The sequence below is a fragment of the Petromyzon marinus genome, chromosome 12, assembly GCF_048934315.1.
Source record: "Petromyzon marinus isolate PM22_M1 ecotype Great Lakes invasive population chromosome 12, UKy_Petmar_22M1.pri1.0, whole genome shotgun sequence".
NCBI classification, from domain to species: domain Eukaryota; kingdom Metazoa; phylum Chordata; class Hyperoartia; order Petromyzontiformes; family Petromyzontidae; genus Petromyzon; species Petromyzon marinus.
The window spans coordinates 3,601,395-3,745,573 of NC_133678.1; the positions used below are offsets into that span (position 1 = coordinate 3,601,395).

The window sequence follows — 144,179 nt, forward strand, 5'->3', positions numbered from 1 at the left end:
CCTGCTGGATCTCCTCTCTGTTTCAAAGAACAAATTTGACCTCAGGTCTTCGCTCATTTACCAGCTTCACATTCCCCATTGCCGTACAAAAACTGGAGGAAGGGCCGTTGCTATTGATGCCCCCAGGGTCTGGAATGCTATTGCCAATAAACTGCAACTTGAATCGCTACCAATGAGATCTTCTCTCAAAACTGCTCTAGAGGAGTTGTACACCCCTAACTGTCACTGCTATTCATTGGCGTAAAATGAAATAAAATGTTTTGCTCCAGATGACGCTGCAAAGTATTATGTGTATTTTGATTTAGCGTGCTGATCTTAAAGGTGCATTGAAAAATTTAATACTCCAACTGATGTTTATGTTGTGGAGTAACTCATGCAGCCAGCTATGGCTCTCGGATTTTGTGTTACATGTTATTTATGTAGTTTATTGTAATAATTCGGTCACAGTCCCTATGATCACTGTTACGTTGCAATTATGGCTTTATTTTTTCGTGATTTTGAAAAGTTTTTTGGTTTGGACATGTTTGTTTTGTTGTAGTACGAAGTTAGACTGATGGCCTTAATCTAAGTTTTCTTGTTGTTGTTGTTTGACTTGCATCCCACTGGGATTTTTTGAACACAGCGTTGGTGTACGGTGCTTTTTTCAGGAATATTTTGCTGTTTTTTCCTGGATTTTCTGTTTGCACAGTCACATAGTCACTTTAAGATGTTTCCTTGTTCGTGTTTTTTTTTTGTTGTGGTTGCACCCGATTCAAGAGCCGAATGGCTCACAGGGCTATACCAAAATAAATAAACTGAAACTGAAGCTCAAGATCTTCGTGTGCCGCATCAGCCCATCTCTTCTCTAGCCCGTGCCACTCCCATTTAGCACCCTATATCCAGCCAAACAGCAGCTGCTTGTGGATGCGTGGCAGGGCATGCGGACTGCATTACCTAGCCAGCACAGCCTTGCCTGCTGCAGGAGCTCATCGATAGGATCGTGTCCAGATTTTTCAAGGATCTGTGAGCTCGCACAATCCAGCCTGGTTAAACCAAGGATGGATCGTCGGCAGGTTAGCCAGAATGTTTTAAACCTGTGCATATTTTCCACCCCTAGAATATGTGCACACTCACACGCGTGGAACATTCAACATTAATGGTGCAGAGTACAATCCTAAAAACATTGCACCAATCTATTGATACTCTCGCAGTATGCAGAAGACGTATACTTTCAATAATAACACATGTTCATTAAACTGGAAAATAAATGCAGACGTTGGTCTATGTTAGCGTATGAAAACTGTTGTATGTGTTGTATGTACCTGTATTATTTCATTGTTTTGGAGTTGTGTTTTTTACGTTGTATCGTAATATTAGTAAGTTGGTCTTGCAGGATTACAATGTGAGTAGGTTGGGCGTGCACGATTGTAATGTTCGTAAGTTGGTCGTGTAGGATTGTAGTGTTACTCGTGCAGGGTTATAATGTGAGTGAGTTGAACGTGCAGGATTGTAATGTTAGTAAGTTGGTCATGTACGATCGGTGAATCGTGTAGTGATGTTAAACCGACCTGCATGATGCACCTGCCTGTAGCGCAATGAGGCACCCGTAAGATACAGTACATCAAATAGGCTGTAATTTACAGGTTGGTCCAGATGTCTTGTGACCACCAATTCATTGACCCCTACCATGTTTTGTTTTGCATATTAATTTATGTTTGAAATACACCTTACTTAAAATATAATTAAGTGTTATAGAATGAAATGGGTGTCACAAGACATATGGACGCACCCTGCATTTGTGTATTTGAATTAGTTCCAATATCCTCGAGTTAGTTGCATTGAATTTCTTTCTTAAGCAAAAGTACTCAAACACATCAAACTATCAGAATCAGAATATGTATTTATGCTGTAGGAATCTGATGATCTATGAAGCTCTATTTCACGGACATTCAAAGCAGAACTTCCCTGCAATACGGTTCTGAGATTGTTTTTTTTGCATTCGCGAATTAACCATTACGTGCATAATATGCACCATAATCACTCTTCTGCCGCTACTGCCTTGGTTGCTGTTCCAGTGCCCTTTACTCATTGATTCCTCCACCCATGTTGACGTTTTTTGTTCTACCTCACTGGATAGTCTCATCCACCTCATTGCGTTCATCCACCTCGCCGTGTTCATCCACCACACTACAGGTCACCCACCACACGCCTTGTTCTTGCATCGCACTGCGCAACTTTCAAATTCTCTCCCATCATCTTATTTTCTCTTTGTCCTCCCCCATCCCCCCCCCCCCCCAAGCTCGTATAACCTTGCTCGATTCAAGAACGGTGTTTAACTCTTTATCTACCACTGATTTGACACGTGCGTTTGCTGCTAGCCGTTTTGTGTGTTTTTTTCCGCCTCTTTTCCTAAGCACGCGTTTGTTGAAACATTTTTTGTATCAACACCGCGTATTCTCAATATATTTGGTTATATCTACAGTGTACAGTTCAATAGACAACACGTGTGGAATGACTTTTTTGAACACTGAAGGTCCAGATGCGATTGCTGCACAATTATTTTCCACGCCACAAAATTCCACTTGTGTTCTAACTACCAATTTATTTCGCAAGATCAGAGTCTTGCCAAATTGTCTGAAAGGTATGTGGGACTACAGGGACAATGAACTAATTCGACATTCATTGCATAAGTTCATTATAGTTAATATCAATTACAGCTCATTAATAACAATAAAAATGTATGCATCGCAGAATTGTTAGCAGGCGTGCCATTATGCGGGGGTGTGGGGATTAACCATTAATTAATAAATTTTCAACCCATTCATCTGCCTTTATAGATTTTAATCTTCCTATGCAATAATTACCTGCCTTTAAACATGTTTTTTTTCATTTAAGCACTGGAGATTATGCAAACACATATATGTTAGTTCCTTTATTCAAGCAATTAACGTGATAGGTCGAAAGAGGAAGACATTTTATTTAATCATATTCTACATACGTACAATGCCAATCAACCTAATTGAAATAAAACTTTTTTTTTTACACTCAACATATATAAATACGCTGTACATTGCAAAGCAGTATTGAGAAGCAATAAATGTATGGAATGTTTTTTTTTAAGAATCGCATACATCAATCCGATGCTTGTTTACATGTTTGTTTTGCATGCATGGGATTCCGCGGTCTGGGGCGCTCATTGCATTGATATTCTGCGCTTCGTTCAGTAAAAGGCAGCAAATAAATAAAGCTAGGGGGACGTAGCAGCAATTCCACAGAGTAACGGCTGCTGTCAGATGTTGGAAACATTTTATTTATCATAGGGCTGTGCCTTAAAAATGATGAATTATCATATACCACATTTTCACACCTTTGAAACTAACTTAAACCAGCTTGATATATTGTACGTCCCTGTGATTGCATTTTATTCCAATAATATAATGTTGCTTTTGAGCAGTTGGTTAAATTTTGGCACCGATGTGCGTTAAAACTCTCATCTGCTTTAAGTAGGAAGGTGTGTGTGTGTTTGTGAGTGGTCATGAGAGGTGTCAACTCATTGTCACGATTCGTACGCCACAATTCAATGTAAGGTTTCGTGAATTTGTCTGAACTGCGGTGAATGTTAGTGGCCACTCGTGGCTACAGGCATCACGTAACTATGTTCCATGCAGCATTAACGAATTGCCAAACATCGAAAATTACACGCGTTATTCGATTCACGTACGATGAGCTTGAGCATCAACAGGAATGAACAAAACGATACATCACTATACCTACACATTGTTTGCACGGACATATACAGTTTGTATATAAAGTAGATCGTATTCAATGCAGCACAATAAAACCAATTTTAATTGATATAGCGTCTAAATACAACTGGTGACTCTGTACAGAGTATATTTGGTGGATAGTGGTGTGGGGGCAGGGACGGAGCCAGGATTTTGACTTTGGGGGGGCTGACTTCAATATTCTGAGATATCCAGTGTTTATGTTTTCCAATGGGCGCCACAAATGTAGATTTTTTTTTAAATTGGATTTGAACACGGAGTTTATTAATTGGTCGGAGCCGCTGATGTGGCTAATAAGTTCGATAAGTTCTAAAGGCTGCCGCTCAAGCAGCCTGCAGGGCAGCACGAGGTGGCAGCCTGCAGGGCAGCACGAGGTGGCAGCCTGCAGGGCAGCACGAGGTGGCAGCCTGCAGGGCAGCCCGAGGTGGCAGCCTGCAGGGCAGCACGAGGTGGCAGCCTGCAGCATTTTGCAGCAGGCGAATATCCGGTTATCCCAATGACCGACTTTCCCAAAATTGCAGGGGGGGCTAAGCCCCCCCCCAGCCCCGCTGCTGCTCCACCCCTGTGTGGGGGTGTCACGGCAGGGAAACATCGAGAGAGGAGAGACATAAACTCCACAGCACAGCCCAGGGAGAAGCGACTTGGCCGGGCATCACGTGACCTCCGGGCAGTCTTAGTGCAGACTGGAGGCAACCAGGGCAGCTGTTCCAATGGTTCATTATGATCTGCACAGTGTATGGTTGTGCCAGACTTGACACCAATGTCAGAGACTGGGCAAGCAGTGCCAACCCGGCCTCCTGTGTGCATGGCACTCCACCCTTTATCCACTCGTACATCTGATGCTGAGCCAGTGCCGAGTATTCACGGTTATAGGTGGCAGAGCCGGAACCAAATCATGATACACTGGCCTCATGATACACTGGCTCGGGGCCAAGCAGGGCCAAGGGTGGGCCAAATAACGAATTTATTGAGTGTGATGTCAGTGGAACGGCTTGGCTTAAACAATGGAAAAACACCCCAATCTGACCCCTCCTCAGCCGTGCCGGGCTAGCTTAGCACGGCCTTCGATCGGCTCAGTCTACAGTGTAAAAAGAGGAACTACGCAATTTTTGTGGAACGGAATTCACTCCCACTGCAACCCACGATATTTGGAGGTTCAGGGGCATTGCTGGGGGCATCTCAAAGCGTTGCCATCTATCGCGCTTACATGCTAATGCAGCGTCTGCTTTGGTTGAGCAAGAGCGCAACATCAAAAAAGGCAAGTGCTGGAGGAAGACTACGGGATAAGACTCACATCCACACGGCGTTCGCCAACAGCCCTACCTGTTTGGCGCTCGCGCCGGCGACTTGAGTTTCTGCGCGGTGTCACGTCGTGCCGACCACTCAGAATGCACTCTGATGGGCGGCAAGTCTTAGCGACTTGAATCTCAAGGAGGTTTACCAGCCTTGCCTTCAACCCAGACCAAAAATGAAAGCACCGTAGACACACGCACACCAAAAAAGCACACAGACACAGGAGCCGCAACAACTGAATGTGTTCTCCGTTTGGTGACGCTCACCTGTTGTGATATGGGGAAACAGAGTGCTGCAGGTAGCAATGTGTTTTTTTGTAACTTTTAAGCTGGAGATAAATGTGGATGGATTTTTTTTTACAGTATTTCGTAGAATGTAAAAGAGCATTTGAATGTCATTCTTTGAAGCACGTGCCTTATCGGTCAGTGGCAAGTCAGTGAAATGTGCTCGCAATTCAAATAGACATCTATTGTCATTTATGTGTGGAAATTACATCCTGTCGTAAACATCACCGTAGGCAACTGACAGGACTTGTCAAGTGTGAGTATATTAGCTGTGCTTAATTTTTTTTTATCTCCACGAGTTACATTTTTTCGTCATATGCATTACCTTTATTATTATATGCTTAAATGTATTATTTTAAATGTGCTTTTCTGTAAAAAGTGTGTAACCACAATGATTGGCAATACATGACGAGAAATGTTTGCAATGATGACTTGTCACATTAAAATGGTTAGACCACAGCTGATAACTTTAATAACTAAATTATACCGTGACAAATTTGCACCTACAATTCTGTTTTGGTTGATCCATGAATTGGATGTGTTTAATTTTTGACATTTAAAATAAATACCATATAATGTTGGGAATATTTCGAAGGGAAAGGTGAAGGAGCGACTTTAGAAGCTTAGCAGGGGCTACTGATATTCTGAAATTAAACGTGTTGTGTTGTTGATGTATAGTGCAGTGGTGTACAAGCACAGAAATCTCCTATACACATTCGTAAATAATACTGCCTTGAAATGAAAAATATATAATAGGCGTCATTTCGAGCAATGGACCTTCGTCATAGCATATCAACAATTAGCGTTGCCTCTTACGTATTTTTTATTTATTTTAAGGCAGTGTTATTGACGAACGTGTTCAGTTTTTTGTTGTTGTTGTTAATACTCTAAAAACAAAAAGGCCAGGGATTCTCGACTTAGATGGTTTGGGCCTGCGATGGGAAGAGACAACGGAGACGCAATGAGCAGGGCCACGGCGATGCCACCGGTGCAGGGCACATGGAGTAAAGGGAGAGCGAGCGTGAGATGGAGAATCTGGTGGAACGAGATAGTGGAATGTTTGGCGAGATGTTAACTGCCTCGCCTTTTATACAGGAGGTCGTGGGTTTGATCCTGACCCTGATGCTTGTATATATGGAGTTTGCATGTTCTCCCCGTGGTCCTCGTGGATTTTTTCTGCGGGTCCTCCGGTTTTTACCTCCACATTTTACCTCCACATTTAGAATCAGCATTTGTTTAGAGTATTTGGCTGCTATTCACTTGAACATGATAAGCCACGTCGTTGAGCTATCATTTGTGGCCAGGTTGTGTCTGAAAAAGATCCATACAGCTCAGTGGGCCTTATCTGGTATATTAAAAAAATCGTTTAGTTTAAGTTTAGACTGGAGAAGAGGCACGGAATAGAATCTAATGGAGAAAGAAAATCTGAGCAGCAGACCCGTGCAACAATGTGCCTTTTTGGCTCGGAAGAATATGTACATCTGTGGTTCTCTGTGTAAGCGTATATGGGTCTATACGTAAGTCTGTGTTCTCTATGTACCCCTATGGATAATGTAAGAGTATGTGAGACTATGGGGGGGGGGGGGGGTGGCCTGTAAGTCTATGGATCCCGATGTAATCATAGGTGATGTGACTTGAAAATATGCATAGAATAGAAGTTTCTGGAGAAATCCTAACAATGAACCAATGCAATACTACGACTTCTGGATTAGAATAATAATGTCCAAAATATATAAATAAACATCTATTTTGCAACAAATATGAGAACATTATTGGTACGTCTTACTTGACTTTTTCCTCTGACGATAAGTGAATGGCCTATTGTGGTTATCATGTGCAACGTCTTTTTTATATATGCATAATTAATTACAGATTAGTAGTGTTTTTAACACCATAAACACAATTCATTGTGTGGAATTGGCTCATGCTTTGAAAGGAGAAGTCTTGCTTATCACAAATCAGTGGAAGGAACAATAAAAAAACATGATTACATTGTAACAAAATATCAATGCATGCCTCATGTGGCAAATTGCATGACCTGCCGTAGTCAATTTTTTGGTGATAATCAGAAACCACGTTTTTTGTATTTTTAGTTGGCACGTGCAAATAATATTTGTACGCGACCCTGTAGAGAAATCAAACATGCCACTTGACGTTGGAGCCAAGGCACATTGTTATCACGTCTTTGAAGCCGGCAAATATAGTAACAGGAACATATCCATGTACAACACTGTATACAACATGGGAATTAATAAGACAATATACTGTATCGTACAACTATTTTAATTATACTTCATGTCTTTTAACTCTTTTAATTGATCTTATCACAGTATTAATTTCACATGCATGATATTGTTGGTTTTACACTCAACGTTCATTCATTTCACGGCTCTTATCAAGAGTTACCTTGCTCTTTTTACCTTCAATTCGTTCTTTGCTGAATATATTCCTTCTTTCTGTCATAGAAGTTAGAGAGAGTCATTCCTAGTGTGAAGTCTTTCGATTCTGGCACGTCATCTCACCTGTGCCTTTACAACCATGTAGGTTATTAGCTGCTTGCAAACAATATCGCTTTTGGCCTGCGATGCAATATTTCATGTGTGCGATCAATCTCTGGGAGGGTAGGGGTGGGGCTAGGTGCTTGTGGCTTATTTGTCAATACGGCTGAATAACACTTTTCTGCCGCAAACTCCAGGATCGTTATCATTTGCTCTTTGTTATGGTTTGCACGTCCTTGCCTGCCCTCTGCAAATGAATTTGTGATAAATATCCGTGAAAGGCAACAAACGTTTTAATTACCGCTGTATTTATAGCGCGTCTCATTTACACTTACAGTGGCTCTCTGTTGAAAAAATATATTATCTGCTTGTATATGTGTCTCTGTGTGTGTTTGTAATGTGTATACTCTTATGTAAAATGCCTGTCTCTGTATGTACAAATTGTTGCTTCAATGGCCATTTTTCATGAACGTATTTAATTCTATTCATGCAGCCTTGACAACGAACCATTAGGCCAAACACAATGAATCTCTTCATTCTTGCTCGGCGAGATAAAAAAAAAACTTTTTTTTCTGAGGTGCATGCTCACAGAGACGAAGAGTACATGGATATATTACACTCTACACCATACCTTTGTGTGTTACATCCACACAGATGTTGACACTAACATGGTATCACGGTCACCGTGCAGGAAACATCAATGCGGTGCTTATATTCTGTGATGCTCCTGCCCGTGGCTTTCCATATATACGTACATAAAATCCCACAAATAGAGCAGGTCGCTGCTAACTCAAATGCTATTTCCTGTACTTCAGATTTGCAGAGAAATACTGCATTATTTTGCAATTATGTTGCTAATCATTGTGGTTGTGCAAGGTTGAAGGAAGCTTGAGATACTCGAGCAGTTATGAGGGCCCGTGATTCATGAGAAAAAAAAAACTAATTAGAGATGTATCCGATATCATATCGAATTCAAATTCTATTAAACATGACAAGCTAATGACCATAAACAGGCAATTCATCTCTAATCTCTATCTTGTCTGCATTATCTCCTTCCCCCACCTGACTGCATCTCGATTTCGTGTCCACACTTCAAAAATGTAATTCCACCTTTATTTCTGACCTACATCCCTTCTCTGTCATCCCGCGAGGATTTTATACATTTGAAAGGGGGCAACCCCAAAGTAATTTCTTTCGATGGCTCACAATAGACTAGCAACTGTTGCCAACGTCGGGAGTTTCACCGTACACATTTCATCTTGTGGTGCTCTTCACTGCACCGGAAAAGGCTTCTCAAAAGTGTGGAGCCGATAGGGTGGTAGTGTGTCAGAGAGGGGGGTGGGAGAGTGAAGGGTCGCACAGATGTAATCTCAAGAGGAGGCCTTGCTACTCACACCAACGCCTCACCTTCTCCCCTCACAAAAAAATGTGTACACAAGACTAGAATATTCTCTCGTTCTCCGCAATTTTAGCTTTCCGCGAGTCGCATCTGGAACGCTACACGACTGCATGGAGATGAAGATAGAGAGAAAGTAATGAGATAAAGTGATTAGATAAAGTGATGATGTTGCCGCACAGCATTAACACAATTTAAGGTAAGTTTATTGATAAACTATTATTTCCAGGGACGTGCGGTCAGGGGAGGCAAGGGAGGCACATCCTCACCTGTCATACTCCAATGAAAATATCTTTTACGAAAAGTAAAAAATAATAAGCTAAAAATTAAGATTTTTCCACTGATCTGTGTTATATATATATCATTTCTGTAAGATTCCAATAATTTTTATAGTCAAAATCGCCAAATTTGCGGAGCTTCGCTGCAAATACAGGAAGAGACGAGAGGGGAGGCAGTGACGAGCTCAGCCTCCCCTGTGATTGCGCAACCCCTCAGTAACTGGATGGAGCGCGGGCAATAAGCGCATGCCTGTTACTATCTCAGTACGTCACCAATGTAATGTTTGTAGACCCCTTCATTTCATGTCCTCGCCTTCCATACTTCAGGTAACTTATTTCACGTATGTGTATACAGATATTTAGGCTCGCTGGTCTCGTCATGAAACTGCAATGAAAAAGCACCAGGGGAGGCAGCTATCACATCTGCCTCACTGAGGGGGGCGTGTCAGACACGCCCCCCTCAGTGAGGACACGCCCCCCTCAGTGTGTAAATCTGGCTCTGATACCAGCCAGTGACTCCCCAGCCATTGACCTCACCGCACGTCACTGATTATTTCATACTTAAACATGACATTTTATTGACTTTGTTTATTATTTTATAACAATGTTTTGTGTTATGATCATTGTCATGTATTTAATAACTTATTTGCGTAAATCATATGCAATATTAGGAGGTAAAAACGAAGATGCTTGTACGAAATTGAAAAACAATCTATGAATATTCGTCTAAATATGGCAGGACAAATTATGGCTTTTATCAGGCAGTTTGCTGCTTCCAGGCATATATTAAATGGCCTTTCACTTTAATCTTTGCAGAATTAAATTTGGTCTCAAATTCGTGAATCCAAATATCTGAATTGAACATCTAGCTGAAAAAAATATTCAAGACGGATCGGATTTTAAAAAAATCAAACCATTGCTAATAGAATAAAACTGAAACACAGTCAAACGAATGCAATTTCTAATACATTGAATGGGACTGTGCCCATGATTTTCAAAATGATTACACTAAATAAAATAAATTGTACGAGAAAATATTTCAGGCACAAATTCTTGGATTCAAACCAATATGAGAAACACACGGAGCATAATTGGTTGTTACTCAAACAAGCTGTCAACCTTTCACGTGAAGTCAAAGTTTTATTCAGTCTGTTTTCCCCCAAATAATTCTCAAATTACTTGCATATGCCCTTGACCTACCCTGTTAAATATTTTTGCATCAGTACAGGATAGAAATCCTGTATGGACGGACCTCTCTTTGAACCTTTGCGCTGCTCGTCGATTGTGGATCCAGCTTGCATTGTCAAGTTTTACAGTCTTGTAACGACTGTGCAGAAAATGCTTTAGCATGCTGTTACTCGGCATGGCATTCTGACAGAAAATGCTGTTACTTGGCATGGCATTCTGACAGAAAATGCTGTTACTCGGCATGGCATTTTGACAGAAAATGCTGTTACTCTGCATGGCATTCTGACAGAAAATGCTGTTACTCGCCATGACATTCTGACAGAAAATGCTGTTACTCGGCATGGCCTTTTGACAGAAAATGCTGTTACTCGGCATAACATTCTGACAGAAAATGCTGTTACTCGGCATGGCATTCTGACAGAAAATGCTGTTACTTGGCATGGCATTCTGACAGAAAATGCTGTTACTCGGCATGGCATTTTGACAGAAAATGCTGTTACTCTGCATGGCATTCTGACAGAAAATGCTGTTACTCGCCATGACATTCTGACAGAAAATGCTGTTACTCGTCATGGCATTTTGACAGAAAATGCTGTTACTCGGCATAACATTCTGACAGAAAATGCTGTTACTCGGCATGGCATTCTGACAGAAAATGCTGTTACTCGGCATGGCATTCTGACAGAAAATGCTGTTACTCGGCATGGCATTCTGACAGAAAATGCTGTTACTCGGCATGGCATTCTGACAGAAAATGCTGTTACTTGGCATAACATTCTGACAGAAAATGCTGTTACTTGGCATAACATTCTGACAGAAAATGCTGTTACTCGGCATGGCATTCTGACAGAAAATGCTGTTACTCGGCATGGCATTCTGACAGAAAATGCTGTTACTCGGCATGGCATTTTGACAGAAAATGCTGTTACTCGGCATGGCATTCTGACAGAAAATGCTGTTACTTGGCATAACATTCTGACAGAAAATGCTGTTACTCGGCATGGCATTCTGACAGAAAATGCTGTTACTTGGCATAACATTCTGACAGAAAATGCTGTTACTTGGCATAACATTCTGACAGAAAATGCTGTTACTCGGCGTGAAATTCTGACAGAAAATGCTGTTATTCGGCATGACATTCTGACAGAAAATGCTGTTACTTGGCATAACATTCTGACAGAAAATGCTGTTACTAGGCATGGCATTCTGACAGAAAATGCTGTAACTCGGCATGGCATTCTGACAGAAAATGCTGTTACTCGGAATGGCATTCTGACAGAAAATGCTGTTACTCGGCATGGCATTTTGACAGAAAATGCTGTTACTCGCCATGGCATTCTGACAGAAAATGCTGTTACTTGGCATAACATTCTGACAGAAAATGCTGTTACTCGGCATGACATTCTGACAGAAAATGCTGTTACTTGGCATAACATTCTGACAGAAAATGCTGTTACTCGGCATGGCATTCTGACAGAAAATGCTTTTACTTGGCATACCATTCTGACAGAAAATGCTGTTACTCGGCATGGCATTCTGACAGAAAATGCTGTTACTTGGCATAACAATCTGACAGAAAATGCTGTTACTCGGCATGGCATTCTGACAGAAAATGCTGTTACTCGGCATGACATTCTGACAGAAAATGCTGTTACTTGGCATAACATTCTGACAGAAAATGCTGTTACTCGGCATGGCATTCTGACAGAAAATGCTGTTACTCGGCATAACATTCTGACAGAAAATGCTGTTACTTGGCATAACATTCTGACAGAAAATGCTGTTACTCGGCATGGCATTCTGACAGAAAATGCTGTTACTTGGCATAACATTCTGACAGAAAATGCTGTTACTCGGCATGACATTCTGACAGAAAATGCTGTTAATCGGCATGGCATTCTGACAGAAAATGCTGTTACTTGGCATAACATTCTGACAGAAAATGCTGTTACTTGGCATAACATTCTGACAGAAAATGTTGTTACTTGGCATAACATTCTGACAGAAAATGCTGTTTCTCGGCATGGCATTCTGACAGAAAATGCTGTTACTCGCCATGACATTCTGACAGAAAATGCTGTTACTTGGCATAACATTCTGACAGAAAATGCTGTTACTCGGCATGGCATTTTGACAGAAAATGCTGTTACTCGGCATGGCATTCTGACAGAAAATGCTGTTACTCGGCATGGCATTTTGACAGAAAATACTGTTACTCGGCATGGCATTCTGACAGAAAATGCTGTTACTCGGCATGACATTCTGACAGAAAATGCTGTTACTTGGCATAACATTCTGACAGAAAATGCTGTTACTTGGCACAACATTCTGACAGAAAATGCTGTTACTTGGCATAACATTCTGACAGAAAATGCTGTTACTCGGCATGGCATTCTGACAGAAAATGCTGTTACTCGGCATGACATTCTGACAGAAAATGCTGTTACTCGGCATGGCATTCTGACAGAAAATGCTGTTACTTGGCACAACATTCTGACAGAAAATGCTGTTACTTGGCATAACATTCTGACAGAAAATGCTGTTACTTGGCATAACATTCTGACAGAAAATGCTGTTACTCGGCATCGCATTCTGACAGAAAATGCTGTTACTCGGCATGACATTCTGACAGAAAATGCTGTTACTTGGCATAACATTCTGACATAAAATGCTGTTACTCGGCATGGCATTCTGACAGAAAATGCTGTTACTCGGCATGGCATTCTGACAGAAAATGCTGTTACTCGGCATGGCATTTTGACAGAAAATGCTGTTACTCGGCATGGCATTCTGACAGAAAATGCAGTTACTCGGCATGACATTCTGACAAAAAATGCTGTTATTTGGCATAACATTCTGACAGAAAATGCTGTTACTCGGCATTGCATTCTGACAGAAAATTCTCTTACTTGGCATAACATTCTGACAGAAAATGCTGTTACTCGGCATGGCATTCTGACAGAAAATGCTGTTACTCAGCATAACATTCTGACAGAAAATGCTGTTACTCGGCATGACATTCTGACAGAAAATGCTGTTACTTGGCATAACATTCTGACAGAAAATGCTGTTACTCGGCATGGCATTCTGACAGAAAATGCTTTTACTTGGCATACCATTCTGACAGAAAATGCTGTTACTCGGCATGGCATTCTGACAGAAAATGCTGTTACTTGGCATAACAATCTGACAGAAAATGCTGTTACTCGGCATGGCATTCTGACAGAAAATGCTGTTACTCGGCATGACATTCTGACAGAAAATGCTGTTACTTGGCATAACATTCTGACAGAAAATGCTGTTACTCGGCATGGCATTCTGACAGAAAATGCTTTTACTTGGCATACCATTCTGACAGAAAATGCTGTTACTCGGCATGGCATTCTGACAGAAAATGCTGTTACTTGGCATAACAATCTGACAGAAAATGCTGTTACTCGGCATGGCATTCTGACAGAAAATGCTGTTACTCGGCATGACATTCTGACAGAAAATGCTGTTACTTGGCATAACATTCTGACAGAAAATGCTGTTACTCGGCATGGCATTCTGACAGAAAATGCTGTTACTCGGCATAACATTCTGACAGAAAATGCTGTTACTTGGCATAACATTCTGACAGAAAATGCTGTTACTCGGCATGGCATTCTGACAGAAAATGCTGTTACTTGGCATAACATTCTGACAGAAAATGCTGTTACTCGGCATGACATTCTGACAGAAAATGCTGTTAATCGGCATGGCATTCTGACAGAAAATGCTGTTACTTGGCATAACATTCTGACAGAAAATGCTGTTACTCGGCATGACATTCTGACAGAAAATGCTGTTAATCGGCATGGCATTCTGACAGAAAATGCTGTTACTTGGCATAACATTCTGACAGAAAATGCTGTTACTTGGCATAACATTCTGACAGAAAATGTTGTTACTTGGCATAACATTCTGACAGAAAATGCTGTTTCTCGGCATGGCATTCTGACAGAAAATGCTGTTACTCGCCATGACATTCTGACAGAAAATGCTGTTACTTGGCATAACATTCTGACAGAAAATGCTGTTACTCGGCATGGCATTTTGACAGAAAATGCTGTTACTCGGCATGGCATTCTGACAGAAAATGCTGTTACTCGGCATGGCATTTTGACAGAAAATACTGTTACTCGGCATGGCATTCTGACAGAAAATGCTGTTACTCGGCATGACATTCTGACAGAAAATGCTGTTACTTGGCATAACATTCTGACAGAAAATGCTGTTACTTGGCACAACATTCTGACAGAAAATGCTGTTACTTGGCATAACATTCTGACAGAAAATGCTGTTACTCGGCATGGCATTCTGACAGAAAATGCTGTTACTCGGCATGACATTCTGACAGAAAATGCTGTTACTCGGCATGGCATTCTGACAGAAAATGCTGTTACTTGGCATAACATTCTGACAGAAAATGCTGTTACTTGGCATAACATTCTGACAGAAAATGCTGTTACTTGGCATAACATTCTGACAGAAAATGCTGTTACTCGGCATCGCATTCTGACAGAAAATGCTGTTACTCGGCATGACATTCTGACAGAAAATGCTGTTACTTGGCATAACATTCTGACATAAAATGCTGTTACTCGGCATGGCATTCTGACAGAAAATGCTGTTACTCGGCATGGCATTCTGACAGAAAATGCTGTTACTCGGCATGGCATTTTGACAGAAAATGCTGTTACTCGGCATGGCATTCTGACAGAAAATGCTGTTACTCGGCATGACATTCTGACAAAAAATGCTGTTATTTGGCATAACATTCTGACAGAAAATGCTGTTACTCGGCATTGCATTCTGACAGAAAATTCTCTTACTTGGCATAACATTCTGACAGAAAATGCTGTTACTCGGCATGGCATTCTGACAGAAAATGCTGTTACTCAGCATAACATTCTGACAGAAAATGCTGTTACTCGGCATAACATTCTGACAGAAAATGCTGTTACTCGGCATAACATTCTGACAGAAAATGCTGTTACTCGGCATGACATTCTGACAGAAAATGCTGTTACTCGGCATGGCATTCTGACAGAAAATGCTGTTACTTGGCATAACATTCTGACAGAAAATGCTGTTACTTGGCATAGCATTCTGACAGAAAATGCTGTTACTTGGCATAACATTCTGACAGAAAATGCTGTTACTCGGCATGGCATTCTGACAGAAAATGCTGTTACTCGGCATGGCATTTTGACAGAAAATGCTGTTACTCGGCATGGCATTCTGACAGAAAATGCTGTTACTCGGCATGGCATTTTGACAGAAAATGCTGTTACTCGGCATGGCATTCTGACAGAAAATCCTGTTACTCGGCATGACATTCTGACAGAAAATGGTGTTACTTGGCATAACATTCTGACAGAAAATGCTGTTACTTGGCACAACATTCTGACAGAAAATGCTGTTACTTGGCATAACATTCTGACAGAAAATGCTGTTACTCGGCATGGCATTCTGACAGAAAATGCTGTTACTCGGCATGACATTCTGACAGAAAATGCTGTTACTCGGCATGGCATTCTGACAGAAAATGCTGTTACTTGGCATAACATTCTGACAGAAAATGCTGTTACTTGGCATAACATTCTGACAGAAAATGCTGTTACTTGGCACAACATTCTGACAGAAAATGCTGTTACTCGGCATCGCATTCTGACAGAAAATGCTGTTATTCGGCATGACATTCTGACAGAAAATGCTGTTACTTGGCATAACATTCTGACATAAAATGCTGTTACTCGGCATGGCATTCTGACAGAAAATGCTGTTACTCGGCATGGCATTCTGACAGAAAATGCTGTTACTCGGCATGGCATTTTGACAGAAAATGCTGTTACTCGGCATGGCATTCTGACAGAAAATGCTGTTACTCGGCATGACATTCTGACAAAAAATGCTGTTACTTGGCATAACATTCTGACAGAAAATGCTGTTACTCGGCATTGCATTCTGACAGAAAATTCTCTTACTTGGCATAACATTCTGACAGAAAATGCTGTTACTCGGCATGGCATTCTGACAGAAAATGCTGTTACTCGGCATAACATTCTGACAGAAAATGCTGTTACTCGGCATAACATTCTGACAGAAAATGCTGTTACTTGGCATAACATTCTGACAGAAAATGCTGTTACTCGGCATCGCATTCTGACAGAAAATGCTGTTACTCGGCATGACATTCTGACAGAAAATGCTGTTACTTGGCATAACATTCTGACATAAAATGCTGTTACTCGGCATGGCATTCTGACAGAAAATGCTGTTACTCGGCATGGCATTCTGACAGAAAATGCTGTTACTCGGCATGGCATTTTGACAGAAAATGCTGTTACTCGGCATGGCATTCTGACAGAAAATGCTGTTACTCGGCATGACATTCTGACAAAAAATGCTGTTACTTGGCATAACATTCTGACAGAAAATGCTGTTACTCGGCATTGCATTCTGACAGAAAATTCTCTTACTTGGCATAACATTCTGACTGAAAATGCTGTTACTCGGCATGGCATTCTGACAGAAAATGCTGTTACTCGGCATAACATTCTGACAGAAAATGCTGTTACTCGGCATAACATTCTGACAGAAAATGCTGTTACTCGGCATAACATTCTGACAGAAAATGCTGTTACTCGGCATGACATTCTGACAGAAAATGCTGTTACTCTGCATGGCATTCTGACAGAAAATGCTGTTACTTGGCATAACATTCTGACAGAAAATGCTGTTACTTGGCATAACATTCTGACAGAAAATGCTGTTACTTGGCATAACATTCTGACAGAAAATGCTGTTACTCGGCATGGCATTCTGACAGAAAATGCTGTTACTCGGCATGGCATTTTGACAGAAAATGCTGTTACTCGGCATGGCATTCTGACAGAAAATGCTGTTACTCGGCATGGCATTTTGACAGAAAATGCTGTTACTCGGCATGGCATTCTGACAGAAAATGCTGTTACTCGGCATGACATTCTGACAGAAAATGCTGTTACTCGGCATGGCATTCTGACAGAAAATGCTGTTACTTGGCATAACATTCTGACAGAAAATGCTGTTACTTGGCATAACATTCTGACAGAAAATGCTGTTACTTGGCACAACATTCTGACAGAAAATGCTGTTACTCGGCATCGCATTCTGACAGAAAATGCTGTTATTCGGCATGACATTCTGACAGAAAATGCTGTTACTTGGCATAACATTCTGACAGAAAATGCTGTTACTCGGCATGGCATTCTGACAGAAAATGCTGTTACTTGGAATAACATTCTGACAAAAAATGCTGTTACTTGGCATAACATCCTGACAGAAAATGCTGTTACTCGGCATGGCATTCTGACAGAAAATTCTGTTACTCGGCATGACATTTTGACAGAAAATGCTGTTACTTGGCATAACATTCTGACAGAAAATGCTCTTACTCGGCATGGCATTCTGACAGAAAATGCTGTTACTCGCCATGACATTCTGACAGAAAATGCTGTTACTTGGCATAACATTCTGACAGGAAATGCTGTTACTCGGCATGGCATTCTGACAGAAAATGCTGTTTCTCGGCATGGCATTCTGACAGAAAATGCTGTTACTCGGCATGGCATTTTGACAGAAAATGCTGTTACTCGGCATGGCATTCTGACAGAAAATGCTGTTACTCGGCATGACATTCTGACAGAAAATGCTGTTACTTGGCATAACATTCTGACAGAAAATGCTGTTACTTGGCACAACATTCTAACAGAAAATGATGTTACTTGGCATAACATTCTGACAGAAAATGCTGTTACTCGGCATGGCATTCTGACAGAAAATGCTGTTACTCGGCATGACATTCTGACAGAAAATGCTGTTACTCGGCATGGCATTCTGACAGAAAATGCTGTTACTTGGCATAACATTCTGACAGAAAATGCTGTTACTTGGCATAACATTCTGACAGAAAATGCTGTTACTTGGCATAACATTCTGACAGAAAATGCTGTTACTCGGCATGGCATTCTGACAGAAAATGCTGTTACTCGGCATGACATTCTGACAGAAAATGCTGTTACTTGGCATAACATTCTGACATAAAATGCTGTTACTCGGCATGGCATTCTGACAGAAAATGCTGTTACTCGGCATGGCATTCTGACAGAAAATGCTGTTACTCGGCATGACATTCTGACAGAAAATGCTGTTACTTGGCATAACATTCTGACAGAAAATGCTGTTACTTGGCACAACATTCTGACAGAAAATGATGTTACTTGGCATAACATTCTGACAGAAAATGCTGTTACTCGGCATGGCATTCTGACAGAAAATGCTGTTACTCGGCATGACATTCTGACAGAAAATGCTGTTACTCGGCATGGCATTCTGACAGAAAATGCTGTTACTCGGCATGACATTCTGACAGAAAATGCTGTTACTCGGCATGGCATTCTGACAGAAAATGCTGTTACTTGGCATAACATTCTGACAGAAAATGCTGTTACTTGGCATAACATTCTGACAGAAAATGCTGTTACTTGGCATAACATTCTGACAGAAAATGCTGTTACTCGGCATGGCATTCTGACAGAAAATGCTGTTACTCGGCATGACATTCTGACAGAAAATGCTGTTACTTGGCATAACATTCTGACATAAAATGCTGTTACTCGGCATGGCATTCTGACAGAAAATGCTGTTACTCGGCATGGCATTCTGACAGAAAATGCTGTTACTCGGCATGGCATTTTGACAGAAAATGCTGTTACTCGGCATGGCATTCTGACAGAAAATGCTGTTACTCGGCATGACATTCTGACAAAAAATGCTGTTACTTGGCATAACATTCTGACAGAAAATGCTGTTACTCGGCATTGCATTCTGACAGAAAATTCTCTTACTTGGCATAACATTCTGACAGAAAATGATGTTACTCGGCATGGCATTCTGACAGAAAATGCTGTTACTCGGCATAACATTCTGACAGAAAATGCTGTTACTCGGCATAACATTCTGACAGAAAATGCTGTTACTCGGCATAACATTCTGACAGAAAATGCTGTTACTCGGCATGACATTCTGACAGAAAATGCTGTTACTCGGCATGGCATTCTGACAGAAAATGCTGTTACTTGGCATAACATTCTGACAGAAAATGCTGTTACTTGGCATAACATTCTGACAGAAAATGCTGTTACTTGGCATAACATTCTGACAGAAAATGCTGTTACTCGGCATGGCATTCTGACAGAAAATGCTGTTACTTGGCATAACATTCTGACATAAAATGCTGTTACTTGGCATAACATCCTGACAGAAAATGCTGTTACTCGGCATGGCATTCTGACAGAAAATGCTGTTACTCGGCATGACATTTTGACAGAAAATGCTGTTACTTGGCATAACATTCTGACAGAAAATGCTGTTACTCGGCATGGCATTCTGACAGAAAATGCTGTTACACGGCATAACATTCTGACAGAAAATGCTGTTACTCGGCATGGAATTCTGACAGAAAATGCTGTTACTCGGCATGGCATTCTGACAGAAAATAAATATGAAATGCATTGCATGTCATATGATTGATCATGGTTTTTTTCTAAATATGTTTTTTAACACAATCTGGTTAATTCTAAGAAACAAACAGTTGCATTCTTGTCTTCACGTTTTCTAACTCTCTGGGGAAATAACACAATTAACCGTCAATGTTACATCAATATTTATTTCAGAATCACTTTACACTTATATATTAATGAACACGGTGATTATTTCTACACATTTACACGTATTTTCTAATTTACACTTAGGATTCATTATATTTTAATTGGACAAAAAAGGAAAAATATAATAAGTAGATTTCTATCTCTTTGTAAACTTGATCTACCCAACAGGGAAGCGCATAATGAGGCTCCGTGGCTTACAATCCTAGTTACAATTGCACTCTTGCAATTCTAATTTTATTATCGTGTTTTACATTAACGATCGGTTATATTTAGACGCCTTATGAATTTAGTGCAAAACGCACGGGCGCGGTCTGAGGACAGAGGGTAAGCCCGAGCGTAGCCCCAATGAGACTCTGCGTCGCAGGATCACCGATTGGGAATTCAAGTGTGGCCCGTGCGCTGTGGGGTCAGCGAGGCAGCGAGCGCGGCACTGCATCGACCTTCGCGGGGATATTTGTCTCACTATCCCTGCCGCTCGTGCATGCTAAAGGACCCCACAAGGCATTTGGTGAGAAAAGCCATTTTGTGCCACCGTAATGGCCCAATGAGCACACCAGGGCGCGCTTTTTTTTTGTTCTTTCGCGGCCGCCTTTGACGTCCAGCGAAATGAAGGCGGTCCGCATTTTTTTTTTTTTACGGCCGTGCTCGCCGCGATTTCGTCAAACGAGCGCCGTGTTTTACACATCCGGCACCGAGTTGGGGGACGCACGCGAGTGGCATCTTTGTTCCAGCGCGACCGACTCGCAGGTGCCACTGTTTTCAACCCGGCTGCACGTTCGGGCCACGCAACTGGAGCAGAGCATTCTGAGCGATGTGTTCAGTACATTTGAAGTCAAATGTACAGGCACCTGCGATTTCTCGCTCATCGCTGGTGGAAAGCACCTCCACGGCAGGTTATTTGGCCTGCTCCTCCACGCAGTGCACTAAAAATGACACCAAAGCAGCAAGTGTTAATTTTATTATAATGAAATAAATTATTACCATTATCCAGGATAGTTGACTGTGGCACTTAGTGATCATTTATAAAATATTGTTTCTTGCGGTGATGGCCCATGGGGAGGATGAGCCCCAGCAGGGCAAACTACTCTATAGGTTGAGCTTAGGCAAATACTGCTTTACATGTATGGAAGGACAATCAGCAGAGAGACACGGGGAAATGATATTTTGTAATTAAACATACCGAACGGAAGGTGATTTGTTCAATACATCACTCGATGTTCAGGTGATCATTGAATTATCCACACTGGCTGATTGTAAATATGACGAACGCTTTAATTGAAACAGCATGTATGGAGATATGCATATAAAAACAGTAGCAATCCTACATTCTTTGCTCAGAGAGCATGGGTTTATTTACAATATCGTCATGAGCCACACTGTGATGACACCCGCATGTAATGCATGCAGTGTGCAACCACTACGGGAGGGTTTACAAAACCGTATTCCTCACGACCCCATTAAAATACAAATTAATTCGCTCCACGCTGCACGTGCCCTATGATTATTAAACACAGTCCCACGTAACGCCGTGACGTGAAGCACACTGACATCTCAATTTTAAGTAGAATCGACTCTGTTGCCGCAGGCAGTTCTTAATTGCATGTTTGTTGAACTTCTTTCGCACCGTACGTAGCCCACCGTGCTAATCGGAGGTGCGGGTGCAAAATCAAACTAAACACAAAGAGCAGTTCTGAAGAAATTAGTTCCTCAGCGCCTCACGTGGGACGTGTTTAACAATCATCGGGCACGTGCAGAGATGGAACTAGTCAATTTGCGTGTGGATGGAGATTCAATTGGTAAACGTGGAAAGACGCGGCCGTGGTGAGTCGCGAGAAATTGAGTTTTGGGAAAACCTTTCCGAGGGGATCATCCCGGAAAGTCAGAGAAGGGGGCCAGAGGGGAGTGGAAGGGTGGGATAAATGTAGCATGACATCATTAAAATGCATGGCATCATCAAAATGCATGGCATGGGTTCATTGCGATTCCAGGGCTCGCTCCGAAAGGCGCTGTAAAGAAAAATCACCACCAGGAACTAAATTTAGTTTTACTCTGCAGCGAATGGGTAAATATTAAGTACTTTATTCATCCATTGCCGGTGCAGTTGAGCGTGCAAAGTGGCACGCTCCCCAGTGCCTCTTCAAACACTGAAGCCCCCCCCTCCCATCCCCTTGCCTCCCCCCCCCCATTCACCCCCGACTCCCATATGACAAGTCTCTCTGGCAGAGCAGGAACGTAGCTACTGTCGGTGGCAGTCTTGGGGGGGCGGGGGGGGGGTGGGGGGCTGATGAATTACTCTGTGAATTGTTGCAAAAATGTATGATATCATGCGCAAGAGGATTGTTTTGTTACAATTATCTTAGGAAGTTAAAAAATGTTGTGTAGATTCACGGCCAAATTTGAAACGTGTGCCCTTTAGACCTTTACGAAAAAATAATTAGCGGTTGTTAATGGCGGCGTGTAAGTTAAGGCACGGACAAATGAATATTTTCGTTGAGACTAGGCGACCTCGTGCATTTCCAAATTTTATTAATTGTCTCGGTGCGTCTCCTGTGTGTGTGTGTGTGTGGAGCTCCTTTCTCTGGACAGCAACATGTTTAAATCTTGACTTAAAGCTTTCGTGACTGCAGCTCCTGCGACGTTTCGATCGCAACACAAGCGGTTGCGATCGAAACGTCGTAGTTTTTTTTGTTATATTTTTCTTTTGAACTTATCTACGTGACTTTACCGAAAGACCCAAGGAATAAAAGGCTGTTTGTTATTTTGTTTAGGTAGATGGTGCTTAATATCACCGGAATTCCCCTCCCCCGTCCCCCACGTTAGCAAAAAGGTGTACTACCTCGGCATGTAAAGTTACACTTGTATATTGCGTTGTACATTCTCAAATGGTTCCATCTGCCAAGTTAAAATATAGTTTTGGGGAAATGTTTAAGACGAGCTCTCGATAAAAAAAAGTATCAACTGAACAATTGTGGTCGTGAACTCGCCTGCTTGGACAGCATGTTCAAATACAATGCAATTTGTATTCGTGTAGCATCTGAATGCAAACTGCGTCAAGATTCTGCACAAAATAATCGAGACATGCTTCTTTTGTGCAACAAACGCACATATAGGTTATTTGTAGAGAAGAGACAGTCACTCGTAGACTCGTAGACAAAGCAGAATGGGACGTTCTTGATTCTGTACTTGAACAGGAGCTGAAAGTAGACAGAAACAGATGGCTCTCGGAGGGTGTTCCAAAAATTAGAGGTAGCAGGGAAGAAGGAACGATCTCCCGCTCAGTCAAGGTTGATTCAGACCTTGACAGACCTTGGTTGCGAGGGCAGAGAGTACGTGTGGGAGAGTAGAGTCAGACGGGAGATGTAGGCAGTGGAGAGTCCTCTATGGAGAATCTCGAAAATGTTGAAGATGATCTTGGTCACTTAGGGATGCAATGAGAGCGAGGGGATACATTAGAATATCAGAACAATTATTATAATTGAGTACATTGGCTATTCGCGCCATTCTTATCATGAAGAGTATCAAGAAGGTGGTTTGTTCGTATTTCTAGTCTGCAGTAGTATCATAGAAGGTGTAATTCCAATCGAGTATTTTGCAAGTCATTTAAAACATTTCTTGCCTAATTCGGACCGCGATGCCGACACACACCGGCGGGCTCTTTAAAGGCCACTGTGAAGCAGACGGCACAAACGTTGCGGTTAATACGCCTGAAGTAATAACCACGGCGGCCTGCCGGATTCGAACCTCCGAACGCAGCTCCCGGCGGGGGGGGGGGGGCGTTCCACGGCGTCTCTCGTGCCAGCGACGTCGATCCAGAGGCGATGGCGGACCCTGCGCTTGCGGGCGTGGGTTAAGACGCCTTGCGGTGGCGTTTTTGGATCGCGTCTAACTCGGAGGCGAGGGGGAACTTGGCATAGTGGTAGTTGTTTTTTTTTTGTGGCTGTAGCTGAAGACAACTTCGACAGAAAGCGATGTCAGCGAACAGCAGCGCATAGATGGCGGCACCAGCAAACAGCGGGAACAGCTAAGGTCTAATTTCGTTGCACTCAACCTTAACCTGTGCTTCATGAATATAACGGCCACGGCGAACATGAGTCTGCAGGAACAGCAGGAGGTGAAGTGTAATTATAATTAAGATAGGTTGCTGGTCTTTTTTTTTTTACCCTGCATTACCCCACCAACCTTATTAACCCATAACAGTGGACTCCTACAAGCAATGCGAATGGGGAAACTGCAACATTGTTAATGAGTTGATGATGATGACGATGTGAATCTCTTGTGTGCATGTATCCTATAGTTTTGCACAGTGAAGTTCAACATTGATTGTCCAATAAATAATCGTGCTGTATACTATATTGTTCAGTTTTCATCTAAGACTATAAAATGTATAATTTGTACAGATTTTGTAGCTGTTATCAATGTACTGGTTTGGTATATACTAATTGTAAATTATTGTATAAAATATAATCGTAATTACGTTTTTGTTAAATGCGACGTTATCCGAACATAACGTTTAATTGTCATCATATGGAAATGTGGCATTCCACATCTAAGCTATTCTGAATGTGCCCTATCTCATAATTTCAGAAGAATAAGCAGGGTTGAATATGGTGACTACTTGGTAGACTGCCTGGGAATACCATTTATTGTAGGCTTGTGCTAGGCTTAGCAATGGATTGTTGTGGCTTGGCTCTCCAACACACTTGTGTGCTGTACTGGTGACGAATTGGCACGTTCTGTTTACGTGACAAACCTTTACTAGTTGGCTGTGTCGGCTGGTAGCGGGTTTAACGACACATTTATATATTCACGTGATCTAACCAAAAAAAAAACTATTATGGATGATATTGGTCGCGAAAGCCTACGTGTTAAACTGATTGTTGAATCTATTGGTGAGGAGCTTTGAGCATTACTCCCTTACATGTACGGGTTTTCTCTGGGTGCTCACACATAGCAAAAATAATTCATGAAACTGGACAAACAACTGAAATAGAGGAACCGTCTGAACAAACACTCTTGAGTGCCAGGCATTTTTAAATGAAGGAGATTATTATTCTCCTTCTGACATCAACGATATATCTGTGATCCTTGCCAAATGGGAGCAATGAGATTTATTCTATTTAAATAAAAAATCATGTAACATGGTTTCTTGACATTTTTATTTAGTACATATTTACGTGGTTTAGATTTAATTTTTAATACAAATAGAATGTCACTCAACGATATAAATTCAGTGCGAAACAGGCAATTATAAATGTAACTCTGCTGGGCACTCAGAATTGTAAACAAACACAGTGGAACACAGAGGTAAGACGGCTGCATTGTATGTCAGTTGTAATGGCTGTGTAAGAACTTCTTGAAATGGCAACACAAATGTTGTTTATTGCATTTTTTGCTAGTAATGTCGAAACATATCATTCAGATGTGGTGGGTGCATAGGTTTCTAGGTATCCACCGTTCCCACTGACATTAGCTAACCTTTTGTAGTAAGTTTCCTCTCTCATGCTTCAAGGCCATAGCCAAGAGAACCAACAGCGCCGCCATAAATACACAAACGGGTAATTATAAAATGCAACAGCAACAACACCCCCCATGGGGTTCCACATCACTTCCATAAGGGCTTCCGTTAAATAGTTTCTCAATTAAAGTGGACTCCTGTAGAGGCAATGCATGATCAGTTTTAATGTTTCCCCTTTCTTTTTTTTCGACATTAGTTTGAAGTTTAACAGACTGTGCTGCGTGTGCTTGTGCACGTGGTGTCTTTATTTCTGGAACTTCCAACAACCCCATGGTTCACAGCAACCCTCTGTGAGCAAAAAAATAATTAGTCGCAGACTTCTGAGACAATGGACTACATCAGCCTTGGAATCCACGACCAAATCTGGAAGTATTGCGTCAAATTATATCAGGGCAGGTGAGATCACAATACATGTTTTACTCTGCTGTGATAAATTACTGGTGCTGGAAACCCTAAATCCCTTTTCAGTACAGTACAGGATGGTTCAGATCTCATGTGACCCCCAATTAATTGACCCCTTACATGCTTTCCATTGCTCATCCATTTATGCTTTTACACACACTGGTATACAAAAAGATTACGTTTTGCAGAAGTATATTATGGTGACAAGCCATCTGGCCCACCCTGTACTGTAAACTTCCTCCTATATCCCCAGAACTCAGCTCCCTCTACTACTCCATCAGCTGTGGACTTTAAAAAAACTCATCTCCTATTTCTCTGAAAAAGGTTGAGAAAACCTGGAATGGAATTCTGGAATCTGAATCCACGGTGACATCACCGCCACTTAGCGATGCATGGCGAGTGTCGTGGTTTGTGTGGAGCCTGAGAGTGAAGACAGGCTTCCTTAGAAATCACTTAACTATCAACAAGTGGGGGACGAATGGTCACGCTGGTTGCCCTCATTGAAGATGAACATTTGTGGAGGCTAGGCTGATGAGCCAGATGCCTTCCTTGACCTTCTGCCCCACTTGCTGTTTAAAGTGGCCCCTTGAGATAGTCATCTTATTAGGTGAATAATGCCGGCATGGGTCATGACATCAGCTCTACGGTGGGGGTGATTGGAAGGCATGGGTGAGACCAGCAGAACAATAATGGTAAGAGGCTGCTAGATTCGTGTGCAGACAATGGGATTTTAATTACTTAAATGCTATTGTATCACTGACACAAACTCACAATATCCTGGGTGCATGGGTAATCAAAGCACGCACATTTTGTAGTGATGTGAATATGAGCCCACATTCTTGACACTAGATCCTGTCATGGAGCTGATCTGTTCACTGACCAATGGCTTGTCATCTGCAAGATGCACCTGATATTGATATTTGTCCACTGTGTGGTCAGGCATCCACCTAGAACGCCATTCAAATCCACAAACGGAATAGTTTCAGGTGGTTATTGAAATGTGTAATCAAGAATATGATCATTGCTTGCAGCTGCGGTTGGCATATTCGGCTCCAGATTTTCTCGACAACAACAAATGCACTACACTTACACAACATGGGCACCTGCACTGCAATTCCTATGCCAGCTTCAAACAATCTGGCTGGCCTGCCTAGAATATGTCCTGGGTTTAACCAGGCTGTATTGTGTGGGGAGCTGGCAGATCCTTGAAAATTTTCTAGAAACAGCCCTCTCATTGAGCTGCTCTTGCAGGCAGGTGAAGTTGTGTTGGCTGCTACACATATCCAGACAGAGTATGCCCAGGCCTTGCCGATGACTGGTGCCAGCAGTGTGGAGATCAACTTCTGTGGAGAGTGCTTGTTAAAGATTCTACTCAACCGTTGAAGGCAATTGCTATCTAGCAACGCTCTAAAGTGGTGCACGAATGCTCATAACATTTAGCAGTGTCAGGTGCCAAGCACACAGCAAGTTGGCACAGTGGGGAGCACAGGTGGTGCATTTGCCAGATAGTCACCTCAGACTGTTACCCCAGAATATCTGAAATTGCTCATTGCCTCCTGCCCAGCGAGCCTTCGATACTTTGCGTGGCAGCAAGGCGCACCTACCTTGGCACAAGCACCATGACGAGTAGTGCTGCCAACTTATTGGTATTTGGTGGTCCTTGTCGCGCTTTTGGAGTGGTGGCAGAATGTTTTTTTTTAAATGCACTTCACTTATGAAGTCAGCGACACAAATTCGATTTCTGCTGTTGATTAACAGAGGCAAGTGGCATGTGAATCCACCACGGGCCTCTCCGAGGTTATTTCAGCCTTAAATGAGTATTCGGTACTCTTTGGTTCTTTCGGTAAAGTCAAAAATAATAATTGATCACGACGTTTCGATCGCCACGCAAGGCGACCGTCGCTTGTGTGGCGATCGAAACGTCCTGATCAATTATTATTTTTTATTTACGTGACTTTACCGAAAGAACCAAAGATTGTGGATTCCTGCAGTCACGAAAGCTTAAAAATCAAGATTTGAGTATTTTGGTGTGGTGCGTGAACATCAGCACGTGAGAAAGAAACGCACGGTGTTGACCCACCCCCTGTTCCAGGCTCAACAGTTACTCACCAACGGGACTTTGCCGCCATCAGCTTGTTTGAGTATATCTGGGGGGGATACTTTTCTTGATTGCTGTTTCTATGGCCACTGGAAAGCAGCCTTGGTGGCCAAGGAACGCCCTCGGGCCATTTCTGTATCAGCGGCACAGCGTTGTGCATGCACACTGCCACACTCGGTGAGCCATGTAGCACCATGGGCTCAGGCACCCTCCCATCCGTCCCCTCCCCCTCCCGCACCACCACCCTCCATAGCCGGATTGAGAGAAGCAAGCTTAACAATTTTTGCTAAACAAAACTTTAATTAATACTTGGACAAGGTTAATCTTCAAACAGCTAATATCTGATTATTATTGCTGCAACAAAAACAGAGCTTTTGGAGTTGACGTAAACCAATGGGACGACATAGATGATGCCTTCCAATGACATCATGACTGCGTACGAGGGGCAGCTGCAGGTCAAACTGTGTTGCTCGGAATGAAACATGAGCCGCCCAGCCCGTGTGTCGTGGAATTCCGAGCTCGCGTTGTGTCGTGTCGTCAGCGTAAGGCTGCAGTGGGAACACAGACTCGATCATCTAGCCAGAGCCAACTTACCCCTGTGACTAATTCACCCGAAATGCACCCGGGTCTCGTTGGATCTCAGAAGCTAAGCGGTTTTGAACCTGGTGAAGTAAAGACAGTGCCGGATTAAGGTTCCTGTAGGCCTTAGGCACTTCTGTTCCGGGCTTTCAGTGATAACTTGTGAAGGGGAGCATTCTTTTTCGACGGTAAAGCTGATAAAAAAAAACCTATATCCGATCAACCGTAGGACAACAACAGCGCTTATCTTCCTTTGCACTATTCTCTATTGAAAATGAGATATTGCGAAAAACACCATTTGAAGATGTTATTGCTAATTTTCCAATGAAAAAAATCTCGAAAAGTTAATCTCCGGTGTTAATTTCTCTCTCACCTTATGAAAAAAAAAAAATGATTGACATGACTGCCTCTTTGTATCTGCACTGTGCCCATCCTTGCTATATAAATATATTTATTCAAGAAGATATCTTGGTTACATTTTGGTATTCATGGTTGTGCGTGTGTGTCTCTGCGCTTCTGTAAGAGCAGTGGCACGCTCGTTAGTGGCATTGCACAGTAATTCCAGTCAAGCAAACGTTGATTTGGGCTTACGTAAATCATTGGCAAATGTCTTCAGCTTCTCCTGCATTACCTCAGCAATCAACGTCCACACATTAATGCCGAGTCCGTCACTGTGTATGTGAAAACCGTGCTTTGTCAGTTTTGATGAAGTGTTTTTTTTTTTTATGGGACGGACAGTTCCTACTCTCACACCGTGCTGCCCCTTCTCACGTGGTACACACTGTCACACAGACGAACCTGGGTCCGGGTTGTACTCCATTGCCAAATCTCGGTGCATTTGACACCTCCCCTTCCCCCCTCCCCCATCTCCTATCTTTGATGGTTGTCTTGTCAGGAATGATAGTCTCACTTTAACGTGGACATGAGGTCAAGACTTGTCATCTCAAGTCCTGAGAGTGTGAGCTTTAGTTTGCACCGCCCCATTGTCAACCCCTTGCCTTGAGATGATCCAATTTGTGTTTTAGACTTTGTTGTGACTGGCACACATTGCACATGTCCGGATGCTTCGTGAAAACCATTTCCCACAGTTCGATAGTGGTGCTGTATACAGTGAGGGAAAAAAGTATTTGATCCCCTGCAGATTTTGTACGTTTGCCCACTGACAAAGAAATGATCAGTCTATAATTTTAATGGTAGGTTTATTTGAACAGTGAGAGACAGAATAACAACAAAAAAATCCAGAAAAACGCATGTCAAAAATGTTATAAATTGATTTGCATTTTAATGAGGGACATAAGTATTTGACCCCCTCTCAATCAGAGACATTTATGGCTCCCAGGTGTCTTTTATACAGGTAACGAGCTGAGATTAGGAGCACACTCTTAAAGGGAGTGCTCATAATCTCAACTTGTTACCTGTATAAAATACACCTGTCCACAGAAGCAATCAATCAATCAGATTCCAAACTCTCCACCATGGCCAAGACCAAAGAGCTCTCCAAGGACGTCAGGGACAAGATTGTAGACCTACACAAGGCTGGAATGGGCTACAAGACCATTGCCAAGTAGCTTGGTGAGAAGGTGACAACAGTTGGTGCGATTATTCGCAAATGGAAGAAACACAAAAGAACTGTCAATCTCCCTCGGCCTGGGGCTCCATGCAAGATCTCACCTGGTGGAGTTGCAATGATGATGAGAACGGTGAGGAATCAGCCCAGAACTACACGGGAGGATCTCGGCAATGATCTCAAGGCAGCTGGGACCATAGTCACCAAGAAAACAATTGGTAACACACTACGCCGTGAAGGACTGAAATCCTGCAGCGCCTGCAAGGTCCCCCTGCTCAAGAAAGCACATATACATGCCCGTCTGAAGTTTGCCAATGAACATATGAATGATTCAGAGGACAACTGGGTGAAAGTGTTGTGGTCAGATGAGACCAAAATGGAGCTCTTTGGCATCAACTCAACTCGCCGTGTTTGGAGGAGGAGGAATGCTGCCTATGACCCCAAGAACACCATCCCCACCGTCAAACATAGAGGTGGAAACATTATGCTTTGGGTGTGTTTTTCTGCTAAGGGGACAGGACAACTTCACCGCATCAAAGGGACGATAGACGGGGCCATGTACCGCCAAATCTTGGGTGAGAACCTCCTTTCCTCAGCAAGGGCATTAAAATTGGGTCGTGGATGGGTATTCCAGCATGACAATGACCCAAAACACACGGCCAAGGCAACAAAGGAGTGGCTCAAGAAGAAGCACATCAAGGTCCTGGAGTGGCCTAGCCAGTCTCCAGACCTTAATCCCATAGAAAATCTGTGGAGAGAGCTGAAGGTTCGACTTGCCAAACGTCAGCCTCGAAACCTTAATGACTTGGAGAAGATCTGCAAAGAGGAGTGGGACAAAATCCCTCTTGAGATGTGTGCAAACCTGGTGGCCAACTACAAGAAATGTCTGACCTCTGTGATTGCCAACAAGGGTTTTGCCACCAAGTACTAAGTCATGTTTTGCAGAGGGGTCAAATAGTTATTTCCCTCATTAAAATGCAAATCAATTTATAACATTTTTGATATGCGTTTTTCTGGATTTTTTTGTTGTTATTCTGTCTCGCACTGTTCAAATACACCTACCATTAAAATTATAGACCGATCATTTCTTTGTCAGTGGGCAAACGTACAAAATCAGCAGGGGATAAAATACTTTTTCCCCTCACTGTATGTGTGTGTGTGTGTTTTCACCTGTAACAAATACATCTGCCAGAAATAGAAATATTGTTTTCTTTATAAAACACTGTATTCAAACCAAATGGGTATCTGGTACACAAGCAATATTTGGGTGTTTTTTTTTACTTGAGCAGTGATGTATCACCATGTACAATACATGTTGGAGCTGAACTGCTATTAAATTTAACGTTATTGTCTCTGGTAATCTCTGGTATTTTTTTCTTATTGACGTTACCTTTCACTACAGCCTTTTAGGCTGTCATTCCCTTGTCTTATAGATTTTGGATATCTCTGTGTGCCGTCTCCTTCCATGGGAATACATGTTTAAAAGTTTAAAAAAGAGAATATTTCATTAAAACTCATGAGACAAACGATTACAGCGAGTTTGCTAATTAATGCCACCTCTTGACATCTTTACCATGCTGACATTGTAAAAAAAAAACGGAGGCACAATAATAACGATTGCAGTGTGCTGGAAACGGCCCTGCCTGGAAGAACGAAATTAGATTAGCAGTATAGGATTGAAATAGCACAGTGGTGTGCCATGGTCATGCATAGATAAATGAGGAGCTCCTGACAATGTGTTGACGCTGTTATGTGGACAGTTTGAGTTAGTATTCAGTTGAATTAATTTGATTTAAAAAACGGAATTTGATATTGTTACTCTTGCAGTTATCAAGTTAGCTGGGTTGCTTCGTAGATGACATTTGCATACCCAGATGTGTGTGTCAGTGCGTGCAAGTGGGAGTGTAATATCTAATTGGAATTCTGCAGAGTAAATTGCAACAGATATGCATGGAATTTCAGTTTATGTATGCCGCAGCTCTTTAGCGAGTGTCACTATAATCTATTTTGAGACATTATAGTATCAATTGCTGTATTATGTTCTGACCATTTTAGACTTTAAAGCCGAGTACACATCAGAACTGTCCGAGTCCTGTCGAAACCGTGAGTCCTACGATTCCAACCCTGGACGAATCATGCATTAATCACAATTCTTCTGTGGCCAATTCTCACGTAAAAAAAAAAACTCTATTTATTTGAATGTGTTTCTAATAGGCATTCTACCAAGGAAGATCTATATTTCCTGAGCGTGGGTGAGGGCCATGCCTGGGTTAACCTCCACTGCCCCCATCAGGCCCCCCACTGGCCCTCTCATCTTTGCCTGATATTCGCACCGGAATTGGGGTGGAATTGAGCCGTATCCACACCCGAGGCATCAGTCACTCCGTCATTACCCTCGGCCGCTGGTCATCATCCCTTCCCAGCGATGTGTCTTTGGCAAGCCCACTTTTACTAACAGTATGCCTTTTGCGATCAAGAGTAATGACGGGAGTGGCATCCAAAGAATGTAAAGCCGCCGATTTAACGTCCACCCAGGAGATGCCGTAATGCAATCGGCTCATAATAAAGGTTTTTGGGTTAGATCGCGTTATTTATAAATGTGTCGTAACCCTCCACCACCCGACACGGCCAATCAGCAAAAAAAGTGTCACGTTGACAAAAGACAAATAGTTCACTACTTTAGCCCACCGGTGTGTTGAAGAGTGAATCCACACCATTTACAGTTTGAGTACGACGTTTCGCTGGTAATTACATCCAGCATCATCGGGCAATTCGCCAGAATGGTAAAGCCCTCTCCACTTGCTCCCGGTCTTAAATAGAGGAGCAATCGGCTCGTGCGCAGGGGTGAGGCGAATTGTTGCAGAGCAGGATCGTGGGGTGCCACGGTGGCGAGATGTTAACTCCCCCTCCTTGTATGCAGGAGATCGTGGGTTCGATCCCGACTCTGACACCTGTATATTTGGAGTTTGCATGTCTTTCTCCCCGTGCTCACGTGCATTTGTCTCTGCGGCTTCTGGGTTTTCCCTCCACATTTAGAATCAACATCAGTATTTGGCTGCTATGAATGTCCATGTGATAAGCCACTTCGTTGAGGTATCATTTGTGCCCATGTCGCTTCTGAAATAGAGATGTGTAACTCAGTGGCCCTTACTTGGTATAATAAAAAAAGCCTAGTTTTCATACGTGGCTTGGGGAGGCCATCATCCAGCAGTGCATTGACCATGGCTGACCATGGCTGATCATGATGGTGAGGCATCCGTCGTACGTATCAATGGTGATTCTGGTTCAAACTGACTGGCTGGGCTTGGGTCAATTCTAGGCAAGCGGTATCAACCAGAATATCCATTAAATATATTGCATTGGCATAGGCCCCAGGGCTTCTCTTGACCAGCCAGACCCCATCGGGCCTCCCTGTTTTTCCAGATCGCTATTCCGTGCTCCACACAGCCAAGCCACACCCCTTCACTTCACAATTTCATGTTTTGTACCGATCGTATAATCCCATTAGGAATTAGATTCTAAGAAACGAATCCAATAGCAAAAATCATGATTCCAGGTTAAGAACATGTGAGACTCACCAAGCTGTGGTAGAACACAGCTCTTTTACTTACGCACGTATTTGATGTGAATGAAATTGTTTGATGCTCAACATGTTTGCGTTCAGGTACATATTTACACACACCAAAGAACAACGTATGGTTGGTATTCCTTATTACAGTATTTCTTTAGCTTTCCTGAAATGTAAGAAGTGTTCGCACATTTTGTTCAGTTTTTACATCATATTGTTTCCAATGCTGAAGAATATTCGTTGGTAATACGTTACATTTCTGAGTGACACTATCTGTAAAAAATCGTTATGTTATATCTGCTCAATTATATTAGAGTCGGCTATTGCTTGTAATTAATATTGTATTACTTAAGAACCATAGATTGTTTTACGTGTGATAGTCTCCTCTATCAAGATCTCTTAAGTGCCTGCCATGAGTGCTGTGTACTCTTAAGAACTCTTGAAATGAAGCTGTCAAGCCTTCAGTTGTGATCACAGGTAGGAATGGGAAAGTGCTCAGATATGGAAAGGTTGCGTTCTTCACGAAATTTCTCTCATCGTCTCCGACAGGCTCTTTATGAAAAGAGCACTTAAAGGTTTAATGCATCCATCCATCGTTGGGTCAAATTTCCATAAAATACTTTTAATTTACAAGATGCATGAGCATAATGACTTCCTAAAGATCCTGGCGGCTAGCTATCTATAGTCACAAATTTGTTATGCTCTCGTTTGCAACATCTTTCCTGTGATTTAAATTGACCTGATCGGGGACTTTGACAATGTGAATAAATGTTAAGCCTACTTTTATGGTTGTATTCCAGTGGCGTTTATTTAAAAAAGGACATGACCGCACACACTTTGTACGAATGAACTCTGGATTATTCTGCCATAACAATTATGAATAATTTGCTTTCAACTTAAACTTGCCATCCAGTATAAAAAAAGGACTTGTACATACAGATATGACAAAATAGAGTGCTCTCACGTTACGCGGGTAATTTTCAATTCGCAAATTTAACATTTTATACTTCATATACAAAACATGGGGCGATTGGTGGCACAGCGGATTAGCACACTGCCCTTTGAAGCCAAGCGACCTGAGTTCAATTCCTCGAACATGAGTACTGTATTATCTGGACAGGTCCTGCGCTCCCACTTCACGAACCCACATTGGCGAGCGTGGTGAAGCATGTGCAAACAAAACGCCATTATTTTAACAACACAATTATGAAGCAATTACTTTTAACCTATCCTCAAAATCACATAGTTCATGGTCACCGTGAGTGCATTGTGTTTTAAAACCAGACACATGAGTCGATTGAAGGCCATGACCAACATCACTTGTGAGTGATTTCTAGACCAGCCCGAAGCACAATTTAAATTTGCACTGACCAGTGTGGTGAAGTATAGTCAAACAACCCGATGACCAACATGGCACGGGTAACCATTCATTCATCCAGCATTGGATTGTCACAATACTGAAAAGCATGATAACAATTAGCAATTATTTGTACTCTCTCTAAAATTAATTGCGTGATCATTATTTCCTTTCTCTTTTTTTTTAATGCACGTTAATGTTGGACACGGCGCTGGACAAATGTGACAGGTAAACCTTGAGGATGATGCACAGCTAGACTTGTACGGGATTAGAAATGCCATTGCTCAGCCGTCGACAGATGAATTGACCAACGGTGGGAAGTGACACGTACAGCTGCTGGCTGGCCCCCAAGAAGTTTATAGCTCTGTTTAATAAGGATGAACTTCGCCGGAGAGAATGGGTCTACCAGGTGAAAAATAAGCTGCTCCTTAGCACAGTGCTGGGAACTTGATTAATGTTGCTCGAGCCACAATGGACACCGACAACAATTGATCCATGTGATCAGTGTTAATATTAATAATGGAATAAAGCCAAGAGGAACACACGTTTTTCCTCTTCTCGTTTTCACTTGAAGCGAAACGGTTTACATTGTGATGACTGCAATCTAATGGATTTTGGGGGAACATTTAAATTGAAATGTGCTATTATAATTCCCTCAAATGAAGATGTTTTTTCCTTCAATATATTGCATTTTTGCGGGATAATTATATTTATGTTGGCAATTATAAAAAGGAGTGTCTCACTGGCTACAGTGTTGTGAAAGCCTCTGCACTTACAACCGTTTGCTACAATTCAAAGGACCAAACAGCTATTTGTATTTTTTCCCCCGGTAGAGCAAATTCTCTATTTTTATAGTGCCTCCGGATGTGATGAATGCAGTGCTTAACTTATGCATCTCCGGTCCATTATTCTGACTCTGGAAGTCAAATACAGTACTGTGTAGTCTTCCTGATATTCCCCATGGCTTCAGTGCTGAAGACGAAGGCACACTTTCTGAGGGTAATCCGCTCATACATTTTCATAACCGAGGTGCAGAAGGTAACCCTTGCGGAGTCAGCAGCACTCCCCGTGCAATCTGATACCTTGCATCCGACAACGAGGGAATTACGAAGCAAAGAGGGAATTATGAAGCCTTCCGTGGACTTCCTGAATAACAAGTGAAGCGATGTGCCAGCAACCCACTCGATCTGGCAGCATTTCGAGCAATGTCTTTGAGCGCATTATTTGGGAGAATGTCTTCACTCTCACCCCGGGCTGAAGGTATGTTATGGGCGAATGGACGAGTGATCTGGGAATTGCTAAAAATGTGTGTTGTACGATAGAGCACACGCACGCTTTCAAGCGAACTGTTCGTTGGAGTTTAAAAGCCTTGTGAATTTGACGACTTTTGGTGAGCGCAGCGTTTCTTTTTCCCTTCTTTGAACTTTCTCCGTTCTCAAATGCATAACTTAGCACATGTCAATGAAGTAACATATTCTAGATTTCCCCTAACTGCTTATCATGGCCTCACGTAGAAGCATTGTTTAACGAAACAATGCAATACATTATCGTAATTACATTGTCTATATTTGCTCACGGAGTGGCCGTTTTCAGTTACAGCCATGACACAAATTAAACAGCACATTGCATAAGCATGTTTGATAAAGTCGAAGATTTTGCGAGTTGTTTGACACAATTAATGATAAAGGGCTTTACATTTGCCTATTTTAAATTAGGGAAGCAGTAGCACAGCGGTAAACCTGCACCAGGAGATTTCGGGCACCACGGTGGAGAGATGTTAACTACCTTTCCTGGTATACAGGAGATCGTGGGTTCGATCCCCACCCTGACGATGCCTGCTGCTGTATATTTGGAGTTCGCGTGTCTCTCTCTCTCTGTGGTGAGATGTTAACTATTTCACCTGGTATACAGGAAGTCGTGGGTTCGATCCCGACCCTCACGCCTGCTGCTGTATATTTGGAGTTCGCATGTTCTCCCCATGGTCACATGGATTTTTATCCGGGCCCAGCGGTTTTTACCTCCACATTTAGAAACGTACCTTTGGAGTATTTGGCTGTTAAAAACTTCCACGTGACAAGCGACTTAATTGAGTCTATCATTTGTGGCCAGGTCGCTTCTGAAAAAAAGCAACGCAGCTCAGTGGGCCCTACCTGGTAAAAAGTAAAAAAAAATAGAAATATGTTTTACCTGGGGTTTGATTTGTTGCCATCAGAATAGAGTGATACCCATCGGTGGTGAGCGATATTGTCAGCGATGAGATATATCTCAACTAATCCTAGGACCCCCCCTCCCTCACGAACCCACATGACCGACACGGTGAAGTCTGATCAAACAACCCCCATGACCAACAACACGACGTGGGGTCGCCTTAATTCAGCAGTAAATTGGCAAAGGTTTGTAAATACTGTATTTGTTTACTTACTTATTTATTAACTTGAAATGCATTTTCTGAGTCTTCGGCATTGAGCAGGTTCATAGGGATGCTAAGCTCCTGCCGTTTGCGTGAAATATGCCCTCAAGGCCATCCAAGATATATTCATGTATTCACTTTTACAGAAATAGCAGGGATGCTGCCATGGTGCGATGAATGGTTGGCACACTGGACTTGCAATAGAGGTCACTGGTTCATGCTCCTGATGCAGCAGTTGAAACAATGGAGCAAGTTTCTTGACTCCCCGCTTGCTGGCTTCTGTCCACCTCGTCATATTAATGGGTGCACCACAGGTCGTAGATCGGTACAGTACGTGTGTGTGTTGGGGTAAAGTGTAGGGACTCCCGCCTCTTCTAAATGTATTGGACGAGTTGGCCAAATTCCATCTGGATGGGCTCTCTGGGCGAGCCCCTTCCACCGAACATTTGTGATACTGGATATCTGTGACAAAGAGCTTCATAGTTCATCGGATTCCTCCGGTATAAATACACATTCTGATTCTGACAGTGAGAGCAAGCTATTTCAGGGCTGAATCTTTACCCTTTACAGAAATAGCACTCTGTCACAGGTAGGCGTTTGAAATCAAGAGTGCCGCTTAATGATGGTGGCACGGTCGTTGCGTGTCGTGGAAGCCGATTGAGCATTCCCTTCATCGCATGAACGTCATTGAGATGGCTGATGGGGGATGGATGGGGGGGAGGGGCTCCACGGGGGGCGGGGGGGCCCCAGCTGTGAAGTGCGAGGTGGCAGAGCGAGGTCCCGGCGGTTTACAAGTGGCACAGTCGAGGATGCGCCTTGAGTACGAATCAATTACGCGCTCTGTCTTCTGCGCGACGCGAGGATGTAAAGACATGCAAGCGGACGGGGTTGCACGCGGGCACGGCCAAACGATGCGTTTGTCGGGTGGCACCGCTTGCAGCTCGGCCGTGCGCGATGCTGCGCGAGCTGGCAGGCTCCTCCTGTACCCTGGAGCGAAACGTCGGACGTCCCGAATGGCGCCGCGCGACGCAACGGGAGGGCGCATCGGAGAGCTGTGCAAACCGTGAAAAAGTAACGACGACTACAACGAGGCACGGCGATGATGGTCTCGGAAGGAATGAATCACAACGGAAACTTCGAATTGGCCTCAGACTAGTGCTGCCCGGTGCTCAGTGTTGGTGCTGGATGAGGATCATCTAACTCAAAGCGGTGCGACTTGCTGTGACGAAAGTGCTTTTGCCTATTACCTGAGGCAAAACACACAGCGATTGTTTGTTTACAAAAGATCATTTAATCAGCATTTCGTTGTTGTCGTAATGAGTCATTACTTTTACATTAAGCTCAATTAACACTCTGCAGCCAGATCAACATGCGCGAGGCGGATCTCTGCAGATTACCAAGCAATATAATTCTCACACACCACTAACCCCCGTGTAATGAGAAGCAATAATGATTCTGCTGCTAATTGTCATTATATTATAAATTGTGGTGACTCAAAGTGGTTTTGTAAATACGCCTCCTCGTTAATGAAGCATTGTGCTGCTTCAGATGTGAAGTTTGCAGCAATATTTTACACACTACAAAGTCGGTATGGCACCTATGTACGTGCATATATTTAATTCAAAGTTGTATTGCTTACCATGAGATGGATTTCTGCTATTCAAAAAGATTAATCGCTTTAGAATTTGATCGTAAAACCAATCTGCAGCCCCTTGTCAATTCACTTGCTTGGGGTTTGTTTAACCATACTTCACCATGCTGGTCAATGTCCATTGGGAACGAAGGTAGGACCAGTTCGGATATAGTTCACCACAGATGGTACATGTGTAGTGTTCGATTTCACTCGGACAACTTCAGTCTTTCTTTGAACGCCGCTTTATTTACAATTGTCATTATGTCCTCCACATTCCACAGTATCCAGGTCGCCACGGCTCGCTCGCCGTGCTTCACTCGACTCGCTCGCCACCTTTGTCTCTCCACTCCCCACGATTACTTCGCTTGCTTCGCACTCAGCGACTCCGCGCTCAGCAACTCCGCACTCAGCAACTCCGCACACAGCATCTTCGCACACAGCGACTTCGCAAACAGCGTCTTCAGCTCCTCTATCACTACGCTCACTCCACTGCTGGCTATTCTCTTCAGCTCCGCTATCGTTATGCTCACTCCACTGCTGGCTATTCTCTTCTTCAGCTCCATTATCGCTATGCTCACTCCACTGCTAACTACTTCGTCTTTGTTCAGCTTTGCTATCGCTACGCTCACTCCACTGCTAACTACTTCGTCTCTGTTCAGCTTCGCTATCGCTACGCTTTCTCCTTCCAACTCTGTCTCTCCAAATCTGTCTCTCAACTCTGTCTCTCAACTCTGTCGCTCAACTCTGTCTCTCAACTCTGTCTCTCAACTCTGTCTCTCAACTCTGTCTCTCAACTCTGTCTCTCAACTCTGTCTTCCAAACTCTCAACTCTCCACACTTCAATTCTCCCTGTTGACTCCAAGCTCTCCCAACTCCACGTCTTGCCTCGTCCAGCTCCCAACTCCAACTCCCCGCTCTCTGTGTGTCTCCCCAATTTATCTCCATTCTCATTACCCCTAATTAATTGGCCCGCGTGCCTCCCCACGCTTCGCGTCCTCAAACACCTGTCTTTCTCCAGACATCTCGACGCATCTTCGCCCCTGACAACAGCCCCAGCCAATCACCGCCGTTGCTGGTCCTCTGGCTTAATTGGCCCAACCGTTACCTCATCATCCTAGCCCTTGCACCTGGCTGTCCTAACATGACCCATGCTGTTTTAGCCTTCGCTACAGGCTGACCCAAGATATCCCGTACTGTCTGTGTGATCATGCAATCACGCTGCCTCCACCACGCACCTTCGTACTCCATTACATCACCCCCCCCCCCCCATGATGAAAAAATCTAGCCGTCCCGGCTACGACAACACTTCAACCTCTGGGTAGTGGAGTACCTAGGACATAACAATGAACACAACATAACAACTTTGTGCAAGAACCGCAACACGCAGAGTCAATGGAAGATCCATCCTCGGTAGCGAGTTCCAGCTGCCGGCCCATTTCCCCTATACGGGACATCATGGGGCAAGGGCGGGCCACGCTCCCCCGTTAAGTGAGGGCTGCGTCTCGTCCTTGATGCACACCCGTCCCTGTCCCAGCGACCATCTGCCGGCGGGACCGTCCCTCGTCCCTGCGCGGGCCGGACAGCATCTCGAGGTTGTGGCCGGTCAACCGGAGTCTGGCCAGCCAATCTGCCAGAACCTCCTCGTCGAGTCAATAGGGATGGTCCTGCAGGCACACGGGAGGCAGATTTCTGAGGCGCGTACACATGCGACCTCCTCACAGGCTCGTCGGACACATCCAATACAGGCCACTCTGGGATGGGAGATGACGCGTCATACGGCAATACAAACGTCTTAAGGCGCGACGGGTGAACATACCATATTCAATGATCGAATCGAATCCGTACACTTTCGTCCCGGAGAACCTCAACGACCTCAACGGGCCCCTGCCAGGGCCGATGGAACTTTGGAGACGTTCCCACCAGTACCATGGGGCAATGCAACCACGCTTTGTCCCCAACACACCACGGCTCTCGAGGCCGCTGCGTACCATGCAACCGTTCGTTGGCGGCTTGTCGTCGCGCCGTGTTACCCAACGAGGCCTCCCGAGCCTCTCTCAGACAGTCCAATGCCACCTGCATAGGAGCAGGCACCGTCGATGACTTCCCCTGTTTTTGTACACCCAATTTGACCAAGGCCGGCGCTTCTGGCTCGCGCCATACATCAAATAAAACGGCGCGTACCCTGTCGAGGCATGCGGGGCCAGTCTATAAGCGGCCAGCGTCGCCGCAACATGCAGGTCCCAATCATCCTGTGAAGCATTAACCTGGTGGCAAAGCATTGACGTCAGCGTCCTATGCAGGCGCTCGACCATCCCGTCGGTTTGCGGGTGGTACGGGGACGTTCGAATCTCTTTGGTCCCTAATGAATCACACACCTCCTTAAGCAATCGTGACGAAAAATGTCTGCCCTGATCCGTGAGCAAGTGTTCCGGGGCGCCCTTATCGAAAACATATCCCTGCAAGAAAGCCTCTGTGATTGACGCCGCAGATTGGTCCACCAGTGGCCATGCCATAGGCCAGCGAGTAAGGTACTCCACCCCGATGAGCAGATACTTATGCCCCCGGGGGGTGACGGGAAATGGACCCAATATATCTAGGGCGACAATTTCGTTGACACGTGAAACCCGTATCGATTGCAACGGTACACGATAGGGTCGCGCCGGCGCCTTCCGTCGCGCACATTCATGGCATGCTTTTACGACTCGCTGAACATCGTTATACATCCCCGGCCAGTAGAAATCTTTCCCCAAGGTCAGCGCAGTCTTTTTCTCCCCCAAATGCATCAACTTGTCATGAGTATCACTAATGAGTTTCCTGCGCAACACAATCGGAACAACAATACAGAACTTTCGTGCTTCAACATCCCAGCGAACGAGGAGACAATCGACGAGTTTTAGAAAGGGGCGATCTTCTGATCCCCTTGAGCGAGAGGCACGAAGCCTCATCCTGGTCAGGGAGGAATCATCCACCTGTAAGCGCTTCCACTGACCCAACGTCAACCCCAACAATCCCGATCCCACAGCGGGAATCGCTTCCGGCTGAATTGAGTCCGCTGCAGCGACCATTGCCGGAACGTCCTGCAGCGGCGGACCGCAACGCAGCGAGCCCTCCGCACACCGACAGGAGCCAGTCGGTCGCGGCAATCTCGACAAGGGGTCAGCGTTGACATGACGCGTCCCCTTCCTATGCTGGATCGTGAAAGAGTACTCCTGGAGGGTCTCGAGCCAACGGGCCATCTGTCCCGACGGTTGGTCAACTCGCAATGAGTACTGTAGTGCCGCGTATTCAGTGCCGCACAAATACGGTCGGTACAGTCGAACAAAGTGCACGATGGCCAGCAGCTCCCTGCGCATTACACAATACTTTTGTCAGCCGGGGACAACACCCGGCTGCCATACGCCACAACTTTTTCAACACCATCCACCATTTGCGACAAAACCGCGCCTATGCCCGTATCACTGGCATCTGTGTCAAGAATAAAGGTTTTCGTAAAATCCGGGTATCCAAGCGACGGTGTGTCCGCCAACGCGGCCCGCAGTGCCTCAAACGATCGTTGTTCTACATCTCCCCACTGAAATTTCATACCCTTACCCGTGAGCATGTGCAACGGTCTCGCAATCGTGGCAAAGTCCTTAACAACTCGTTGGTAATACGACGCGAAGCCCACGAAGCTACGCACCTCCGCTACCGTTTTCGGTACCGGCCACGTTCGCATGCAACTCGTCTTCTCTGAATAAGTGGCCACCCCAGACGCGCTAAGAACGTGCCCCAAATATTTAACTGACGTCCTTAACAAATGGCACTTTTGGGGTTTGAATTTCAATCCAGCGCGCCGCACTCGGCCAAAAACGGCACGCAACCATTGCAAATGTTCGTCAAAATCCCTACTGAAAATAATAATGTCGTCCCGATATATTAAGCACGACTCCCACTGCAGTCCTGACAACACGAGTTCCATTAATCATTGGAAGGTGGCTGGCGCGGAGTGGAGCCCCATCGGGAGTACATTGAATTGGAACAACCCTTGTGGTGTCCGAAAAGCGGTCTTGGGTTTAGACTCCTCATCCAGGGGCAATTGCCAAAAGCCTGACAACAAATCGAGGGTCGAAAATTTTTTCGCGCCGGACAGGGCATCTAGAGAATCATCAATACGTGGGAGCGGATACGCTTCCACCACAGAAACCTTATTTAGTTTTCGGTAGTCAACACAAAACCGCATGGCCCCATTGCGCTTTTTAATGAGTACAATAGGAGCTCCCCACGGGCTGGATGAAGGAGAAATGATCTCCTGTTCTAACATCTCATCAACGGCTCGCTGAATACAATCTTTCTCCAGCGGACTTACACGATGGGTATTCAATCTGATTGGGGGTGCATTCCCAGTGTCAATGTGATGCCGCAACAACGACGTATGTCCCACGTCATATTTACCTGAACTGAACACATCTTTAAATTCCACGAGCAACCCATGAAGACGCGACCGTTGCACAGGCGTTAGTTCGGGGTTTTGCATATAAAGATCTCGCAACCAGTCCGGATCCTCTCAGTCATCCGACAACATCTCACTCTGTCCCGTTGCCAAACATGCCCCCCCTTCCAGACCCGGCGCTGCCGTTGCATGTGCTAACGTGGTACCCTCCTGAATGACGACCGGTTTGTGTCCCGCATTTACAATTTGTATGAAAGGGTCGCAATTTTCCGGTACAATAGTCAACGCCCCTACCAAAGTGGGCATCCGTGATACAGCATTTGAGGGCGTCAGCAATATACCCTCCCGTTGCTCATCGAAAGGCAACTGTTTTTTAAAGCGCAGCGGCACAAGTATCTGCATGGCAGGCAGAACGCGAACGGTGCGGCTCACCACGGCCTGCACCACGGCGTTCGCAACCGCGAACTTAGAAGGCGTCCCCGAAAATTTCAGACATTTCCCCGATGGCAATTCCAAACACCCCTTCTCTATCGAAATTTTAAGCGGCATCCTTTGCAAAAAATCCGTGCCCAGCAAACACGGTACCGCTAAGGCCGTGGAAACCAAAACATTCCCCGTAACGCTCACTTCCCCAATTTGAATCGTCGTGACCATACAACCCATAATACCGAGGCTGCCACCATTTGCTGCTATGCACGGCCCGTCAACCGGTTCTAGGGCCTGGGGCGAAGTTGGCAACGAGCGAAAAGTTCGTAACGAGATAAGGGTCGCAGAAGCCCCTGTATCAACAATAACCCTGACCATCACCCCTTGAATAAGTGCCATCACATCCGACGACCCCGGCGCAGCTCCCAAAACACGATGCACCAACGTGCCCCACACGTCCTGACCTTACGCAACATACGAATGGGATGTGAATGGGTGAGATGACGCAGATGGGTGATGTGGAAAGAGTGGCCGTGTAATGAATGTATCGCGACTCACCCGGAATCCTCGGTCCTGGGGGAATCCTCGGTTGTAGCTGGTCGGCGCCCTTGGAAGGCCACCCCTGCACCGCCAGCAGTCGTGGGCGAGATGTCCTCTCCGTCCGCACTCGTAGCACGTCCGCTGCGTGCCACCTCCATACATCGCAGGACGACGCAGCATGCCCGCGGGTGGTACCCCGGCCACCACTGCAATCGGCGGCGCCTCGCTCACCGCCACCGCGCTCTCGGACACGGCAGCGCTCATCAGTAGCGGCTGCACACCCACCACCGCTGGCTCGTCGCGGAGGTCCAGGTTGACTTGGATGTTCCTGGCGATCTGTAGAGACGACATGTCATCATCGTTGTTGCTGTCAGGAAGCGAAAGGATGACTCGTAGCTCCTTCACCAAGTGCAAAAGCTTCTCCTGCAGCAAGGAATCTAGGGCCTCCTGGTCCATCGCCGGGTATGCTACTTGAGCGAGGGCCAGCAGCGCGCTGCGGAACGCAAGAGGGGATCCCGTGCCCTCCCGCCTCCTCTGCTGGAATCTACGTTTGGCGACCGACCGCGGCTCGTACACCTTTCTCATTGCCGCGAATGCCCCATCCAGCGTTGACCTGACGGCAGCAGGGAAACCATTAAATGTCGCCAAAGAATCATCATCAAGGGCCGTCGGCAGTGCCTGCAGCGCGGCACCCTCAGTCCACTCCAGAGATTGATAAGCCGCTCGGAACCGTCTTGTAAATGCCATCCAATCACCAACTTTGGCCTCGAACCGCTGCACATGGAGTCGCTGTGCTGTTCCCGACGGCTGCGCTTCATCGTCGTCGGATTTCTCCAATCGCTCCGACCCCGCGGCAACATCTGCTGGTCGACTTGACACCGTTAGTTGTACGTGGTCCAATGTCATAAAGTGGTTGAACGCCTCCGTCAATGTCGCCATCCTGGCCTCCCACTGGGCTATGAGGACTCTCCAATCACCCGACGGTCCCGGGGTCTTGGCCCTGCTCGAACCACTGTCTCATTCTGTAATTTCCCGTTCAACCAGGCCCTCTGGAGCAGTATCGGCCACTTGGCCGGACACGGGCAGCACGTCCTCGTCGTTGCTGTCGTCGGACGAGTCCACCGGCACGTTCTTCTTCTTGGCCGCCTTCTTCGACATCTCGGCGTGGTTCGTAGTCACTCTGACACCAAATGTAGTGTTCCATTTCACTCGGACAACTTCAGTCTTTCTTCGAACGCCGCTTAATTTACAGTTGTCATTATGTCCTCCACATTCCACAATATCCAGGTCGCCATGGCTCGCTCGCCGTGCTTCACTCGACTCGCTCGCCACCTTTGTCTCTCCACTCCCCACAATTACTTCGCTTGCTTCGCACTCAGCGACTCCACACTCAGCAACTCCGCACTCAGCAACTCTGCACACAGCATCTTCGCACACAGCGACTTCGCACACAGCGTCTTCAGCTCCTCTATCACTACGCTCACTCCACTGCTGGCTATTCTCTTCAGCTCCGCTATCGTTATGCTCACTCCAGTGCTCGCTATTCTCTTCTTCAGCTCTGCAATCGCTATGCTCACTCCACTGCTAACTACTTCGTCTTTGTTCAGCTTCGCTATCGCTACGCTCTCTCCTTCCAACTCTGTCTCTCAACTCTGTCTCTCAACTCTGCATTCCAAACTCTGTCTCTCAACTCTGTTACTCAACTCTGTCTTCCAAACTCTGTTTCTAAACTCTCCACACTTCAATTGACTCCAGGCTCTCCCAACTCCACGTCTTGCCTCGTCCAGCGCCCAACTCCAACTCCCCGCTCTCTGTGTGTCTCCCCAATTTATCTCCATTCTCATTACCCCTAATTAATTGGCCCGGGTGACTCTCCATGCTTCGCGTCCTCAAACATCTGTCTTTCTCCAGACATCTCGACGCCTCCTCGCCCTTGACAACAGCCCCAGCCAATCACCGCCGTTTTTGTTCCTCTGGCTTAATTGGCCCAACCGTTACCTCATCATCCCAGCCCTTGCTCCTGGCTGTCCTAACATGACCCATACTGTTTTTGCCTTCGCTACAGGCTGACCCAAGATAACCCGTACTGTCTGTGTGATCATGCAATCACGCCGCCTCCACCACGCACCTTCGTACTCCACTACACATGCTAGGGCCTCGACACAGAGACCCTGTCTCTCTGTGCTCCATACGTCATGTCTCTCTTTGTGTCTCTGTGTTAACTCCCTCTACTTGGGTGTCTGTATATATCTGCGGTTCTGTGTTTCCTCTCTCACTTAAATTTAGCTCTTCTATGCCTGATGATGATTGCTTGCGTTGCAATCGAAACGTCGTATGCTTTTATGTAATTTTATTTGTATTATTATTTCTTATTTCTACGTGACTTTACCGAAAAAAACAAAGAGTATGGTACATGTTGCTTGGAATTGAACTTAAGGTAGCCTGGTTCATCGTGCGGTGTGCTAACCACTGCACCACTTCCGCACTCCAAGTTCAAATGATGCATTGCCAATTCTACTTCCGGTGTTGTATAAGTATTTTCTTCTTTTAAAGCTGCTATCTCGAAATTTTAATTCTAAAAGGGAAATCTATGCGACTATAATCTTGACAACTTCATTGCAGCAAGATTATCGTTTGCTTACAAACATGGGGGAAAAAATAAGTTCTGGAGAAACATTTAACGGAAAATATTTCACAAACTTACAATCGCATATCACCATTAGCCATAACTTATTTTGATAAATGAGCTCCTGAATATATATGCAAGCCTTCACCTGTTGACTTATTGCTTCCCTTGCTGTGCTCAGTAAGTCAGTATTGATTTGTTATTCCAGTTGGAAATTGTACAAGCTTGGATGAGCTCTCCAATAGTGCATTGGGCAATAAAGGTTATTCATAGCCTGCAGTTAGAGATGGGAAAAGATCCAGAGTTTGTTACGCTGCCAATTCAGAGAGTACTACCAAATATCTGCTTTAATTATGGCCTCAATTGTTTGTGGAACATTTATGATGGCGTGCATAATTCTTTTTTTAGAATGGGTCGCACTTAGTTGTTTTCCACGTGGTATGTCCACCTTCGATAATTAACTTAACATGAATATACTGAGGCATTAGTATAAAACGTGATTTCATATTCCAAGTTGAGTGGCCCAGTAGGTGTCCAATAAAGACACTCTTTCACGTGAGGTTTCTTGCTTAAACAATTGCTGCTCGATAATTTTAGTCTGGAAGGTCAATAGGTTGGTCAACTAGTAATTAAAAATATAAATGGGTGGAGACAGTGGGTTTTGCTTATTGCACTTTTACCCATAATGCTCCACAGCCAATGCCTGATGCGTTTGCGTAATGTGTTGATTTGTTTCCGTTAAATCTCACTCCATCATTTCGATGGAGCGCTCTTGCCAATACCATCTGGCAATCCAGTAGCATTAGTTGAATAATCCTTTTTCTGTTGATGAGATCCAAGAGATAAAAATAATTATATATATTTTTTTCGTTTGAGAAAAATATTACCTGATAATATTGGTCTGGAAGGCCAATAGGCGGATGGACTAAAAATAAACCTTCTTTACCTGTGTGTAGAGAGAGAACAGAGTTCCGCTTACAGTACGTATGATTACATCCACTGCGAATTATCTCCGTTACGTGTATTTTCTCACGCCTATGTGAAGTGCCCCGTCTCATCTAGGAAAAGAAGAATGACTGCTGGTGGCTTGTCCGCTGTAACCACGGCGATTTCTGGGTACTGGAGCGGGGCACGCTGCAGTCACGTCTCGGATCAGGTATGGCAGTTTTCCACTTCCCGTCTAGCACCCCCGAGAATGTGTCATGAAGGCATTAGTAAAAAAAAGAATCTATGCACAATGCTCTCATATCTTACTTGTTTGTCTCCCTCAAACAACGGAAGTCCATTGTGAAGCTGACTTATGTCGCCTGTTTGGTCAGTGGGTTTTGTTTCATTTTAGTCATAAAGTCAGTGTAGTCGTTGACAGCCAGTGGCATTTTAGTCATGTCTTTGTGTATTTGGTCTCGTCAACTGAGGCAGTAAATAATGTAGTTCACTCTTGCTTATCAAATAATGTAGTTGTGTTAGGGAGCACAGAATTCCGTCCGATCCCGCAATTTTATCATATCAACAGAGCAGTGAACTCAGTAAATATATTTTTAATGCACATACTGTAGAGCCAAATTACCATTTTGAAATTCCTCGGTGCACTGCAGAGTCTATGTGAAGCTGCGGAAATAATCTCAGTCTCCGCCTTCATTCGTACTCATTAATTTCATCTCATCACAGTCGGCCATGCTTTGGTCTTTTGTGGGTAGCCATAGTCATCGTCATGCCTGATGAGTTCCGTTCACTGAAAGCAATCTTTGACTAAAATGAAACAAAAAAATTCGTTGATGAGTGTTTTTGTCACTAATTTCGTGAGCAAAATGAACGCTGGCCAATGTCTGAGATTGTCGTCAAAGTGTTTCCTGAGGAGGCAAAAATTGTGACTCGGTAATAGGCGACGGGTCATATTTGCGCGTGCTGTGCTCGATCTATATTAGCTTCCCCGCACATGTTTCAATTTGCACAAAATAAATCAATAAATAGCAGAATGATTTGCCAAAACCTTGAAGGTCCCAAAGGTTTTATGGTGATCACAACATCTATGTTATCATTTGCACTGCACTCAAGGAAGATGATTTCTTCAATGTGGCATTTAGACTTTCTGAAAATTGCATCAAGTATGATGGATCTAACACAGCAACAAAGACTACAGAGCAAGATAGGAAGGTTTCTGCAAAATAATAAAATGCATTGTGTTATTGAGACATACAAACCATCAACTATACGAGTAATTGTGTGATCAATGTTCAATCAGGAAAACAATAATATTACAAATTACCGGACATGATGGTCTACTAGTGCTGCTTTGATTATTCATTTAAACATAGGTGTTGTATTAAGTGAGACATCATTTTTGTCTCCACCAACTTTCTTCTTTAAAGTTCAAAATGTAAACAGCCATCCCTAGGATTCCTTTGTGGTCTCTATGGTAGTCTGCACTCTAATGGCAATTATTTCTGAGAGCAGTGAATTTCAAGCTGTTCACTGCGTCCAACCATCCCGACTTTCTCAACCCTCACACTCCATTTATGTATTTTAGAAATAAATGTATTTTACTTAAAAACCCATCAGTGCTGGAAATGAATTTCTGGTAGCTACATCTTTGAGGTTGTGGGTTCTCATGGGGTTAATAAGTGTCACAGTAGAATATAAAAAAGACAAAGAACCCCCCATAATTTGAACAAACTGTTGTGCCAAGCACTGTTTCCAAACACCTATTAAGGCAGACAGGGTACACAAGGGGATGGTCGGCCCAGAATCGCATCCACCCGGCTTTTTCTCCTCAAGTGCTGATGTTTACACATCACAGAAGGCGCTCGTTTGAGGCTGAGTTTGAGCTAGGTGGAGGTCCTGGACTGTTCTGATATCACTCACTGCTCGATGTTAGACGTGGCCAGGAATTCACCTCAGGTTATCGAGTTTGTAGCAGTGTGCAGACATCACTATGGCACCGTTCAATGTCTAGCAGAGTAAAAGTGTACGCAAAAAAATACACAAAGACAAAGATCACCCGTATAGCCTTTACATACTCTTTGGGTCTTTCGGTAAAGTCACATAGATAGAAAAATACAAAATAAAGAAAAATACAAAAAAAAATACAGCAGGCGAACTGCTGAGGCAGGAGAAATATAGTGGGAGAGCTGCTGCAGCAAGAGGTTATAGAGATTTGAGATGGGTTCAACCCAAGGGTAAGTGGGCAGGGCTAGAGATGGAATTTGCAAGTAAATGTAAGATCTGAGAGTTTGATATACCTGACGACTACGGCGCTGATGAGGTGGCCATTGTGTTGCTAGAGATTAGAGATTAGCATGTCAACGTGAGACGGTTCCCGCAAGTTGCCGCTGTGTTAATGAGAAGATTGGCATGTCAGTGTCAGAGAACCGGGCACAACGCCACCTCGTGGGCAATAAAAGCTGCTGTGGCGTTGGCTGTGAGAGACCAGCATGTCAAGGCAAGAGAGCCACCGCAACGGTGGCTCATTGAGAGACACTGTCGACAGGAAAGCCACCCACACGGATGCCTAAAACCTGACTCCCACCACCATCCAGCCCAGAAGAATTCCCTCGTCAAAACTCTACATCATTGCATTTCCGACCATCACCACCTAGCCAGTGAACTGGAGCACGTACACCAAGCCCTCAAGATGAATGGATATTCGGACTGCACAATCTGTAAAGCTGTCACCCCAACCGTTGGGAGAGAACCATCTGAGGACCCAATCAAAACCATCACCTTGCCATACATAGCAGGGGTCACCAGAAATATTTCCAAAATCATGAGCAAACACAAGATCCGGGTTCGATTCAAGACGGTACATACAATTCGTGAACTGATCCCATCTGTGAAGGATGTGATCGCTAACATGCAATACCCAGGTGTCTACAAACTAAGTTGTGTCTGCGGCAGTAGTTACATTGGGGAAACTAAGCGACATGTCTCAGACCATGTTCGTGAACACAAGGCGGATCTGAAACATGGTAGGACCAATACTTCGGCCGTGGCTGATCATTGTTTTAATGCTGTGGGCACACATGAAATTGATTTCTCCAAGACTAAGGTGCTCTGCAATAATACTGGCTATCAACAAGCTTTGTTCATGAAGCCATCCAGATATATAAACACAGACACAATTTCAACTGAGAAGATGGGAACAAACTGAGCAATCATTGGAAGGACGTTATTAACCAGGTAAAGTCATAACTGGCGGTGATGCTTCCATCCTGCCTGCCGATGTTAGCAGTTATTTCCATTACCTTGTAAAATGCTTTTACATTAACAGCCTAAATATTTCACTAACCTAGCCGCTGCTCCCTTTTTCCTCGATGTGTCGGTGGCTCTCGTTGTTTAAAAGGCTGAATGTCTCACTGGCACGGCCACCGTTGCGGCCAACGCCACAGCAGCTTTTGTGCCCACGAGGTGGCGTTGTGCCCGGTTCTCTGACACTGACATGCCAATCTTCTCATTAACACAGCCGCTGCTTGTGGGAGCCGTCTCACGTTGACATGCTAATCTCGAATCTCTAGCAACACAATGGCCACCTCATCAGCGCCGTAGTCGTGATGTATATCAGGCTCCCCGATCTTACATTTACTTGCAAATTACATCTATAGCCTCGCCCACTTACCCTTGGGTTGCACCCATCTCAAACCTATATAACCTAAAAATATATATAACCTCTTGCTGCAGCAGCTCTCCCGCTATATTTCTCCTGCCTCAGCAGTTCGCCTGCTGTATTTTTTCACCTTAAGACGATTGCTTGTGTTGCGATCGAAACGTCGTTATCTTTTTGTATTTTTTTTTATCTATGTGACTTTACCGACAGACCCTAAAGCTTCAAGTCAAGATTTAGCCTTTACATACTGTTGGGGCAAGTGCTGTTAGCACGCACCTATGCAGGGCACACGAGGGCGTGGGTGGTCAGCACCACGCCTGACCGCCTTTGTCTCCTCAAAGGGGGATGTTCACACCCTACACCAGGTATTGATTTGAGGCTGAGTCGACCTAGGGGAGAACTAGGACCGGTTCAGATAACCGTCACTGATGTTGGCCATGAGCGAGAATCGAACTCAGGTCGCCAGGTTCATTGCGCAGTGTGCTCAATGCTACGCTACCGCTCCCTACACACTCACACACACACGTACACACACACACGTACACATGCACGCACACTAATCGTATATCATGTGCAGAGTAACAAATGCCGTAACAAACTTGTAGGAGAAAACTAATTAGTCAAGTGAGTAATGTAACCTTTAACATAACAGTTTAAAGGGGAAAAAAAGTAAAAACTACAAACCTGGTCATAGAACTTTAGGTCCTTTTATTTCAACGAAAAATATTCATTCATCACCAAATTTTTAATGAACAGCAAAGCGTATTGCACAATTAAGACTCTGGTGTTTTGCATAAATTGAAAATGTCGCTTCCAATAGCATGACAATTAGAATTGTTCCTGCACAGAAGTGTACAGAACCCACCCTGAAACAAACAGTGCTTAAGTCATTTTTATAAACATTTGGCTTGAATTAAAACTGTTTTCCTTTAATCTACTCATATTTACGTCTAATGACCATCTCTTCTATTTTATTTCTACTTGGGGTTAAAACCACGGCTTAATCTGTGCGCGCGTGTGTGTATATAAATACTTTCCCGGGACACCACGGGATGTTGCTTGGCTAATTCCCCATCCTCGTGGTGTGAGACGTGCGGATGTTATTTCACACACCGCCTAGCCCCCCCACCTCATCCAGCCAGCATAGGAAAAGCTGCACGTGTAAGATCTCTGAAAAGGTGTATCCTATTACTGATATTTTCTCCTCCACATTTAGCTGGAGAATAATAACTACAAAGATTACGAATTTAAATTAAAAGGGGTACATAAAATGCACACAGGCCACGCATGCTTCCCCCCAGCCCAGTCGTGTGACCTTGTTCAAAAGGGGCAGTAGGTGGTATACCAAACTCAGGGTGGGGGCATGTGTCACTCAATGGTAAAACAAACTAAACTTTAGGTCAACTTTAAATGAGTAGCAATATATATCTGCTATTGTCTATCATGCATTCTGTTCCAGCTCTGACACCCTACGTCAATGTAATGAAATATTTTCACTTGACTACAATATTTAGAGAGGGGTTGGGGTAGCTCACCCCCCCCCCCTCCCCACAAATGAACCACAATTCCTTGTTTATCTTGTGAAGCAGCATAAAGCATCACGCAAACTCCGGTCATCATAGCAGCGGCTTTTGGCTCACCATCGAACAAAGACGGTCACCGCGCTTTCAGATGCGCTTCTGCGGCCGTCTGGAACGCTCTTCCTTCCGATATGAGGAAACCACTGGAGCTATGCACTTTTAAATCATCTAAATTGAAAACTATTTTCTTTAGAACTGCTTTAAGAGTTTAGCTTGTAATCCTTCCCCCGCACCTCTGATCAGCACAGTTGGCTACGGATGGAGCGAAAGAAGTTCAACATCCATACATGAGTGACTCCTCATGGTGACTGTTACAACAGTGAGTGTGTTTGGGCAGGACATATTCGCTCGAAGGATAGATGGCCGTTGGGCAAGACCGGCGATGGATTGACAGCCAAGGAAGGGACCGTGCAGAGATGAAGGAATGCATGCATGTATGTATGGTGAACTTCTTTCGCACCGTACATAGCCAACCGTGCTAATCGGAGGTGCTAATCGTGACCAGCTAATCGGGATGCGATTAGCCCACTCGCAACAGCACGGTGCGCCGCGGAAACATGGGGGAGTGGCGACGATGTGTGGAGGCCTTCATCCAGCAGTGGATAGAACATTCCAGGCGATCACCTAATGTGGGAACGCGGCGATGAACATGAATGATTCAGCAGGCTGAACGAGAATAGCTTTGACTGAGCGAGGGTGACATTTTTTTATTAAATCTACCACGAAACGAACGCTCGCTCGCATGGACGCATAATGCCTATAAACAGTTGTGGTGCTTTGATGACTCACCGAGTGAATGCCTATGCTTTTCGAGGAGTGCCACTTGAGAGAACAAGTGAAAATGTAATGTTCCCTGCTTGATCTTAGACGTTTCTCAAAAAATAAAGTACAGTACAGGACAACTCGTGATGTTTGTGGTTGTACCTGTGACATTTTTTGAGATGCATAAAGTACAGTACTGTGTTACATACATGACCATCACATAACCGACGTTTCACATTAACCACCCCCGCCCGGTACAGCATTTGTGCGTGGTGTCACTGCCCTTATCCAAAAAGGTGTTTACATGTGTGACCCTTCTCTCATATCCGCCAATGCAGTACCTTCCGTCCCCAGCGAGTCGGATATGCGACGTTTTACCGGAACGTATGCATCCGAGCGGTTTCATAGGCGCAACTAAAGACATCTGCTGCTGTGCTTGATTTTCCTGGCCTAATTTTTTTTTCATCAGCAATGTGTCAGCCTACTGCTAGATAAATTCATGCCCATGCCATATCAGTAATGGAGCAGGTTAACAGACCCAACTCCACCATGCCAGTTGGTACAGATTGGTGAAGGTGGCAAATGGGAGGAATTGACAGAGGCGTGAATTCAAGATAATTGACACAGCGACTCAGACTTTATTTTAGCCGGTAAGGTCCATTGAGCTAAACAGCTCTTTTTAGAAGGACACTGTTATCACTGACGTTAGCTATGGGTGCGAATCAAATTCGGTCGGCTCATGAGTGCAGCGTGCTAACCACCGCACCGTCACACCACTCAGGACTCTTTTTTTTTCACGAGAATGTCATCTTGCAAAAAATGTAATTCATTACATTTACAACAGCAGTTGAAACTCCACGTTAAGGAAGGGTTATTTTTTTCTTTAGAATATAACCTTTGTTTCCCCACCTCCCACCCCACCCCGGATGCTTGTTTCAAGTTTGCTATCGGCATGAAAATAAGAAATGCCGATTTTCTGTCGCAGAGCAGTGCATCACACAGTGCTAGAGAATGGCCCACAGGAGGTGATATCAGAGAATATGTTCCGAGTCCCTTGAAGTTTGACCCCCTTTGTTCACACTATGGATGCTATAATTTCCCATGCACATTGCTATGCAGATGTTTTTGCAAAATTTCGTGAACAACCAACAAAACATTCGTCGCTATTTTTGTGCAATCAAGGGTGAAATGGTTGAAATCATTAACTCGCTCCGCTTAAGAACACAGTTTCATATCAGGTGGCTACCCAGAGTGAAATCCAGGATCTCAATTGTCGCCAGCTGAGTGCTCTGACCCGTGAGCCATTTGGCTACGTTAGGAAGGGTTAATTTCGCCTGCATTCCCCTAGATTAAACCTGGCTATGTTTCTGGGACTATTGATGGTTATCTTCACGTTCGAAAGACATCCTGTTCACTGGAATTAATTTGCGAGGTGCCCATAAAGATGTATCATACATTATTAAACAATCATAATTGGACAGCAGTTTGAGCTAGATTGATTAAACAACACAACACACACACACACGCTTGGTAGTAAGACGGTTTAATCGCTTGAGTTGCACGTCTCTAAACCTCCCCATGTTTGCCGTGTTATTGGTGACACAGAGCTCGGGCTTGCGATCGTCTCAAATGCGTCCGCTAAGCAATGTCCCCAACCGGTGGGGATTTTTTTTTTAATCATTGCGTATATGTGTTTAAAAAAAATGTTGTACATACACAATATACTGCACAATTCAACCACATCTATTATAAAACTCCGGTGCTCCGTTTGTCCATCAACTAAATTATAAGTGAGCATTTCAGAAGGCCTGAATCAAAACGTTATAGAAAGTGGACCCCACCACCACCCCCCCCACCCCCCCCCCCTCCCCCAGATGTCGGCGTAAAAAGTTATTCCAACAGGTTGACAACAATTGTCGACCCCCCTCCCTCCAATATTTTTTCACTTCTAGATTTGAAGCTTTCGTGACTGCAAGGATCCATACTCTTTGGTTCTATTCGGTAAAGTCACGTAGGTAAAAATAAAATAACAAAAAATCACGACGTTTCGGCCACAACACAAGTGGCCTTCCCTCCCCCCCCCCCCCCCCCTCCAAAAAATTATACATTTATTTCGTGGGAATATATGCCTACACACCCTACATAAAAGTCAGTGGAACCTGCAGACATTGTTAAGGGGGCGGGGTGGAGAGGACACCAGTGGGGGCGACGGGCGAGGTGCGAAGCGCTGGGATGCCGTTGGCCGCAGAAATTCTCCTCGTCCAAACTGCTCTCTGAGTTCACGAGACCTCCTTTGCCCGTACCAAAATATAAGAGTAGGTTTAACCCTTTTTTTTCCGCCAATTAAAACTGAAACCTTTTTTTACGAGGAATCGTGTCTGCATTAACCACGCAGCTTGTGGTCAGAATGCTGTGTTGTCTGTTTTTACATTCCGACCACAAGTATTGTGCTTAATGCAGACGTGATTCCTCGTTAAAAGGTTTCAGTTTTGTTGCCGGGAAAAAATGGGAAGAAACCTATTCTCATGCTCTCTAATTTTACACCTTTAAGAATGGATGCTACCCTTATGAAGGTACTGCATATATGCATCATTGTGGTAATTACCTCTGATAATGCATTACGCTATAAACGGTAAAGGCCGTGGCTGATAATTCAATGCCATTACTTCTAATCTAGCAATAAAGAATTACATTACATGAAGTTATTTTTAACTACCTTCATTCCAATGCACAATGATAACATCGATGCAGAGAATAGGCTTATTGTAATGCTCAAGCCACTGTGTATTCAAGAATTATGTTTTCGTTAAGAGTTACGGTTAAACGATCTTAAGCAGACATGTGGTGGAAGGCATACTGAACAGACTCAATGTGTTACTCAATTAACTCGAACTTATAGAGACCAAGAGGGAAATGGGAACAGGATCAAAACCTCCACTGCTCACAAAGCACCACCGAAATAAATAAACGTTTGTGCTGGAAATGGCATCACCCATGCTTGAAATCTTACCTTCGAGTAGCATGATCCACAGCGTTTTATGTCAGCTCAATCGAGAGATGTTTACCCATAGGCAGCATTCATATGCCTGCCCACACCTGTCTCGCTCACAAGGTTTCCAACCAGGCAATATTGTTTTTCATTATTTCGCTTTCTTTACCCAAGAAAGCCTTCCTAAGTCTCAATAATCTTGCTCAGGAGGGTCCTGGCCAAGTAGCTGCAGTATTGGGAAATGTTGCCGAGTGTAATCCAAATTTGAGTATTTTGCGGGTAATTCTTCACCGTTGCGATGTTGGACCAATACCAGCTACAATTCACGTTTTTTTTGTAGCTATGCGAGGGAAAATGGAGAACCTGGAGAAAACCCATGCAGAACAGGGGCAGAACGTAAAAACTATACGCTGAAAGGTTCCCGAGTCAGGAATCGAGCCCAGGTCCTTCTTGCTGTGAGGCCCGAGTGTCACCTTGACACCCAAAAACCAGTCTCAACCTCCGGTATTTCCCTCCATGTTTAGAAGCACGTGTTTAAAGTATTTGGTTGCAATACATTTCCACGCGATAAGCCACTTCGTTGAAGCTATCATTGGTGACCAGTTCGCTGCTGAATACGAGAAATATATCTCAGTGGGCCTTACCTGATTAAATACAATAAAAAGTGTAGTTTTAGTTTAGATAGTAGATTGACAAAGGGCAGTACACTGCATTACATGTCACAGGGCAGCGGAGGTGCAGTGCACAATTTTTACTTCACATTTTATTTTTTTATTTTACCAGGTAAGGCCCACTGAGATATATTGCTCTTTTTCAGAAGCGACGTGGCCACGTGAGAAAAATAAATATCCACGTGATAAGCCACTTCGTGGCTTATCACGTGGATATTTATTGCAACCAAATACTCTCAACAGGTTTTTTTTTATAAATGTGGAGGGGAAATACCGGAGGACCCGGAGAAAAATCCACGCGGTCACGGGGAGAGAAACATGCAAACTCCAAATATACAGGCGTCAGGATCATACCCACGACCTCTTGTGTGCCAGGCGAGGTATTTAATGCCACCGTGGTACCACAATAAACCCAGTGACCCCATTGCTGTTCCTGGCCATGGACGTTATCAGTGATGAGGGCTCTCCCACTTCACTAATGTGCACTGATCAACCTGGGGAAGCATGGTCAAGCAACCCCCCCCCCCTCCCCCTCACAACCAACGCAGCATGGGGCAGCCGTCAGCCAGCAATGGATTGACAAGAGGGCGATAAATGATGGCCGTTATTATTGTCACTTTGGGACAGTTTTCCCAACACGCTCCTGTCTGGCTCAGCACAGATAGAATTAGTCCTAACCCCTGTAAGCCATCATTAATCAATAATCTGGGCCTTTATTAAAAAGTGTTAATTCCAAATGACACCACGATGCAAATTCACTGACACTCATTGACCAACAGCTATTTAAAATGCTGTTTGATCTCATGCACCTACAGACATCATCGCAACGCATCCATTATTTGATGCATGGGTGGCGGACTTTCATCATTTTCAGATTTGTAGATTCTGCACACGGCAGAATAAATGGGTACGGCAGAGTTCGTCTTTTGGAAGGTCACGTGTGGTGGGGTAAAGTATGGCTGCTCCACCTTTCCCAAGGTGTCTGGCGGGTGTGAAAGAGTAGGCCAAATGTCCTCTGATGAGCTCCCTCTTGCGACGTCCTTTTCTGCCTACAGTGGGGTGAGCAAGCAATTTCAGCGCTGGACCTTTACGCTTTTTTATACATAGCGCATATGTCACCGTGGCCAGGAAAGAGAACAAAATAACTCGAAACGCCGGTACCTTATTTGTTTCACTGTGGTCTAAAGGTCAGGATAGTAATGAACTTTTGGCCATGGTTCCCTTGGGAAGGAAAGAGAAGTGCGTGTGGTATTTATTTTTTATTTTATTTTCCTTCTTCCACTTGCAAAGCTGCCTTCTATAAGCTCACGGGACATTGGACATGGATTAAAGTTTTACTGCTTTGTACGTGGGCACTTTCTCTTCCACCGAGATCCTAGCATCACCTACATATCTTCTTTATGTGCCGGATGATTGATTTTATCAAGGTTCTCAGAGAAACTACACAGTCGCACCTATCTCACTGTGGGCGGTTGTTTTTCGTCAATCTCAGAAACAAAAGGTTCAACAATTCGGTCCACAAAAAAGACCCGTATCTTCATTTTTTTCATATATTGTATCAAAACTACAATAACTCACACGCAATATTTATTTTTTACACTTGAATAATTTGGCATGTCACTAAAGTCGACCGATGTCAACCAATAAACGTATGCTGCTAATGTCGTGACTGCTTTAGGAATGAATGTGAAAGCATTTAAATACAAAAAATATCATAATTAACCTTGGATTTAAATAAACGTAGAGAATACAGGTAAAAAAAAAATCCAACAAACCTAATGCTTTTATGCATGCCTTTTAATCTATAGTTGTACGTGTAAATAATGTAACGCTGCTGTAAATAAATAAAGAAACTATGACAGCCCTGTATTCTATTTTTGGGTGAAATGCTTTGTGTACCATGAAGCCCACCGTGACCTATGAACTATGAACCTGAGTTTGATTCCAGGTCACAGCTGACTCCAGTGGAGAATGATAACTGAATATTTTTTTCTCGGCGCCCACGTTAATAACCTACATTGACCACCATGGTGATGTGTGGTCAAAGAACTGCAATGAGCGACATGACATGTAGAGACTTTCGTCCAATAAAGGATTGATAATGGCCTGCATATTGCATGTAATATCACAGTTGTGTGCACAATAAATACAAGTTCAATATTTATGTAGGAAATCTTTTTTGAATGTTAATTGTGGTTTCTTGGCTCAGCATGTACTGTGCAAAATGTTCCACAACTATATTGATGAGTTCCATTTTCACAATACGTTCAGAAACGTAATGGACACACGCACACACAATTCACTCTTATAACAACAATACAACCAGTTTTCAGACATATTCCAATAATACTATTATTGTTTCATCCAGACTGAAGATTCGAAAATGCAATACATCACGAAAAATGTTTTACAGGCATTGCAAGTAATGATGTGCAAATTGCTTACCTGACTGTAACTGACGGGAACTATTCAAAGCCGAACGGTGTCCAAGCAACAACATGAGTCCTTTCCCATCCTGAAACATTTATTCACTGCTTTGGCAGGAGGCAGATAACAGAATACAAAATGATTTGATTGAAAAATCAGTCAAAGACTTGTGGGGGCTCTATCTCTCAGCTATTGCCTCCCGTGTCAAATCCATTAAGGATGGTGACATGGCATACTAATGAAAAACTTCACATGGACACCTTCCAAGGGAATATTTACTAGGGGCTCCAAAATATTGTCACTCATTGACTTACACGCTAAATCTCCATTGCATATGCATTTAATCTTATCCCTGCATTCCATTTTATCATTCATAGCTGTAGCAAGCTGATTTGAATGTTTATTTTCTTGTATGTTTTTTTTAATTGGATTGTTCAATATTCTGCGGCACAATTAACTTGTGTTTTGCCGTAATGCGTCGTTTAAAAAGGCAATGGCTCTGGAGTTATATCAACGTGTATGAAGTCGGACTGCAAGATTTACTCCTTTAAATTTTAAGGTTGTCAGTGTTTCATCATTTATGAACATATCAGATGCTTTATACCACAATCACCTTTTGGAGACAAGGTAATTCTTCATGGAAAAAATATATATCAGTGAAATTGCCCTTCACTAAACAGTATTAAATAAAGTAACTTCAAAACTCACGTATATATTATTTCTGTGCACTGAAATATATTTTGATGTGCAGAATGCACAGCTGCTTTTAATTACTCCACAAAAGCATTGCATTGAAGAGCAATGCACAAGTGCTATTGGAATATGCAGATATAATTGTAATATATATATCCGTGGTGATGTAAAACCAATCACATCTGATAAATGATGAGTATTTATTTTATTTATTTGAAGCTTTCGTGACTGCAGGAATCCATACTCTTTGGTTCTTTCGGTAAAGACACGTAGGTAGAATAAAAAAAATAGTCTCATTTTTATTAAAAAAAAAATAGTATATATTTTTTATTTTTCTACCTACGTGACTTTACCGAAAGAACCAAAGAGTATTTATTTTATATTGATTAGTATTACCACCGCAGACATGACGGTGAAAGTTATTTTAGACTGTACGGGCAGCAGAGGCAGAAAGGAGGCTCCCATTTGTGTGGAGACAAATGGGTGGTTAAGGTGGGTAGGTATGTTTGCTGGGGCAGATAGAGTGGGAGTAATGCGATAAGTTCAAAGACATATGCCAATACAAGGCCATAAATGATTTCAAGACAATACCCACCCATGTTCAATAGTAGTAATATCAGGACATCATAAAAAGCTAATGATAGTAATAACACGACAGTAAACCACTCTTAACGTGCGTATACCTACCCATAACTTCTTCATGTCACTTCTATCCCTGTGGGAAATTTAATAATAAAGGGATCATTATTACGAGGTTGTATATAACAACACCTCTGGTCGCCGTTTAACTATTGCTGCACGACTAAATGGCTCATCTTGAGACGGTATAAATGAGGTATTAGCCAACGAATCTCAGGATAAATAGACATTATTGCGGTGATTAATTTAAAGAGATATGATGTAGAATTGTCATGTAGGTGCTGGTAACTGATTTCAAAGGCATGCCAAGCATTGACTGCTACCAACTCAACTATTATTGCATATCAACTTTGAATGTAAACTATAAATAAATATGTGTAATACGTAATTTTAATAGCGACATTCTGGTTTTGCAGGCTGTGTATTTTTACATGCACAAATGGCATGAGTAAATCAAATACACATTAAGTGGGTTACTATGCATATTACAATTCAGAAATGTATTCTTTTTTTTAGAAAAAAACAAACATAAAAAATCCAAAGGGTTTCTTACGAGCAGGATATTAGAAGGTAAATGATTAGCAATTGCGTCAAGGGTTAACACTGCATTACATGATGGCAAGGTGATGGGCCCTCTGAGTTTTCATTAATGACATCCAATGGTGATTGCTCAGGCTATTAATCTTGTGATATAATCTAGCCTCTCAAAATTGTTGTTTATGGGTGACAAGCCACGAGTTGCTTAATCTTCTTGTACACACAATGATGCACGAGATAAATAATTGAAGCATCTTATTGGAGATCACAACAGCGCATAACTTACAAATCCAATACCAAACATGATCCCACCTTGTTCTTTGGCATAGAGGACTCGCTAAACATAAGTGTTCCTGACGGATGTGATCAGGCCGCTCACTGTCGTGTAATTCACAACATCCTAAATTGGCGTTTAATGTAACACTGGTGCGTTGTATCAAATTGAACATCTCAACCAATACGGGATGACTGAGCACTGCAAAAAAATAAATCACTGCAAGCAAAACAGGACACCAATGGCTTATTGATTAGATTATCTCGCTTTCAATTGGTTCAAGATACATTTATTCTATCAAATTGACATTTAATTACAAAGAGGTGATTGTTTTGCTGAGATGCTGAAATTCACGGTGTTATGGCATTAGTGTCAGCACACTGATGCAGTAATCTCTGGTGAATATTGGAGTAAAGTAACCTTTGGGGGACTCATCACAGTTCTGTAATAATGGCTTATTTACTTTATGTGTTGTGACGATTGAACATTGTTAATTTATATATATATTTTACTAACAAACACTTATAGGCTATACATACATATCAACAACTGCTCAGTATCGTCATATATTTTTTACTTGTTTATATATATTTTTTAAATTATATGCGTATGAAAAATACCCACCCTCACCTAGGATGAAGAAAATCTATGCAAATCGTATTGTTAGGTTAATGCACTTTAAACAAAACCCGAATGTTTGATTGCAAGGGCTTTCACCAGAAACCATGTAATTAAATTTATTCATTCGGACTTAAAGATTTAAAACTAGAGTATATTCATTGGTTAACCCTTCTACCTGCATTCTAAAACGCTCGCAGTATTGAGTTTTACTACATCGGATCGAGAATCGGAAATGGAAAAAATGAACGGTTTTTTTATTGTTTAATGCATTGATAAGCCCGTTAATTCAGCTACGATGGGATCCCTTTCGCAAGACTTAAGTAGGATCCTACTTAATGCCCATTCAGCGGTAGTAGCGTGATGGTGGATTCCTGTAAAATTCCATGTATTACCCCGCTGAGGTGTGAATGGAATGAATATAACATGGTTAGGCCTGGCTAAACATATTTTTTTTCTAGCGGATAAAGAGATAGGGTGGAGGAAAGCCATTGCACACCCTGAAATGCACACATTAGCGCATGCGCTGTGTTCGTTTGACGCAGGTTCCATCGTTTTTCATCCGACTAATCAGACTTGTAACGGGGTCAAGGTTATTTTAATGGCACGGTGGTAGTCATATAGTGTCACATCTTGAAAACAGTCATGTTTTTAATAGCTGTTTTTGACAACAATCCCACCGGCAATCTACGCTTTTATCTTATCTTTGAATGTTTAATTTCGTTCGTACAAACTAAACCATAAAATGCACGATTGTAGTACGCTTGTGTGAAAATAAATGAACAGGCACGTATCTGTCCTTTGCCATAGGATGTGGATTTTCGTGTAATTCATTTACTGCTCATCGAATCGATTTGTACAAACTAATATTCATGATTATGTCAAACTAACGGTATTGGAAATGATAAGAAGTTGCAACTTGACAACAGAGTATGCTGTCGCCCGTTCTTTTGTACAACACCCACGTTCACCTTTCTTTAATGAGTATATTCCATTTCTGCCTCCTGCTGCCGCACGTAGGATTAGGGTGTTTGATTACTTCACGGCTGACCTCGGTGCCTATCCCTAGCCCGGGAGGGCTTTCAGGTGCCATGTCACAAGCTGGAAATGGAGCACAGCACTAGCGAGCCGGGCTGGTAATGATACAGTAGCCCCGCTAACTATTATGACCTATCAGCTGCACCGATCAATAGTTCTTCCTTTGGAATGTCAGATAATGGGCTTATGCCACAGACTATTCATTTGATGATTGCTTCTATGAAAATCTGCCAAAAAACGATCCCATGTTACACTGCCATTTTGTGTTATGGATGAGTGCAGAACTTTTTTCCTCGGTGTGCATATATACACAGCGTGGAGCGGTAGTGCAACCGTTAGCACATTGCGCTACGAACCTAGCGACCAGAGTTCAATTCCCGCTCACGGCCAACATCAGTGACGATTATCTGAACCAGTCCTGGGCTTCAACTAGGTCGACTCAGCCTAAAATGATTACCTGGTGCGGTGTGCAAATATCACCACTAGGGAGACAAAGGTGGCCTGGCGTGGTGCTGGCCACCTCGTGTGCCATGCCGGCCTTTCATATGTTCTCGCTAACAGCACTTGCCCCAACACTCTGTTATGGCAATATGGAGGATCTTTGTCTTTGTATGTATACAGTGAGGGAAAAAAAGTATTTGATCCCCTGCTGATTTTGTACATTTGCCCACTGACAAAGAAATGATTAAATTTTGATTTAAAGCTTTCGTGACTGCAGGGATTCATAATCTTGGTTCTTTCGGTAAAGTCACGTAGAAGGGAAACAATAAAATAATAATAATATAAAACAATAGAATTCTCACGACGTTTCTACTGCAACAAAAGTAATCACACCTGATGATGAAGAAACGTGCACAATTGTGTTTATTTTTTACCGCCGAAATAACCATGACAGCAACTTACTAATCAATGCAACACATATGACTATGTTGATATTTGTTTAGCAGCTATTTTGCAAGCCTAGGGTGACAAAATCCAACAATTTTCTGCACATTGTTGGATTATACATACAGTGAAGGAAAAAAGTATTTGATCCCCTGATGATTTTGTACGTTTGCCCACTGACAAAGAAATGATCAGTCTATCATTTTAATGGTAGGTTTATTTGAATAGTGAGAGACAGAATAACAACAACAAAATCCAGAAAAAACGCATGTCAAAAATGTTATAAATTGATTTGCATTTTAATGAGGGGAATAAGTATTTGACCCCTCTGCAAAACATGACTTAGTACTTGGTGGCAAAATCCTTGTTGGCAATCACAGAGGTCAGACGTTTCTTGTAGTTGGCCACCAGGTTTGCACACATCTCAGGAGGGAATTTGTTCCACTCCTCTTTGCAGATCTTCTCCAAGTCATTAAGGTTTCGAGGCTGACGTTTGGCAACTCTAACCTTCAGCTCCCTCCACAGATTTTCTATGGGCTTAAGATCTAGAGACTGGCTAGGCCACTCCAGGACCTTAATGTGCTTCTTCTTGAGCCACTACTTTGTTGCCTTGGCCGTGTGCTTTGGGTCATTGTCATGCTGGAATACCCATCCACGACCCATTATCAATGCCCTGACTGAGGGAAGGAGGTTCTCACCCAAGATTTGACGATACATGGCCCCGTCCATCGTCCCTTTGATGCGGTGAAGTTGTCCTGTCCCGTTAGCAGAAAAGCACCCCCAAAGCATAATGATTCCACCTCCATGTTTGACGGTGGGGATGGTGTTCTTGGGGTCATAGGCAGCATTCCTCCTCTTCCAAACACGGCGAGTTGAGTTGATGCCAAAGAGCTCCATTTTGGTCTCATCTGACCACAACACTTTCACCCAGTTGTCCTCTGAATCATTCAGATGTTCATTGGCAAACTTCAGACGGGCATGTATATGTGCTTTCTTGAGCAGGGGGACCTTGCGGGCGCTGCAGGATTTCAGTCCTTCACGGCGTAGTGTGTTACCAATAGTTTTCTTGGTGACTATGGTCCCAGTTGCCTTGAGATCATTGACAAGATCCTCCCGTGTAGTTCTGGGCTGATTCCTCACCGTTCTCATGATCATTGCAACTCCACGAGGTGAGATCTTGCATGGAGCCCAAGGCCGAGGGAGATTGACAGTTCTTTTGTGTTTCTTCCATTTGCGAATAATCGCAACAACTGTTGTCACCTTCTCACCAAGCTGCTTGGCAATTGTCTTTTAGCCCATTCCAGCCTTGTGTAGGTCTACAATCATGTCCCTGACATCCTTGGAGAGCTCTTTGGTCTTGGCCATGGTGAAGAGTTTGGAATCTGATTGATTGATTGATTGCTTCTGTGGACAGGTGTCTTTTATACAGGTAACAAGCTGAGATTAGGAGCACTCCCTTTAAGAGTGTGCTCCTAATCTCAGCTCGTTACCTGTATAAAAGACACCTGGGAGCCAGAAATATTTCTGATTGAGAGGGGGTCAAATACTTATTTCTCTCATTAAAATGCAAATCAATTTATAACATTTTTGACAAGCGTTTTTCTGGATTTTTTTGTTGTTATTCTGTCTCTCACTGTTCAAATAAACCTACCATTAAAATTATAGACTGATCATTTCTTTGTCAGTGGGCAAACGTACAAAATCAGCAGGGGATCAAATACTTTTTTCCCTCACTGTACATATATACTTACACGCAGACATGTCTGGCTGCATGAAGACCATGCTGGTCCCAGTCCAGAATACACTTGCGAGACATTCGGGTTTCCCAGTACCACCTTTCTCTTACGTATTAATAGTTTTCCACATCCAAACCCCATTGGATACCTTACAAGAACCAGAGCCTAGAATCACTGATATATTGTGGCAACACTTTGCCTCACAAGAATATAAGGGCCTGGATTGGATTCCCGACTTGGACACCATTCTGCATGGAGTTTGCATGTTCTCCCCCTGTTTTGCATGGGTTTTCCTCAGGATTCTCCAATTTCCTCTCATAGCTTAAAAAAATGGTATTGGCCAAACATTGTAATGCAAAAATTAAATACCTGCAGATTCCTGCATTGGGATTACACAGCAACATTGCCCCCTCTACTACAAAACAACTTGGCAGTACACTGCTGAAAAATGATGTTTTTTAAGCTTTACTCGGTGAACAAGCATAGAAATACAAATAACATTCCACTTTTCAATGACCACTCACCGCCAGACTCGCTTCGTGCTTGAGCCAGGTTAAAAATAATAAGAGTTGATGAATCCATGGCATTCCTGCTGGGCTGAACTGATCCAAAATGAAAATCAACATATACCTCCCCGCTGGGCAAGGTTATCGAAATGTACCACGCGGGTTTTATCTGAGCCTACGCTGGAACCGGGCGTGAGTTCACGTGGTCAAGGTTGAAGCGACACTCATGACCCATCATGATGACATCACTCACCAGGTTCAACTTCCCAGCCATGTTTGTGTTTGAAACACACGGTGGGAAATTAACGGGCGTATGTTGAACTTCTTACGCAGCCAACCGTGCCAATCGTGACGAGCTGATCGGGATGTGATTAGCCCTCGAGCAACAGCACGGTGCGTCTCGGAATCGTGGGAACATGGGGAAGCAGCGACATGGTGTGGATGCCTTCATTCAGCAGTCGATAGAACATGCCAGGCGATAATTTTTTTATAGGAATGCGACATTGAACATGAATTATTCAACAGGCTGAAAGAGAATAGCTTTGACTGAGACATGGGGAGGGACAACAAACTTAGCACAAAAAATAGTTCTCAATAAATTAGTTTTAAACCTGGATTTAAAGGTGGAAATTATGATATACTTTAAAACCTTGGATTGCGAGCATAATTCGTTCCGGAAACGTGTTTGTAATCCAAAGGACTCGTATATCTAAGCACTCGTATATTAGTTGTGATCACGCGATGCTCGGCAGACAAAGCGTATACGTACTACTCGTATTGCAAGACCTCGCTCGTTTATCAAATTAATATTTTTTTTAAAAAATGCTCGTCTTGCAAAACACTCGCAGACCAAGTTACTCGCAATCCAAGGTTTTACTGTAATAGATTTCAGCTTAAATTTGCCTTACAATCTTTAGAACATAGGTTTTTGCAGACAACATCAGGATCTAACCAACATTAATATTAATATTCTGTCCTATTTGACCAATGTAGCATTTGTAACAGCACACGACTGTTGCTAAATTGCTGAATTGGGTCACGAGAGCTGTTCTCCTACTTATCGGTGAGCTTTGTGAGTTAAATTTCTGTACGTGTGACATTTTATTTCGCTGTGTGAAGCGTTGTGGGGGGGGGGGTCTTAATTACACAAATTTGATAGGGGTCATTCCTAACCCAAAAATCAATTATGAATCCTCACATAAGCCTTGCTTATATTAATAGTTTTTGTACTAAATAAAAAATAAAAATCTGTTGTTAGTTCGTTACCGCACCAATATCAATGAATAGGATACAGAGGATAGAGAGTGGGAAAGCAATCAAAGGGGGGGGGGGGTGACCCCCCCACAACCTACAAGGCCTACGCAGGATGGAGACACACATCCAGGCCCAAGTGCTGGACCTGGATCAGGCCTGGGTTGTTCCAGGACCAGCAAATCTTGAGTTATTACCGTTGAAGAAATGAAGGAAATTAATCCATAGTGGCCTAACCTCTTCTCTGCCTCACACACACACATATGATTAATTTAAACATACACATTAGCAGTGTTATTGTGTACAACACATGCATTCTTTCAAAGGATTTTGGCATGCCCTGCGTCTTCTTTTCCTGAACTGTTGTACAGTGAGGGAAAAAAAGTATTTGATCCCCTGCTGATTTTGTACGTTTGCCCACTGACAAAGAAATGATCAGTCTATAATTTTAATGGTAGGTTTACTTGAATAGTGAGAGACAGAATAACAACAACAAAATCCAGAAAAACGCATGTCAAAAATGTTATAAATTGATTTGCATTTTAATGAGGGAAATAAGTATTTAACCCCTCTGCGAAACATGACTTAGTACTTGGTGGCAAAACCCTTGTTGGCAATCACAGAGGTCAGACGTATCTTGTAGTTGGCCACCAGGTTTGCACACATCTCAGGAGGGATTTTACCCCACTCCAATTTGCAGATCTTCTCCAAGTCATTAAGGTTTCGAGGCTGACGTTTGGCAACTCGAACCTTCAGCTCCCTCCACAGATTTTTCTATGGGATTAAGGTCTGGAGACTGGCTACGCCACTCCAGCACCTTAATGTGCTTCGTCTTGAGCCACTCCTTTGTTGCCTTGGCCGTGTGTTTTGGGTCATTGTCATGCTGGAATACCCATCCACGACCTATTTTCAATGCCCTGGCTGAGGGAAAAAGGTTCTCACCCAAGATTTGACGGTACATGGCCCCGTCCATCGTCCATTTGATGCGGTGAAGTTGTCCTGTCCCCTTAGCAGAAAAACACCCCCAAAGCATAATGTTTCCACCTCCATGTTTGACGGTAGGGATGGTGTTATTGGGGTCATAGGCAGCATTCCTCCTCCTCCAAACACGGCGAGTTGAGTTGATGCCAAAGAGCTCCATTTTGGTCTCATCTGACCACAACACTTTCACCCCGTTGTCCTCTGAATCATCCATATGTTCATTGGCAAACTTCAGACGGGCATGTATATGTGCTTTCTTGAGCAGAGGGACCTTGCGGGTGCTGCAGGATTTCAGTCCTTCACGGCGTAGTGTGTTACCAATTGTTTTCTTGGTGACTATGGTCCCAGCTGCCTTGAGATCATTGACAAGATCATCCCGTGTAGTTCTGGGCTGATTCCTCACCGTTCTCATGATCATTGCAACTCCACGAGGTGAGATCTTGCATTGAGCCCCAGGCCGAGGGAGATAGACAGTTCTTTTGTGTTTCTTCCATTTGCGAATAATCGCACCAACTGTTGTCACCTTCTCACCAAGCTCCTTGGCAATGGTATTGTAGCCCATTCCAGCCTTGTGTAGGTCTACAATCTTGTCCCTGACATCCTTGGAGAGCTCTTTGGTCTTGGCCATGGTGGAGAGTTTGGAATCTGATTGGTTGCTTCTGTGGACAGGTGCCTTTTATACAGGTAACAAGCTGAGATTAGGAGCAATCCCATTAAGAGTGTGCTCCTAATCTCAGCTCGTTACCTGTATAAAAGACACCTGGGAGCCAGAAATCTTTGTGATTGAGAGGGGGTCAAATACTTATTTTCCTCATTAAAATGCAAATCAATTTATAACATTTTTGACATGCGTTTTCTGGATCTTGTAGTTATTCTGTCTCTCACTGTTCAAATAAACTTACCATTAAAATTATAGACTGATCATTTCTTTGTCAGTGGGCAAACGTACAAAATCAGCAGGGGAACAAAGACTTTTTCCCTCGCTGTAATTGTTTATCGCTAGTGGTTACTTGCGGCTGATGACGATGTTACCAGTTGAACAAAATTAAATGAATAGCTATGATAAAACTGCGTGTCAATCAATGTACGTGGGGTGATATCGTTGGACAAGAGAGTGGCACAAAACCACTTGGTTTAAATCGGGTGTAAAACACTTGCTATATCGGAATATGGATCTCAAAGTTTCTCAGCTCTATTGGTAACACATTTCTGCGGTAGAAAGGGCTTTTAGATGCAATCATAACTTATCTACCTAATTACAGACTGAGTCATCAAAGCCGCATTTACATCCTAAAGTGACATGTTATTGCTGTGCGCTGGCAAACTAATTTTTTAAATTAAAACGTTAGAGCTTGTGCCCATCCCAGCCTGTTATAAGGTTGTCATGCTAGCTTAGGACGGTATGTCCTTGTATGAAATTAGATTGCACATCACAACCTGTATAGTATTACCTCACAATGTAGTCACGTCAACCATCCTTACTCTATTCCGCCGGAGTGTCGGAGGCAATGGCAACGGCAGTAAAGGCGCAGCCCTGAAATTTCCTGTTCACGCCACCGCTGGCGGAAGGACCTCCAATAGCTGAAGAGAAACGCCTCGAGAGGGTGTTTCGGTCTGCCCGTCCAGACGTCTGAGAAGCACCCACACTTTACCCTACCACACGTGACCCTTCATATTGACTATGGTGAATCCATTAATACTGCTGGGTTGACAGAGGCGGGGGCGGGGGGTTAGGAAACTTGCCCATTATTTCAACTGCCCTTCCACGGACATCGAACCGGTGACCTCTCGTTCGCAACCTCTGGAAGTCGAGTGTCCTAACCATCACACCACGGCAGCAATCCCCCCGAGTGTATTATTTACATGAATACCTTTTTATCTTGAGATCACCTGTACAAACCAGGCGGTCACAGTTTTCTTTACTCTTCTCCATATGTTCTGTATAGGTATACTGCAATCTCATTCAGGATCAGAATTCGTGCGGTTAAATATCGCAGATGAATAATTCTATTGCAAAATTTCAAATGGGTTTATTTTATTCCTTTGAAAGTGTTCAGTGTAAGTCAAATATTTCTAAAGCTCGGGTCAGCAGATACATTCATATACAGTATGGTCCTACTAGCCTTTGTAAATGTGCTTGTTTAATCATTAAGCGATTTTAAGTTAAATCTAAAAACTCACTTTTTGAAACTTGCTTTTACTTAATATTATTTTAAAGTGTTATTTTTTTTATCATGCTTTCTACATCAATTTATTTTAATCCAATTTTGTTTTGTATGGAAATTGCTGTTATTCTTTTTGTGATTTAGTCTTTTAATAATGTTTTTTTAAATCTGTAAAGCACTTTGAATGGCATCCTTTGCACGAAATAGTGCTATAGAAATAAAGACTTGATTGATTGAATAATAAGAATTTGGGCGACGTAACAATGGCATCTTGCAAAACCGTGGCGCCGCGATTTACATGCAACGGTTTTACGGAGTTGACGTTTGCCATTGGTTGTTAATTGCGTTGCTTTTGCCTCCCCATTTTCTCTCAAGGCTCACGCATGAACAATCATTCCATAATTCATGGACTCATTTTGTCGTGCAAGCAGCTCCTTAGCCCCCCCCCCACCCCTAAAAGACAACGAGACTGGCACGCTAACGCTATTAAGGAAGTCCCCATGAAGGGACCCGTTCGCATTAGGCATGGGCAAACCAAGCAAAAGCGTAGGGGCCTACGAAGTAAGTCAAGTGGCCCCACGATACGCAGAAAATAGGGGTGCATCCAATATCAACTCAAATCCCAATAAAAAAAAAACATTAAAACATTAGCTTTATATATGCATATTTAATAACCTTACAATAATTTTGAAAGTTAAATACATATCGTTTGTTGTTTGCACTGAAATTCATCCCAGCTGGGCCAGGGATTTGTGTATATGTGTACCGTGCTGGTCTTCATATCTACAAGCGAACAGCACTTGCCCCAACAGTCTGTTGAAGGCTGTACGGGGAATCTGTATCTTTATTATGTATGTGTAAGGGTAGCAGGGGGAGCGTGGGTCTCTTCTCTGTTGTCCCAAGGGCAAAGATATCTAAATCCGGCCCTGTTAGTGGTGAAATATTGTGACAGGAACTCTGCTGCAAATTTAGAACATCTCTGAGAACTCAGAATATGATCATAGACGGTGAATGCACACATATACAGAAGATGTAGATGATGAAATGATGATGGCTATAATGATAAGGTATTTAATGCTAATGATGTATACACACGGAGGCACCTGCATACACAAACAAAGGTAAAGGATCACTCTGTAGCCGTTTAGACCTTTGGGCCAGGTGCTTTTAAGAGAGGAGCGATGATACAGTGGATAGAGCACTGTCCTGCAAGTTGAATTGCCAGCTACAGCTAAAGTCAGTGGTCCCTGTCCTGGGCCTCCGCTAGGTTTACTCGGCCTTAAATAGTAGAGTCGTGCACACCAGTAATATAGATCAATTTGGAGGCAACAGATTGTGGAATATATAGAAATTAGACTTAGTAAATTAGAAATCGATTTTTGGTGTGTCGATCATGTAGAGATTTGTGTTGATAGTACAGGAAGACATGAAGTTAGTGGATCATGAATATATTTTGGGTTGCCCCGATTGATAAAGAAACTTGGGGTTGGTAAACCACAAAGACATGTGTCGTTGTTGCAAGAAGAGATTTGGGGTTGGTGGATGCCATCGTCATCATCATAATTGCAGGTGTTTTGTGTGTTGTTGCGAAGCTGTCCTTGGTTGGGGTGTCCACAGTGGATGCCACTGACACGTGCCTTTTAGATACGCGTGTGCGTTTGTCCGTCGGGGAGATTGCACCCTCGATCGATTAGCTTCATTCATAGGCGGCGGGGGTTTGTACGATGACATCACTGCACCCGTGGGAGAATGTTCCTGCTCCTCTCCGAGCTGGCTGGTGGGTTGGATGTGGAATATCGCGTTGCCCTCCCATTGGTTGTTGCCAGCAGAATTTCAGAAACGTTGTGAAGTCATTGAATTTGCCCCACAGTTCAAGGCTAATCCAGACATCATGATATCACAAAGTGTAACGGTGCAGCCCTGCAATGTTTTGATAATCCCACTGCTTGCAGAACTAGAGTGAGCTCTGGAGAGCCACGATAGAGGGCTTTTGGTCTACTCTTCCACAGTTGCCAATTGTCTTGGAACCCCGCCACGTGCGACATGCCTGTCAAGTAAATGTGTTATACCCATTTATACGTTGCTGCTGGGTGGACAGAGGCAGGGATGATTAGGAAACTTACCTATTGTTCTAGATTTGAAGTTTTCGTGACTGCAAGGATCCATACTCTTTGGTTCTTTTGGTAAAGTCACGTAGGTGAAAAAAATAAAATATTAAATAAAAATTTACTCATTTTTTTATTTTATGTTTTCATTTTATTTTTTCACCGACGTGACTTTACCGAAAGAACCAAAGAGTATAGTTACCTGTTGTTTTCTTCAAATTATGTGAACATTAAGATGACACGACAAATATTATGCTACAGTGAAAGCAATCACTGTTACATGTTGCAGTATTCCGCATTGCTTGTACGCATTCTTACTGTGTACATTTATACTGCATATGCACAAACCACACGTCCCCACAAGTTTTTTTTTTCTTCAGAAATTACTTAAACTTCTTTTATTGTGTAATTGGATTCCAATTTGTTAATTTGCATGCGAATAGAGTCTCCACAGGAAAAAAAAATCGCGTACATTTTCAACTTATTTCAGGTGTTTCACAAAGTAGACGCATGCATTGATTTGTCAGGGACGATTGTCAATTTGTGTTTTCATACGTTGCACATATCTTGTCAGATCTTGGAAGCTAAGCAGGCTTGCGTATGGTTAGAACAGTGGTCCCTCGGTTAATGATATTCATTGATTCCACAAAAACAATCGTGAATTGAAATAATCTTAATCGGATATAGGAAATACATTTTAAAGGCTTAAATTTTTCCAAGATGATCAGATCATTAATCAAAAACTTATCATCATGGGACCTCCTTTGCCAGTACCAAAATATGAGAATAGGATTTCCCCTTTTTTCTGGCAACGAAACAGGTGTTAAGATGTTAAAACACCAAACTGAAACCTTTTACAAGGAATCATGTTCGGATTAACCACAATACTTGTGGTCAGAATGCAAACAAAAAATACTCTGATAATATATGCATTGTCTTTGAAACTGATTGGACCACACCAGAGCCAGCTTTCTTTTGATTCTTTCGGCGTCCTCTGGTCTAACACCGTTTTTTTTATAAATAGGTTTCAGTTTGCTGTTTTAACATCTCAACACCTGTTTTGTTGCCAGAAAAAAGGGGAAAACCTACTCTCAAAAACTTATCGTGAATAGGACCACTATTGAAGGCGAATCATGAACCGAAATATCGTTCATCGATGGCATCATAAACCGAGGGACCATTGCACTTGGATGAGAGACTGCCTCGGAATGCCATGTGGCTCTGTAGTGGCCAAGAAGCAGCAGATCAGCAAAGAATCGTTAAATCAATCATTGGTCGTTATTCCGTCAATTGCATCTGGTATTTTTTATTCCCCAGGTACTCTGCTTTAATCTCAAATGCCAAACACGTGTTCGTGGAATTGGTCAAACATCCGGTTGCATGACCACACTCAGAATAAGAGCTGAGACTCAGTGAGTTAAATCGAGGCTACCATCGTTAGCATTATATTTGCAACGCTCAAATTAGTCTTTTGAGATCATATACATTGTATGGATTACACTTTCAGCAAAGTGGTTTGCTTGAGGCTTGTAAGAAGGCCATATTAAGTATCATATATTATTGAAAAGAGATTGCTCAGGCGAGCGTTCCCCCCGATCGGACGTGATTATGAGTTGAGTGTGGTTCAACTTCCCTTAAACGCCAGCTAACATGTTCTGACACAGGACCACTGGGCATGAATGCATCAAAGAATCCGGACAGATTAACCGATACACGTACAAAAGCAGAGCATGCATTTTGCAAAAGGTTCTTTCAACTTCAATGAGAAACCGTTTCTAATTAAACACTTTACTCTTCACCAAATATTCTGGTACAAGGGCCTTTAATCCTGCTGTAAAAATTCATTAATTCCTCTTATGCTACATTTATTTCACAAGGAAAGCTTACATTGTCATCTGAATTTCTAAGTTAATAAGCTTGTGCTAATTTTTTTTAAAAACCTAACTTTTCCCCCCTGGTTTACAGTCTTTAGTTACATAGCAGCGGTGACTTAATTTTGCCCACAATTCCCTTTTAGCTGAACATGCTGGAATACAATTCATCCTACCCTCACTTGAAGCTTGAATTAATTGGCCTGGTATGCTAAACTGGCTCGTCTCTGGCAAGATTCATCTAATCACGAATATATATGAATCTAACAGTGGCACTGATGCACACAGCCACACTTCTCCACAGAGCATGCACAATTAGACATTCAGCGTAGGCCCTTGTGGGTTTTTTTTGGCTATTGATTACATTCTAGACATTATTACATTTTTTGTATCACATTAACCAACACCATAATTAGGTTTTAGTATGTAGATGTTTACTATTATACTGAATGATGGGCACTTAAATTTTGTTAATTGAAATAATAATAACTATATTAACATCGTCAAAAAAGTCAAATAGATTTCTTACCTAAATATGAATGTGGCAGCACTTGTCGCTTGATTAGAAACCTGAACTAAATGTGGACATTCCACATTCCTGCGGCAGATACACGACAACTAATATGGCCACCACTGTCGGCTTACCCCTTAAAGTGGTGCTCAATATATTCATTGATCTTAGGTAATTAAACATCCAGGTTCAAGAAAAAATCTAAATAAATTCACTGCCTCCTCTGGGACTAATACTTGTATATAGACATTTACCACGTATATAATTGTTATGTTTAAGTATGTTTTTGTATTTTTCTGGATTTGTTCTCGGCGTCATTTCTCGAGAGGAAGAATCCGTTTGTACATTTTGCTGAACACCGTGTCCCATGTGTTCGATAACAGCTGCAGTAGGAAGAGCTTTTCACAGGACTCCTGAAAAATCCTTCTATCATTTACATATTCGGGGTCACATTCTCCCATAACAGTCGAACCAATCATAAAAAAAAACCTTTGAATTTTTTTAGCTTACATATTGACCAAAATTTAGCAAAATTAATTTGAATGTTTGCGTGTGGTGTGTGCACCTGGATCTGTCCTGTGTCAGCGAGACTTCCACAAAGTGCACCTAGCCTAGTGACGTCACCGGCACTTAGTGGCGAATGGCGGCTGTTTGTTGTGCAGTCATTGGCTGGGGGCCTTCATCTGCGCTCACTCGCAGCACGTGCCCCAACGGTCTGTTTGGAGGCGATGCTGGAGATCTTTTTGTCTTTGCAATAATTGGTGACTGGGCTTAGACCATCATCAACTCGCAACACTTGTGAACTAAGTCTAATGACAGTGGCTGAAACCCGGATTCAAATCCAGGATCTTAGCATGGCAGGCATCTGTTGCTCTCGCCACTAAACCACCTTCATGCTGTAAATAATAACGTGTATGTAAACACAAAGTGCCGATGAACAAATCACCTGGAATGCACCCAATGCCGTCACATCTTGGAAGCTCAGCAGGGAGATTGGGTCTGGATAGCGTTTTTTATAGGTGACCAATACACCTGGATCTCTCCAGTCTAAATCAAGTTTCTGATTCTGATACACCTGCCAAGTTGTAATAAGCAGATGTGAGGCTATGCCACGTTGTGAACAACAAACAGCAGTGAAGCAAACCACATCGCCGTGTTGTGCATCTACGTTCCTCCATCTATGCTACCCACCTTCACCATCCCGCACTAACCTGCTTGTTTCAATAACCCCAACAACACACATGGAATGTGGAGAGTGATATCTTGCAGGGGATTTTCAAAAATGGCTGTACGTGGAAATGTACAAACAAAAACATTATAGACCTTTAAGACCCACAATAGTTGAATTTCCCGGCTATCAATGTAGCAAATTAACTGGCCCAGCATGCACGGAAAGCAGCACCTCTCCGTAACGTCCGTGCAAAAATACAAAATGTAAAAACAAATAATTTTTTTAGAAACATTATTGGATGAGTAAGTCACGCGATAAATTCTTCCATCCGCATACATTGTGCCCACAGGTTTTCTTAGTCCAAAGGAGCTCAAGCTATTTTGTAATTGACACTTCAGTAAGAGATATATGTTTAACGCGTAGGCTTTCGCGACCAATATCATCCATAACAGGTTTTTTTTTTAGATCTAACCCCCCCCTCCTCCCAAAAAAACCCCTATATAATGCGAGATATCTCTTGCAGCAAAGATGGATACAAACTTTTAAATGAGTAACCATTATCACATGGAATAAACGTAAAAGGTGCAGGTCCAGTCCTTCAATTGCTTGCTAATGCCACCGCTGGTATAAAGGCCTCAACTAAAGGGAGCTCTAAAGAGCCTTTTTATAAAAGGGCATTTTGCCTTAATTTTTCACACTTGCCAGACATCTTGAAAGACGTGGGAGTACCCACACTTTGTCACACCACACGTGACCTGCCAATCGACGAACTCGATGTGTTACCCATTTATACTGCTGTGTGGGCCAGAGGTTGAGAGGGATTTTAAGAAAGCATTCCCGTATTTTCAAATGCTGGTGCCGGCAGGGTGAGTCGAGCGAACTCTGGATCACAAGTGCAGCGTGCTATAACTATTACACCACAGCAGCAGCAGCAGCAGCATCCGGATAGTCATGCTCGCATAGTCATTCATTTAATGAAATGATTTCAGAAAACCCATTTTTGGGTACAATCTGATAGCTGAGTGGTTGTCGTTTTTTTTAATATCAGGAGATGTTGTGTCCTTACAGATGGATTTAGAACGGTGTGTTTCTGCAGCAGGAAGAGCGCATTGAGTGTGTGGCAGTATTTGATGTCTATCCCACGGTATCTACAGACAACTGTAACTTATTTTTTTGTTTTTCAAGTTGTGTTAATAATTGGTATCGTCGTTGTGGAATTATATAAAGTGTAATAATATTTGCACAGCTTTCGATTTCTAACGTCTGATTTAAAAAAAAAAGATCTCTATAGTTTGTTAAAATAGAATTAAATCTAAAGTTTCCACCACAACCAGACACAAATTGGCATGCTAATTGTGTGCATAAATTATCTGTATAAATGTGGAGAATAGACTGTTTTCAAGTGTGCTCATTTCAGTTCATGCTGAAATATCTGCTGCCACTACCAAGACAAAGCAGTTTGATTTTGGATGCTATTATCTTGCTTTTAATCTGTGTTCATATTCATGAACACAGTATGACTCTTCTTTGGTTCTTTCGGTAAAGTCACGTAGAATGAGAATAAAATAATAAAATAACACAATAAAATTCTCACGACGTTTCGGCCACAACGCAAGCGGCCATCTTCAGGTGAAAGGAACAGACCTGTCGGGACGACAGAACTTCAGGTGAAAGGAACAGACCTGTCGGGACGACAAGTTCTGTCGTCCCGACAGGTCTGTTCCTTTCACCTGAAGACGGCCGCTTGCGTTGTGGCCGAAACGTCGTGAGAATTTTATTGTGTTATTTTATTTTTTTATTCTCATTCTACGTGACTTTACCCAAAGAACCAAAGAAGATGAATCATTGCAGTCACGAAAGCTTTAAATCGAAACAGTATGACTCATTGTCTATGTTGATGGGGAAGGCCATTGGAGATCCTCATATACACAATATGTATCTGCAAATGTGTACGCAAAAATAAATTGTGGATGATAGTTAAATTATGGCTATGGATAATGAGTTGATGCAGACCTTACAGCTCCTGCAGACATGTGGGGCAATGGGTATTCATAGGTCAGGGATAAGAAGAGTTCGATAGTAACTATTTGTCTCTGCCGACACATTTTTCTTTGATTTTAAGAAAAAAACTATGAACTTTACTAAGCAAATATTAATAGTCAATGACTGGCAAATGTCCCGTGGGAAGACAAACTTACTTACAGGGAGGTATTGTCGAGAGAATCAACAAAACACTCCATTAAACACAGGAAGGGGTTCTAAGCGAAATAGCAAGGTAAAGTTTTTGGCCATTTGGCAGTGGCCTAACTTGTGTTAAAAATCTCACGAGATCAGCTCAATGCCAACATGGGTTTTGGTGAAACGTGGCGTGAGGTTGTTCCATTAGTGGTGGTTAGCCGACAGCAGGACTTTGACGCTGGACGGTGTGGTCTCATTATTTGTAGAACCAGTCCTGGCACTGATTGGAAAGTGAGTGCACAAAAAAAAGCAACTCGTGGTAAATAAAGAGTGACACAGACCACAAGGTCAACAGGATTTGCTTGAGTGGAGTCTTGTTTGATGGCTTTTTTCAAATTCTTATCTATTTCAATTAATTACATTGAATACTATGAAAACAGTAGAACAGTTGTTGCTGGATAAGCCAGTCACAGCATGAGAGATAGAGCCCGTTGTTGTTTTTCCTCAGGTCAGGCTTTAAAAAAATGAAGGGATCCCCTTTGGGTCTGTTAAATCGCCTGTGTTGGAGAGTTTACTTTTAATCCATTGATGTGTTTTACTCTCTGAACCGCTCAAATTCAAAGAAAGTGGTGAGCACTAATTTTGGGCGGTGTTTTGCCTTGTCGTCACGAAAAGAGTCCTCGGTCATCAGAAACATAAATTTTGATTTAAAGCTTTCGTGACTGCAGGGATTCATATTCTTGGTTCTTTCGGTAAAGTCACCACGTAGAAGGGAAACAATAAAATAATAAAAATATAAAACAATACAATTTTCACATCAGAAACATGTTGATGCATTGGAACAAGTCCTTACTCTGGAGAAGGCATTCGTTTTTCACCTGACAACCCTCGGGCGTGAACTCAGAATCTTTTTTACCGGTGCTGGACCAGTCGATTCCAATGGTAAATTACGATCCGATAGCTTTAGGACGTTTAAAATGTAAAGCACATGGAGGTGAATAAATGGCAAAATGCACGGGCTGTATAATGAAGCTTTCGTTTTTTTTGTCGCTGATAACTTGGACTTTATATTTCACGTTGATAATTCCGAACCTATTAACGCAAAAGAATGACTTCACTTCGCGGCTCTTTAAAATATATTTCAAGCAGTTTGCTTTGCATAATTATATTCGTTCGCACAAAGGAGTTTAAGTATGCGGAGCACTTTATTGCAAGTTAGGCTGCTGATTTTGTTTTGAGAAAATACACCAATGTCTATTAATGTTAAGTAGGCAGAATAAACTTTTAGATAATATTTGTTTAGCTTCATGTTAATGGGATCATGTTAAGTTGCATGAATTCAGATGTTTTTTTCTCCTCTTGCCACTCTCTCTCTCTCTGTGGCAATATTGGCAATCTTTATGCAGACTAAACAAGCGTACTTGCAGACGTTTTCAGAATAGCCATTTATTTCGCTACTTGTGATTGAGCGGGTGTCAAATGTTGAATAAAAAAAGATGTTTTATTTAAAGTATTGAGAATTTTTACATTAAAAAATATGAAAATCTGCAATCTAACCCCGACCTAATTAAGCCAGGGCTGTATTGTAAAAAAAAACAGCTGGTAAAATGTCAAAAGCAGTAAAATAAGCATGCGTGATTGGGGAATGGTGCAAGCTTCAGTGTAATTATCGTAAACTTAACTACCTTATGCCGTGTCTGTGAAACCGAAGGCAATAAATCAAGTAATTTCTCACTGAGACTTTTGAATTGCATGGATCAGGATCATTTCCCCAGAGAGGAGTGTCTTATAGCTTTTAAATCTAACCACACTACAGCCAGATAGCAATTGCCAACAAGGCCAAACACCGCCCCTGCTTTGCCTAAACACAAACTAAATACAAACTAACGTTGACCGTGACTGACTGCATTTTTATTAAATAAATAAGCAAATTACACGTGTTTTTAGCTGGGCTGTGCTAATTTAAGTAAACGATTTAAGCCATTGCAATGCATAATGTGTACAGGTATTACCATTGTGGCATAACATGTAATACATCTTCGCAAATACATTTTAAATGGATTACAAGCTACTCCACTGTGTTAATATAAATTACTATTTTGCACATCACGGCGATTTCTTTGTCATCAAATCAGCCTACAGCTGTATAACAATGTGCACCTTTTGCCAAAATTAATACCATTTGGGTTTGCGTTTTTTCACAACCTTTACGGCCAGTGAACATCCACAGAGGAATTATCTGCCTCAAACAACATTTGGAGAAATCTCTTTGTGTTCATGCAATCTGGAAGTAATGCCCTTACCTTTGAGTTCAAGCATCGCTGGTTTAAACCCTGATAATGCCAAGTGTGCAATTCCTTAACAGGTAGCTGCGTTCCCCCTTATGCTTTGTTAAAAATCTCATTACCCTCTTAACAAGGCCAAGGCATGGCTCGCTGGCATTAAATGTCGAAATTAACCATCTGCAGTAAGTGACATATCTCATAGAAATGTTTTGGAGAATTGCCTTTGAATGAAGGTACACGTCCCTTACTGAGAGTCGCAGAGTAAAATATCAAGTAATTCATGTCCACTGCTTGATAAAGGCCTTTCCCGTGCTGTGTCTGCTGTGGGGGTTGTTTTTATCTGACTTCACAGCACTGCTCAGTGGAGGTTAGGTAAAGGGAGATGCTGCAAGACGGGTTCAGATCTCACTCGCCACAGATGTTCGCGGTGGCCCGGAATCAAACACGTGTTACCTGGTTCAAAGCATAGTGAGCGCTAATCGCCACAGCACTGCTCTCCCTCCCCCCCCCCCCTAGATTTGTAATTTGTTTGGGATTAATACATCCAAAACAGATATGCGCTTTTGTTACTTTCTTCAGTTAGCAAACAATTGACCTCGTCGTATGCCTCGGCAATTAAGCCTACCGCCTGCCTCCTGCTGCTTACTCTCATCATACGATTTAGTTTTAATTGATTTGCATTTTCTTCAAGTTTGCACATTACATATGCTGCACATTTCCGTTGGCGCTTGGCGTATTGTGGCGTGGGGCAGAGAGATAGTTTTCAACGTCCTCGTGTATGGACGACGCATCGGCGGGACAAGGGGTGAAGGGTTGTAATCGAGATGGCGTGGACACTACCAGGCATGGATGGGCTACAGCCGGGGACAGCCTCAGTTGGAAGTTGGCCATGGATGGCTCCTGACCTATTGGTGTCACCAAGGCATTAAAGAATAAGAAGATGAAAATGGAGTTTTATAGCAAAGGCATAGCAAGGGTTGTGTACTTGCTGCCTTCCGAGGTGCACAAAGGGACAGCATAATAAACGTGGCACCTTTACGACATATGCACCAGGTCATTCAGTATTTATTTGGCGTTAAACTTGTGGAAACACCGTTCATCTTTGTCTCGCGTGGACACCAATCCTAGACGGTGGTACAAGCGTGCAGGTAAGCAAGATAGCGCATCGTGGTTACACGTTTTGACCAAACATTCGCATGCAATTCTTTATTGTAGCCGCAACAAATCGTCGACGTGTGATTTACGAACGTGGTCATGAGCAAAAGGGCAGGAGGAACACAACATTAACATTTAGAAAACGAACCTGATGAGACGCACGCTTGGGATTTCACTGAGAGAAATAGGAATCCGTAGATTTTAGAAAATATATGCGGGCAAATGTCATTCTTCAAACTGTAAAAGAAAAGTAAGTGCTTGCGAAGGACAGATGGAGAGAATGGATGGTGTATGAATGCTAAACTTCTTTCGCACTTGACGTAGCCAACCGTGCTAATCGCAGGTTAGGGGGGAGGACAACAAACTAAACACAAAAAGCAGTTCTAAAGAAACGATAGTCTTTGTTCTTTCGTTAAAGTCACGTAGATAGCACTGGCTGACTCACGCCGTGCGTCTCTCCTCCTCCCAGCTCCCCCATTGTCTACTCCGACATTGGCACTGGCTGACTGGCTGATTGGCTGACTGGCTGATTGGCTGATTGGCTGACTGGCTGATTGGCTGACTGGCTGATTGTCTGATTGGCTGATTGTCTGATTGGCTGACTGGCTGATTGGCTGACTGGCTGATTGGCTGACTGGCTGATTGGCTGATTGGCTGCCCCGCCCATGCTGTTTGTGCCGTGTAGCCCTCAACTCCCAGCTCACGTCCCCCGCCCACTCACTTTGGAAGCCCTAATAAGCAGTCGCATTTGGAGGCTTGCCTCCTCTTTTCTCTCTGCCTGATGAAGACCGCTTGTGTTGCGATCGAAACGTCGTGGGTTTTTTGCTTTTATGATTTTCAATTTATCATTTAAAATTTTCATTTAAATATTACTTTTTTATTTTCTATCTACGTCACTTTACCGAAAGAACCAAGAATATGAATTCCTGCAGTCACGAAAGTTTAAAGTCAAAACTAAAGAAACGAGTTTTCAATCTAGACGATTTAAAAGTGCATCGCTCCAGTGGCTTCTTAATACCGGAAGGAAGAGCGTTGCAGATGGCCACGGAAGCGCATCTGAAAGTGCGCGCTGCGGTGATCGTCTTTGTTCGATGTCCAAGCATCATTACTGAGTTGCAGCCAAGGATTGAAATGTGGCCGAGAGGACTTTCCCCGTTGAGATGCCGCTATCGTACCGGATCGTGTTCCAGCGATGGTGGCCTATTACATCATCGGACCATTAGGCATGTGGTCATAGCCTAGGGAGGCCTGCATCTCGCACCTCCAATCCGCACAGTCGGTTACGTACGGTTCAACATACATATAGCAGTGAATTGATAATGGCTGCTGATGATGAATCTAAACCTTCGCTGTATAGACTGTCAGGATCCAGCGCATGACATTAACTTTAATGATGTATAGTCTTCCAAGCACGTTTTCATTTAACCTCTTCGCTGCAGCTGACACTGGGATATTTGAGAAAAAAAACAGAGCTGGCTCATTTGCTAAGAAGAGTGAAGTTTAGTTAATTAATTAGGATAATTTCCCTTGGGTGGGATGAAGGGAAAGGGGTGGGGGGAGGGTGAACTGGAAATGGATTTCGGAGGTAATTTATGTATGTTGATAAAATAAATCTAGTTTCAAAAATGCATAGTTCCAGTGGCTTCCTAACATCAGAAGGAAAGAGCATTCCAGCCAGCGGCGAAAGCGCATCTGAAATTCGCGCGATTCGGTAACCGCCGTCGTTCGATGGCCAGCCAAAAAGCCTCTGCGAGTACGTAAGTATATATGCGTGTTAAACTTCTTTCGCACCGTACGTAACCAACCATGCTAATCGGAGGTGCCGGAGGGAAAGGGCAGCAATGCGGGGGAAGGACAACAAGGTGGATGGCTGCGACCACGGAACGCTCTCTGGGCCTTCGCATAATCGCTTATGCCAGGTGTCGAAAAGAGTTACATTGAAAAGTGGGATCATGCCACCGTGGTCAAAGTGAAATAAAAAAAATCAACTTTTTTTTCTGCTGTGAGCGTAGTTGTGTTCCCCTTGACTCTGGCATCACTTTCAATTCCACTGAGGTTTACCTGTTGTTCAACTTTCAGACGGACACCGACAATGGGAAGCCCCTCCCTCCGCCCGGCATGCCGAGACAACTCAATAACAGCACCTCGCCATGGTGGCAAACACTGGGCAGGGGTGGCCCTAACTTGGGTTTGCAGACCTTTCGCTGCAGTCTCAACGCAGGATGATGCCACTGCAGAGAATCGCGCAGCAATTATGTCATGGCGTGTGATGTCAGCCAGCTCCACTTCTCAAAATGATTCTGATCCCACAATTCGTGTGCGTCGCTGCCTGGTTCCGTGAGCAACATTATCGGTGTTTCGGAGATATTTCATCCGGCACATGACCGAGAAGGAAGCTGCACGTGATCATTCTACATGCCACTGGGCAATTACACGGCCCAGTGCGGGATTTAATTACTCGAAGGAGTAATTTAAAGTCAATTTACAAATAATTTAAATGGTTTGAAAAGAAAGAAAAAAGCATATTTTGTGCACAATTTGATTAATTCTGTTGAAAGCACCTCATTCAATGCTGCGGAATTTACAACGAAGGGACGCTACGGGAGGAATGTTGGAGCTAATAAAGCTTCGTGTTGTTCTGTGCCCGGTTCAAAGCATATCGACTCGCGTGCTTAACACATTCCACGATTGTCCGTAGTGTGTCTGTGCTCTTGTTTACAATTCGCCTCTACTGCGTTTTGTTTGAGCCATTGCCAGACCACTGCATTTTTTTTGGCAGTCCCAGCTTATGTTAAAACCAGACATCAATAACCTTCACGGGAAGAAAAAAAAAGCTTTAATCAAACATTTGCGATAGCCATTCATTGTGTAACCACTAAAGAGGCCACTTGAGACGCGCTGTGCTTCAAATACATTAGCATAGGTATTATTTATTGTTATGTTATTATGTCACGGCTATGTTCCCGTTACTATATATCTTCATCGGCCGTGATCTATGCACTGCCCAATGAAGACCTTTCCAATCGACCGCCATCTCTGTCCTGGTCTTGCGATGTAACACTTCATCCAGCATCTTGCGCCGCGAGCTGACTTTATAACTCCATCTCTATGGTAAGGAGTGCTTCTCTATCTCTCATTCTCTTGTTTGGCTGCCACTCCATAGTTAGTTTTGGCCATCAGGGATAATATAATCATTTCGAGCGACGTGTCCTGCCCAAGCTCATCTCTAACTTATTCATGCTCTATTTTTATTTTTACAGGTAAGGCGCACTGAGATACTACATAGCTCTTTTTCAGAAGCGACCTGGCCAAAACTGATAGCTCAACGAAGGTGCCTTATCACGAGGAAACGTATAGCAGCCAAAATAATACTTTAATGCATGTTGATTGTTAATGGGGACGGAAAAACCAGAGGACCCGGAGAAAAATCTACAGGACCACAGTGAGACCATGCAAACTCGAGATATACAGGCCTCAGGGCCACGATCGAACCCAAGACCTCCTGTATACAAAGCGAGGACGTTAACATCTCCTAGCCAGCGTGGCGCCACGTGTTCGTCTGTCCGGCCCTCGGTGTAATTCCAAGCATGCAACTCTTCGAGCTTATTCTTCTCTTTTCTTGATCAATTTCCACATGTTTTATTATTAAAATATCATGAAAGGAAATTTTGACGGATTAAATCGTTTCCTGTTTAAGCACTGATATTTTTTTTCATTTTTAAGTACAGGTATTATTTTTTTAAAGCAAAGTTCTATAACTGTTGACAATTATTTGAAGGTTACATTCTTCGCAGAGATGGAGCAATGAGAACAGCACACGTTTGGCTGCGTACGGTGCGAAATAAGTTCAACGTACATACAGACACACACGCGCAGTTGTTAGAGTATTTGCTGGATCACAAGACTGCGAGGGATGGCGATGTTGTTTAGAGAGCACTTCATTCAGCAGTGGATAAATCATGGCTGATGCATTTTGATGAATATTTACACGTGTTTTAGCTGGGTTGTGGGAACACAGCAACATTTGTCAAGGTTTCATCACGCGCAGTATACTATTTCACCACAGCCGTATATGAGATCAAGACTATTAATCTGTATTAATGGAGTAAGTTTTTTGTTTAACTTTTCGTTAAAAAAGGAACTATGCTGTCTAGTTTGTGCACTAAATGTTTCCATGTGAAAAGCATAAACCATGCCATCTTGAGCACACATTGATCTGGGCGAACGATGCCAGTCTACTGCACGACACTTGCCCATTATCTCAGTTTTGGTTTGCGTTTGGGGGTAAGTGAATACAAATAAGTTTGTAATCGAACGACGGCCAAGAGGAGCACAGAGCACCTTCCCCCAGCAGAAACCCCCCGATTGACAGAGCATCGTGGGTATTAGGTAGCACATTGATTGATGCTGTCAATAGCAGTGTCACTCCAGTTTGGCTAACAAGTAGATCTGTCATCGCATCCCGTGATTGCTACCGACATCGGGCATCGATACGGATGCTCGCGAGTGATTGCCTTTGTGTCGAGCAATTTCATTTCGTACGTTGAACTTCTTTCGCATCGTACATAGCCAACCATGACTAATCGGTGGCTTCCTAATATTAGAAGGAAAAGCGTTCCAGACGGTCGCAAAAGCACACCTGAGAGTGTGTGATGCAGTGGCCGTCTTTGTTCAATAGCTTTCGAAAAAGCCGCTGCGAGAATGAGCATCAGTTACTTTATTAGTTGCTGCATATCAAAACAAAGCAAACAAAAAACTACCCATCTCCATATTATCACTGCAAGGCAAATGTATCCCTGTCAAATCTAGTTCCTTTGCCAATGGGCAGTGATAATGAGCAGCTGAGCGTTGCAGTCTAATCTTATCAATACCTCATTGTGCAAAACTCAGCCTGGCTTATGTATGTACATGTAACCTTTTGAAAATTAATGTCCCTGCCTTACAGAAAGGGCAAACCTTCAGTTTGCGTTAATTTTGACATGCGGGCCTCCTTGGCAAATTTAATTTCTAGTCTACGCTTCAGAACAAAGTGTAATTTTGGGCATCTAAAACATTGAGCTTTAGCGTGTATAATGTTTGACTTACATGTAAAAAAAATATTTCAGATCTTTTCAAATATATGAACTGTCTTCACGTAAATATAGTTAATTAATATAAATTGGCTTCTTGTACGTGATTATATCAATTTTCCATTCGAATAATCACCCTTTTCGTTTGATGCTTTCATTATGAGCTATAATGTCAACCTGTTGAACATGCAAGCTTCGGTGCCCTGGCAGGCATTTGCATATTTGGTCATTATGTACTGCTGAAAATGCATACAAGATTTCATGTTTCTCACAATTCCATTATCATAAAGTATGTAAAGGCTTTATGTGTTACCATTTCGGTATGCTCTGGATCTATGAGCTGCTAAAGAGGAATTTAACATTCACCTTGTAATTGAAGACACATTAGTCTCACCATCACGTGACCGCACATCCCAGTAATGCGTCCTCATCAGAGTAATTCTACCAACGTTTCCAGCGTTCCTCAATGCTGTCAGAGGGAACCTGATTGAATGTTTGGGATGACGTACCTCTCCTTATGCACACCCTTCAGCGGTAGTGCCTGCTTTATGCCTTGCCTTTGGCTGTCTCTCCACCCATAGGCTTCCCAATAATTGGGTGACAGCTGTCACCGTGGCTCTGAAGGAATGAAAGATGGGTGTTCATCTTGCCACGGGCTGCCACCTGCTCAGAGAACGAATCCTCCATTCAGCCTGGCCCCTGGATTAAAATCACGACCGTTTTGTCACTCGCGATGTGTTCGCTCTGAAACGTGCTGCTTGATAGCCCAGCAAACATTTTATTTATTTATCACGACTCTTTTGAGTTTCTTTCAGGGGATCTTAGCGTAGGATAAATAGGTTTAAGCCTTAGTTTCTATCCACCATTTCTCACCAGTGTTGTATGTATGCTGCCCATATTTCGCACCGTGCGTAGCTAACCGTGCTGTTGTTGATGGCAATGTGAATGCGACCGCGGTGTGAATTTGATGTTGTTCTGCAAGCGTGCAAAGAAGGTAATGCCACGGGTTAAAATGAACATTTGTGTGGTGCAATAAAAAATGTATAAACAACCGTCCACAGTGGCGCTCGTGAAGAACTAAGGAGGGGAGTGCGGATGCGATTATGCATGTGCTAACTTGGGTCTTGGGTCACCTCCAAAGAACTGAAGCTCTTTCGTCCCGACAGTTCTGTACCTTTCACCTGAAGACGGCCGCTTGCGTTGTGGCCGAAACGTCGTGAGAATTTTATTGTGTTATTTTATTATTTTATTCTCATTCTACGTGACTTTACCGAAAGAACCAAAGAAGAAAAAAAACTGAGGTTGTTTCTGCACTGCACCCAAAAACCTGTGTGCTTATTTCAGCCCGAGGCAATAAAACGGTGTCTTCACCAAACATAGCAGCTTAAAAGGAACTCGGGTAATTTATTGTAATAGTAAACCGCCAAACAGCAGAGAGTTGTTTGTAAGCTGATGCGTTTTAATGGACTTTTTGTAAAGGGTGGATGGGAAAGCAGTTGAAATGTTCATTCATATGGGTGTTACATTTGTTTTTTTAGTTCATGGAAATCCAGTAGACAAGAGCGGTTTGGTAACAACAACAACCACGACAATACTGCCGAGTGTCTGTGCTGTGCATTAAGTAAGTCTATGATGGCAATGGAACAGTTCTTTATATTCTCGCAACTTACACGATATCTCAATTATCGATGTAAAATATATTGCAATTCATAAAAAATGTACTATTGAAGCATGTTAAAACAACTTTACGTTATATTACAATGAGACATTATCCTTGAAAATAGCGGAATAACAAGTCGTCGAGGATAATTTTAAATGATTATTTTGTAACAACATGTTTTTTTATTCCTCGGTGGTAAGTGTTATTTCCTAATTGCTTACGCCTCAAAAGTACAGAAAATGGCTCTTATTCTCAACAAACTTTGCTTTTGTGACCAGGAAGGTGATATTTTGAAATTTACCTATTTTCAATGAGACAACGGGCGAATTTGTGTCTTTTCGTTCATATAAAGTCAGAAAACAACAACATATGAATCAAACTTAACATGTATTTATAATAAAGTAATACAAAAATGACTACAAAAGATTTAGACACCAAGGTGCACTACCACAGGCGGGACTGGCCACAGCGGACCAAGTTCTCTGTGGGGAGGAACAACGTCAAGTGGGAGTCACTGGTGGATCCCCAGAAGCTGCTGATGACACCACTGCACATCAAATTGGGCCTTATGAAACAATTTGTCAGAGCTGTAGATAAGGAGTCGGCAGCCTTCAAGTACCTTTAAGACTTCTTCCCTAAGCTGTCTGAGGCAAAGGTCAAAGCCGGTGTCTCCGTCGGACCACAGATAAATAAGATCCTGGAGTGCAATGAATTCCCCAAGAAGCTCACTAGTAAGGAGAAAGCAACTTGGAATAGCTTTGTACCAGTGGTTCATGGCTTCCTGGGCAATCACAAGGTCGAAAACTATGTGGAGCTGGTTGAGACTCTGGTGAAGAACTACGGCACAATGGGCTGTAGGATGTCCCTCAAAGTCCATATCCTTGATGCTCATCTTGATAAATTCAAGAGCAACATGGGAGCATACTCGGAGGAGAAAGGCGAGTGCTTCCATCAGGATATACTGGACTTTGAATGCTGCTACCAAGGACAGTATAACGAGAACATGATGGGAGACTACATTTGGGGGCTGATTCGTGAAAGTGATTTACAGTATAATCGTAAATCTCGAAAAACGACTCACTTAGAAATCTTTTGTAGTCATTTTTGTATTACTTTAGTATAAATACATGTTAATTTTGATTGATATGTTGTTTTTCCTGACTTTATGTGAACAAAAAGATACAAATTCACCCGTTTTCTCATTGAAAATAGGTAAATTTCAAACTATCACTGTCCTGGTCACAAAATCAAAGTTTTATGGGGAATAATAGTTATTGCGGTAAGAGGTTAAGATACAGTGCAGTGAAAAATGAATCATCTGGGTCATTTAGAAAGCAGTTATTTGTTTAAAGGCATTAGGGGCATATTCTTAAGATATTAAACATAGGAAAGTGCATGTTGATCTCGTGAAAGCCGGAGAGGGTTTATCGATTGAGTTGGGCGTCTCTTAAGGCGAGAAACGAGGCGGCAACACGCCTATTGCTGTCCCAAAACTTCTAGAATTGTGTCTGTGCCCAGATGAAGGTGAACGTTGTGCCTGTGTGTTTCTTCCTTTTCTTGTACACCGTTATATTACCACCTTGGGTAAATTCTCGTCGAGCCAGACACTGGTCCCACCACGGATGGAGAGAACAACAATGTTGGGGGGGGGGGGGGTGGTGGCAGTTTTTTTCTCTGAATCTGATTTTACGCGATTGGATTTGTTATGTTGTTGTGGAAGGCTCTGATATGATATTTGGCGTTCAAGATCTCGCATTGTGTGTGCCACCCAAGGGTTTGGCACGTGTGTGGGCGTTTGAAATAAAAGTAGCCCTATGTCATATCTTGTGACATTGCATAAAAATGTCCGCTTTTTATTTTTTCACACACCCACCGCACTGGCAGTATACTCCAAGATGTTTAAAGTTTTAAAATACATCGACCGTAAAAAAAACAGTATCGGTATGAATGCGAGGACATTTTTTTATATTTAGGCTGTCCTTGTTATTGCGGGATTGATCAATTATCTGTTGATGCAATTCATGTTCCTGCTTTATGTTGTGAAGTGAATTGTCTATGAGAAAAAGGAAAGTTAGTCATTTTATATTATTTATCACCCAAGCAAAACAAACTCTCATCAAAGCTTATTGTACTATTCTTTCTTTGAAATCTTCATATCAATACGTGCAATAACATTTTTGTTACATAAACGACTGCCTTGGAAAATATTGTAGTAAAAAAAATTATGTTTTGAAAAATATAATTGGACTATGTACCTATTCTAAAAATCCAATAGTATATGTATCATCTGCGAAATAAGTGTTTTTTTATACGTGAGAACTACACAGGCATTATTAAGGACAATTATGATCGCAGCATGCAACCCCTCAGCAGAGCTTTTTCATTAAGTGATTGAGTATGTACATGTAATTGAATTAGCAAATGCAGTCAGAACCTGGCACAAGGCACAATTGCATTAGGATGTTAATGTGGCATTTTAGGCGAATGGGCATCAACACGAGACAAGAGGACGGCCTTGGGGGGAAAGATGATGATTAGAGACATCACAAGAGATAGTCTGTCACATGGTTTCCACCCCAGGGGCTGTGACAAACAAGCTGAACATCTGTCCATCAGTGGGAGATCGCAACAGTCACTGCGCGATAAGAATAAAAAGCCATCAAGTGTGAGCACTGTGATCTAGATACTGCATGATTACATGCCGACATGATTGGCTCCTACAGCATCAAATAAGGGGTATCAGCCCATCATCTGATCAGACCAAAATCAAGGTGCCCTTGAGAGGGTACTCGTGATTTTATCCACCTATTCAAATGAATGGCCTATTAGTCTCGTGTCCCACCTGGTCAGTTTTTATAATTGCACAAACCACTGATTAAAACATTGAAGTAATACATTATGAGGTTTTTTCCCCCCATTATTTTGTATGCAATAAAGGTGTCACGTTTTCACGTCATAATTAAGAGCAGAGGGCAAGGGGGGGTGGGGGGGACATCTTCATGATGCCGCTGACACGCAGGGTGTGAGGGCTGGCATCTTTTCATGAAATTGCGTCTATCCCTGGTGTTCTACAGATTTACTTTGTTGCGTGTTAAGCCGCGAGAATATGTCACACGCTGAACGATCACAAAGAATGCACCGAAGGTTATCAATGCGTGCCAATGGTTGCATTTGAATCTTGCGATTGAATCAGTGCCTTACCTCGTGTGTTACGTTTGCCCAACTTTTTCATTCCTAATGCTTGCATTGGAAGGGCCTTATCGTCGTTGTTTAATTTAAATTCCGAACTATAGGTTGTATTCATTACATATTTTGCTGCTTGCTAGCCACTGTGGCATTTGCTCAGGTCAGTCTACAGCCCTCATGTGTGCTCAGGGTATGGGCAGTACCCAGTGGTCCAGGGGACTTCAGAGGTAGCTGTGAGTCACTCACATCCAACAGCGGAGCCCTAATGTGGTTTTTTTTGTCAATTGTCAATTGTGTCGCATCAAAAAATCGCTTCAATCGGCCCTGAAGGAATGTAAATACAGGCTGCCATTCAAGACACTCTCTATTGATTGAGAAAGGCAATTAGGATGCAGGGGCCTGATGGATGTAATTTAGAGGCATCAGTTTTGTAAGAAGGTGCCTTGGGTTGTTGATACCAGTCGCCTATGGGGGCATTAGGATGACAAAGGAAATCGTGACATTTGCAGTAAAGTGTGTGCTTGAATGAAACTGAAAATGATATGCAAGTCTTTTTTTTCGTGAGCAATGTGTCACGCCTTGAGACACTCGGTACTTGAATTAAAGGACTCATCCAATTTCCGTGACATTAGATGTCTTTATGTTGCCACATAAAAAAAAAAAAACTTGAACGGTTTCATAGATTAACCTTAAAGTCTTGCTTCTGAAGCATTGTTCCCAGTCATGTATTGTAGTTTAATGCAAAATCGAAGTAATCTGTTTTTGTTTCAACTTCAACATGAAAGCATCTCTCCGTTGCCTTCATTATAGAGTTTTTTTGTTTGCATATCTGGTGCGACCAGGTGCATTAAACAGTTACGCTTATGAACTCGTTTCATTCCAATTAGTACTCGCTTGTAAGTATCCAAACATGGCAATCATGTTGCAAGCGCCCGACTGGATGCACACCCTATGTTCCTGTAGATGAAGTCGGATTGGCACACGTCAAAACCGTGCTTTGACGCGCGCCTTTCTTTTACCAACACAGGGACACCTTCGCGTAATTTTTTTTCTTTAAAAGCTCACGCAATTTGAGAAGGGCGTATTATTAAATAGTGGGGGGGGGGGGGGGGGGTTTCTCTCTCTCATTCAAAGCTATGCTTAATCCCGTTGGGGAACAATGCATCGGAGAACACACTAAATACAATAGAGAGAGAGCACGATGTTCTTGGTCACGTTGGTGGTATTGTTTTTTTTGTCTGGTGGAGAGCATGGTGTAACACGTTTGACAGCCCGGTGGGTAGAACGTGTTCCGGTTGTACTCATTTGTCAAAAAAAAAGAACCGCGCACTGGGTTTTGAATAGGCGGGGGACAGGTCTGACACCGCCCTCTTGAGTTCTGATCCGTCACACCTAAACTCGGATCGTTACCTGTGCTGCTGCTGCTGCTACAGCTGTTCTGCAATGGGTTCGCACACCGAGGACTTGCAACCTGGGTCGATCTCTCGCCAGTGCGGCAGTTGAAACAACGGAGCAAGTTTTTTTTCTTTCTGAAAATCCACCACCCGAACACCTCTGTCCACCCAGCAGTATAAATCGGTACACCACACTGAGTCGATAGGCAGGCGACACGCGCGTTGCGGTCAATTGTGGGTACTCTCACTTCTTTCAAGATGTTTGGCAAGCGTTGAAGAGGCGCTCCAGGTGGCAAAATGTTATCTGCCTCACCTGGTATACAGGGGGTCGCGGGTTCGATCCCTAACCCTGACGCCTGCTGCTGTTTATTTGGAGTGTGCATGTCTCTCCCTTTCTCCCCGTGGTCTCCTGGATTTTTTTTCCAGGCCCTCCGGTTTTTCCCTGCACATTTATAATACATTTTACGCATTTAAAGTATTTGGTTGCAATGCATTTACACACGATGCGCAACTTCGTTCAGCTATCATTTGCGACCAGGTCGCTTCTGAAAATTAGCTGTATAGCTCAATAGGCCTTACCTGGTCAAATAAAACATAGTTTCGTTTTTAGTTAATTAGACAACAAAAAAACCTCATGAGGAGCTTGCTCGTGTTCCCTAGAGCTCCCGCAGGTGGATACTCTTCTGCCAGCGGTGGCGTGAGTGAGCGGTTGTAGGGCTGTGCCTTTACCGCTCCAAAAGTTTTTTTGTTTTTTTTCCCTGAGCCAAATAGAAACCACGACATTGAATTTACATCCAACAAAAACAATGTACAACACATTTTGACACGATGAAACAACGTGGCATATTGCACATACATGGACAGGCTATTTTAAACTATTGCATATTGTCGTAAAAATGTTGTGATTTCAAGCGACGTTAGTGTCACCGGATCAGCACGAATAACACCATCAATACGAGAACAACATTGGGATTTGTAGTTCGGCCAGTGCTAAGGCACGTCAGTTTGCAACGGATAAGTTCTCCCACCAAACCGTGATGGCTCATGCCAGTTCATGGGAGGGATGCATACATTTTGTATTTGCCAACGGTAGCCTTGATTGGAGTGCCTCACCGAGCCCCGTGGCAATGTTTTTCGGGAGGGCTCCTCCGAGCGATGCACAGCGCGAGGGACAAGGATTGCGGAGGGTAAGACTCCGAAGAGAAGTTTCATGCGATGCACTTAAAAAAAAATAGGACCGTATAACACGTAGGCTTTCGCCACCAATATCACCCACCGGTGTGTTGGAGAGTAAATCCGTATATATATAGATGTGTACGCCTCTATATAAGGAACGAAACAGGTGGACTTCTCCACAAATCTGGCTGTCGCCTGATGAAGCTAGTTGTAATTATTGGCGAAACGTCGTACACAGATTGTAAATGTTGTGGCTTGGCTCTACAACACACCGCTGTGCTGTACTAGTGACGAATTGGCCACGTTCTGTTTACGTGACAACCCATACGAGTTGGCTGTGTCGAGTGGTGGCAGGTTTTAACGACACATTTATACATTTACGCGATCTAACCCAAAAAAAAACCCCTATATTATGGAAAATTAGAATCACGACGCCGACACGAAACGACCTCTACTCTCGTTAATATTTCACATTCACGTTGAAGCGGACGCCCCCCCCCCATCTCCCCTTACCTCCCCTAAGTTTTTTTCATTTACAATCAACAACACCTCCGCATTCATAGTTTCGAGTTGTTTCAAGTTAATATTGTTACACCGGAATCAGAACTCAAAGAGTCCAATAAACATTTACAGGCTATTTTAGACTGTTGTGCATATTCTCGTTCTACTGAAGACCGGAAGCTGGTGGATTGCTTCACTATTCGGGCAAATCGCCCGATGATGCAGGATGTAATTTGCCAGCGAAACGTCGTACTACTCAAATTGTAAATGTTGTGGAATTACTCTCCAACACACCGGTGGGCTGAAGTTGTAACTAACTGGCGTTTTGTTTACGAGACAAATCCCCTACTAATTGGCTGCGTCGGGTGGTGGAGGGTCACGACGCATTTATACTTACGTGATCTAACCCTACGTGTGCAACAGTCCAAAGAGAGTTCCATTCGCCATAGGCACGGTCGCCACCAGACTTTTAAACCACGCACCCCTACGGGGGCGCCATCGCCACCCCGGAAAATGTTTTTGTGACGAGAGACGAAATCGCCACTCTCGGCGGAGACTGCCGTCATTTCTCTTGCCCTCTGATAGCCTGCTGACGAACGTCTCCCGAGCGTCTCGCCGAATGATGAGTCAACATTGCAGGAGTCAAACTCGCCATACTTGTTTGTAATCGGGGACAGAGGCTGTTCTTTAAGTGAACACTGTTGCTTCATATCATGCACATCATTTATTGGGAATATTGGGAATATTGGAATGGGCCTGGTTTGTTATGGGAGAGGAGGCTGTGATTACAATTATTTTGCTAAGTTAATCTCTTTCGGGCATAAGCTAAGGTAACCTCTTTTTTTTGTTTGCTGGAAAACATCGCTGCCTCATTTGTTCCTTCTGACACTGAATTGTGCCAAGGTGGTAATCAAAAAGCTCTTAGTCAGCAGTGCAATACATCATTAACTGTTGTTATATAAATTGCCCCCATTCTTTTGATTTCACTTTTGTTCTGAGCTCTATTCTTCTACTGCGCTGACAATGTGGCACTTTGGAGTCCGTTTCAAAGCGGGAATCTGCATCCAGTGCTGGAATAATGTTTTTTTTATTTTGTCTTTCAAAGAAGGTTGCTGGAAAAACACATCAATACGTTTTGTTAAGAAGAATTGGACTCCTTCCAGGCACTTAGTGTTGGTTGTGAGGAGGTCACCTTGAATAAGACAATAGCATATTCTTGGTTCTTTCGATAAAGTCACGTAGAAGGGAAACAATAAAATAAGAAAAATATAAAACAATAAAATTATCACTATTTAATTGCGTTATATTTTTATTATTTTATTGTTTACCTTCTACGTGACTTTACTGAAAGAACCAAGAATATGAATCCCTGCAGTCACGAAAGCTCTAAATCAAAATTTAAAACAAGAGCAGTTACGTGTACCCTGCATTAAAAAATAGCGATATTTTTTTACATAGCGAGAGCAATACGTTCCATAGCCGATTGCCCACGGTTGTACATAGATCGACGCTGGTGAAGTGGTAAGTGGTTGCAGACACTCTCTGAGATAGATTGGTACCCAACATCGAGTCTATGGAGCACAGGTGTTCTACAACGGTGTGGGAAAGTGGTCCGTGGAACTGTTCTAGATACTGCAGTTTGATTTAGAGTAATTTTTAAAAAAAAAATATTTAGAATTAAGTTACGGTGGCATGGTGGTCCGCACGTTTTGTCTAGGGTTGACAGTGGTCCTGCGGGTCCAACAAAGGTTGAGAACCACTGGTATAGATGATGAGACTCTGACCATAGGACTCTTCACAAAGCACGTTCGATGAGCTGCATGGAGAAGTCACACACATTTTTTGATGATACTGCATTGGCGGTGGTGCACGAGAAAACGTAACAATACTCTTTGGTTCTATTCGGTAAAGTCACGTAGGTAAAAATAAAACAACAAAAATCACGACGTTTCGGCCACAACACAAGTAGCCTTCATCAGGTGAAGAAACAGGACTGTCCAGAAGACAGGACTGTCCAGAAGACAGCGCTGTTTCTTCACCTGATGAAGGCTACTTGTGTTGTGGCCGAAACGTCGTGATTTTTGTTGTTTTATTTTTACCTACGTGACTTTACCGAATAGAACCAAAGAGTATGGATCCTTGCAGTCACGAAAGCCTCAAATCTAAAATGTAACAAATCCACAAAATCGTTAGTAACGTAGCCTTAAGAAGAAAAATATAATTGGAGATGTTTTGGAAAATGACTTCATAGCACTTCTATATGGCCTACTTATTGTGCTATGAAGGAGGGCTATTGCGCATTGCTAAGTCCTCTATTGCTTCTGAGGCTGGCAGCAGCTACTCAATGCCGCTGGGAGCCACTTGTATTCATTACATGCCAAGCACTGTTTACATAATACACATATGTGCTGTGTGCTCAATGACAGATGCTGCCATGGTGTGCAATGGTTTGCACACTAGCTTTGCAAACTAGAGGTCGCTCGTTCAATCTCAAGGCGCGGCAATTGAAACGGTGTTGAATTTTTTCTTCTTAAATTCCACCGCCTCTATCCACAATAAGTCGATCAGGCAGGTCACGTGAGGTGAGGTCAAGTGTGAGTCATCCCGTCTCTACCAAGATGTCCGGCCAGCGTGGAGGAATAGGCCTAAACACCCTCTGGAGGGGCTAACGGTGGATTATTCTACATTATTCCTCACCGTTTGTGTCCTTGAGAGGTTACAAAGCAACACTGTTGAAAATTGCTGAATTCATTAGCAAAAGATCGTTCCACCAGTAGTCTTGTGTGACCAGCAGCATAATTATAAAGTGCAGCCCAAAAGCATAACTTTGGAAATAATACAAAAATATATATGCCTCAACTCAGGTGGTTAGCACACTGCGTTCCAAACCTATTGAGTCAATACGGCATGGCCAGGCCTTCAGCCTGGATTGGATTAAGAAAGGCAGAGTGTAAATTATAAAGATTATCTATTATCTATTTTACAATCCCATTACAGTTTTGTTTCTTCTTCGTTTGGGGGTCGAATGTTCATTTTAAAAGTTTCCCATGAAATGGTTTTAAATGTGTCGGTTTATTGTGATGGGCGTGGTTTGTCGAGTTGACTGCTCACAGTTGACACGAAGGGAACAAGCAGACCGCTGCACAACCATTCTGTGCTTCACTTCTCTCGAGTGCACACATATATTACACGTCTTGCCAATGCTCTCGCGTGCGCGGTTTTTTGTTGTTGTTGTTGTTTATTTTGTTATTTCTCTGGCCGCGACGTACAGGGACGTGTGGGTAAAATATATATCTGTAAATACAGTGACTTCTCGGAAAAAAACCCCACAAAAGTACGGCACTGAGCTATGTGGTATAAATCATTAATGCACCAAAATGTGTTTGGGGTGCCCCTGCACAATATCACTCTATTCTCTGCGCCCTGCATTACACCACTCCGTCATGTCGTTCATTGCGTATGCGTAGCAAATAGGAACGCTGCTTTTTCATTATCCAGTCACTGCAAGCGTGCAGCCCCCTATTCTCTGAATGACACACAAGTTATCATACTGGCCGGATGAAATGATGGAGCCAGGTGATAATAAATTGCTTTCTCAGCCAAGAAGAAAATTCTACTGCTCAGTGCAGGATCTGTGCCCTCACTTGGGGAACATTCCACCTAATTCACTGATGGGTCCAATAACTCCATTATTTAGAGCTGCGTGATAGATTTCTTCATCATCGCATGCAGACACGGTTCAAATAACGATAGGATGTATATTCCTTTGCGTTTCTATAATATCCAGATTATATACATGTGTAAAAAAAATATCCAGAAATTATGGGTTGCATGGAACCAATATATTTTGTGCATTACTCAAACTTGCTTTTCAGAGCTTGCCAGTAATATTTCACTATATATGAAAACCTTGTTTTCACAATTAGATTTTAAAAGTAAAGATTTTTAAAGATGTCAGTTTCATGACAGTTCACGTTATGGGTTCCACTGAAAAACTCGGCAATCGTCAAAAAAAAGTCAGCAAAATTATTTAGACTTGTCATTCAAATAAATAAACTGTTCATGCAATTTCTCCTCGTGTATTTTACCTTTAACTAAGTGGCATGCTATCCAGCTGTCTACAGTAGCACGAGATGCTGCCGTGGGGGAGTGGAGTTACCGCACTGGACTTGCAATCCAGAGGTCGCCGGTTCATACTCCAGGCGGGGCAGTTGACACAATAAGGAAAAGTTTAAATTTTGATTTAAAGCTTTCGTGACTGCAGTAATTCATATTCTTAGCCCTTTCGGTAAAGTCACGTTGAAGGTAAACAATAAAATAATAAAATATATATAACCAATAAATAAATACACCGTTTAAAAATAAATTAATTAATGCTAACCGACACACCTGATGACGACCGTTTGTGTTATGGTCGAAACGTCGTGAGAATTTTTTTATTGTTTTATATATTTTTTATTATTTTATTGTTTCCCTTCAACGTGACTTTACCGAAAGAGCTAAGAATAAGGAAAACTTTATTTAAATTCCTCACGCCTCTGCTCGTCCGGCTGTATAAAAAGGTGATGTTAAAGTGTGGGTGTGCTCCCCACTTCTCGCAAGATGTTTGGCTTGCGTTGGAAGAGTTGTCCATATACTTTCTGGAGCTCTTTTCAGTGGAGATCCGTCTTCCAGCAGTCGTGTGAGCAAGACATTGCAGGGCAGCACCTTTACCATTTACCTCTAGAGTAGTATCTATCAGTGTAGCAATAGTAGTACGTTGGAGTGCACTGAAGTCCGCTGAGCTGATGTAGGAGTAGATTTATAATGAACCATTAACACGTATTTTTAAGTGCAAAGAAACTACCTTGGTTTAGACCACAATTCTTAAAATGTTATATTCAAAACAATGTACAGATTGGGAAAAAGGTACAAGAAGTTTAATTGGTTGCCACTAAAGTGTTGCGCTATCAGTACTTTGGCAGTGAATTCTGCCAATTGTACAATTGAATCATTCCCCAGAGATCAGATCAAAGCCAAAAAGCCATCGCAGAGAAAATAATAGCACGTTCGTGCCGTTGATTTATGGATGGTTGAAACAGGGAATCTGTGACCACCAAATGCGTAAGTATTGACTATTCTTTGTCGGAGTCCATAGAGCGTCTGCTAGGCTAGTGTCATGTTCACTCGGGACCGGACACCCGCGTAGGGGTTGCGTGTAAATATAGTTTCAAAATGACAACATGTATCAAGCGGTGGAAAGCTGTGAGCACGTTATCAAGACATATTTTACAAATTGAACTTTCTTCACACAAAGCTGGTGCAGCCCTCCCTGAGGCTCTGTCTTTGCCGAGACACCTCAAGAGAGTTCACATTTTAAACGATCTACTCTTCACTGGGAGTAAAAAAAAAAATCGTGTAGAGGCTGGATATTGTTTTCTCTTGAGACTATATATGGCCAGGCAAGGATGTAGTGAAACTGTCATATAAATGTAAACACTCCATGCAAAAAAAGTTATATTTATGATGTATCATGCCTTCATTATAATTCCCAATTTCAACCATTGCATTTGAAAACAAAAAAGAAGTCTAAATTGAGGCTCAATATAAAATTATAGGCTCATTTGAGGTGCATTTACATGTACTTGAAAGGTCATATCAACTGGCGGATCGAAAGCCTCTGCGGTTTAGAGGCGTGGGGTACCTGGCCACATTAAAGTGGCATCCCCTTAGTGGCTGTAAAACGATTTTACTGCACCTAGAAATTGCCAAATGTGTTATCACCCACTGCAGCCAATATTGAAAGCAACCTAAAAGTGTTATTGATGTGTGAACTCAACCGAGACTAAAAACCAGAACTATGCGCACTTATAGCGCTCATTAAGTCAAGGTGACTGCACAATTCTCGTTTCAACAATCAAAGGCAAATATTGGGTTTAAAGATCTAGAGAATATCAAAAGAGCCAAGTCCTTTTAAAATTCAACTTCGCCCCGAACAATAAAATGCAAAACACTGTATTGGGAACTTGGTAAGCGATTAACAAACAATGTAAACAATTTTTGCACCGATTTAAAGCTTTCGTGACTGCAGGGATTCATCTTCTTGGTTCTTTTGGTAAAGTCACCACGTAGAAGGGAAATAATAAAATAATAAAAAATAAAACATAATTAAATAAAATTATCACGACGTTTCGGCTACAACGCAAGCAGCCGTCCTCAGGTGAAGAAACAGAGCTGTATTTCCGACAGCGTCTTCCCGACAGCTCTGTTTCTTCCGACAGCTCTGTTTCTTCACCACCTGAGGACGGCTGCTTGCGTTGTAGCCGAAACGTCGTGAGAATTGTATCTTATGCTTTATTTTTATTATTTTATTATTTCCCTTCTACGTGACTTTACCGAAATAACCAAGAAAATGTTTGCACCATTTTTAAGTTGCAGCATTGACTCTGTAGCCAACACATTTATTTTGTTTGAAAAAATAAAAAATATACTTTACATTATAAAAAAAAAATCGTCTTTTCTTAAAAAGTTTTAAAGCATCCGGAGTATTTTTTTCGGGAAAGCTTTGAATGTCAAATCAAACTTATGGCACGTTTTATTAAATTCATTGTCAAAATGTGATCTTTATTAAGGTCAGTAATAATCGGCTTATGTGTTTTATTTATATGTGTATGTTATGGATATGAATCCAGCGTTATTGGACACTCACATTGAACCTTCAATAAACATTATACATATGAATAAGAATAATGTATTGTTGCGACACATAACATACATTTGGTGAATGTAATATAGGCTTTGAGCTTCGTATAAAACCATATCTTTAACCTTTACATCTTAAGCAGTTCACTGAGATGGAATGTGATCGGGTATATTTTTTGGTGTTGGCTTGCCACTTCTGTAAGAAACACGGAAGACGTAGCTCATTATCTTCCCATTATGTGATCACGTTTAAAAATAAATAACAGTGGACACTCTGCTTCTAAATTTGATGTCATGCCTTTGTTCCAGAACTACATATTTAAAACAAATAGGTTAAGTGTCTGAACAAATAGGCAGGAGAAAAAGTAAGCTTAGTCGTTATCACAATGAGAATCACAGAGCCAACGCATTTATTTCGGTTGTTTTTATTGTTGCGTATTTTACATAAGGGTGTGCACTTGCTCGAGTCATATTCCAGTGCCGATGTCATTTAAAAAAACAAAAATCTAAAATAATGCGACTCTTGTCTGGCTGTTTGAAATACCAATTTCTTCTGGTGTTTAAAGCTACAGATATGAGTATTTTCGTAAACAAAAAAAAAACAGAGAGAGCGGGAGAACATTGCCAGAATGTTTGCAGCTATATCAAGTAGAAAAAAGGTAAACAGTAAAATGGCGTAAAAGTGGTACTAAGAGTGAAACTAACACTCCTGCCTTAGAAACCTAACCATATGTTCACAATATCGCAACAACAACAATAATAATTATTTGCTTAGATGTTATTTTACAAAACCGTGAACAACCTCCCGTATACTTTTCTGAGATGCCTTATCATTCATACGTATATACACTGTTTTTTTTTTTTCTAAATGCAGAGCATGGAAATGTGATTTCATGGTATTAAGCTGCCGCTAGAATTGTCAATAAAGTTAGAAAGATTTCAGGCTGCAAACTATAGTTTACGTGTTTAAAACTCAAAATAGGAAGATACATGAATTGTGCACAAGCTAGCGAAAATAATTATCGGTCACGGAAAAAAATGCATCACGTTTATGTTAACCATGGCTGAAAATAAATATGAATCAATATTATAGACTTTATATATTTCGATGTGGTTGTGTTATTTTTTTGCTGTCACTTATAATATGCACACGCTTTGGAATATTTTATCCCTGTCAGCTGATTTCATTAGAGTTTAAAGCAGCATGAAGCATATCCAATGGAAATTAACTGACTTTCTAGTACTTGACAGAGCCAACCCTAACCACGTTTTGTTCGCTATTTCTCCAGAAATTGTCCGAAACGTTTGCACGAACGTGCTCTGCGTGCTGTAGATCACCGTGTTGCATTCAGGCGTTGTGTTTTGCCCCTTAACGTCGCCTTACGATATCCATAACGTACACTTAGAACAAATTAAAACGCGAACCTATCATTCCTTTGACACTACATTCAGTTGTCCAAATTGCACGTGCTGTGTTCCCATAAGTCGCTGTTTTTTCACATTATTTGAACAAATTAAAAGCATTGCTTGAATACATCATAATTTGGAAGAAAACAACAATCGAAACATTTTTAGCTTAACCATTAAAAATGTTCAACTGAATCTTTAAAAAAAAATACACATCAGTGCAATATAATTGTTTTTGCTTAAATTTCATGCAATGTTTTAGTCAGAAATAAATTCCAATGTCAACATAATAAAATTACGTTGTATACGATGGCCAAGTACAGTCGAGTATGTCCTTTTTTTAGATACGTATCTGTAAAGAAATAAAACCCTTTTGCAAATTAAGCCTCAACATTGTGTATAGCATTGGCTGAGTCGCATGACAATGGGGGCAGAGTGAGAGTGATGGTCGCGGGCGTCTGCTCAGTGTTCAATTGCTGCGACGTGGAGGGATATGTTTTGGTGGCAGAAAATCAGTTCTTCACAGTGTCCCTTGTTACCCTGGATGCCTGCTGTGCCCACTCAGCTCCTGCTGTTCTCTATCCCCCCCCCCCTCCCTTTTCTGTGCTCCCTCTCCACCCTCGTCCCGCATGGCGGATTGATCAGAAACAGCAGGTCGAGATACTTCCACAGCTTCTATAAATATTGTCAAGTCGATAGCCAATCCTCATCTACCTCCGTATGGTCGCGGATACCAGAGCTGGCCGATGCGTCTTCAGTGTACAGGGTGGTCCAGGTGTCTTGTGACCCCCCATTTAATCCTCTAAGACTTAATATTTTAAAGTAAGGTTTATTTAAAAACAGAAATGAATATGCCAAGGTCAAAACATGTTAGGGGTCAATTAATTGTGGGTCACAAGACATCTGGATCACCCTGCACATCTCTGTCATTCCACTGCTAGATGAGGGCTTTTCCGTGCGATTTTGGTGGTGGAGGTTATATCCCCATACTTTACCATGCCAGTCAGTGGGAGTGGTTCACAATCAGAATCAGAATATTTATTTATGCTGGAGGAATCCAATGAGCTAAAAAGCTATTTTTCACACGTGTCCAGTAGGGTTAGGTCAGAACGTTACAACAGCACAAAAAACGGATAGGAGTGAAAAGTATCATGCAGGTAAGCAAATCAGGTACAACATATGCACAAATTAAACTATTTGAAGGCGGGCAGCATGTTAATACATAATAGTGTGAAATGCAAGCTGTCTCTTACCAATTTTCTCTGAGTAGCCACTGCATGAATTGACTAGACTGTTCATATCATTATCTTTGGGAGATTAGTGGTTTATTCTGATAAATGTATTGCATTATTAATAGGATGCCGAAGCACACTCAAAATTTGACTGCTCATATGCGCAATATACAATCTGCGAAATACAACAAAGATGCAACATCTAAATTTAGTGTTTATATTCATGTAATGTATGTATATAGATTTCATCCGAACTACGAGCATACTCCTATATCTTTTTACAAGTAAAAATACATTTTGCAAAAAATCCAAAGCTCAAGAAAAAAATGAAGTGCGCCTACCACAGGTAAGATGCCCCATGTATATATTTGTGTCTGTGGGCTATTGTGTTACGTCATAGGTCTGTTGCCCACATTCCTCAAAAAGGTGGCCTCCAACGCATTCGTGTCCAGACACTCGGAGCGGTTATGACGAGTGGAGTGGCACGCGTGAGTGAACGTTGAGTCGGGAGCAAGAGCTCATTGGATTGACATACAATGTTCTAGGCTCACCGCACGAGTGCCTTTTGCTGCGACTTGCATCTCCGTACACTCATCACCTTGGCCAAAGGGTTTCGTTGATATGCACACCACTGAGCCAAGTGATCCAGAAGAAAAAAACGGAAGTCGGGTGGCGGTTGACCTTTGTCACGTTCATAACCAGACACGGGCCATGTGAGGCGCGGTGTTCTCAAGGTCTCATTGAGAGAAAATTAACCTGGAGGCGCGATGAGCCGCAAACAAGCGGGAAGGCAGCCGTGTGTCGAGTCCGGTGCCCACAATCACCCGACCTCTGCGGTCCTCTACGTATAAAGTTGCAATCAGCCAATGAACGAGTGTTTACATTTAACACGTGGCAAATATAATGTTGTATTTCCATTTGATGCACAGAGTTCTATATTGAAGATCAATGTACAGAATATGTATAAAGAGTGCTTTCCAAATTGTTGAAACCCTCACTGCAGTTTGCATTTCTGTATGGTGTACACGCACATAAATATTCCAAGGCAGCGTAGGTTTTCCTGCAGTAACAGTAAATGAGCACACATTTGAAAGTGTACAGGAACGATGTACATCACATATTTACAGGAAAACAAGCAAACATCAAGCACGGCAACATTTGCTTTCACGTTTCATCTCTTTGGGTTTTACATTGCAATTGTGCAACACATTTACGAAGCAAACAAAAACGCTATTTCGTAAGCCATTTCAAAATGAAATTAGCGGAATAAAATTGCATAATTTTTAATGCACAATTTGGGGAATGCATCGTGGGTTGACTTGGCCATTGTGTGGCTACATCGTGACAAGACAAATTTGCCTGCAGTGTGTACAATTGCCTCTAGAGGGTGAGATCGGGCCATGCCGTAAAAACCGCTGGTGGAAATTAATTGCGGTGCCCTGTTTGAAGATATTTAATGAATGAATGCAAGATTATTAATCATTCAATTAATTACATTAGCTGCAGATGACACGGGCATTCTGCTATTTCTGGTGCGTTTGGAGGATGGGTAAGAAATGGAAATTTTTCATGCCTTGGGTCCGATTCACGACCATACTCTGAGAGCTTTGATAACAACATGAATGAGGATGTCAATTTGTTGTTATGAATCTATCCCTCATCATCAACCTCTTCATCAACCATCTGTTTTATCCTTTTTTTGACGTCCCTTGTGTTTGTGTGGTTACAGGCTGCCTATCGCTGAGCTGCATTGGCTTCCGATTGCCGAACCAATACATGATAAGGTCACACTCATTATACACAAAGTGCTTGCCACAAATGAACCACAATACCTTGCTGATCTCGTCAAGGGGCATAAACCATCACGCGATCTCCGGTCATCCTCGCAGCGGCTTTTGGCTAACCGTCGAACAAAGCCGGTGGTCACCGCATCGCGAGCCGTTCAGATGCTGCTCCTGCGGTCGTCTAAAACGCTCTTCTGATATTAGGATGCCACTGGAGCGATGCACTCTTAAATCATCTGGATTGAAAGCTCCTTTTTTTAGAACTGGATTTAAAGTTTCGTTTTTAGTCCTTCCCACGCATCTCCGATGTGAGGGCTGTACGTAGAAGTGTATTGTATTTACGTCGTTAAAATGTTTAGTACCCGTAAGCTTTTGAAACTCTGGAATGGTTTTGATTTATTTTTAAACCACACAAATAAAAGCGCAACTGTTGTCATTGACCTCTCGAAGACGTCGTTTTAATTTTAATAGCATTTCAGAAAATTTGATTAAATTGTAAAATCGCGGCGACAGCTAACATGAGTGATACATGAACCGGTCCTGAACCCTGCCTCTCACCCACCCCACCAGCTCAAACTTACCAGTGTGGTGAAGTATGGTCAAATAACTCCCACGACTGACATGGCGTGGTGATATAGTCATCCTGCAATTGATTGACAAAATCTTTATACCACAGAATTGCTACTTGCAACAAATTACGCTTTTGTTTCATTTGAAAAAAAACTTTTTCGAAAAATATCTACAAGGATATTAATGAAGGTTCAATACACAGCCTTCCCATTTTAAATAAATACAAATATTGCTGCTGGAATAAAACTGAACGGGTTTTTCTTTTTTTATCAGTGGCATATTGCTAAAGTGACCTAGCACTGTGCCTTACAAATTAAATTATGGCATTAAGCCACTTGCATTAAATTTTGGAAGCAATTATTATAAAATAGATTAATGAAAACTCAATCAAGTCCAAATAAATGTTTTATAGAGCTACAAAGCAATTTCAAGGGGTGTGGGGTTTTCTTTGTTCTAAAACTATGATTTCATATGTAAAACTGCCATTCGTTCAACACCACTGAATTCCCATTATAAAAAAAAAACACTTATTTAATTCCAAGTGATTAATTGCAGGTGTCCTAGAGAAGGCCCGTGACAGCGTGAAAGCTGCCAAATGCAGCCCTCCTCATTATTTTATAATTATTTTGCTCAACAGCGATTCATCTATTCGGTAGCCATCTCGCCAGTCTGTTGCGGCAGGTGGCCTGCCAATCTGGATGCGCAGATGCTTAAATATTGTTCCCTGTTTCCCTAATGCGTCTCTTGTCTGCTGCAGACGCACCACTCGTGTGGAACAGACGCATCCCGGAGAATGGCTTTGCCTCTAAATTTGCTGAAAGTTTTACATTGGAACTAGATCAACGATATTATTTACAATATTAAATATATTGCAACTTCAATCCACGTGTGTACTGAATTTGTTTACTTTTACTCCTGCTGTTTAAATGCTGCCAATTTGACTTTGACATTGATGTCTGCAAATATTGACACTTTATAATTGTACTGGGAATACAAGGTATTGGGCAAAATGTATGTATTTTTATTTATTTATTATACCGTGAATAATAAAATATGTATATCTGTTCTGCAAGAAACCGGGGCATTTTTTTTTATTGAATTTGATATATATGTTGTGCATTTAATTCCAAATAACATATGATGATATCAAAATGTGTGGAGGCCTTAATTCAACAGTACATTGACCATGGCTGATGATGGTCATTATGACAATTGCTATTTAAAACGAGAAAAATGGCTTAAAATATTTGTTAAAAAAACAAACAAAATATATAAGATGTTATCATGTTTAATTAAACTTGTATCATTATGATCACAACACAGCAATATAGCGGCGCGTGATTATTTTAATCAATGGAAATGCAGATGCGGTGCTGGCCCCTATGTAAATGAGTTGTAACAATGACTCATAAGATGAATGTTCCATATTCGTCATTGACAACGATGCACTGAGTAAATCTAGTTCCTCAACCTTAGGGGGAGGGTTGGAGCTCTCTTCTTACGAGTGGCTGATCAAGTGCACATTCGTGTGTGTGTGTGATTAACACTTGCCAACCCCCGTGACCCAGGCCTCATCAAGATCACTCAGTGGTTTTACCATATTAAAGAGTCGGAAAATGCAAACCATATCAACCGAGCCTTAAGTGAATTAATTCGGCCTTAACAAAAAAAAAATGCGCGTTGAAAGGCGAACACATGAATGGAGTGTTTCCCACACTGAAATAGTGGTTTAAATAGACTGTGTTTAAACAAACAGTTGTTCTGGATTTCACGGTTGGCTACGTGCAGTGCGAAAGAAGTTCAGCATATATGCATGCATGCGGTGGCACGCACCCGTGACATAGCACTTTGGAGGTAAGGGTTTGTGCATCACACAATGCCGTTATGGAACTCTCAGACCCACAATGCTGCGAGGTGGATGGCGTATTACCTTACATTTGTGTGTGGAGCTTTGAGTTGTATAGTTTCACAAGCATCGGTTTTCTCAATGTTTTTCAAGTTTCATTCCCAAATTGAGCCGACAACTCATCGATGGAACCCACCACACATTTAAAGTGTAGAAATATCCCTAATGTTCATTATAATTAAACCGGATAAATTTGTGACCCCAATAGCTTAAGTAGGTTTACTTCAATGATGCTACGGTCACGGCTGTGGAGACGGAGTGATGAGATCAGTTTGTTTATTTGTGTCAGTGAGATGGATTGTGGCATCACAGAACTATGAAGAATGACGATTGCACGGAGAGGCCTTCATCCAGCAGTGGATAAACAATAGCTGGTGAGAATGATGATTAGCTCAACTAATGAATTCAGAACGTGATCACTCGCTATGTGAATGTCCAGTGTGGAGTGGCTGTGTGTCACAATTATATCGCAGGTGCGTTTTCCAGTGGGGATGCCTTTAATTAAAGTAACTGCCCATGAATAACACAAGGCATGTTTGCCACGACCTGTAAAGTGACTAAATATGCAAATTTAAATACTGTGGTAATGGTGTAGTGGCTTGCACAGCATATACTATCGCCCAGTCTGATTTATCACGTTTGCAACAACCTGGGCTTAAGGTCTTAAATAGGCAAGCGAAAGGCCAAAAATGTCACACATAGTTTATGGATTTGTTAATAGCAAATGACATTATGAGCTATCTTGCCTTTGTAAATGTCCCTAAGTTGGGTCAATTGTTACCAATAGACTATGTAGTATCGTACAATGTTCAATCTGTAAATAATATAATGTAAAACATAAACAAATATTTTGTGGACAATATCCTTAAAATGTAAGCTTATTTGCAGAACAAAACATCGTGGAAATATTTTTTAAACAAAACTGTGGGGCCTGTTACAACGGAACAGATGTGATCCTTCTCACAGTTTCATCAGTGTTATTTTTTTTCTTTCTCTTCCATAAATTTTTATACAAAGGAATTTTCCCAAAGTGGTGTGCCCGAACTGGGCGGTATGGGCCGATTAATTTAGATTTGTGTTTCTTTTAATTAAGATGTGTGCTTTATTAATTTAGATGTGTGCTTTATTCCACGTGAACAGTACGAGATAATACGTCGAGTTTTAATTTGCTTTTATCTGGCTGTAGTACGTAACAAAAATCAGGCTATTTCCTCAAAGCAAATCAAAGGAATTGGCCCTTACTATGTTCACATTCACCTAGGGAACCACAATATGCTTGTTGTGTATGCAGGCATGCAATAGCTTACGGTTTAAAAATAAAAATAATGTATTAGAGGTCCCTGCGTACCAGGATTGCTGTTTTGATATTAAATGTCCCATTCATCTTAAGAGCCACTAAAATCCTGGTGATACTCTTGCTCACATTGTGCATAAACTAATTAGAGTCATCTACAGTTTATAATGTAATTTACTTATACAACATATTTTCAAAGGTTGTAAAAAAAGTTCAGTACAATAAAAAAAAATTTCCACAAAGGACATTTTTACATAATTATTGAGTGAATAAAAGTTGAAGTAATATTGATTTATGCACAGATTAGACATGTATGGGATGTTGTGTTGCAGCTTGGTAGACATGAGGTATGTTGGCTTATTGGATTTTCCGATTCAAATTGTTGCTAAAAAAAACTTATTGCGCTTGGGGCAGGACACATTACTGCAAGGAATGATGACCAATTATTATTAAAATGGTTTGCTCAGGAAAGCCTCACTGAGTCTCGATTATCTTTTTCAGGATGGTCCTTCTGGGTCTTTACAGTAGCAGTAGACAATGTTACTACGTGTAATCCAAATTGAGTAATTTGCAGGTACATTTTCAGCATTGGGATGTACGCGTGTTTGAACTTCTTTCACACCGTGCGTAGCCAACCGTGCTAATCGGAGGCCAGCACCAATTATACTGAGTGGTTGTTTTTTTATCTTATCGAGAATAGTGATGGAGTGGTAGTCAAAGAATGGTAATGTCTCTATGAAGAAGTCTGTAATGGAGATGGAGTGATTAAAGCCCTTTATGTGGGTGATGGGTGGATTGTTAACATGGTAACGCCATGAGAGAGGGCATCGATGGAGATGTCTTCATTCAGCAGTGGATTTATCATGGCCGATGACGATCATAGGAATTATAAAATGCTAGGCTACCAATTGTTTTTTTTAATTTGTGGACGATCATGAGCAACATAGCAATGCATACGTATAATGAATGTCCATCTCTCTGTCAACATGAAAAAAAATAACATTCAGTCCATCGGTTTACGTGCCTTTGGACTAATGAATTCCAGAAACGTTTACATTGGCAGGGAACCGTGAACCAGTTAAATGGGGTCCAGGGCCCCATAACGTCAGTGGTTGGCTCTTGCCAATAACATCTGGCAACACAACAGGCTCGGCTGCTGATGAGACCAGGAAGGTCAAAGCCAGTGCAAAACTTGACTGCTTAAACAAATACTGCTATTAAACATTGGTGATGTAGGACCGTTGGCTGACAGACTAAAACATTATAATACAATAATTATGTGGAAAGAGGGAACTTTAAATGATGAATTCAGATTCTTGCCTATCATTTGTATTTTTTAACTTTTTGATATGAATAATTTGCTAAGCAATGGCTTCAGTGTTATTAACAATTTATACGTGACTTTCGACATAGCTCAGAACAGGGCAACCTCAACTAGAAAAGGCAGAGTCTCTAGATGTAATATTTGATGTAATTCTATCGGCCATATTATTTTGTTCGCGTTCAATATGTGGTGTTTGATTTCACTCGGACAACTTCTGTCTTTCTCCGAACACCGCTTTATTTACAACTCTCAGCATGTCCTCCACATTCCACAGTATCCTGGTCGCCACGGCTCGCCCGCCGTGATTCACTCGACTCGCTCGCCACCTTTGTCTCTCCACTCCCCACGATTACTTCGCTTACTCCGCCGCTAACTTCTTCGTCTCCGCTCTCCGCTATCACCGTCGCTGTGTTCTCTCCACTGCTAACTTCTTCGTCTTTGTTCACCGCTATCACCGTCACTATGCTCACTCCACTGCTGGCTGTTCTCGTCTTCAGCTTCACTATCGCTACGCTATCTCCACTGCGGGCTATTCTCGTCTTCAGCTCCGCTATCGCTACGCTCTCTCCAAGCTCTCCACTCTTCAATTCCTCGCTGTTGACTCCAACTTCAATTCCCCCGCTGTTGACTCCAACTTCAATTCCCCCGCTGTTCGCTCCAAGCTCCCCCAACTTCAACCACCTCCGTCTCCAAGCTCTCCAAACTCCAACTGCCGACCCCACAATTTATCCCCGCTCTCATTACGCCCCAATTCATTAGTCCGCGTCCCAACGGCACTCCGCGTGACCGTACACCTGTTTTTCCTCCAGACCTTTAGACGCCCCTCCAGCCTTGGCAACAGCTCCAACCCACCACAGCCGTCCACGGCCCTCCCAGCTTAATTGCCCCAACATAACCTGCACTGTATTCGCCTTCACTACAGGCTGACCCAAGATAACCCGTACTGTCTGTGTGATCATGTAATCACGCTGTTTGTACTACGCACCTTCCTACTCCACTACAAATATACGAATGTAATAATTACACAATGTGTTAAATACATTTGTTAAATTATTGATAGGGAATATTGAAATGTAAAATACTAAGAATCATCAAAGATCCCACGTTAGTTATCACGATTTTAAGGAAAAATAAACATCCATCTTCATGCATGGATAATATAATTATATATTGGGACAAAATAACTGTTAAATGAAACCAAATAATTCTCAATCCACCGCTGGATGAAGGCTTCCTTGACAATACTCCACCGTGGCTCAGAGATCACTCACCACGAATGCAGTATCAACGATGGTCTGGGATCATCAAACTCAAGTTGCTAGGGTTTATAGTGCAGTGAAGATCCACTGTGTCACTGATCCCCAGTATTAATATGAGGTAAAGGTGCAGGTCTGCAATTTCTTGCTCATGCCGCTACTGACGAAAGGGCTTTCACCAGAGGCAGCTCAAGAGAGAGCCCCCCCCCCCTCTCGAGAATGTATTTGGCCTACTCTTTCCACACTGGTCACACATTATGAAAGAGTTGAGAGTACCCACATTTTACCCCTCCATGCTGATCTCCTCACTGCGGTGAACTCTTGCTGAGTGGACATTGAACCAGCAATCTCAGAATGTCATGTCCAGTGCACTACCTGCCACGACACAGCAGTGTCCCTCCGTATTAATATACGGCTCAAGAAGAGTTTCACTTCCCCTATTGTATCGCGCACACACGTGTGTGTGGGTGTGAGTAGCCGTTAGCGCACTGCGCTACGAACTCGGAAACCCGAATTCGATTATCTGAACTGCTTCTGGGCCTCCCCTAGGTCGACTCAGCCCAAAATTAGAACCTGGTGCGGTGTGTAAACATTACCACGAGGGAGACAAAGGCGGCCGGGCGTGGTGCTGGACACCCACCCCCTCGTGTGCCATGCTGGCCTTCATTGGTGCTCGCTAACACCACTTGCCCAAAAAGTGTATTCAGGATGTGGGGGGATCTTTGGTCTTTGTTGCAGTTTTCGTTGCATCTAGCCTTCCCCCATCTTCCTCAACCCCATGTCTATTAATGAAATACAACACAATTAAAGGATGCATTCGCCTAATAAAACATATTTCTCAAATTAGCAAACCCGGGAAGAATATAAAGCAGGGTAGACTGCATTGCAGACAAGAAGATCTTGTTAAGATGGGCTGAACCCTGAAAGTATATCTGCAAACAATAGCAACCGGTTGGACAAATTAGGATTCGCACTGGCCTCAGGCTAATGAGGTAATAATGATGCCAATAGATGAACTAATGGATACATCTCATGCGGCAAAAAAATGGGTATGGAACATACTTTTTATTTTACTGTGTGTATATATATACTAACCGCCCCATAAAATTGCAGCAATTTTAATGGCAAGGTCACTCACCTCAAACACAGCAGATCAATAAATATCTCATATTTTGTTGAGTCACTTGAAAACAGTTCAGGCTATTTTTTTTACCCTTATAACATATTAAATTTCGGGTTTCATTTATATATGATTTTTATGGGCTTTTAGAGCCCAAAACACTTTCTTTTTTAGCGTATTTGCCATGAAACAAATAAATAAGTAAATAAGCACAGCATGTGAATGCAATGGAGATCAATTTACAAAGATTGAACTGAGCAGCTGAAATGAATACTGATGGAAGGGACCTACTGCACGAATGCCACATCAATACACGGTGCCGCTGGGTTGCCACCTGCCCTGGTTTTCCCAGGATCGTCTTCTTTCTGAGCAACTGCAGTCCTGGGAAATCTCTTCATATTCCTCGGACATTAAAACGTCTCACGTAATAACGCACTACTCAAAGACTATGCATTTACACGTAAAGCCATGAACTACACTTTATTTTACCGGGTAAGGCCCACTGAGTTATTTTGCATTTTAACGAAGTGGCTTGTCACGTGGACATTTATAGCCGCCACATACTCGAAACGCACGTTTCTAAATGTGGAGGGGAAAAAAAACGAAGGACCTTTAGAAAAATCCACGCGACCACGGGGAAAACATGCAAACTCAAAATATTCAGCAGGAATCGAGGTCAATAGATCGAACCAACGACCTCCTGTATATCAGGCGAGGTAGTTAACATCTCGCGACACGTATTTCTCCCGTCTTCCGGTATTGTGAGTGTCTCTTTTCCACGGCATGTTCTGATTGTGTTGCATCTCAGTGGTGGCAACCCCAGACCGCGTCCACGAATGCTGCATCGATACACAGTACAGCACCAGGACACGATGTACCGCATTCCTCTGTTATTTTGACCCTGTGTGGTACGCAGGCGGTAGGTTAGATGGTTGGGTGGCAACTGCAAAAATGTTGGCCACCAGAAACCATAAATGCTGGATCTTCCTTCCGGCGGAGGCTTTGGCTACGTGCCCTGTAAAACATTACCCACACTTCCTCCATTTTTAATAACGTAGATTGAAGAGAACATTCAACTGAAACGTAATTCTTCTTCTTGGTTCTTTCGGTAAATAATTATTAAGTAATTATTATTTTATTTCCATTCTACGTGACTTTACCGAAAGAACCAAGAAGATGAATCTCTGCAGTCACGAAAGCTTTAAATCGAAAATGAGATGTAATTTTTCCATAAAATGTTCGCCTGTCGTTTAAAGTTGCTCGGTACCATAGTTATATGGCTTAATGATTGGGGGTGGGGTATTTCATTTCAAGGGATGCGTTACATTTACCATGGTGTATTTTTCATTGATTTCTGTCACAGGGGAATGTATGATTCATAGATGATTGTATGTGGTTGGTTGCTTCCCAAGATAATCATAATCACTGGGCGTATGGACTGTTAGTGCTGTCTGTGTGTTGAATGAGCTTTATAGGAGTGCAGCCTTGTTCACAGATAATATTGTTAGAAGCCTATAAATGTTTTATTATCATTATTCATAATTATTATCACGACCAATGTTATGTTCTCATATTATTTGTTTGGGTTAGATTGTCTTGCAGGTACGATGTCAATTTAAGTTTTCAACGATGACCCTCCACCACCCGCGAGAGGCAATCAAATCAAAGTAATCACGTGGTGGGCACATGGGCCGAATGGATTCATGCTTGAGCAAATTGGACGAGAGTTGAGAAGCAAGAAAAATGTTGATCATTTCACTTGAGATTACATCCTGCATCATTAGGTATTAACAAAAGGTCAGCTATTGCATCAACACACATGGGCATAAAGCCCACGCGATGTAACAAAAATAAAACGAATTATGAATCTAATGGCAGTAATTGTACCCAGTGTCCTACAAGTGTACAGGCTGCGCTCTGAAAGTCGGGTCTTTAACATCAAAACTTTACAAATAAATAAATACTGATAATGAACTCTTCATGGACATGTACACATCCTTGACCTGTAACAGCACTGCTGCAAGGTGCCCCAATGCTTGCTATCCAATTTCATTGTCATCAACGTTCTCAGCCATGGTCAATCTACTGCTGGATGAAGGCCTCAGCAAGCTGCTGCCACCCCTGGCGATTCCTGAGATGCGACAGTGCATCCAGCACCTGCACATGAACTCATCTCGTCATTCCATCTCCTAAGTGGTTAGCCCTCTTGGATGTGTTCCATTCATTGGCTGCCAATCCATTATTTGTCTTGACCATTGTCCGTCATTCCATCGAGCAATTTGTCCTATGCAAAGCCCACTTACTAAAACAAAATGTGTTTGGATGATGTCAATAACCTTGCGTACGTTCTCTTAATCCGTGTGTTTCTCCTTCTTTCTCTCTCAATGCAATTCCAAGCATGCGTCTCTTTCCATGCTTCTCTGCGCATTTTTAAGTTTTTGTTGTATCAAATTTAATATACGGAAAACTGTTATTCATGAAGTGAAGATGCAGGAATGCGATACATTTACTTTTTAATGAATATGGTACTCGGGAGGTGGGTCCAGTTTGTTGTCCTTCCCCCACACCATCGATTAGCGCGGTTGGCTACGTACGGTGCGAAAGAGGTTCAACATACGTCACTGCCATGAACAATAAAAGTTTTTTTTTTTTTACACAAACCTGTTCAAACAGTAACATTTACCGTGCGCATCATTTACTGGCTACATATTTGTTTGCGATGGTGCCCAAAACAAACTGGTTCACTGATATAGCTGAACCTGCATGAGAATAAGATATTTTCGGAAAATATATTTATGCGTAGGCAATCTCCTTTGCAAAGTAAGGATCGGTGTGAGAATGCATGGACTGCAGGTAAGGTCCCTTGCTTGTGCAAATTTGCACTGGGGCACAATCAAACTATGTGCAGAAGGACGTACGTTCAGTCACCCGCAAGCCGTTAGCAGATTGTTAATCAAGCTGCGGGGATGGCGTGATGGTGGATGTTGGCCCTCCATTCATGGGGCAGTCTTCAGTGCAAAACATCCGGTGGTGGCTCTAACAGGGAAGCATGCTACCATATTGTCCCAGCTGGCAGCTGATGAATTGCCTCCAGATAATGAAGCAGAAACAGTCCCCCAGAGACTTACAGGAATAGCACTCAATGCACTCCGCACTCTGTGCAGGCAATTTCTGGTCGCTAGTATTTGCTGCGACTCTCTTGGACATAGATAGACACACACACACAACAAGTTTAAGTTAAGTGCCATGCGCCCTAATGGTTCCTCACTAACTTGGTCTGTGCTCTAGCGCAAGAGGTTCCATCGTTTTTGGGAACAAATACTGCGTAGGCTGTGCTGCATGTCTGTGTGTGTGTGCCTCAGCCTTCACTTACAATGAGGGACAGACCTTTAAACCGATGCTGATTGACTTGAAATGACAACATATTGATGGCTACAGTATCTGCAGGTCATACATACGCGCGCGTGTAGAACTTATGTCGCACCGTACGTAAGCAACCGTGCTAATTGGAGGTGCGGAGGTTTGTCCGTGTAACATAGAACAATTTAATAACGTGAATGATCGTAATAACAAGGTTATAATGGTCATCACACTGAACCTGCGACCTGACTTGCAATCCATAGGTTGCAGATTCGAATTTCTGGGGTGGCAGTTGAATCAATTGGCGAGGTTTTTTTTGTTTTTAAATTCTCCTCTTCCCAGCCCGCCCGCCTCTGCCCTCTTAGCAGTATAAAGGCACAGTTGGTCGATGCGTGGTGGGGTAAAATGTAGGTGCTTTCACCACTGCCAAGCTGTCTCACCGGTGCGTGCGAGATAAGTGTGACCGAGTAATTTCATGTGTGCACCTGTAGCACCCGTTGCTGAACAAACGCGCTACAGATGTTACTCGTGTGAATATTCATAAGCTATGATTTTCACTTCATGTTACTACGTAACATTTCATCTTCGTCAGCATTGCGACCATTTCACTATTTAGTAGTTACGGAGGCAGTGTCACAAGGCGCAAGAGGAATGCTACTTTGCATGATAATTTGGGCTGAACTTTTCGAGAAAAGGCAGTGATTTTTCATTCGAATGTGAGGTACCAATTGTATATGATTTGAAACTCTTTCCCAATGCGTTTGTTCACTTGTTAGCTTAGAAGCAGGCGTTGCGTTTAAACTGAGACCACAATCTGCATCGTGCGCCACCAACTTCACTTCAGCCATTGGAATTGTATTCACTACAATTTCCTTCTGTACTCAGGCAGCAAATGAAAACATCCATTTAGTCAATTTAAAACACATAATCAAATTTTATGTTATTTTGAAACGTAGCATTACAATGCGAATATTCTAATAGGGGTTTTCCACTTTTTTCTGGCAACAAAACTGACACCTTTTGCAAGGAATCAATACTTGCAGTCAAATGCAAATAAAAAACAATACTCTGATAACTTATGCATTGTCCTTGAAATTGATTGGTCCACACCAGAGACAGTTTTTCTTAGAGATGACGCCAAAAATTGCACCTTTTGGCGTCATCTGGTCGAACACCATATGAGACTAGGCTCATAATTGATTTCCAGTGCTCGAAAAAAATGCAATGTACTCTTCAAACTCATGAAAATTCTATAAGTGTGAATATCGTAAGATGAATATTTACTTATTTACATAGTTCAAGTTTGCAGTGGAAACATTGACAACTTTCAGTTGCTCAATTAGTAGAATGACATATGTATGTACATTTCACTTCTTTCGCACCGCACATAGCCAAACGTGCTTATCGAAGGATCAAAATATCATTACATTCTACAGGGAATTAAGGTGCATGTAGGTATAACATGTATGTATAACATACACAAGGGAAATATGGAGAATAACAAACAAAAGTGAGGGGAAAAAATCTGGAAAGTGTGCAAAGACGCGTCAGGAGAAGCCTCTTCAATAACTACACCTACACTGAGAGACCGGAAATCAAGTTGGAACACGTGGGTCAGAACATCTACGCAGATTAGATTCGTCGCATTCACTTGCGAAAAGTGACACTTGGCAGGACGCGTTGCTGGGATGTGTGGTGACCTGACGGTTGAGACTGGTGATGCAATGACAGTCAGACTAGGCAATGCACCTGAGAAGACAATCACATGATGCCGGGTGGAGAGAGGCCTGGGGATTTAAGAACTGTTCTGGCTGGATAAAGGAGGCATTACACGTGCTATAGCAGAGACGTGCTGATGTGGTATATAGGAAGATGTAACGTCCAATTGACTTGCGGCTGCCCGGTATTGGCCTCCACGGAGGCTTCTTGTAAATCGTGCTATTACCCAGCGCATGCCGGTTACCCTTTAGCAACAACAACAACAACACGAGATGGAGTGGCGATCACAACAATGAGCAAAGCTTTAAGATAGGGCAAGTTGGCACACTGGGCAGTGCAGGTGGTGCCTCTCTGCCAGTCATCGTGATGGGGTACCTGGGTCGATTCCACGATCTGCTGTCAGCAAGCCCTTGCCGCTTCATGTGGATTCAAAGTGTGCCTAGCCTGGCAACAGAAGTCAGAGCGATATCAAGGCCATCGCATTGTTAAAGGAAACCTGTTGCTATTTGTATGTCTGAATGTGCATGGATATATGTATCCCCTCTGTAGAAAGGATGCAATTACTCGTGGAAATGTGATCAAAAAAACATTGCAAACCAACGTTCGCTCCGTTTTTTTCCCCAATTCCAATCTCATTGTGTGCCCCCCCCCACTCTCCTGTATTCACCATCGCCACTGTGCACCGCTGATGAGATTGGTACGATTCAAAGCGTAATGTGGCACTCATGGACAGATCAAATGGTGACAGCTTATTACGTGGTGCATTCTAGTGGAGTATCAAATGCTCTTTCAGGTCCTGAAATAGAAGTTCCTTGGAGTAAATTGCAAAGTGCATTTGATCCGTGAATTCCATTAGAGCACTCGCAGTAGAGTGCGCGAGTCGAACACCTAATTGATGACCACGTTCTTGTTGTGTGTGATGAAACTGCGCTGGTGACATCACTTAGCCTTGGATTATCCCATGACACTGCAGAATGTATGCTGTGACATTGTAGAAAATGCACGCTTGTTTTTTTTTTTGGTCATCAAATGGCCAACGCGTTTTCAATGTCAAACGTTGTGAAAGCTATGGGCGCAGCCCTGCAATTGCCTGCCCATTGCTGGCAGAAGGTCCTCCACTTCCAGGGAGCAGCTTAGAGAGTCCCTCTAGAGAGTTTTTTTTTTTGTCGACTCTTCCATGCTGGAAGAGGTCGGAATACCCACACTTCATCCCACCGCATGCAACCTGGCGAGTGACTAACAGTGGAGCACCCATCTACGTATACTGCTGGGTGGACAAAGGCGGAGGGATTTGAATAAACTTGTCCCATTGTTTCAACTGCCGTGCCGGAAGATAAATCCGGTGACCTCTGGATTGCAAGTCCAGCGTGCTACGCGTTACACCATGGTATAATCTCCTCGTGCATACGAAAAGCAGTTAAGAATAATAGTAGTTGGGTTGTGGATGCTTAAATATAGATTTTTTTCAGGTTTTGTGGGTTTACAAAATGGGCACGTTTAAAGTAGGACTTATAATATCTGTCCGTCTACAAAACCGTGATAGCAAGGAGCCTTGTGTTACTGCCAGTAGCTGTTGTCTCCAAAATCCTATGCAATCTCGATGTTCTCCACTGGATATCTGGTTCTACTACGGGGGCTAGCAAGATGTAAAGGCTAGCCATGTGATTAGCGCACGACTATTTGCCAGTAAACAAATACCCATCCTGAAAAGAATCGGCACTCAAAAGCGTATTAGTCAGTGCTGGGATTGCAACACCCAGCTGATCGGAGATACAGGAAAATAAGAGGAAACTATTTTATTCTATTTTGCAGAAAGTTGTAGTTTTATGTAAATAAAATAAAAAGTGACTCTCTTCAATATCTGGGATGGCTGTGGCAATCATTTATCAGTAGATCGAGAATGGATGATGATGGTATTATTTAAGATCTACCTTTGGATTTAAAGCTTTCGTGACTGCAATGATTCATCTTCTTTGGTTCTTTCGGTAAAGTCACGTAGAATGAGAATAAAATAATAAATTGATAAAATAAAATAACACAATAATATTCTCACGACGTTTCGGCCACAACACAAGCGGCCTTCATCAGGTGAAGGGACGAGACTGTCTGGTAGGACAGCGCTGGAGTGAAAGAGCCACGTTCAGATCACGGCCTTTAAGCTGTGTGAGAGGAACAAAGCGCCTTGACAAAGGAATTAGCATATAATTTAGCATTGAAATGGCTGAATGATTAGCTTGTGACTGGTCACAGAAATAGCTATGTTAAAATTTAAAGCATACACATCCGCAGAGGCACCCCTTGTTAAAGGAATTAGCATAGAATTTAGCATTGAAATAGCTAAGTTAAAGCATACACATCCGCAGAGGCACCCCTTGACAATGGAATTAGCATAGAATTTAGCATTGAAATAGCTGAGTGATTAGCTTGTAACTGCTCACAGAAATAGCTACGTTAAAGTCAGAGCATACACATTCACCGAGGCACTTAGTACAAATCAAACAGGAGAATTTAGCATTGAAATAACTAGGCGAATTTAGCATTGAAATAACTGAGTGATTAGCTAGTGACTGGTCACAGAAATGACTATGTTGAAGTCAAGGCCTGCACATCTGAGCTATTCACAGTACTATATAGTGAACCAATAAAAACTAAAATATAAATTACCTTAATGTTATCAATAAACTCTATATTCTCCAATCAGCTAAGCTACCAACAATAAGTCGTTATATATCACAATGCTATATGGCGAAAAAATGGGCGGATTCTTACCCTCAACTTTAGCACCACGGATAGCTACGGGCCCCGTTCAGACGGACGAGTTCGTCCATGAACGGGGCCCGTAGCTATCCGTGGTGCTAAAGTTGAGGGTAAGAATCCACCCATTTTTTCGCCATATAGCATTGTGATATATAACGACTTATTGTTGGTAGCTTAGCTGATTGGAGAATATAGAGTTTATTGATAACATTAAGGTAATTTATATTTTAGTTTTTATTGGTTCACTATATAGTACTGTGAATAGCTCAGATGTGTAGGCCTTGACTTCAACATAGTCATTTCTGTGACCAGTCACTAGCTAATCACTCAGTTATTTCAATCCTAAATTCGCCTAGTTATTTCAATGCTAAATTCTCCTGTTTGATTTGTACTAAGTGCCTCGGTGAATGTGTATGCTCTGACTTTAACGTAGCTATTTCTGTGAGCAGTTACAAGCTAATCACTCAGCTATTTCAATGCTAAATTCTATGCTAATTCCATTGTCAAGGGGTGCCTCTGCGGATGTGTATGCTTTAACTTAGCTATTTCAATGCTAAATTCTATGCTAATTCCTTTAACAAGGGGTGCCTCTGTGGATGTGTATGCTTTAACTTTTAACATAGCTATTTCTGTGACCAGTCACAAGCTAATCATTCAGCCATTTCAATGCTAAATTATATGCTAATTCCTTTGTCAAGGCGCTTTGTTCCTCTCACACAGCTTAAAGGTCGTGATCTGAACGTGGCTCTTTCACTCCAGCGCTGTCCTACCAGACAGTCTCGTCCCTTCACCTGATGAAGGCCGCTTGTGTTGTGGCCGAAACGTCGTGAGAATATTATTGTGTTATTTTATTTTATCAATTTATTATTTTATTCTCATTCTACGTGACTTTACCGAAAGAACCAAAGAAGATTAAGATCTACCTGTTTCCTTTGGCCAAACAATGTAATCGGCCCTTTTAAATTTCAGCGAGGTTGTTTTCTGAAAATTCTGGCTTCGTGTAAGGCAGCCAGGAAGTGTTATTGGTATCGTGGAAAATATTTCATACTTGGCATTGTCAAGTTGCAATCGTATGCATAATTAATGGTGCACGGGCGTTCAGAATGCTGTCGGTAATTGCTGCTTGGGCTAGTCTTTTTTGCTTCCCCCCTGACAAGCGATCTTCCCACAGAGGCAGTTGAATTTTAAATAAGAATAAAACAAATCATTCAAAAGCTCCTGAGGTAGCTGGAGTGGAGAACTATACTTAAGCTTATAAATAAAGGATTGAGGATAAGCAAGGTTAGAGAGTTTGGGTGCTGTGGCTCAAAGTACAGGTGGATTCTTGAATAAATAAATAAATACCTGTACGAAGGCACACATAATCACACAACAGCCTTGAACATGTATTTATTTGTAGCCTTTAAAACAAAAATACGGATGCATTTTTTGGTCTAACAAATTTGGCGTGGCTGAATTCTGACTAGCAAAGATCAGCTACTCAGAGGAATGTGTCATCATCTCATCACTACAAACAGTTGCTGTCAAGCATTTAACGTTGCAACATAAATAAATGGTGAAAATAAACGTTGACCAGTCCCCAAATAATTAACCCAAAACGAATGCCATTTCCACTGGTAGCCTATTGCCCAGTAAACTATGTGCATCCTTAAAATATTCATGATTTAATGCAAGTTTGTTGACAGTGACTTTTACATGTGGCTGCCAAAGTTAATAATAATTATCATCTCAACACCTTCCCCTCCCTTTGATTTCTACACATCTCCCCCTTTTTTTCGTTACAATCCCATCTGGCCAGAAAAGACCACGCAGATGCACTTAACATTTGTGAGCAAAGTGGGGAGAGGGTGGCTGTGGAGGGTGATTGGATGAGTGAGCATGTTGGCAGTGTATTTATGAGCAGGGTGCCTAAAATCACAGGATTCCTACCAAATGCCAGAGCCTCGCTCACAGAGCCAAAACCCCAAAAAGTTAAAAAGGAGATATTGACCTATTTTAACATTTGTGTTTTTTTTGGCCAAAAACAGGCACTTCAAACATTCGTGCAGAAGGTTGTGACTTACAAACTAATGCAGTAATTAACTCATGGATGCATTGATTAGAAACGCCTGCATATTTTTCGATGCAAAGTTGGATGAAGGCCTCTCCATACCATGGCTGACATGACAGTTGTTTGGCCATGCTTTACCACGCTATATAGTGTGGGCTGGTGCAGATGCCATCCGCCGCTGATATTCGCCGTGGCCGGGAATTGAACTCAGGTGAACCGGGTTGATAGCGGAGCACGCAAACCACTGCACCTTCCGCTCCCCCCCCCTACCCCAATTGAAAAGTCTGACACGTATTTAATATTTTGTCACAAATTACACGCGGTAAATATCTATCCCCTCCATCAGATTAAATAAATTAGAAAAGTTAAAACTTCGTGCAAGCCAATTCAAATGTTGACGTTTTATGCGAAATGTTGCAAATTTGACATATACGCACATATGAAACAAGAATATAATTGGATACATCCAGTACATTCTATATTATTTTTAAATTGGTATCCTGAAACCCATGGTCTCCTTGCATCTACTTGCAAAACTGGCTACAGTGTAAGTAAGAGGCTTTTGATTTAAAGCTTTCGTGACTGCAGGGATTCATATTCTTGGTTCTTTCGGTAAAGTAACGTAGAAAGGAAACAATAAAACAAAAATAAAAAATATAAAACAATATATGTTTTATATATATATATTTTTATTGTTTCCCTTCCACGTGACTTTACCGAAAGAACCAAGAATATTAGTAAGAGGCTATTTGAACTTCGGATTTAACAACACATATTTTGTATGTTGCAAAACGCTTGTCAAAGTCTTCATTAAAATTTGTGAAATGTGCACGGTATGTCGCTGTTGTTGTCAGCCTTCTCCCAGGGGTACATGGTGAATTGTACATAATTCAAACGTTCTTTTGATAGTCAATATGATTAAAGATGTGAGTTTATTTGCTGCTCATCATTAATAACATTTTAAGAATAATTGTAATCTTTAATTTATTTAGCTTGTGCTGAAAACAAAAGACAATAACTCTTCTTGTTACTGAAGGCAAGAATGTATTTTTCAGTGTGAACTTGTATCTGATATACACAATTATGGTACTCTACTGAACATTTCTATACTCGGTTGCTTATTGATTCATTTTTCAACATACTCATGTCAACATTGCCACGTGTGAATACGATATATGTGAACCAAATATGCACTTAATTATCCTATTATCTCAAATAAAAAAAATGGTTAGTGAAATATTGTCGTCAGGCATAAATGCATTTTTTTTTACCGTTCCATAAAATTAGACCTTCGTTTATTTTTATTTTCACTTTAATACCCACTGCGAAGGAAATGCTCGCAGGTGGCTCAGTAATTTTGTCTGAAACAAATGACAATTAAGTCGATTAGCTTTATGAGCATCAATAATGTGTTGGTGGCAATGGCGTTACCACCCCGTTAAAACATGAAAACAAGGGGAAAATCAATTTCATGTTATATTTCGTCTCTATTAACTATAATGAAACATAGTTATTACAACAGTAACAAAAAAAACTGCGTAAAATACACGTGGTGTTGAATATGAAAAAAAATCTAAGTGCATTCTTGTTCAAATTAGAATTGAGCAGGGGCGGAGCCACGGGGGGGGCGGGGGCTGGGGGGGGGCTTAGCCCCCCCTGAAATTTTGGGAAAGTCGGTAATCGGGATAACCGGATATCCGGCTGCTGCAAAATTCTGGCTGTCACCTCGTGCTGCCACCTCGTGCTGCCACCTCGTGCTGCCCTGCAGGCTGCCACCTCGTGCTGCCCTGCAGGCTGCCACCTCGTGCTGCCCTGCAGGCTGCCACCTTGTGTACTGCCCTGCAGGCTGCCACCTTGTGCTGCCCTGCAGGCTGCCACCTTGTGTGCTGCCCTGCAGGCTGCCACCTCGTGCTGCCCTGAAGGCAGCCACCTTGTGCTGCCCTGCAGGCTGCCACCTTGTGCTGCTGCCCTGCAGGCTGCCACCTTGTGCTGCTGCCCTGCAGGCTGTCACCTTGTGCTGCCCTGCAGGCTGCCACCTCGTGCTGCCCTGCAGGCTGCCACCTTGTGTACTGCCCTGCAGGCTGCCACCTCGTGCTGCCCTGCAGGCTGCCACGTCGTGCTGCCACCTCGTGCTGCCCTGCAGGCTGCTTGAGCGGCAGCATTTCGAACTTATCGAACTTATTAGCCACATCAGCGGCTCCGACCTATTCATAAACTCCGCGTTCAAATCCAATAAAATTTGTTTTATACATTTGTGGCGCCCATTGGAAAACATAAACACTGGATATCTCAGAATATTGAAGTCAGCCCCCCCAAATGTAAAAATTCTGACTCCGCCCCTGGAATTGAGATACTCTGTACAACTGTGTTACAACCCCTGAGCCCATTTACAGCCCTGAGTGGTGTAAATTCCATATTGCCATGGAAGGGAAAAGTCTATCCAAAGCACACTGTTGACAACCATAAAAAAACGAGTACATACTCATTTTTATTAACCCTGGGACAAACGATCGGTTGAGTCAACCCTCAACTAGGAATTGAACGCACAATCATCGGATTGCGAGACACTCGCGGTACTGCTGAGCCACTTGGCCAGGTATACAAGAAACAAGACAAAGATCCCCCCGTATAGCCTCAGCAGACCGTTGAGGCAAGTGCTGTTAGCGAGTAGCAGCGCTTATTAAAGCTGGCACGGCACACGAGGGGTGGGTGGCCAGCACCACGACCAGCCGTCTTTTTCTCCCCAGTGGCGATAGCGTTTACACACCGCACCAGATACAAATTTGAGGCTGAGTCGACCTAGGGGATGCCCAGGACCGGTTCACATAATCGTCACTGGCGTTGGCCGTGAGCGGGAATCGAACTCTGGTATCCGGGTTCGCAGCGGAGTGCGCTAACTGCTGCACCACCGCTCCCACACACATACGCAAACACGATTGCAAGGATGCCCGCTTTACGGTGCATTGAAATGCTCGCCAATGGCCGTGAAGGATCCGTCTCATTGTGCTTCGAAGTGCCGTTCATGCCACGCGTTCACGCACGTGAGGCGCGCATGTCCGTGACATTGGCGTCACGCACGCGCCGGGTGGCGAGCGATTCCGCACGCAATGCAAGAAGTTCGGTAAAGGTGGGCGAGGTGGGAGGAGGAGGAGGAGGAGGGAGAGAGATGCCGCTCCTCTTGCGTATCCACAGAAATCCATAGCCCATGGCGGAGCCAGGATTTTCAGGTAGGGGAGGGGCAACCCCTCCAGCAATGAGACATGATAGAAGTTGTTAGTAAGTAAGGACTTGTCCCTTGCTTTATATTCGACGCGTGTGCTGCGATGGCGCAGCCATCGATCGAGGGTCGAATTCGAACCGCGTTGTGTGATCGACATCGCGCTCGCTGAAGGTGAATGCCTTCAGGGAAGTCGCGTCCTGTTTATGTCGGGGAGGCTGACCCCCGGCTCCTCGCTCACGTGGGATCCACTGCTCCCTTCTTCCATGTCCTGGGGAGGGTTACTGCTCAACGACTCACCCCTCCCCCTTCACTGCGGCCCCTCGGGGCATGATTCGTGGCTGGCGCTTAGCCACCTGGGATCAATTCACACAATCTCTGCGCACACTCACTCACACCCACTCACTCGAAATCCGACGTCGCTCCTCTCCCGTGCCACGCACCAATCGCGCGCGCGAGGGCAGGGACGTCACTCGCACACGCGCAGCCGATTGGGGGGGGGGTCGTCTCGGAGATTTATTTAAAGGGCTGTATGAACAAACTCACGGGTACGCCGCCCGTTCACTCCACGCACACGCTAAACGAAAGGGCGATTGAGTAATCTCACGTGCCCCTGTACGAGTCCGCCGCCGCTCACCACACGCACACGCTAACCACGAGCTACACGCATGGGCGAGCGCAAACACGTGGGTAAATACACACTCACGCACAAACACAGGGTGCAACGACGCACATCAACATGCATCCGTCCCACCCTCGCAGAAACCACACGACAAGGTTTATTGATCCCCAACAGTTTATTCTCAGCGAGTCCGAGGCTAATTTACCCGAGTCAGTTTGAGTCAGCAGGGCAGATCTAACCTACCTCCCAATGGTCTAAGACCCGATCTCTATCGCCTCTTTCAAATCACTCTCCTAAGACAATCTCACAATGGCCTCAATATCTCACTCTCGGGTACTCACGGTTCGACTCGTTCGGAGCTGCTGGGTCGGATCCTCGCTGCACTTCGACTCGTCGCACGGACGTTCGAGTGGCTGGGAAGTCGACGGCCCCGAGCCTGGCTTGAGTAGAATACGAAATAACTCTCCCTACCTTCTCTACCCTTTGTTATTGTCCTCTACATCAAATATAAATCGGCGTTTATCCGCTGGCCTCCCGTCCAATCAGGTGGCTCGGATTTCCCGCCACTTTCCCCTGACCGGTGCTCTCTCAGACGCCCGCTTTTCACCCTCTAAACAAGCGCATCTGTCCTACCAATCAGAGGACCGGCCCTGTTCTTCCCGCCGTTCGTGACTCTGTCCCCCCCTACCTGCCTGCTGACCCGTGTGTGTTGTGGCTGTTTTCTACCCGCGGTGGCTCAGCAGCCCCGTCGTGACCATGCAATTACCACCCAAGTCACGGCGCCGCGGTGCGAGTTGGCCTCGGAGGAGGTCCCCCAATTCCCTGGCCGCAGGAAACCGTGAAGCTTGGTCCCATGAGAGGGCTTCTGGGTGAAAACCTGTCGGCCAGGTGACCTCCCCTCGGAGCTCTGTGTGGGGGTGTGTGTGTTCATGTGGGGGCTCTATGTGTGTGTGTGTGTGTTCATGTGGGGGCTCTGTGTGGGGTGTGTGTGTGTTCATGTGGGGGCTCTATGTGTGTGTGTGTTCATGTGGGGGCTCTATGTGTGTGTGTGTGTGTTCATGTGGGGGTGTGTGTGTGTTCATGTGGGGGCTCTATGTGGGGGTGTGTGTGTTCATGTGGGGGCTCTGTGTGTGTGTGTGTTCATGTGGGGGCTCTATGTGGGGGTGTGTGTGTGTTCATGTGGGGGCTCTGTGTGTGTGTGTGTTCATGTGGGGGCTCTATGTGTGTGTGTGTTCATGTGGGGGCTCTACGTGTGTGTGTGTTCATGTGGGGGCTCTATGTGAAAGTGTGTTCATGTGGGGGCTCTATGTGTGTGTGTGTGTTCATGTGGGGGCTCTGTGTGGGGTGTGTGTGTGTTCATGTGGGGGCTCTGTGTGGGGTGTGTGTGTGTTCATGTGGGGGCTCTATGTGTGTGTGTGTGTTCATGTGGGGGCTCTATGTGTGTGTGTGTTCATGTGGGGGCTTTTTGTGTGTATGTGTGTTCATGTGGGGGCTCTATGTGTGTGTGTGTTCATGTGGGGGCTTTATGTGTGTGTGTGTGTTCATGTGGGGGCTCTATGTGTATGTGTGTTCATGTGGGGGCTCTATGTGTGTGTGTGTGTTCATGTGGGGGCTCTATGTGTGTGTGTGTTCATGTGGGGGCACTATGTGTGTGTCTGTGTGTCTGGGTGTGTATGTGTGTTCATGTGGGGCTGTGTGTGTGTTCCTGTGGGGGGTGGTGAGGGAGAGCAGTGTCGGCCCCGTCGCTCGGAGGTGGCGGCGTCGCGGCCACGGAGTCGGCCGGACGGCCTCGCTGCTGCTGCGGTACCACATAGACGCAACTAATTCTGTGAGTCACTTACAACCGCTTTGCAGTTACTTATTGCCAATTATGGACTCGCGACTATTGTCCTATCATCTCATAGAGTCCCTGGCCACGTAATAATATGCTACACAGTGACAGTGGGGGGTCGCAAAATGCCGATTTATTACTAATAAACCTCAATGATCCGATTGAAATTATGGATTTCCATCGCCAGTACCCGCGCACCTCTCGTGACGATACGTTTCACTGCCGTGAACGTTTCACCATCGCATCGTCACCTGGCCACCAGGTGCATGCGGCTCTGGGTGGTCACGGCTGAGCGCCACGGTTCACACAGCACCACCGCCACCACCACCACCGCCACCACCGCCGCCGCCGCCGCCACCACCACCGCCACCACCGCCCGTTGCCACAGCGGTTTGTTTGTCCTGCCGAGTGGGGTGAGGTTTTTTTGTTGCGTGTGTGTGTCGCTGTCTGTTTGCCGTATGTACGTACGGATATGGTATGTCTATGTGTGTGTGTGTACCTGGGAGCGGTAGTCTCAAATGAGTACCTGGTGTAAAAAATAAAAAAACATCGCCTCTCAGGAGACAAAGGCGGCCCGCCGTGGTGCTGGCCACCCACCTGCTCGTGTGCTGTTCTGGTTTTCATCGGTACTTGCTAACGGCACTTGCCCCCATCGTCTGTTAAGGCTATACGGGAGATCTTTGTCTTTATTTTATATACGGGGAGCGGCCCCGGGGTTCGATTCGCGCTCACGGCCAACACCGGTGACGATTATCTGAACCGGTCTTGGGCCTCCCCTAGGTCGACTCAGCCCCAAATGAGCACCTGGTGCGGTGTGTAAACATCGCCACGAAGGGAGACAAAGGCTGTGGTGCTGGCCAGCCACCCCCTCGTGTGCCATTCCGGCCTTAATAGGTGATCGCGAACAGTGCTTGCCGCAACAGTCCGTTAAAGGTTATGCGGGGGGATCTTTGTCTTTTTGCATGTGCGCACGTTGAACTTCTTTCGCACCGTACGTAGCCAACCGTGCTAATCGGAGGTGCGGGGGAAGGACAACCAACTAAACACGAAAAAGCATTTCTAGAGAAATTTGTTTCCAATCGAAGAAATTCGTTTTAAATCTGAAATAAATGAATTTTCAGTCTAATCACTTTTGGTACCACCACCGCGTGTAATTTTTGGCAAGATGGCTCACATTTCGTACCACATTGCAGTGACAAGGGCTCGTACCTTGCGGTGACAAGGGCTCGTGCCTTGCAGTGACAAGATTCGTGCCTTGCAGTGACAAGGGCTCGTGCCTTGCAGTGACAAGGGCTCGTGCCTTGCAGTGACAAGGGCTCGTGCCTTGCAGTGACAAGGGCTCGTTCCTTGCAGTGACAAGGGCTCGTTCCTTGCAGTGACAAGATTCGTGCCTTGCAGTGACAAGGGCTCGTGCCTTGCAGTGACAAGGGCTCGTTCCTTGCAGCGACAAGGGCTCGTGCCTTGCAGTGACAAGGGCTCGTGCCTTGCAGTGACATGGGCTCGTGCCTTGCAGTGACAAGGGCTCGTGCCTTGCAGTGACAAGGGCTCGTGCTTTGCAGTGACATGGGCTCGTGCCTTGCAGTGACAAGGGCTCGTGCCTTGCAGTGACAAGGGCTCGTGCCTTGCAGTGACATGGGCTCGTGCCTTGCAGTGACAAGGGCTCGTGCCTTGCAGTGACAAGATTGGTGCCTTGCAGTGACAAGGGCTCGTTCTTTGCAGTGACAAGATTCGTGCCTTGCAGTGACAAGGGCTCGTGCCTTACAGTGACAAGGGCTCGTGCCTTGCAGTGACAAGGGCTCGTGCCTTGCAGTGACAAGCCACCTGGATTTGAATCCCGACTCGCGTGTATTTGTGCGTGGAGTTCAGGTGTTCTACCATCTGTTCAACACGAGGTTTTTTCCTCCTCCAGGCTCCCCTGTTCCCTCCTATAGCTTTAAAAAAACCAAACCAACCCCATCCCAATGCAAAAAAATTACCTGGAAGTAACTCAATTGAGATTACAAAAAGCAATATGGCCCCCTACTGGATAGGTTGACAGGACCCTTCTCAAAAAGAGTCTTGTGACTTGGTACGACTCTCTTGGGTAATTTAAAAAATACACATAGCAGATAAAGTACCAAAAAGTAATTGAATGGGTAAATAAAACTGTCTACACGTAAATATTCTAATCTGGTAAAGTATATCAAAGTCCAAACCGTTTGCATTTGCGCTGTGTAGCTCTCAGATGGGTTTCATGGTTGTTTACGCTTGATGTTTGTCACGATATGAAATCGCTGAATAAGCCCCAACACGCAGAGTAAAACGTCGGACATCTTAGCTGAACAATTTGCGGCACAACCTGAAACTAATCGGAGTATAGCGGTGCTTTTGGTGGAGCTTTGCTGAAACTGCTGTAGTCGCCCGTTCCCGGTCCCGGTCCTAAATCAGAGGAGACCAACGCTGTGTCGCGGTGGCGAGGAGATGTTAACTCCCTCGCCTGGTATACAGGAAGTTGTAGATTCGATGCTGACCCCCTGACGCCTGCTGTATATTTGGAGTTTGTTGTCCCCGTGGTCGCATGGACTTTTCTCCGGGTCCTCCGGGTTTTTCTTTCCACATTTAGAAACATGCGCTGAGAGTATTTGTCTGCGATACATTTCTACATGAAATGTATAGCAGGTCCCTTCTGAAAAAGAGCTATTTTAGCTCAGTGGGCCTTACCTGGTAAAATAAAAAATTGTTTAGTCAAATTGCTTTCTTTAGTGTCACATACCTCCTGCTATCCTCGCCCACGCGTTGCGGATTCTACCAAATGACATCCTGCCACGCGACCTGTGAGCAAGGCCGGGTTCGCTGGGTCTCGTTTGGGTGCCTCTGGGCGCGGGCAAGGGTCCCATCCCCCCCCCATCCCCCCCCCTCCCCCCCACACAGCATGCCACCTCCAATTTGGCCAGCTCGCTGGGAGATAACAAAGCAGGGGTGGAACCGCACAGGCAGGCGTGACTTAATTGGGAGTGGGTTGGGCAGGGAGTGGGCGCGCTTTGGTGACATGGAAATGTATAGCTCAGCGCTGGTCCCATGTTAGACACGACGTTCAGGTTGGGAGCAGGCAATGTGGGGAGCCCTACATTGCCTGCTGCCAATTGTAACTCCCAATTGTCATCTCGCCCATCGGCAGTGCACCCAATGGACAAGGAGATGCTACGAATGAATTTAATGGCACATTTGTTTATGTGCACGTATCTCTGTGGCCATGTATTTGGCAGCGGAACACACTGCCCCCCCACCCCCCGCCTTACCCCTGAACTCGAGTCATGTGAACCGAATTATGAATCAAATTCAATTATTCTTCAGGGACTATTGGTGTTCTCCGACTGTTTGCAGAAGAATGCAGTGCTCAAAGAGGAAATTGCCCAATATCACACCGCCGGATCTCCATGAAATATAATCGTATGAGCTCGAGCCTATAACATCAGGCAACTCAACACCATTTGTTTGAGGCCACACTCTAAATGATTAAACATAATTATCAAGAGACATTTTTCAGTTCAGCACTATCGAACTCTCAATAACCTTTTTAATATTTAAGTCACAGATTCCTTAACGTCAACATTTAACTAGAAGGGGCATATTGATGGTTAGTACATCCGCTGTGTTAACCACGGCAGCTGCAGGGCTCATTCGGCAACCCTCGGCTATGTCACTATTCCACACTTAGCTGGAGTTTAACTCATGTCCACAGCTCAAAAGTCCATGCTCCTATCTATTCGGCTTTCCTGGACCCTTGAATCTGTGCTCAGTCATGATTGTATTACCCATAACCCTCCATTACAGTGCATAACACAATTTGGCAAACCTCCTCATAGAGTCTTGTGACAGATTTTCTCGTGTAAACATACAATAATAATACGATTAGTCGAGTACTTTGATTAAATTGACTAAGAGCTATAATCAACTCATCTTTTAGTGGTTAATTACTAGGGCCCCTTTAACAATGGTGCCTGCCCTTAAATGCTGCCTCTCGAAAGTGGAGGAACCCTTTAGAAGTGTTGCCGGGGTGAGCGCACCTGTTATTAATCACACCGTGTATAATTGTGCACTCTGTAGCATATGGGAACCTAATAAACCATTGTGCATAGCTACGGGTAGCCAGGTGTGTTTTATTACTATTATTGTTGTTGTTATTCAAGATCACAGCAGAGGTACGAAGCACGCCTCCAAAGTCAATGTGGTGGCTATCTTCTGGACCGAGGAATTCAGCCGCGGTGTTGTGATGTGGAGGGTATATCTTATCCCTATTGCAGATACACAATTGCCCTTCTAAAGAGGACCTTTGGAGTCGTCCACTTCTCCGGAGGGCAGAACACGACGCAGAGTCTTGTCATCGTCTCCGAACGTTATTGTGTTTTATCGTTGTTGTTATTATTATTGTTGTTGTCTGTTTAGCCGACACCCCACCCACACCCCACATGAAAATATTCCCAACGGGAGGAGAGGGGACAGGACGGACCGGCTACACAACCCATACCCAGCGTGACGTGGCAGATGACGCTGTTGAGGTCACCAAGCACCCACTCGTCACCTCCCGTCCACCGTCACGTGGGAGAGGAGAAGTGACACTTTTTTCTCTCTCCATATATTAGTCAAGCAATCGAACTGATAACCTGTAGAGTAAGCATTTGCTCAAAATAATCTGATATACCAGCTGTATATGTTATATTTAATGAGAAACCACGACCCAGGTTACATCCAACGGGGAATGGATCGCTTACATTAGCTCATGTTGGAGGTTCTATATGGTTTGTTGCAATGCAACACCATTCAATTCTTCTTCGTATGGCAGATGTACATGCAGAGCAACAGCTATAATTTTCTATTGAGGTGGTGGAGCCAGATAATTGCGCCAGGAGTAGCGGAGTGGTGCATCGCTGGGATAATGCCTCCGTCGTATTTCTGAATTGGGCATTGAATGGTTATTTGTTCCACGGTCTGTTCTGGGTAAGAGATTTTAGCTTTCCATTTGTTGCATTCCGTATGCGCATCAGCTGCCATGGTTTGTGTGTGGATGCGGTTCTGGGTTGTGGCCCACGAGCTTCTCAGAAGATAGAAGCCAAAGATCATCCGTGTCGAGGGGTCTTCCACGAGGTGTTCGTTTTGGACTTCTTGTCCACTCCATTTGACTTTCCGAGCATCATGAGAGAGGGTGATGGCTTCCAGCAGTGGATGTATCTTGGCTGAGGGTGGCGATGATGATGATGATGCTGTTCTATACGAAAAGGGGGAAAAAATGAATTACCGAGAATGCCACTGGAGGCGTTGTGGCACCGTTAACTACGCTTTGTGCCTGAACACACAACACCTTCACCGCATGTCCGAGGTCCAAACGGACAAGGCGATGACTCCACATTGGAGTGGTGGCTTGATGCACCGTGATTCCGCTGCGGTTGTGTTTGTATTTATAGCAAGATCTTTCATGTGCTGGGATATTTTTAGGTCGCCAATTATTTTCAGCGCCAAGGTTGATTTTGCATGACAGTGTAGCCACTGGCGTGAATTTTTTTTTTTACGTACATATGTATGCCAACTCAGTGCAGTGTGAAGCGTTAAACAGCATGTAACATAGGCTATGCGTGTTGCACAATTGTTGGAGCCATTTCAAGTTATATAACTTATAGCTGTGTACGCAAGATTATTTTAGCAAAGAGTTGAAAAAAATCGTTTAAAACAATTAATTTTAAAATAACGTGTGTTTGTAAAATGTATTAAATTTTGGTTATCATTGTGTTAATGGAAATATTAAACAGTGGCTGTGAGATAGATATGCGCTGAATATATCAAAAATACAGACGAGAATTAATAGTGCAGACTTTTTCAGAGCTATCATTAGTTTCAATCGTAATTGCGTCCCAACTTGAGCTAATTGATCGCATCATCCAATACACGAGTAATGGTGTTAAACCGGTTTGATTTGCAATAGTTTCGAAGTTGCTTGGTTGTATTCTGTTGTTGTTATGAACAACATGAAGTAATGAGGCAGCCAGCTTTTAGCAGACTACGTGGTTTTTCACATTCAGAAGTTTAAACCCAGTCGCTTGTTGCACTGAACACAGTTTTGCTGATTTCGATTTTATTTTCTTGAAACAAAACACAACTTCCTTAGAACAAGTTGCCTCGGCAGCTTACGTAACACATTCAGTGTCGTGGTAGGGGTAAAAAAGGGGCAGTGGAGAAGTTTAACACATTTTATTCCTAATCACCCTTCAGCAAAATTTGGACAACGAGTACCATCGCTGAGATGTTAACAGCTGGGGAGTATTTCTGTGGTTAACGCACCGTACTATACACCTGGTGACCTCACAGTGTGATACCTGGCCACAACTATGGCCAGCGGCGAGTGATGTCCCGACCAGTCCCGAGACCCGCTTCACCGACCGGCCCTGATCAGCGTGACACGTGGTCAAACATCCACGTGGCATTGGGTGGCCTTGATCCAGCAGTAGATTGACAAGGGCTGTTCATGCATGAAACGAAGAGTTCCGGGTGCTACGTTATGCACTGGTGAACGGGCGTTCGATGCTCGTTGTAAGTTCACGCACTCTGCCTTAGCGCTTAAGGACCTTAAGTGCCAAGGCAGAGTCACACAGAGTCACAAACCATATTCACGGCACTCCACTGGCAATAGGCACGCGACCACGAGCAGGAGACACCTTAAATTCTCAGGCGTCGCCGATAAACAGGCACGTGCTGGTGTTCGGGAAAGTTTTAAGAATTGTTCGAGCATCGCGCGGTGACCTCAGGGCTCATCTGCCGGGTGTTCGAGCCCCGGGTGAATCCAGGAAGTCTGCATTCTTGTCAGTTCTCAGCAGGCGAGCGGCGGGCTTACAGCCGGTGGACGCTGTCATTTCCTCAAACAAAAGCCATTACACGCTTTACTGAGCTGTTCCTCTTACCATAATTAGGACGACGCCAGGGTACGAGCTTCCTCCCCACCCGCTCCGACCAACAACTGGGAATGACTCTGTCGGGGGTAATGATGCGGACAATATAAAAGTTTGGGGCTTTGTGGCGGCATGGGCGTGCGGACAAAATGCACCTGATGCGCCATTTCGACAAATTTTCGGCAACTGGTTTGCGACCTGGAAGGGGTGGCACCATTTGCCGCGTTGCCACTAAAAATGACTGCGCATGCACCGCGAATTTCTCCCACAGATGGAATGGCCCAAAAATAATAATAATCAATATTTGAGAGCAAGGGGTAGTTCATTGTGCGGGGGCCATCTGCTCGGACCATTAAAATGCGCTTAGCGGTCCCTCCCACACGGCCACACTGACGGTCAGGGGACCCGTTCAGTGGGCGGGCAGGTGCTATGTATGCAGCGTGCGTACCGGCTCCTTCTCTGATGCTCTGGGCTTTACGCGGAGCTGATTAGGATTCATCGTTGGGCGCAGGCGTTCAAACCAGCAGATGGCAGGATGACAGAGAGGGCCCAAAAAGCAGACCGGGGGGACCCGGTTTTGTTCTCGCACGTATCCGAGCCGCCCCGTTTTTAGCACCACAGCTAGCGCTGCGCTATTGTCTCTGCATTCGATTAACCCTGCTGTGTCTTCAATTACACGGAATTTACATCACTCTGATATCTGCTGTGAAAAATATAACCTCTGGTATATGTTGTCTGTTAGCATTATTTCGACAAGTGTCTTCCTATAATGGTGGTTTTTTTCTGACCTTGCACACCGTCAGAATAAAATGTGTAATGGAGTTTGAGACACAGCCAAGGATGCTGCTACTCTCGCAAGTTTAATTTTAATAAACATGATATCTCTTGTCAACAACAGAAAGTTCATTGCCTCAAATTATAGTGCACTGGATGAAAGGCATCAACATGTGTGTGTTTGAGAATGTTTAAATTATGCTCATTACTGCTAATAAGGATAGGCTGCCTCATTTGCAATACTTTAATTAGCTGGTGTAAATTTGTGTTTGTTGTTGGACGACTGATTTATTAGCAGGGATTCTGCGACGTTTTGGAAGATATCTATGAATCGGCGTTTTCGAATGTAGAAGGCATGCAGGTCATGGCTTTGACCCCGACCCTGACGCCTGTATATTTGAAGTTTGCATGTTTCTCTCCTTGGTCGTGTAGAATTTGTTTCAGGGCCCTCCTGTATTTTCCCTCCACATTTAGAAACACGCGTTTCGAGTATTTGGCTGCTATAAATTTCCACTTTATCAGCCACTTCGTTGAAGCTATCATTTGTGGCAAGGCCGCTTCTGAAAAAAAGAGCTATCGGGTCAGTGGGCCTCACCTGCTAAAATTAAATAAAAATAGTTCAATCAAATTTGTAAAAAAAAAATGTACACATACTGAAATGCCGACGATGTATTCCCTCCCCACACGCGTTGGTTTTTCAATAGCGTTGTGACAACGCGACAACAACAACAACAACAACGGACGTGAGCTTCGTCTTTGAAATTTGCACGACGCTCGTTGGACGTCGCGATTGAGCCAGGAGTTAATGAATGCGGGAGAAATTTACCAAGTTAATTCTATATGTGTTTACAGACTGGCATGCGACAAAGGAGGGTAATAATCCCGGCACGTGGAAGCTCGGAAGAAGTACGCAAAGCAAGGGTTGAGCGTATTTATATATTTTACGAGAAATATATGCCGTACGACGATAGACGTGGCAGATGATTCGATCAACAAGTGATTACATAGTCACGGAATATTGCCTATAAGTAAATATTCAATCGGAGGGTGAAAATATTACAGTGTAGGTTCTCACCGTTGTGCTGTGGCTTTCCCTGACGGATGTTGTGGCTGTGCCGTGTGTTGTTGGGGATGAGCGTAACGTTCCTCAAGAAGCTCCCAGCACGTAGGACGAAACGTCAAACATCGTGCCGAACAGCACAACCCGAAAACACATTTGGGAGAAGAAAATATTTTATGGGTTGCACACTCATCATCTTCTTGTGTGCTTCCCTGTGTGATAATTTAATGCCTTTTTACATAGCATGTTGGAATTATTAATACAACTGTTAGCTGGGAAAAGTAAAATGTGCAAAATGAGTCCAAATGAGTATTTAAATGAGGGATGAATAAGCTTTGTAACATTTTAAAATATTCATGTTGGCTGCAAAATGGATACTCATTGTTACTTGGATAAAGCCTTCAGTTGTCCACATTAGACAGTGAAAATTGGCTCTATAATTGAATATTTTAACCATTTGTAACGTTCTTTTAAAAGTGCAGTGTGACCTTCAGCAGGAAATAAGAGGTTAGTTTGAAAGACAATATGGCAGAGAAGGTTTCCAATTAAAACGGGATTATCTGTGGAATTGTACAGGCACCGTGCTTAATACTACATTAATTCCATTTCAAAACGGCTGTAATTATTCAGAAATTATCCACTTGTATCTGGTAACTGATAATGACAGATACACGAGCTTACAATGGAACTTTTACATTGGGAGGGAAACAAGGATAGCTTCCCAGATCTTAAATTGCAAATACAATTCTTCATATGCGTGTGTCTCATCATCACTACAAAGCTGAGTTCTTTTTCACAAACACAACTTTGTGATTGCAAGTTTGAACCAACGCAATGTAATTTATTTTCCGGCCAGCATGCTGTCGTATTGGAGTGTTTAGATGCACACTGAAAGTGGGATTTTTTTTTGCTGATGTCAGCTGAAACCACTAGAGAGAGAGAGAGAGATTTGGCAGGCGGTCAATGCTGAGCAGCGGCGCACCCAGGGATTTTGAGAGAGCGGGGGGCGGGAAGGGGTGGAGGGAAGAGCGCAAGTCCGTGTGATGGGCTGGTGGGCGTGGGGATTGGGTCCACGCGGACCTCGTTGGCATCGGAGTTTGTGTCAGTCGAGAGCACAGGGGGTAGTTGGTACCCTCCTTCTTCAATGAAGGAAAATAATAAATGGGTCGGTTTTTTTTTTTTTGCTCGTAACAATGTGCAGTTTTTCTTTCTTTCTGCAAAGTTTATTTATTTATTTGTTTGTTTTCTTCTTTCGGGTCGTTACCGCGAGTTGGTGGCAGTGATGCCCGACGACGTTCGGCTGTACGTGCTGGGAAATTCTATCCGGCAGCTGAATGCGGTGAGCTCTCGCTTTACTTGTACTCCCCGCCTCCCTTACTTGGCAGATAAATATCACCCTGAAGGGTGATGTGAAGGGTGATGTACTTAATAGCAGCTGGGTCAAGAAGGTCCACACAGATTAGCAGGGTCACTACAAAAGAAATACATCTTTTTTTTTTTTAAAGGCCCCACATGGTGTTGTCACTTCTCACAGTTGGATAGTTCCTTTATGGTTACAATTCCACCAGCGTTACAAATGAATGGGAGTGAAATTAGAAGGTTTAATAATAGCGTATTTGTTGCTTGTAAATAGCAATTCAGAACCGCCGGCGATATATGTATAAATAGTATTCTTATATTTGTTTCATTGAAAATAATAATAACATGGCAAGCCATTACAAGGTCGCCGAATTATACAACAGTTGCATGGTGTAGTTTTAGACAACTCTCCTGTGCTTTTGACTTAAAGCTTTCGTGACTGCAGGAATTAATATTCTTTGGTTCTTTCGGCAAAGTCAAGTAGATATAAAAATAATAATAAAATAAATAAAAGTGAACGCACTGGAAGTCTATAATGTAGACCGTAGCCTGGTAGACTGTGGCCTGTTTTTTTTATATTATATTTGTTTTACTGAATGAACCAGAATAAGTCTACATTATAGATTGCCAGTACGCTCACCAGGGGCGGAGCCAGGATTTTGACTTTGGGGGGGCTGACTTCAATATTCTGAGATATCCAGTGTTTATGTTTTCCAATGGGCGCCACAAATGTATATATATAAAAAAAAATGGGATTTGAACGCGGAGTTTATTAATAGGTCGGAGCCGCTGATGTGGCTAATAAGTTCGAAAGTTCGGAAGGCTGCCGCTCAAGCAGCCTGCAGGGCAGCACGAGGTGGCAGCCTGCAGCATTTTGCAGCAGACGGATATCCGGTTATCTCGAATACCGACTTTCCCAAAATTTCAAGGTGGGCTGAGCCCCCCCCCCCAGCCCCCCCTGTGGCTCCACCCCTGACGCTCACTCAGGTTCAGTTTAATAACCATTGCTACAGTCTACAATATAGACTGCCAGTACGCTCACTCAGGTTCAGTTTAATAACCATTGCTACAGTCTACAATATAGACTGCCAGTACGCTCACCCAGGTTCAGTTTAATAACCACTGCTACAGTCTACAATATAGACTGCCAGTACGCTCTCTGGTGTATTTGTTTGTGTTTGCACCACGTGTTGTTTGGTATGATGATGTCCAACTTCTCGTCTCCACGTGCTCGTAGCTTCCTCACGAGTTGAAGTGATCAGCTCACATTTTCCCTTGGTCATTTTGCCAGATGCTGATACATTTTCGCCAGTCTTTGGCACTCTGGAATATCTTTTGGACATGGGTCAAACAACGTTGTTTTTTTATTCATCGCTTCATTTGGGACATAACCCAAACATATGGAGGAAGCTCGCGACCGCGCAATGTACGCACTGTTTTTAGTTGCATGTGCTTTTGGCGTAAGCCTTGAGCGTCGTGTGTGTATTTTGTACATCGCCTGCTGATGTCCGGGTGAAACGTGCTTTAGGAGTCTAAATTATAATTATTTTGTGACAAAATGCCTCCGGAGTATTTAATCCAGCACTTTATCCATGCTGTTTTGTTTAACAAATGGGAGTGAATTGAGACCATAGCTTATGTCATGCCTTTGGACATAACATTGTGCCGACCAGCTGAATTGAATATAGAGTGTAACGTAAACATTAACCGTACATTTTTCGATTTAAAGCTTTCGTGACTGCAAGGATTCATCTTCTTTGGTTCTTTCGGTAAAGTCACGTAGAATGAGAATAAAATAATAAATTGATAAAATAAAATAACACAATAAAATTCTCACGACGTTTCGGCCACAACACAAGCGCTCCAGCGCTGTCCTCCAGACAATCTCGTCCCTTCACCTGATGAAGGCCGCTTGTGTTGTGGCCGAAACGTCGTGAGAATTTTATTGTGTTATTTTATTTTATCAATTTATTATTTTATTCTCATTCTACGTGACTTTACCGAAATAACCAAAGACGATGTAACAGTACAATGTATGTCTATCGAGTTAAGCAATGACCTCTAGTCAGCACTCTTGTATTATGAAAAAAAACTGGATAGAAATCATCTCGACCTACTTATGTATCGAACGCTTTATACATGATACACTGAACTCAAATTGATCCATTATTTAGAAAAAAAAGAAGAAACGTAATACATTATTGATACAAAAATTCCAAGAAAAGTTTCAACCTAGTCTTTGGTGCCAAGGAGGTGATGAATTCTCTATGACAGCCATTCCTGTGAAGCCGAGGAAGATTTAATGAACAAGTACAAACAAACAAAAATACTGGCTTAAAGGCAATTGTATTTCCTTCAGTATATAATTTTGTTCCACGCTTAAATTATTCATTAAAATCTTTAGGTCATTAGCGATATTGACCAACACCACTCAAATAATTTAAGACAGTGTCCAATAAAAAATAATTCCCCCTGGATTTTGAAATTCAATGGCAAATTGTAAGACTTCATTAAAACATGATCCAGGGGGAGCTCTGGGTTTGCTGAGGTGAGGTAACAGTCATTGACAATTCCCAAGCACAATTAATGTCATCTATAAGTGGAAAATGTGCTTCAATTAGCTTCTCACCTTTTAAGAAGAACATAACAATTGTCGTTAAAGTCCACAAATGAGCTTGCGTCTAATGGCAATTGCACAAATACACAAGGTGACTGTTTTTCTTTTTCGGGAATAAATAATGCAGTGTAAGATGCATTGTATTAACGAAGTAGTCAAGTAGTCAAGTAGCCTTGGCGACTCGGTTGAGAGCTGAGAGGTCCAAACTGGTCCACGTTGACACTGGAACCTGGATGCTTTCTGAAATTGCCGCTGAGCAATATTGGTCCGGAAAGCCAAATGGACGTTTTTAATTTGTGTTTACGTTTTTTACACGTGGAGACGAATCGGAGTTCCGCTTGCACGCGTTTGTAAGCGTTGGGCGCATGGAAAGGGCACAGATACGATTTTACCACTGCTTTGGTGGCTGAGCAAATCATGTGCCTGGTATGCTCTTGCACGGGCCCTTGAAGCCGCCTTTCACTGCACTGCACCCGTAGGGACACTGCCCCCCGTAGGGACACTGCCGGAAGAAAAAAAGTGCGGATCGTAAATCGACAACTTGAAGAGCGGTTGCTTGAAATTCATGCCCACGTCCTTTTAGTGATCAACTTTCTAAGTTTACTGATTGTACAAGCAATCAGCTGCAATGTTTATTATGACGATCTACATTGTGTGTACTGTGTGCTATAGGTCGACTCGGTCCCAAATGAGTACCTGGTGCGGTGTGTAAGCATCTCCACCAGTGAGACAAAGGCGGCCTGTCGTGCCCGCATTCCACCCACCCACCCTCTGGTGTGTCGTGCAGGTCACCCACCCACCCACCTTCTGGTGTGTCGTGCAGGTCACCCACCCACCCTCTGGTGTGTCGTGCCACCCACCCACCCTCTGGTGTGTCGTGCCAGCGATCCATCCACCCACCCTCTGGTGTGTCATGCCACCCACCCACCCACCCTCTGGTGTGTCGTGCCACCCACCCACCCTCTGGTGTGTCATGCCGGCCACCACCCACCCTCTGGTGTGTCATGCCGGCCACCCACCCACCCTCTGGTGTGTCGTGTCGGCCACCCACCCACCCTCTGGTGTGTCGTGCCGGCCACCCACCCACCCTCTGGTGTGTCGTGCCGGCCTTCATTAGGTG

At 43.2% G+C, this 144,179-nt stretch overlaps 1 long non-coding RNA gene across 1 annotated transcript; it reads left to right on the forward strand.

The window, feature by feature from the left end:
- Positions 1–34,359: 34,359 nt before the first annotated feature.
- LOC116941664 (uncharacterized) lies at positions 34,360–111,007 on the forward strand. The gene is made up of 3 exons (XR_004402707.2): positions 34,360–36,784; positions 48,651–48,744; positions 107,252–111,007. It is a non-coding gene; the product is annotated as an uncharacterized LOC116941664 (long non-coding RNA).
- The last annotated feature ends 33,172 nt before the right edge of the window (positions 111,008–144,179 follow it).